This window comes from Ceratotherium simum, chromosome 2, assembly GCF_057802395.1.
Source record: "Ceratotherium simum simum isolate JZ-2026a chromosome 2, ASM5780239v1, whole genome shotgun sequence".
Taxonomy (NCBI): Eukaryota; Metazoa; Chordata; class Mammalia; order Perissodactyla; family Rhinocerotidae; genus Ceratotherium; species Ceratotherium simum.
This window is the reverse complement of record NC_141901.1, coordinates 48,674,763-48,818,941: the sequence shown is the minus strand read 5'-3', so window position 1 is coordinate 48,818,941 and position 144,179 is coordinate 48,674,763. Positions and strand designations below refer to the sequence as shown.

Sequence of the window (144,179 nt, the reverse complement as noted above, 5' to 3'; positions counted from 1 at the left end):
CTCCAAATAATGACTGTATTCTGAATTCTCTCACTGTAGATTAATTTTGCTTATTCTTGTGCTTCATAAAAATAGTATCATATTGTATGTTCTCTTTTCTTTTGATTTCTTTACTCAACATCTGGTTTTGAGTTTCAATGCCAAGCGGTTGTACATGCTAGACATTTGTTTGTTTAGTTGGTTGGGGTTTTTTTTGTTTGTTTGTTTGTTTTGCCAAGTAATATTCTATTGTATGATTAGAGCACAAATTGACGATCTGTTTTTCTGATGATGGACAGGTTTATTTTTTGCCTATTATGTATAAATTAACTATAAATATTCTCAAACAATTCTTTTCATGGAGATATGCACTCCTTTCTCCTGGGTATATGTAGCTAAGGGTGGAATCGCATGGTGAAAGGGTAGAAAGTGTCCAGAGTTTTGCCAAGTAGTTGTTGTCATTTTCCATTTCCATAGTCTATTTCCATTTATTCCACATTCCCATACACTTAGTATTTTCAATCGTTTTAATTTTAGCCATTCTGCTAGCTGTGTAGTGATATCACATTTTAATTTTAATATGCTTATTGGTCATTTGTATATCTTCTTTTCAGAAGGACCTTTTCAAATCTTTCTGCTGAGTGTTTTTCATTTTCTTTGTGATTTATCGGAGTTCTTTATATATTTTGGATGAGTGCATTGTCAGATATATGTATTGCAAATAATTATACCTGGTCTATAGATGGCCTTCTCAGTTTTTAAACAATACTTAGGTGAACAGAAGCTTTTGTTTTTTATGAAGCACAATTTAATTGATTTCTTATTATGCTGAGTGCTATTGTGTCCTGTCTTAGAAATATTTGCTTATGCCAAGTTCGTGAAAATATTTCTTATTTTTCTTTACTAGCTTTATAATTTTAACTTTCACATCTGCAATTAATCTCAATGTGTGGTGGGAAGTGGTTGTTAATATTACCTTTTTTGGAAAAATAAATATTTTTTTTCTCTAGCACCTTTTACTGAAAAATCTTTCATTTCCCCAGTGAAGAATATTGGTGTATTAATATTTTTTAAAGTCAAATAACTATACAAATGTGGGTATATTTTTGAATCTTTGTTCTTTCATTTTGATATATTTATGTTTACTTACACCAGTACTATAGTTTTTTTAATTACTGTAGCTTTAAAGTGAATTTTGAAATCAAGTAGAGTAAGTCCTCCATCTGAATGCTTCCTCAAGAGTATCTTGCCTTTTCTAAGTTGATTGATTTCCATATATATTTTAAAATTAACTTGTCAATTTCACCAAAAATGCAGATGCAATATTAATCAAAATAATGTTGATTTGACATCCTAACAAAACTGAGTCTGACAATCAATGAAATTGATATACACTATATTTCTCTATTTACTTAGTCTTAATTTCTCTCAACAATAGTTTTTAGGGGTCTTGTATCTGCCTCATTATACATATATATTCCCCTCATTTAATGACTTGAGTTGTTAATCTCTATTGTGTCTTATTGAATTTCTTTTTCCAACTACTATTTACTAGTACGGATGAACACAATGGATTAGGAAATCAACTTTATTGAGATATAATTTAGGTCCAACAGACTGCATTGCTTTAACGTGTACAGTTAAATGCATTTTGACAGATGTATACACTAATAAAACTACTGCTACAATCAAGATGCAGGGCATTTCCATTACCTCAAAATTTTCTGTGCATCTTTTAAGTCCATCACTCCCTCCACCCTCAACCCCAGGCAACCACTGTCACTATAGATCACTGCATTTTGAACAATTTTACATAAATGGAAACATACATGGACCTTTTGCGTCTGCCTTCTTTCATACAGCACAATGATTTCAAAATTCATCCACATACTACATGCATCAACAGTTCATGCCTTTTTATTGCTGAGTAGGATTCCAAGTATATGCCATATTTGTTTATACATTTCTCTCTTACCAGACTCTTGTGTCATTTTTGGCTATTATGAATAAATCTATCATGAACATTCACATATATGGATATGCAATGATGTCTCACAGTAGTATTGATTTACTTCCCTGATGGCTAATGAGTTAAGCTAATTAACCATTTGTATATCTTGTTTTGTGAAGTGTCTATTCAAGTCTTTTGACCCATTGTTTTATTGTGTTGATTATCTTATCAGACTACATGATATATATATTCTAGAGGAAAATCCTTTGTTAGAGATAAATACAATATTATCTCCTATACTGTGCTTTTTCTTGAGGTTCTCCTAATGGTATATGTGTTTGGAAATAAAGATACAGAAAGATAAAGATAGGTTTGTTTTCCTGTCCTAAGAAATCATTCGCTGCCTACTTTAAGCTTGCAAAAACATTTTCCTGGGAAGTTTTATAGTTCTAGCTTTTACATATATGGCTATGATCCATTTTTAGTTAAAATTTGTATGATGTGCAAAAAGGTTTGATATTTTCTAATATGGATATCTAGTTTTCTATCACCTTTTGCTGAGAAGAATGAATTTTGTCCACTGAATTGCCTTGGAAACTTGGTTGAAAATCAATTGACCATATGTGTAAGGGTCTATTTCTGGTCTTTCTCTTCTCTTCCATTGATTGATGTTTCTTCCTTTTTAACAACACCCCACGATGCTGATTTTTGTCACTGTATGGTAATTCTGGAAATAGGTAGTGTCACGCATTTCCCTTTATTCTTTTCTTGTAACACTGCTTTTCCTATTCTTGATCACTTACATTTCCAGATAAATTGAAGAAGCAGTTTGTGAACTTCCACCAAAACGTCTGCTGGAAATTTGATTGGGATTCCATTGGATCTGTTGACAAATTTGAGGAAAACTGACATCTTAACCATACTGATTCTTCCAATCCACGACGTTTATCTCACCACTACTTTAGTTCTTTTTTAATTTCTCAAAGCACTGTTTTTATTGTACTGGTCTTACACATATTGTGTTGTATTTATCCCTAAGCATATCAAGATTTTAGATGCTATTTTAAATGAAATTGTATTTTGTATTTCATTTTTGAAATAGTCGTTGCTAATGTATAGAAATACAACAGGTTATTTTTATTGATCTTATATTCAGCAACATTGGCAAACTCATTTATTAGTTTTAGTGGGTTTTTTGTAGATTCCTAAGGGTTGTTTACATACACAATCATGTCAGCTATAATAAAGATAGTTTCTATTCTTTCTTTCCAATCCGTATGCTTTATTTTTCTCACTTTATGCACTGGTTAAGATCTCTGGTATATTGTTGAATTGAAGAAGTGACAGCAGGCTTTCTTGCTTTTTCTCTGTCTTAACAGAAAAGCATTCAATCTTTTACCATTCAGAATAACGTTACCAGTGGTTTTTTCAAATCTGCCTTTAGTTAGGTTGAAAGTGCTGCCTTCTATTTTTAGCATGTTGGAGTTTTGTGTGTTTTTTAATCATGAAAAACGTTTTCAGTTCTGTCAAATGCTTTTTCTGCATATGTCAAGATAATCATATGGTTTTTCTCTTTTGTCCTGACAATATGGTTGACTTTTTTGAAAATATGAAAAGTATTTATTGAATTTAAGGCTATGAAAGTTATTTTCTAATATTTTGTTATATTGAGATATAATTTACATGCACTTTAGTGCATGTAATTAAGATGTACAATTTAATAAGTTTGTTCATGTATACACATCCATAATCAAGACAGTGAGTGTATCTATCACCCCCAGAAGTTTCCTTGTGCTCCTAATAATTCCTTCCTTGCAGTCCCACCCTAGGAAACCAACCCTTGGCTTTCTGTCACAAAAGATCAATTTGCATTTTCTAAGTTGTGATATAAATGGAATCATATACTATATGCATTATGTTGTTCTGACGTTTTTTACTCAGAATAATTATTTTGAGATTGACCCATGTTGTTCTGTGTATCAAGAAGTCATTCTGCTAAACTGAGTAGTATTCCATGAGATGGATACACCACAATTAGTTTTCTTCATTCACCTGTTGATGGATTTGGATGGTATTCTGGCATTAAAAATAAAGCTTCTACGGGCCGGCCCGGTGGCGCAAGCGGTTAAGTGCGCGCTCTGCTGTGGCGGCCCGTGGTTCGCTGCTTTGGATCCTGGCGCGCACCAACGCAGCGCTTGTGGAGCCATGCTGTGGCAGCGTCCCATATAAAGGGGAGGAAGATGGGCATGGTGTTAGCTCAGGGTCAGTCTTCCTCAGCAAAAGGAGGAGGATTGGCAGATGTTAGCTCAGGGCTGAACTTCCTCACTATAAATAAATAAATAAATAAATAAATAAATAAAGCTTCTATCAACAAATTTGTGTGGATATATCCTTTCTTTTCTCTTGGGTGGAATGCTGGTGTCCTTTGGTAGCTATAGTTTTCATATTTTTAAAACTTTCAAAATGTTTTCTAAATTAGTTGTACAATTTCACATTCCCATCAGCAGTACATGAGAGTTCTAGTTGCTACACATCCTTGCCAATACGTGGAATGGGGATTCTTTTTGTTGTAGCCATTGTAATTGGTATGCAGTAATTGAAATTTGCATTCTCCTAATGATTAATGATTTAGAGCATCTTCTCATGTACTTGTATGCCTTCCATATATATTCTTTGCTGAAGTATCTTTACAAATTGTTTATCTATTGTAAAAATGAGTTGTTGGTCTTCTGATTATTGAGTTTTGACAGTTCTTTATTGTTCTAGATAAAAGTCCTTTATCAGATATATAATTTACAAATATTTTCTCCCTCAGTGTGACTTGCTGTTTCATTCTCTTACCAATGTCTTATGAGGAGCAAAATTTTTAATTTTGATGAAGTCCAAATTATCAATTTGTTCTTTCATTAATTATGGTTTTGGTGTCACATCTAAGAGATTGTTGTCTAATTCAAGGTTATAATGATGTTTCTACTATGTTTTCTTCTAGAAGTTTTAAAGATTTAAGGTTTACATTAAGGCCTATAATCCATTTTAGGTTAATTTTTGTATATTGTGGACAGTATGGATCCAAGTTTATGTATTTATTTTCACAGCATATGGATATGTCATCTCCATATTCATTTGTTGAAAAGATTATCCTTCATCACTTATGGAAAGATGATAATTTTTACAACACTTTGCTTTTCACATTTGTCAAAAATCTGTTCTCTATATAGATTTTAGTTTATTTTTGGACTCTATATTCTGTTTCATTGATCTATTTACCTGCCAGATGCCAATAGCCATCTGTTTTGATTACCATCACTTTACAATAGATCTTCAATTCAGGTAGAGTTAGCCCTCAAACTTTGTTCTTCATTCTACAAGTGTGTTGGCTACGCTAGGTCATTTGCATTTTCATATTCATTTTAGAATCAACTGGTCACTTTCTACCAAAGATACTTGCTGGGATTTTGAGAGTGATTGCACTGAATCTTTAGATCAAATTGGGAGCAACTGACATCTGAACAATATTAAGTCTCCTGACTTTTGAACAAAACAGTTCGGTCCGTTTTCTAGGTCTTCATTAATTTCTCTGTGAAATGTTTTGTAATTTTCAGTCAGATTTACCCCTAAATATTTCATATGTTTGATGCTATTGTAATCATATTGCTTTTTACATTTTAATTAGGCATTGCAATCACACAAAACACAATTGATTTTTGTATATTGATCTTGTATCCTGCCACAAACAAATGCTTTTCAGATTCAAGCTAGATATGGTAGTGATCATATCTTCAGGGACTTATGTCTTTGCCTATTTGAGAAGAATCTTATTCCATTCACTGGGAGCTTTATCATCAGCCCATGGAAGAGGACTAACTCAGCCATATCAAGTCCTATGTCTGGCAGAGGTTGTACAAGGGCTCCTGTGGACCAATGCTTGTGAAATATTGTGTGTGTTCTTTAACAAGCTTTCCTTAAGAGTAACCATTCAGTTGGTGAGGCTGCCAATTGATCCTTGTATTGAGCTGCAATAGTTGTAAGATTTGCAACAGTTGTAAGATTTAGGAGCCAATGTTCTCCCTTATTTGTAAATTTAAAGTTCAACAGTCTATTCCAGCATTATGTACTGCCAGAAGCTTTCAAATGCTATGCAATGATATATCCATGGAATATTATGAGTTTGTGCCCAGTTCTGACTAATCTTATTTCTGATGTGATCTATTATAAAATGATACCAAGAGTATTAACATAATTAATAGTGGCAGGCTCAGGGGGTTTGGTTGTGTGACACTTGTAGCTTTGGAGACAATGGCTCCTACTCTATATCGGAAGTAGATATCCACTCTGATCAGTATGTAAGCATTGGGGCCCTGATTCTGCAACAGATTCTGCAGTCCCTTGTGTCAGCTTCATTCCCCCAAAGGAGGATGAATGGTCTTCGGTTTAAATTATGTCATGGTTGGTGTGTGTAGCACATTTAAGTCATCTCTTTAGTCACTGACTTTTACATCCAATCTTGTAAAGCTTGCTCACTTGGATGACTCATAAGGTCACATTCCCAGTGGGTCAGGTGATGTTCCTCAAAGAAACCAAAGGGTCCGTTTGTCATTATGTGTCTCTGCTAAAGTTCATCCTTGATGGGCTAAAACAAGGCTCACAAACAGCTTTAAATGTGTTTTATTTATGTCTGTCTAATGGTTTTTTAAAGTCCAATTACTCAAATGAGTTCACTTTATAGTCCTGCGATCTGTTTCCCGATGCTCTGCCTATTTGACAGGACACAAGAGTCAATATAAACGGATTTATTCCAATTAGTTTATAACCAAGCAATCAATCACTATCTACATTACATATAATCTATCATTGGGTTGATTATCTCCTTCCTTCTCTTACCTGTTTCCTGTTGGATGTTGAGATTATCTAACATTACTTGCCACTACCATTGACATCTTGAATTACAATTCTAATATCTGTTAAAAAAAAAAAAGCTGTTTTACCTTGTTATTCCTCAACGTCACCATAGGATGTGTTTAAATCTGCATATGTGTGAGCATCATTAATAGTTAACATTTATGGTACTCAACTATTTGCTTAGGTCAGAGACTAAAATTTGAAAATAAGAAGTTCATTCTTTATTATTTTTTCTCTTGTCTTGAATATATCATTTCCATTTCAGGGGTGTGTGTACTGTTGTGCTGATCCCTGATCTCTCTTCAAAAAGTCATTGTTGGCCAAAGCCAGCTGTAGATAATCTGTGACACAATGATTGCAGATCATGGGCTAAATATTTAGTGTCCATTGAGTCTGAAATTTTGCTAAGCATTTTTTTTCCAGAATGGTGTAATGTTACTGTGAGGCAGCTCATCTGCAACTTCAAAAGCCCCAAACCTTTTTCTCCACCACTTTGTGGACCTTGTCATAAACTCAGTTCATCCTCTTCTTGGGCCACCTACCATAGGATCTGTTTCATTGCATGGCCCTAGAGGCAGAGCCACTTTCCAGCTTGTTTAAGTGCATTAAGGGACTCCTGTTTCTGTAAGATCAATGGAAGTAAGCAGTTGTCTGTTATTTGGCATTTGGGCCACATTAGGGTCAGGTTGGGAATTTGTTTTCTCCAGAAATCATTAGGTGCTGTTAAATGCAACCACTTTTCTCTCGCTACACTACACTTGATCCCACCCATGCATTATATTCCCTAATACTTCATTTTCTGTGCTGGCCCTTGACCATTTTCCTATTCATGGCCCACCCAGAGAGCATTATTAAGTCTTTTCAAGTCCATCTCTGTGCTCCTTCTGTTGATTTTCCTATGATCAAAATATAATGTGTGAAATGAAACACAAGCAGGGGTCCCATGCCAAGGATTTCTGACTTCAATGATGACAGCTGGGACACTCCCTGAAGGACATGCTTCAGATGCTTCTTGACCTGACACTTAGGGAAAGAGAAAGCACAGTGCCATCATCCAGCTGCCATTCATCCTCTTCCTCCTTTCACCAGGATGAGCTCACTGGTGTCTGTTATTGATGTTCTCATCTACAGACAACCCAGGCTAAGCTGAGAAGAGTCACCTGTCAGCTCACTTCAGTAAGGATTTGTATATCCTCCCTCAGTATCCCCCAGTATAATTAGCACAATGCTTTACCCACAGGGGCTCAGTAAATATGCTCATTGGCTCAACTAACTTAGAATCCAGGTTGTCTAGATCAGCTGATTTGTTCTAGTTTAGAGAATTAGATAGGTTAACAGTGGGGCAAAAGAGGGGTGCTATTTACTCTGTTTCTAAGAGTACAAAGTCATTGTGTTCATCAACCACATGAGAATCAGAAAGCTGGGATGTTAGCCCCAGAGCCCCTACATTCTCACCATAAATTTGGAAGTTTCTTTTCTCCCTTTGTACCTCAGGTATTTGATCTGAAAATTGAGGATAAATAAGTTCTAAAATTCTAGAAATATGGTCAATATTGAAATTATTTTTGATGTGGAGAGACACTCCTGATGTCTGGAAAGCATTTAACTTATCAGAGAGAAGACAGATCATCTGATCATTATAGCATGGATGAACCTGCAAGACTTATTAAACTTGCCTCTGTGTTTATCCAGCTGGCCAGGAAATAGCAGCTACTGATATGAGCAGTTTCCTCTGGAGACCTTGGTAGTGTTGACTGCTTTGAGCCAACATGAAGCCCAGGTGTTGGCTGTAGCCAGAGAGGCTGAAAACTGGCTGAGGTCCAGGGTTGTTGGGCCAGGACAGGTCATCCAGCTGTTGGGAAAAACCAGAAGGGGTCGAGGACAACCACTGAGGTCATCCCTAGACAGCATTGGCCACTCCCTCCAATGACCCACCACCACTACATTTCTCATGTCTTCCTGGTTACTAGACTTAGAGTTCTGTGAAAGTTGGAATATTTTATTCATCTCTGTATTCGTGGCTCCTAGCACTGACCCAAGCACTGAAGAAGCTCTCAGCGACGTTCCTTCACTGACCAGATAAAAGCCATCGCAAATCTCTAATTATCTCACTACATTCCTGTCCCAAATGTCCTGTGAGGGATGCTCTCCCCTCTCTCATGATGTAGCATATCCCCTTCCTTAAAGAGGAGGCTGCCCTACCCACTCCATGCCCTATGACACTCACCTGTGGTCAGCTCTGATGAAGACAGGACTATCCTCAGGGATTCCTCTCAGTGGTTCACCCTGTCATTAGGAAGAGATGTCCTCGGCCTACCCTGCCATCTTCTGGGCTGCCACAACACCATAGTTTAGCAGAGCTACCAGACTGTGTTGAAACTATCTGTTTGTATTCTTCCTCTCACTGCTTTGATTTCCTCAGGGAAATTTTATTGATAATCTGAACACCAAGTACTTAACACAGCATAAGGAAAATTACGCACTCAGTAAATATTTAAGAGATCTTGTTTATAAAGGCTTTACCAACTGTAAATGCAGAAGAATATTATTAGTATCACTGCTTCAGATGCAAGTGTTCCCTTACCCTGGCCCCTCCTGACCTTCGGGCAGGACTGTTTAAGGTAAGAATGGTCATCTCCAACCCTTCTCCAAACATCATTTATCTCTCTAAGCCCACACTTACTGGAAGGGCATCCATTGTGAGGGCAGTTCCAAGGTCGAGGCTGGGGGAGTCTGGGAATAACCTCAAGGTCACATCCTCCTCCTCTTGGAATTGGTGCTTCCCAGCAGTAGAAACGAATCCTGATCCATTCTGTGGATTTCTCTAGCAGGTGCACAGGTTCACTGTCGAGTAAGTTACTATCCCAGTCCTCACTGCTCATCTCAGGCTGCTCCTTGAGGAGCCGCACGATGCTGTACACATTCCTCAGTTTCCCTTGACTTTTCTGAACTCAACTTGTGCTTATTCTCACCTCCTTTGGCAAATCCAGCTCCATATTACCTGGCCCTTCTTTGGGTTGTTCTCACCCTCTAAACCTGCCAATTTTCTTTCTTCCATCTGCTCCCTCAGTTCTGTGATTTCAGTGTGTGGGCTCAGCTCCCAATCCTGCAGGAGACACACAGAGAAGGGACCAAGGCCAGGTCTCAGCTGCAGTTCCCAGAGCACATTTAACATGCATCTCAGTCCATTATGCACTCAGAGAAAACTGAGCAGGAAGGGTCTTTGGAGAATCTGAATAAGAGCCTTATCTTCCTGATAAGGAAACTGAGGCCCAGAGAGATTAGATTTTCCCAAGCTCCCTCACCACTTGATGGCAGCAGAGCTCCCCACACAGCCTTGGCTGCAGCGTCCCTATCCAAAGCACCTACCACACCTTCCATGAACTTCAAGAAATAAATTTCAGAGAACTTTGGATCAGACATAGGTATTTCCACTGTTAAAACAAAAATATCAGAAGGGCCTTTCTTGGGACAAATCTTTTCCCACAGTTATGTACTTCTTATTTGTGTTCAGTTTTTAATCACTGGCTGATATATGGGGATCAGAGGACACAAAAGTATTGAATAATACTTATCATAATCAGAAATAAAATGGACTCATGTGATCATGTGTGAAACGTCTGGCTCATGTGCCAGAAGGTCTTCTTCCTGAGACCAGACACTCTGTCGGCCCTGTTTACCCTGTCTCCCCAAGACCTCCACATGAGCCCGCCAGATAAAACACTCAGTAAATATCTGTCAAGTGGATGAAAACAGGCACTTGGAATACTTAATGTTTACCAAAGTACTCTTTTCCCAACTGGCTTTTCAGCCAAATGCTAATTTGAGTCAGTGCTCATTGCCTTAGAAAGGTAGTCTGAGATTCGAATACAGCACCACCATGTACCACGTGTGCCTTACAGTGTGATTCCATTACCCTCTTCAAGCATACCCTTCTCAAGTATAAAAGAGAAGAAAATATGACATATAATCTATAATAGAGAAGAAAGTACAACGTAAAATAGAGAAGGCAGCATTGACCATGATTGTTGAGTGATTAAATGGGACATCATGCAGCAGACAGGGCTCCAATCCCTGGGCACCAGCTGCAGAGCTAAAGAACACCTACATCAGAGTCAACATGGTGCCTGTTAAAACCCCCTGGAGAGAAGACCCAAGAAACTGCATTTCAGACAAAAATTCCAAGGAGATTTTCATGGGAGGAAAAAGCCAGACCATTAAACAAACATCCTAGGGGCTGGCCTGGTAGCGTAGTGGTTAAGTGCCCACACTTCACTGCTGGTGGCCCGGGTTTGGATCCCGGGCGCGCACCTACGCACCGCTTGTCAGGCTATGCTGTGGCGGCGTCCCACATAAAGTGGAGGAAGATGGGCACAGATGGTAGCTCAGAGCCAGTCTTCCTCAGCAAAAAAAAAAAAAAAAAAAAAGAGGAGGATTGGCATGGATGTTAGCTCAGGGCAGATCTTCCTCACACACACAAAAAAAACAATGACTCAGCTGGAGCAAAGCAAGTCCCTTGTCCAAGGTGGCCTTTCCATGGGAAATGTCCCCTTTTCCAAGAAGGGTTCCTACCGGATGTGGGACACAAAGAGGACCCCGCTTCCGCAGTCTGGGCTTTTAGCACCTCCACTGTCCTTTCGTTTCTCCTCTGCTCTAATCACTGGATCTCAGCCCTCCCACAGGTCATTTCTTTATGAAGACCTCTGTTGTTTTATTCTCCTCCTGGAGAAAGGGATGGCAGAGATCAGTTCTGGGCTTTCTCCTAAGACACCTGCGTGAGCTGAAAGAAATCATGACTGATAGAAATCAGGTCAATAAAGAGGATCCCAGAGGAGCATGAGATCTCTCCCTAGTGGGAGAGAGTCAGAACCATGACATGGTCAATATCAGACCTATTCAGGTGGGCAGGACATACTGATCAATTAAGGGGGGGATGCTGCCATGGGCAGGAAGAGGTAGAGCCAGAGGAGTGTGAGAAGAAAGAAACAAATAATAATGAATTAAATGCAGATGCAATCAAATGGGGAGCACAGAGCCCACAGGCAAAGCCACATGTCACAGTGGATTATTCCCAGGCCAGGAAACCTCATTGTAGAATTCCTGCTGGAGTTTGCTCAGCTGGATTTCCAAATTATTTCGGATCAGTGACTTCTTTATACCTTCCATTTTCCACCTTTTAAACTGGAATCAGAATAACTGTTACCCCATGTCTGTTCAACCATTTCACATTGGACGCAGTAAGTTGTTTCTTTAGTTTCACAGGTGGACAGATGGAGGGGCATTCTGCCCAGGAGCTGTGCTTACTGGACACACTCAGGAGCGGCATCGACACCTGATGTAGATGATTTACATGAGATTTTGGACTTTTGGGCTGATGAGATTGACACGATATTTTATTACTTTGAACTGAATTTCGTCCATGGGACGAACCTTGGGAAACCTCAGCAGGGAGGTGAATGTATTTTGCAGTTGGAAGGGACATGGATCCCTGGGAACTAGAGGTTGGACTGTGGTAAGCAGAATTTCTAAAATGGTCTCCAAATATGTCTTACCCAAATCCCTGGACCTTGCTGATGTGGTGAGTCACGGTCCTCTGATTGTGTTGTTCTAGGGCACAGCTGACTTTAAGATGGGGAGATCATGTGGGTGGGCCAGATCTAATCACATGACTCCTTAAAGACCAGCGCTTTCTCTGGCCTGTAGGAGAAGACAAATCAGAGAGAGTCAAGCATGAGAAGGACTCAATGCACTGTCACTGGTTTGACGATGGAGAAGGCCACATGAGAAACAGTACAGGTGGCCTCTAGAGGCAGAGACTGGCTGCTGGCTGACAGCCAGCACAAGAACCAGGGACCTCAGTCCTACAACCACAAGCAAATGAATTCTGCCAATAACTGTGGTGAGCTTGGAAGAGGAGTCTGAGCATTCGATGAAAATGCAGCCAGCTCACACCCGGATTTCAGCCTCGTGAGACGCTGAATAGAGAACCCAGCCATGTTGTTGCAGACTGCTTATCTACAGAAATGTGAAGTAACAAATGCGTGTTGTTTTAAACCACTGTTTTTGTAATCTGTTAATATGCAGCAGTAGAAAACTAATTCAGATGCTTATCTCTATCTCCTGTTTTTTTGATTTTCAGAAACATGTATGCTAATCCCTGTAAAGCAAAAAAATCAAAGAACCAGATTAAAAATCTTGTGCTCACCTCCATGTGACTGTTCCCAAGCTCTTGTAACGTGAAGGACACTATGAATGGCATTTCAGGCATTGGAGGAATGTCTTTTTAATGATACAAACCAAACTTCTGGAAGAATAAATAGGGTATAATACTTAACTCCATGTGACATTATCTGCGAATCCATCATCCATCCCTATTTCCTATGGCAGATGTATTTCAGCTCCTTGTTCTCCTGAGCTCACCAGGCAAGCTTTTATAGCAAGCCCGTATTACGAGCATAAGCAAACCAATTCAAGGAGAGCAACAGAACAGCCACTATCCGAAGTTCCCACCAAGCCCCTAGAATGTAATCTCTCCTCCAGCTGTCATTAAAGTAAGGAAATGATCCATTATATAAAGTCCCAATCTAATAAAAATTGAAGCTTAATGGTGTCTGTTTTCCAAATTTTTCATCTCCTCAGATCCCGTTACGGTGACCAGGAATGAGGACTGACTGTAAAGAGCCTCAAAGGAATTTGGGGAGGTGAAGAAAATGTTCTAAAACTGGCCTCTGGTGATGGACAACTCTCTAAATCCAACATCACTGACTTTGTACATTCACAGTTAGTGAATTTTATTATGTCGTATTAGTCAGGGTTCTCCAGAGAAACAGAACCAATGGAGATTTATTATGAGGGAGTGACTCACGCAATCAAGAAAGCTAAGAAGCCCCATGATTGGCCATGTGCAAGCTGGAGACCCAGGAAAGCCAGGGGTGTAATTGCAGCCTGAGTCCCAAGGCCTGAGAACCAGGGGAGCCAATGGAATAAATCCCAGTCCAAGAACAGGAGACGACCAACATCCCAGCTCGAGCAGATAGGCAGGAAGAAGAAAGAGATGCACTTTTCCATCTTTGTTCTATTTGGGCCCTCCAAGAACTGGATGATGCACACTCACATGGTGGGAGGCAATCTACTCTACTGAGTTCACTGATTCAAATGCTAATTTCATCCAAAATACGCCCACAGACACACTCAGAAATAATGTTTAATCTGAGCACCCCTTGGTGCAGTCAAGTTGACACATAACATTAACATCACATCTATGTAATTGTTTTAGAAAAAGGAAACTTTAGGTTTCTACTCCAACATGTAAAGGCTTGGAAGTCATGACGTCATTCTCACAACAAAAAAAAGCTGAGCAAACTGAAATTGAACAGCTTTTCTTAGATAAACAAGAGAATGCAGGTCGTAGGGCAAATTGCCCCCTCTAAACTTAGGGAGACAGGCTAATGCACTGAATCACAGCTTATTGGAAACAGAAGCTGCTGGAGCCAGCAGCTGGTAGGAACAGTTAAATGGTAATTAACCCATTGCTGGAAGCTGATGTGGAATAGCTCGAGAATTTAAAACTGCTGGGGGCCCAGACTTGGGGGGAGTCCCCAAACGTTTGTGAGTTTTACCTCCAGGAGCCTGAGCAGGTTCTCATGATGAAGATCAGAAAAACCCCCAAGGGATCGGTACTACCAACTTCAAGACTTGTTATAAAGCTAAGTTACCAAAACAGTGTGGAATTGGTGAAAACTCAGACAATTAGATCAATGGAACAGAATCAGAAATAGATCTACATAAATAGACTCAACTGATCTTTGACAAAGGAGCAAAAGCAATGTAATGGAGAAAGTATAGTGCTAGTCTTTTCAACAAACGGTTCTGGAGCAACTGGATATCTACAAGTGAAAAGAAAAGAATCCAGACAGAGATCTTATACCTTTCACCAAACGGATCATAAACCTAAATGTAACATGTACAACTATAAAACTTCTAGAAGACAACATAGGAGGAAATCTAGGTGACTATGTTTGGGGATGACTTTTTAGATATAACACCAAAAGCACAATCCATGAAAGAAAAATTGATAAGTTGGACTTCATTAAAATTACAAACTTCCTCTCTGTGAAAGACACTGTTAAGCTAATTAAAGACAAGCCACCGGCTGGGAGAAAAGTCTTTGCAAAACACAGATGTTATAAAGGACTGGTATCCAAAATACACAAAGAACTCTTAAGACTCAACAATAAGAAAGCAAACAACCCAATTAAAAAATGAGCAAAAGATCTAAACAAACACCTCCCCCAAAAAGATATAGGGATGGTCAATAAGTCCATGAAAGATGCTCAAAATCATTTCTCATTAGGGAATTACAAGTTACAACAACACTGAGATACCACTACATACCTATTAGAATCGATAACACCAAATGTTGGCAAGGTTGTGGATCAATAGATGTCTCATTCATTAGTGATGGGAACACAAGATGCTACAGTTACTTTGATTTCTTACAAAACCAAATCTTCCATTTGATCCAGCAATCACAGTCCTAGGTATTTACCCAAATGAGATGCAAACTTATGTCACACAAAAATCTGCAGATGAGTGTTTACAGCAGCTTTATGACATTATGTTGAACATTTGTCAAAACCCATACAACTGTATGACACAAAGAATGAACTCTAATGTAAACTAGGGGCCCTGGTTAATAATAATGTACTAATATTGGTTTTTCAGTTGTAACAAATGTACCACACTAATGCAAGATACTGACAGTGGGGGAATTGTGTGAGGGAGAACAGTGCTGTATATGAAAACTCTGTACTATCTGCTCAATTTATCTGTAAACCTAAACTGTTGTAAAAAATAACGCCTATTGATCAAAAAGAAAAGGAAGGATGCAACACTCTCCAATCGAAGTGTTGGTGGCCTCCCGGAATCTTGTGGTGAAAACTGGGCGTTGAGGTGCACTAACCTGGAGTATGACCAGTCGGTGATTGCCATGCTTGTGCCTTCAGCCTCTGACCCTGGCAGTTCCCCTGGAATCCAGATGTCACAGCAGGTAGGCCAAGGTGGCCATGGCGCTCCAGGTGGTGCAGAGACCAGCGACATCTGGTAAGGATGGGGAGAAACCAGCGCGCAAGGCAGAACTCGGGGAACCCTCAGGACACTGAGATTGCGCAGCTGCCCCCCCTGCGCCCGCAGAGCAAAGGAGAGCGAGGGCAGCAACTATGCGCTACAGGGTGAGGGCGCTGCCTGAAAGGTGAAAGCAGCTCCAGAGGCTTGGGTCAATTCTGAGAACCGGAAGTCTGAAAAGGAGTTAAGTGAAGACTAGAAGGTCCCGCGGTGGGCTTGAATCGCCACCCTCTCAGTTAACAGCCAGCCGTACTCGCTGACTATACCACCGAGACCAAGGATTATAAAACCTTGTACTGTGGCCATGGGGTGAGAACGTGCTCCCCAACCCCTCCATCCTCTCCTGAAAACACATTCAACACCTGCGTCGCTGGAGATACGGAGTCTCGATATTGGGCACGTTTGGGCGTTGGCACGAGTGTGTGGGCACTCGACGCCCCAACGCCGGGCGCAGGGCCTTCCCCGCCTGCTCCAGCTCTTGGGCTGCAGGCATCCGTGTGCCCTTCTTCCCTGCGCCTCGCCCATCCGCTCACCGTGAGTCGCCCACCCCCCCGCCTCCCCCAGTCGAGGCGGACTCCAAGGGAAGGACAGGAAGCGGCGGTGCTCCCACCGCACCGCCCCCTCTCGGGGCCTCCAGAGGAGGCTCCCCGGGGCAGGACGTGGAGTCTGCTCGCCAAGCAGCCCCTCGCCTGGAGGAGGGCTTGGTGCCTAGCAGGCGCCCAATAAATTCTCAGTTAAGGAAGGCATTCGCCCCACGGTACTGGGGGGACCAAGAGCACTATTAGTTTTTAGTCCTAGAGGAAGCCGGGAATGGGAGGATGTGAAAGAACCGCAAAAGTGGGCCTTGGTTCAATCTTTTATACCGGCAGCTGAATCATATAAATGTCCCGATCATGGCGACATCTAGAGGGCACCACCTGGAACAATTATAATTTTATAATGATAATCCTTTCAGAAAGAATCCTCATTTGGTGAAACATACTGATATAATTACAGATAAAATATGATGTCTAGGATTTGCTTTAAATAATATAGGACAAGGTAAATAGGTGGGATTGTATTAAAACAAGTTCAGCCATAAGTTGAGAATTGTTGAAGCTATTACATGAAGATGGGATGTTCTGTTATATAATGCTGTCTACTTTGGTGTATTATTGAAATTCTACATTTGAAAAAGAATGGTAAAGAGTAAAGGCCCACCTAGGAAAATGGCAGCTGAATCTCTCAACACATATTTCAAAGGGCTAGGGATTCACACAGAGAGTCAAAAACACCACTCACAACCCTGCCTCCAAACCACCAAGAGAACACTGTGGACTCCAATGGGTTTGCATTGAGCCAGGTCTGGGAGCCACACAGCAGTAAAGGAATCAGTAAAGACCATGCACCTAGAGGAGAGGACAGCAGGGAGGGCCTGCTCAGGAGGGAACACAAGGAAATTCTCCACAGAAAGAGGGTGTGATAAACTCAGAGCAGGCCTGAGACCTGGGTGACCACAGCTCTGGCTACTGGGGAATTGAAAGGGGTTCCACAGTGCAGAGGACCAGAGGTGACAATCTTGCCGAGGCACAATTGCTCGTGCCAGGTTTGGGAGACCTGGATGAAGGTAGTGTCTTGAGAGTATTTTGGTGAAGAAAAGAATGAAGCAACTGGTAGAAATTAGAGGTCCTCCTGGAAGAAAATAGAACCCCCAAATCAGAACACACACCATGCCTATCCCCAAACCTTACATCTATTAGAGGAATTGCAGCAAAGAGAGAGATCTAGACCTAAGAAATCGACCGAGCCAGTCAAAGCACTCATCCGTTCCTACACAGAATTTTTGTTTTTTGTTGAGGTAAACCTAGGTATGTTAGCATGAAAATCACATGGCAGACATGTATTCCAAGGTGACAGAAGAAAAAAACAGCTCATGAAACAATATTCCTCAAAATCAATCACAAAACATAGGAAAACTGTAAAATGATATTCCTATCTGAATTAAATGTTCCTAACAAAGAATTTGTACATACGAGAGAAACAAAACTTCACATAAGCAAAACACAACTCAAAAAAGAAATTAGAATTGGCAGACCGTAGGAAAAAATTGAAGCAAATGAGAGTTCTCTGAAAAAGAGGCTAAATGACAAAGTTCATAAGGGCAACATATTTGTCTAAATATATAAGCGACATAGAATAAAGACATGAAAGCAACAAACAGAACAGAAATGATTACAAGGTGATGAGAAAGGATCAGAGACAATCATAGATACCTGACAGAAATAGAACAGGAATGGTCAACTCTAAGACCTATCATCTTAGCACTAATAGATTTTAAAGAAAAAGAAAAAAAATTCCTTGGAAGCTCCAGACCTGGCCCCATGCCCCAAAATGCCAATTCACCTATAATGGAGAGGAAATCAATTTATATTCTACACCTCAGCAGAACATAGAAAGCAAGACAATATTTTTTCAAAACTCAGTGAAAGTCATTGTGGGTAAGTACTTTATATTCAGCCAAGCTGTCCAAGTATCAAGGCAGTAGAACAAGAGTATTAAATATGCACCACTCAGAGTCCTGATTCCATCCTGAGGAGTCTTTTAAGGATGAACTCCACCCAACAAGAGTGTTCTGACTTTTGAACAGCAGGTCGTCATTGAATAGATTTAACTGGAGTTCTAAAACAAAAATCTAGGAGTGGACAAGATGGGAAAAATGAAATGCTATACATTTCACCAGGTTGAAATAATACTGTAAGAAGTGGCAGGAAAAGATGGACAAAAACAGAAAAATAGAATAGTGTCAAAAGTTTGAAATTGAGATATCATTTAAAACTTATAAACCAAACATTAGAAGTTTGATAAGTTAATAAGGGACTAAAGATATTTTTTAAAAAAAGTTTTAGTGCCATGTTAAACACTAGCTATATAATCTTTCCTAAATACCAAAGAAAACACACACATACAGGCACACACAGACAAAGAAAACAAATAACATGCAGAAGCAAATACAGCAAATAAAATCTACTACATAGGGTAAATAGACCCTAAAATATGTGGGAAATTTTAGCATATAAATATGAACAGAAGAAACAAAAATATTTATATTAATTTATACCTAGACCTACCAAAATCAGTCATGATTACAATAGATTATAGTATTGAATGTAAAAAATTCACAAGTCGACAGTGATAGTCAACACAGAAATTTTAACGATATGGAAAGGGGAGGGAATGTTCTTTTCCACAGCACAATGACAGCAACTACAGATATATAGGAGAAGTGAATTAGAAAATGTCCAATGTAGAAACACCAATATGATAATTGACATAGAACAGGGATCATGAATGGAATGTAAAAGTTTTAGAGAAAGATCTTTAGAGAAGAGGATATTCATATACTCTCAAAGTACCACTCACCAAGTTACTAATTATAGAAAAAAACACGTGTCTTTACAATGAACAGATCTTGTGACCAATGCTAGCAAAGTGACCAATGCTAGTCTCAGTAATGGTGGTGGATAAGCTGGGCATTCTTGGTTTCCAGGTGGGCTGCGCTAGGAAGCACACGGCATTAACTGCATAGTGTTCTCAGAAAAAGGATGAGCCTGAATTCAATCATGAGGAAATAGTCAGACAACTTCAGAATATAGACCATTGAGCCAGATGACTGACCTGTCCTCTCCAAACGAGGCAACGTCACCACCACCACAGACAACCACAAAAAGGTAGGAGATGTTTTTGGTTCAAAAGGACCAAAGAAATATAACGACATAATCTTTTTAGTTCTTTGGATCCCAAAATATCTCTTCTCCTTTTTATCATCTTATTTGTGGTGACATTGACTGTTTGAAGAAAAGACAGGCCAGTTGTCTTGTTCAATGGACTAAATTCTACAGTTGTTAGAAAACGACCTCATGATTAAAATCAGGCTAAACATTCTCAACAAGAACACTGCAGAGTTAGTGGTGTCTGGCCTGGCACAGTCCTACTGGTGGCAAAGAATGTCTGGTTTGACATGTTGTCCTTATCTGGTAGCTCCTGATTGTGGTGATATATAGGATGGGAATTGAGGGGAGCAAGGGTTAAGGTCTCTCAAGTTTGTGTGGATCTAGGCATTAGTCTCCTTAGTGATTTATCACAATTGGAGGCTGAAGGGCTGGGATTTCTCCCACCAAACCAGGCTTTTCGAGTCAAAATCGTGGAAAGTGGTTTGTAGTTGAGATGGTGATTCTCTGCAAAGGATCCTCCGGTGTTCTGTTTGGGCTTTACCTTGATTTCTTGTTTCAGATGTTTTCATCAAGTGGAAAAGCTACTTTTTATGAGGCGGTTTCTTTCAAATCAGCAATATCTCTTCTTAGTTCCAGAAGTACTTGGTATGTGAGAGAGAGAGAAAAAAAATCTAATGTGCGAGTTTCTCAGGTCCTGCTGATAGCCAAGACTGGAGGGATAGTTACCTGGTGACAGGCCAGGAGCCAGCTATTGAGAGGAGGAGCTGAAGCGGGGAGCCTCAGGCTGAGTGAAGGGGAAAGTGAGACCCACAAGATAGAAGAAAACCTCCCTAAACTTCAGTCCACTCTGTGGTACAGGATCTAGGGACCCCTGTCCTCACCCCACCAGGAGGCTGGTGACATCCCAGGTCAGAGCTGCTGCAGAGCCTTAGCCAGATCCCCACCACCCTTTCCTCAACAGCCACTTCACTCCTGAATCCCCTTCATCTGGAGCAAAGTGATGGCTTCTCACACCTCCCAGGGAGGAAAGTTCTTAGCATCCATCACACACATTCAGAAAGACACTGCTGTCAGAAAGAGAGAACCCTTGACAGAGAAATACACCCTCTTTAACTCTATGTCCCAGTCCTCTGAAGAGGAGGGGCAGGCTGTGGGAAGAGCCCTAGAATGTGAGAGCCTACAGGGACCTCAGAATAGATCCAAATCCAGTTCCACCTTTTACAGATGAGGAGTTGTGGTGCCCAGGGGCTAAGGACTAACTAAAGCCACATGACCTGTTATTGACAACCCTAGGACTAGAACCCAGGCCTCAGGCCCTTTCCAGACATTTGGAGGAAGGGAGAGGAAAGGCTCCAATCTGGAGGTGTCAACAGGCAGTAGAGGCTGTTGGGTCACCTTGGCTGGACAGGAATAATGCTTTACATAATAATGCTCCAAAGGGGCTGAAGAAAGACCCACAAAGGGAGGAACTCAAAATGGGTTTGCAAAAAGAGAGCAGGGATTTGTAGCATGGCCCCACTCATTTTCCTTTGTTCCCTGTTGTTGATTCCTCACCAGGATACACCTTAGGGCATCTCTAGGAGTAGTATTAAAATCTAGACCAAAAAAGAAGAAAACAACTCTGAAGGGGAAGCATAAAGCAACTGGTTTGACTAGATTCTCTCCCACCTGCCCTTGGAATCCCCCAAGCACTCCCTAGGGAAAGATTCTTTTTCAGTATTTTATGCCAGTGGAAAGGATAGCATAAAGAAGCATGAACCAACAATCTTTTCCCTAACTTTCAATTTTTATTTACTGTTATGTTCTTTTTAGGGGAATGAACATAAGTGTTTCTCTTAGAGATTTTACTTAATGACAAAGATTGATCAATACTAAAATTTTCCAACTGTAGTTGGAACCCATTGGGCTTGAAATCAATTTGATGGAATGTGAACCTCACATTTTATATTAATAATATTAAAGAAAATACTAAATTCTATTGTACATAATAAGGAGGTATTGTTTTCTGTACACTGGGTTTCAATGTAATGCTTATTTCTTATTTTACCTGGTATTCAAAAAAGTTTGAGAAACTCTCCTCCAAGTAGAGGTTATAAGTCTAATCCATTCATCTACCTCTTTTTCTTTTCACTTTTTTTCCATGTTACACAAATGTACTGTTGAGAGAGGAATACAAATTCCGTCAATGTCTGATGGGCAGTGGAGTTGGGGAAGCTGGGAAGGAAAGGCAGCGAAGCCAAGAAAGTGTGTGATTTCAGGCAAAGTGCCATGTGTTCAGCAGCTTAAATACTGTTCTTATGATGAGGAGGACCATGGGGCCGGGCTTCCCCGTGGCTTAGAGGAAAGGTGAGAGGGAATATTAGGACAGCAGCAGTGGGAACAAAGAATAGTTCACAGGGCAAACAGGAGATCGAGATGGAAGGGACCGGCAGGGTGGCAGCCCCCTGGAAAACAGTGGTGAGACCAGACAGGTAGTATTTAGCTGTTGGAGTAAACAAACAAGGAAAAGAAAAATGAGTGAGAGATCGAGCTATACTCTTAGATAGAGAGCAATGAGGAATAAGTGCATCTAAGAGCCACAGATGTGAGTACCTCTGGACCCTAAGTTTGAAGGCCAGGGAATCTGCATGTTAGTCTCTACTTGCTCAATCGCAGTTTTCTTTCGAGAATCCTCTGTTTCAGGGCACTTAAGGCATTAATGTGGTCAGTGACTTGACACCCATGCTTCCTGACAGCTGAGCCCTCAAGAGCATCATCCTCCAGTTTGGGAAACTTCTTCATTCTGAGGGAAGCATCCAAACCCAGCTCTGAAAATAAAACCACAAACAACAGGGTCCACCATTATTCATGATCTTACTTTGACTTACTCCTCCACCCAAGAGGGACATCCAATAAGGAAAGGGGCCAGAACAAGAAAGGTGCTCTGAAAGTCCATGAGTGAGGTGAAGCCAATGGAGACACTTTGATAGTTTCTTTTTGTTGATCTTTCTTATGCTAGCCGGTAATGATAAAATTGCCAGGAGGCAAAAGAAAATTCAAGAAAAATAGAATTGATAAAAACAAATATTGCCCCGGTAGAGAAGACAAAGGCAAGGAAGTCACTTTGTCCTATTGGGAGGGAAGAGACTGTAGAGATCACAGGAAACCAGAGTTGATGGAAAAACTTATGAGAGAAAAGAACTGGGGAAGAGGAAAGGGGGGGAATTTACAAAACTTGCATAAATATATATTTCATATATGTACACTATACATACTGTACATACCAAATATACACAATGTATATGACATGATATAAATACATATATCTATATGTATTTATTCATCTAATTGAACAAATGATTAAATAGGAATTTTGGAGACCTTGAATATAATATTCTAATCACTGTTCTGGTCAGTTGAATTTGGAAAAACACTAGAAATATGAGAAGGAGAAAAGCTGTGGTGAGAAACAGATGACCTGTGAAACACCAGGGAAGAATTACAGGAGGAGGAGAGTGAGAATACAACAAAGAGCATAAACAGTACCTGCCAGAGAATGATAGTTTGTGTTCCCCCAAATTCATATGTGGAAACCTAATCCCCAACGTGATGGTGTTTGGAGTTGGGGCCTTTGGGAGGAAGATCCCTCATGAACAGGATTAGAGCCCTTATAAAAGAGACCCCACAGAGCTCCCTTGCCTCTTCCACCATGAGATTGAGAAGACGGTCATCTGTGAACCAGGAAGGGGGCTCTCACCAGGGTGGCAGCGCCTTGATTTTGTACTTCTCAGCCTCCAGAACTGTGAGAAGTAAATTTCTGTTGTGTATAATTCACCCAGTGTATGGTATTTTTTTATAGCAGCTCAAACCATGGAGCCTGGTTTCATGTTCAGGCTTCTGTGGACAGTGAGCAGAAGAGAGAACAACCGAGCCAGTGAGGCTGAGTCTTGGCTGGGATTGTGGGAAGCCAAGAAGAAGTAAAAGAGAGAAAGAGGGAGGGGAAGACAACAAAATACCACAAGTGCCACAAGGCACTTGTGAGGGCTATGCCTCCCTGCCACTCGCTGACCACTTTCTGTGAGACCTCTCCATGTGGGACAGGGATGCTTCTTGTCATCTCACCTCCACTTAAGAACATGAGTCTCTCCTCAGCCTCAGATGATGTCATCAACTGACGAAGGAGTACGAGGCAGCCCCAGGCTCCAGGAGGAGATAGTGAGAGTGGTGGAGGGTGAGGAAGAACAGGACTCAGATGAAATGGATGTCAGGGTTTGAAAGTTCAGTTTTAAGAAAACGTGAGCAGATGTGGATCCTGATGAGAAGAAAACTGAGGACATGTCCATGGAGTTGAGTGGAGATGATGTATTAAGTGGAGTATCATAAAAGAGACTGACTCGTGCACTTCATGTATGAAGGTGGCCTTTTATTTTAAAAAGAGGGGAAAAAACTGAAGAATAAGCAGGAGACTGAGTTGTGTGGCCAGTCTTTCCATTCTGACTGAAGGTACCTAACACATTGTTACTGAGGGCACCTAATAGGGGAAAAGTGGCTTGATGATAGATCCTGAAAGGAGAGGGAAAATGATGGTAAATGTGCCATTCTGAGAAATCAAGGGAAGATGGGGTCCAGAGGAAGTGACGACCATAAAAACGGCTTTACATCAGATGAAATGATGCACGTGACATCATTTTGTAAGTGTGAAAACACCAGAAAGATACAAGGGTTAGATATTATATATTCATAGTTGTTATGAAGCTGTTTTTATTGAATCAGGTACTCTGGAAATTATGTTCTTAATATTCCCAACAAATGTGGAATGTAGATATAAAATTTTCAGGGGTTTCAGATGAAGGAATTGAGATGTAAATACCTAAGAAGATAAATAACTTGGCAAAGGTAAACAACAAGTAAGCTGCAAACCTGGGACCTTGGGCAGAACTGATCCTAAATCCCAGTCACCCACCTCACTCTATTAGCCATCCTGGATTTCAACCTGACCCGAAGAGAGCACGGGAGAGACCCTATTACTGCCTCCACCCACAACCCTGTGATGACCAACACATGGACTAGAGCTTTGTATTACCCTTTTCTTTCTTACCTTCCAAGACTGGCCGTTGGTTTCCAGGATCACTGTTTGCTGCAAACCTCCAGATGGTGGAGGAAAGGCCGAGCCTGGCTTGGCCATCACCACAATGGAACTGGTCCAGCTATAGTCACAGATAATTGGTCACCCGGGTGCTTGGCTTCAACTGTGCTTGTGAAACTCGCATCTCTGACCTTTGGAAACTCATGTTTCTACTCAAAGGTCCTTGCTGGCAGGTCTCCCAAACAGGAGCTGAAACAAGAAGAGGTTTCAGCAGGATCAATCCAAGTTTTTCTTTGCTAGGCCCTCCCAGACTGCCCATTTCAGATGTCCCTGCCTGTCAGGGAAACCACCCAGTGACCCAGGAAACAAAAGCAGACAGCATGTATATGAAGAAGATTTCAACTTTATGTGTGTGCCTGGGGACACTGAGATGGCAGGTGCCCAGACTACAGTGTCCCGGAAGTGAAATATCACCCACTTGAGTCCAGAGAGCTTTGGATGGGCACAAAAGGTCACACCTGCTATTCTGTTATTATTAACCTTAGTTCAGTAGCCTACAGAGAAGGTTCTAGAGAGGCCTCAGGAGACAAGGGAGAAAGAGTTATTGATGTGTACCCACAAGACCATAAGAAGAGCAGAAGAAGTATGGCCTCAAGGCTTCAGGTTCCAGTAGAAATGGGAGTAGGGAACTGTAGACCAAGGACCGAGTTATGGAATTTTTGCAAAGTTCTGGAGCCTTTTGACCTTCCTTGTCTGTAACATTTTACTGCCCCTCTACCACCCACACATATATATTCATATTGCCACATGGGGTAGGGGGACGAGCAGCTGTAAACAATGTAGTAGAGGACTGAGTTCCTTATTGGAAACTTAGGGGCCAGAAGTGCTACAGAATCAGACCTTGTGGCTCTTCAGGGAGGTAATACAGTGCACAATCCTTATATTACATACCCCTCAGTGGGGTCTGGGCAGTACTCCCTAATCAAACATGTTTATATTTCTACTGTGAAATGAAAACATTGTCAGAAAGTAGGCTAACCAAAGACTTCCAATAGCTTCACGCCAGTCCCCGTCAGGCTCAGGTGGGGTCGTGGTCCACAGGGCCTGCTCCACACTGCTGTGGGCTCCCCCCTCTCCTCCCGTCTACACATCCTCATTCTCATCAAGGTTTCTTTAACTCTTTCTTAAATATGTGTTTCGGGTACATGGTTCCATTTACACTCCTGACAGCATACTATATGAGACTCTCATCATTGATGCCAGGATTCATCAATCTCCTTCCACTTCTTTAATTCTGTCATCTCCACAAATGTCTCAACAGTCTTATCACCCAGTAGTCCTGTTCTCATCATGCTCCAACTCTACTTGAGCAAACTCCTCCACCTGCCTTTGTAGTCTTTCCTTCTTCTGACCCCATGTTCTGCTTTACTCATAAATTAGGCCAGAGCCCCATCAGGCATGCTTATTGTCGATGGTTTACATGAGATTAGAACACTGACACTAGACACATGATTGGAATTATAACCCACACACTGAAGAAGTCACTGGGGCTGCAAAAGGATGGAAACCATGGCCATTTGTGGAGGATGGGAAACCAGAGCCAGAACTTGGGCTTCATGGAAACCAATGGGCACAAGCAGAATTTAGTGTTCAGGATCTCATTTCTAAATGCTTCAGAGGGAGGCAGGCACGCCAGAGGAAGTAGAGAATCAGCTTTGAACCCAAAATCATGATAATGGACCTCCAAAATAGGTGAGCCAAACTGCTAGTGTGTGTGGATGGTCAGAGAAGACTGGAAGACACTGCTCAGGAAATGCAATTAGCAAGAACACTGCAGGAGAGATGAGATGCCCCATCTTATAGAAAGAGGTCTGACAAATACCTACTGTGCACTTGCTGTAATGGTGGCTGTGAGGTGGTCATGATCCCTTCTTTCTCACACCTAGGGAACAATGTCCTGTACATGCCAGTAGGGGCCAGAATGAGAGAGACTGGCTAGGCACTAGGATGGCAGCAAAGCTCCCAGGCCCTCCTGTCATCTGTACTCAAAACTCTGCCCTGGAGACTGCAGAAATGATCTCTTTCTACCTGGCCAGCAGTGGTGAGCACAAACAATATGAAGGCTAACTGGGAGACCACTTGGATTTCTCTGCTTTATAATGGGAGTACTCACTGGCTGCATCCAGAGCCAAGCAGACTTTAGGCTTATCAAACAGAAAGACAGTGCTTGTGAGGGGTTCCCCGGAGGCAGACGGATCATGAGGACTGGAAGGAGTCAAATACTGTTCACCCAATGGATCTTGCAGGACTTCATTTACTTTCTCCTCCTGTGGCTCCCTGTCTAGACTAGTGAGATAGGGAAGACAAAAGATTAGATCAAGAGGGATTAGACACCACAGTATCCCAGCTGGTCCTGATTAGAGGCCTAAGGGTAGGGTCCTATGTCATGAGGCCATCCCTTCAAAAAGGAGGAAGGAAACTATCCTCCTCTGACTGAGGCAAAGCTTGACTGCCCTGGAACAGGAGAGAAAGAGAAAGTGAGCAGAAGGTGTTCAGTATACTGGCCAGACAATGAGATGATGATGGAGACTCCATTCTCTCTGTAAGGTATAGTCATCACATACAGCACACACAGAGAACCAAAACAATGGCTTCACCCTTGTGAATAAATTGTGTTGAAATTACATATGGCAGCCCAGTGAATACAGGCTTCTGAGGCACTGTGGACTCCAAGAGAAAGTGTGCCTCCTAGCCCAGTTTCTATTGATATGGTGACACATTATGATATTTTTTTTTTGTCAGTTTCTTTTCTTGCTATGCTATACCTATCATGGACCTAAGGCCAACAGTTGGGAAAGCAGATATGCATCTCATCCTGGTTTTAGCCTTCCAAGAGAGAACAAGGGAATTCTTTAAGGGCAAGAAATCCCTGAGACTGGTTAGGTCCCCTTGTCAGACTGACTCTACAAGCACCACAAAGACAATAGACAACCTCGTTCAAAGGGCTGTGCCATCGCTGCTTCAGTGAATGAAGTCAGCAACATCAGCAGTGTTGGTTCACACAGGCATGTGAAATCCGGGGCTATTTGGACCTTGTGGTCTCTTCTTTCAGGTTTTCTCCCCATATTTTACCCTTGCTTATTAGCCCCTGATCATTCATTGTTACCTGGGGGTCAGTGATTCTTGTTTTTTCCCACCTTAATCATCTTCATGGTTTTCTGCAAACAATTTCAGAAATGTCCAGACAGAAATGAAATAGTGCCACTTCACCCATGACCAACAGAAAGGCCTGCCTGGGCATGGAGACATCAATTATCTATGTACAAGGTCAGGATACACTGAGAGAATTGTACTGAAATTACCATGTTTTGACTTGAAAGAAATGGATGGTATGCTGATCCATCAGGCAAAATGTCCTTGATCTGGTGGATCGCCATCATGGCATGTTCTAAGTTTAACTGGGAAAATCAAATATCTTTTGTTCTCCACATCAATGGGTACTTGTCCAGTTTCCCCCTGGAATTCTCTGTATTCTCACTTGTTCCACAAAGCTGGTTCCCAAACTCAGTGGCTCTGTGTCCTCTCACAGTTCTCACATAGACCCTGCTCTGTTCCCTAAAAGGAGGATAAAAACCCTATGCCACACCCCTCTATACATCCCGGGACCTCCAAGTTGGCTTTTACAGTGTAATAGGGGAAAATTCTCTTTATGGAAAGTGTTCTCGTATAAATCAACACATCTACCACCAGATTCTACTATTTTAACTAAATCAACCCCAGAAGTTAGGATTTTTATCCTTTATGAAGTACATTCATGAGCATTCCCTCCTTTCATAGTTACAACTACCATGCAACACTTTTTTTGACCCATTTTACAGAGGAGGAAGCAGAAATCCAGGAAGGATAAATCAATCACTCACCTATAGTTATAAAAGCCAGTGCTCAGGCAAGAGCCTGAGGAACTCATGCTCAGTCCAGGACTCTTTTCACTCTGATGAGCTGCCCCCGTCACGTCCTCCTTTCTGTCCTCTAACACCGAGTGGATGCTGCCTCCCGCCCCAAAGGCCACGGTCCATCAGGGAGGAAGCAGAAATTTGGAACACAGTGACCTCCCCCTGTGCATTTCTCCTCTCTGCTCCCGCCCAGCCAGTCGTGGTCCTGTCGTGGCCCCAAGGGCAACGTGGAAACTAGGACCAGGAAATCTGGTAAAAACATTAAAGGTGGAGGTGTGGAGTCTCTTGTGAGCCGGGAAACTTGGAGGGCTCAGTGCAATCAGGGCCTGTGGCCACCTTACCTGGGCTTAGCTTTCGGGCAAGGTGCTCTGCCAGCCTGCGTCCCTCAGCCAGTTGCTCTTGGAAGCGCTGCCCCTGGTAGTTGCCAAGGTCACTGTGGGTGAGGAGGTCCTTGAGGTGCTGCTTGAGTAGGACAGAGATGTCTGTCTCTTCCCATAACATCTGTCGTATCTGGGTCAGCTTCCGTGCGTGATCGTGAATTAGGAAATGGTATTTCCTAAGGTGGGAGAGAAGAGAAATCTTCAGAGTGGAAATAGGCTAATGATAGATGATAAAGAGTCTGAGAGAGATTTCTGTGGGAATATCCCCCAAAAGCCTTCCAAGTGTAATTTTGCCTCAGTTTTTTGAACCACATGTTTTTTTCCATTTTAAATGGAGTGACCCAGTGAAAACATGCTCGTGAGGCAATGTAGACTCCAAGAGATCTTGCAACTTCTAGGTTTCCTTCTATAGAAATGTGGAGACAGAATATGAATTTTATCTTGTCTGGTTACTTTCCTTGTTACGAAATACCTGCCAACAACAAGCTAAGGCCAACATGCAGAAAGCAGATATGTATCTTACTCTGGGTTTTGACCATACAGCAGAGAAGAAGTCATCTCTGAAAGGGCAGGAAATCTCTAGGCCTGGTTACTTCACTGTGAGTGAGACAGACTACACATACTATAAAGAATATGGACAATCTAGACAGGTGGAGTCAATGAGACCAGTACAGTCAGCAATTTTTGTTCCCCCTTGCATCAAGGAAATAGCTGCAAGGCAGGCCTGGTGGCGCAAGCGGTTAAGTGCATGCACTCCACTGCGGCGGCCCAGGGTTCACCGGTTCAGATCCTGGGCACTCACCAACGTACCGCTTGTCAAGCCATGCTGTGGCGGCGTCCCATATAAAGTGGAGGAAGATGGGCATGGATGTTAGCCCAGGGCCAGTCTCCCTCAGCAAAAAGAGGAGGATTGGCAGATGTTAGCTTAGGGCCAATCTTCCTCACAAAAAAAAAAAAAAAGAAAAAGAAAATAGCTGCCTTTGACCTCTGAGTATGTTCTCTCCAGAACCCTCTTCATATTTTATTTGTACATTTCCCTCCTCTGATCATTCATTGTTACCTGGGAGTCAGTGATTCTAGTTGTTCTTCATCCTCATCTTCATGGTTTTCTGCAAAAAAATTCAGAAAGTCCATTTAGACATGAAGTAGTTCCACTTCACCCATTACAAACATAGTGGCCTATTTGGGCATGGAGACATAAATTATCTACACAGGAGTTCAGAAAGGTCTCATGTTTTGTCTTGAAAGAAATGGCCTACCATGGTATTCTGTTTGATCAGGCAAAGTGGCCTTGATCTGATGGATCACCAGAATGGCATGCTCTGTGTTGAATTGGGAAAAGAGTTGAAAATTTGTTTGTTACCCAGATCAAGAGATACTTCTCCAGCTATGCCCAGGGCTTCTCCCACTGTGTCCCCCCTCTTGCCACAAAGCTGGCTCCCAAGTTCAGTGGCTCTATGTCTCACCATGGCTTTCACATGGAACCTCTTCCTTTCTCTAAGGAGACGAAAAACAATTCTGTCCCATGAGTCGTGTAACTTGGTACTTCATGGGGACTGCCACGTCTGCTTCTACTGTTTAGAAGGGAAAATTTTCTCCCTGTTAAGTACTAAGTATTCTAGTATATCCCAACATCCCACTACCAGATTCTACTATCTCAAGTACTTCAATTGACCCCAGTGAGTGACTTTGTCCTTTTGAAAGTACACTCATAAATATTCCCTATTTCAATGCTATAGCTATCATGCAACAATGTTTTTAATCATTTTGGAGATGAAGAAACTGAAATCCAGGAAAGATAAAGCCATCGCTTGCCCACTTTTAACAAAGACAGCACTCAGGCTGGAGTGTGGGCACTTCAACGCTTAGTTCAGGGCTCTTTTCACTCTAACAAGCTGGCTCCTGTCACATCCTCCTTTCTGTGCTCTAACACTGGGTGGATGCCGCCTCCTTCTCCAAAGGCCACAGTCCATGAGGGAGGAAGCAGACACTTGGAACAGTAGTGTTGTGCCCTCTACATTTCTCTTCTCTGCTCCCACCCAGCCAGGCCTGGTCCTGTCATGGCCCCAAGGGCAATGTGGAAACCAGGACATCTTGTAAAAACCTTGCAAGTAGAGGTTGAAGTCTCTTGTGAGCTGGGTACCTTGGGGGACTCAGTGCAATCAAGGCCTATCTGGGCTGAGCTTGTGTGCAAGGTACTTTGCCAGCCCGTGCCCCTCAGCCAGTTGCTCTTGGAAGCACTGCCCCTGGGAGTTGTCAAGGTCATTGTGGGTGAGGAGGTCCTTGAGGTGTTGATTGAGTAGGACAGAGATATCTCTCCCTTCCCATAACTTCTGGCGTAAGTGAGACAACCCTTGTGCCTGAACTTGAATTAGCAAATCGAATTCCCTAAGGTGGGATAGAAGGGAAAATTTATAATTGGAAATAAGTGATAGGATATTAGGACCTCTACAGAGCTTCCTATGAGAATATCCCCCAATAGCCTTCCAAACAGAATTTTGATACATGTTTGACAACTGCATAAATGTTTTTGAATGTTACATCAGCAGCCCATGAACACTAGTTCCTGAGGCATTATAGACTCCCAGAGTTCTTGTACATTCTAGGCCTTCTTCTCTCAATATTTTGACATAATATGGTTTTTGTTTTTTGGTCTAGTTACCTCCCTTGCTGTGAAATACCTGCTAACGACCTACGATGAACTCTGCAGAAAGATATGAATCTCACCCTACCTTTTAACCAACCATCCATGGGAGGAAATGGCCTGGCTTGGTTTTATGATGCATCAGACAAAATGTCTTTGATCTGGGGGATCACTATCACAGCATGCTCTCCCTAAAATTGGGCAAAAGTTAAAAATGTCTTTCGTTTCTAGATCACCATATACTTGTTCAGTTTCCCTCTGGACTTCTCCATGTGTATCCTCCTCCTTGCCACAAAGGTAATTTGTAGGCTCAGTAACTCTGTGTCGCATCACAGCTCTCATATAGAATCTCCTTCTTTTTCTAAGAAGAGTACAAACAACATTGTCCCAAGTCCCTCCATGAATCTAAAGACTTCATGTGGACCTCCGTGATGGCTTCTGCTGTGTTATCAGGGGGAAATTCTCTGTATGGAAAGTGTTTTAGTATAAACCAACTTTTCCACCACTGATTTATACTATATCAGGTACCTTATCCAACCCCACACAGTGAAGGACTTTCTTTTTTCTGAAGTGCACTTCTAAATATTCCCACATTTGATCACTACAGCTACCATCAACAGATTATTGGATCGATTTTACAGATGAAGAGAGAAATATGGAGAAAGCAAAAATCACCCACTGTTAGTAAAGACAGCACTCAGGCTAGAGCCTGGGAACTTCCACACTGAGTCCAGGGCTTTTTTCACTCTAACAAGCTGCCTCCCATCATGTCCTCCTTTCTGTGCTCTAACACTGGGTGGATGCTGCCTCCTGCCTCAAAGGCCACGGTGCGTCAAGGAGGAAGCAGACATTTGGAACACTATGACCTCCCCTCTGTGTATTTCTCCTGTGTCCTTTAACTCAGGCCGTCCTGGTCCTATAAAGGCCCCAAATGTGACATGGAAACCAGGACAGCTGGTAAAAACAGTACAAGTGGTTGTGTGGACTCTCTTGAGAGCTGGGGACGTTGGAAGGGCTCAGTGCAATCAGGGCCTGTGTCCGCCTTACCTTGGCTGAGGTTGTGGGTAAGGACCTCTGCCAGCCTGCATCCTTCAGCCAGTTGTCCTTGGAAGCTCTGTGCCTGGTAGTTGTTAAGGTCATTGTGGGCGAGGAGGTCCTGATGTCTATACTTAAAACTGAGTCCTAGATTCTTTTTTTTTAAACAGTGGCTTGTTATGTTTTTGAGGATGATTGTTCCTGAGCTAACATCTGTTGTCAATCTTCCTCTTTTTCTTTTTTCTCCTCCAAAGCCCCAGTACATAGTTGTATATCCTAGCTGTAGGTCCTTCTAGTTCTTCTATGTGGGATGCCACCACAGCATGGCTTGATGAGCAGTGAGTAGGTCTGCACCCAGAATCTGAACTGGCGAACCTCAGGCTGCCAAAGCAGAACGCGTGAACTTAACTGCTACACCACCAGGCCAGCCCCTGAGTACTAGATTCTGATTCAAACCAAGATGGGTCTCTAGGACATCTCTCTACCTGAACAGAGGAGTGAGCACAAAGAATGTGGAGGCTACCTGGGAGAGCATTTGAAGCTTTATTCTTTTTACAATGGAGTACTCACTGGCTATACCTAGAGCAGAGCAGACTTCATGCTCATCAGATGGGATGGTAGTACTGTTGGGAGGGTGGTGGGGGTCAGACAAATCATGGTGACTGGAAGGAGTCAAACACTGTTCATCCAATGAGTGCTTACATACATCATTCATTTCCTCCTTCTCTTGCAGCCCCCTGCTGAGCCCAGATGCACAAGGAGAACAGAATATGAAAAAAGGAAGGATTGGACACCACAACTTCTCAGCTAGTCCTGATTGGAAGTCTAAGTGAGAAGTCACAGAAGGCAGAGGGGCTCTCCCTTGAAAGAAGAGGAAGAAACCAATCCTCCTCTGACTAGGCCAGAGTGTGGCTGCCATGAGGGCCATGGGCAGGGAGAGCAGCAGGTGCTCAGTGCACTGGCCAGATAACATGCTGATGAGGAAGGAGACTCAACTCTCCCTGTATGGAGGAGTCATGACATGCAACACACAATAACAACCATAACAATGGCTCAGTCTTGAGCATAATTTTGTTCAATTTCACATGCAGCGTCCCAATGAGTACAGGTTCCTGAGACATTGTAGACTCTCAAATATTTTGCTCCTTGTAGACATTTTTCTTTCACTATTGTGCCAAGATATAAATCTCTTTTTTGTCTAGTTACATTTCTTGCTATGAAATCCCTGATAATAAGCTAAGGCCGACCTAGCAGAAAGCAGATATGCATCCCCTCCTGATTTTCCTCATACATGAGAGAACAGGTAGTCTCCCTGAGTGCAGGAATCTGTGAGATCAGTTCACTTTCGGCCAGACTGACCTTAGGTTAGTAAACTTGAGAGACTAGTGGGAAGTGGAAACCAATGTAAGAAATGCCAAAAAACAGACAACATTCTTAAAAGGGATACCCATTTTTTGCTGAGTGAATGAAAGAGGAAAATTCAGCACTTTCTGTTTTTCCTGGATCTGTCATCTTCAGATGTCATCGCTGCATTGACAGCCCATGATATGAGTTACCTGAAGGCTACTGGCTCATGTCCTTCCTCCTTGTCATGATTGTTTTGATTTCTTGCAAAGAAATTTAGACAGGGCCAGTCATATTATACAGTTCCCACTTCACACATTACACTTAAGCCTCTACAAACACAGGGCTATAAGTATTCTCTGGAAAACCAGGATGTTCAGAGAGGAACACTACAGGGGGCCTCAAGTGGGGCCTTATGAGAAGTGGCTGGGCTTGCCTCCCTGAGCCATCAAGCAAACTGACCCAGACCTGGTAGATCATTATCACCATGTCCTGTGCCCTGAGTCGAGCAAACAGTACACATGTCTTTTCCCCCAGAGATCACAGGGAACATGTCAACAGCCTGCAATAGGTATTGCTGACAGATTCAGATTTGCCCCAACAGCTGCCGTAGTTCTTGTTGAGATAGTTGAGATTATACACTGAGACTAGACTGATGGATGGGATCTATACACCCCCAAGTAGGAAAGAATATTTGGTGCTTTGGAGATGCCAGGATCCTCAATGATTCCTAGAGATAGGGATACTAGGGCCCATGCCTTGCTTTCAGAGAAAACTCCAAACATGGAAAGAGAGAGGTGTCTTTGTTTTGGTACTCAAAGACTGCTTAGCAAGAACAAGATATCTTGAAGGTGAGAGAATCTGGAGTTCAGAGCTGAGGAACCACGGTAACCACATCTCCAAAGACATAGGCAAGACTGCCACCCTACTTGGACAGTCGTTAATTCTCAGTTCAGGAACACAGTAAGAAATCTGCAGGAGAGATCAAAGGTCCCGTCTTAAGAGAAGGAGCTTATGCTGACCCCTGCTGTGTGTATGCATGGGTGGTGGCTGAGAGTGTTATGATCTCTTCAATCTCCCCACGCTGGTTTCCTTGCAGTTCACCACCCTGTATTGTGCACTGGGGCACAGGGTCACAGTGATTTGGCCTGAGACTAGGAAGAGTGTAAAGCTACGTGACTCACCTGATGTCTCTGCTTACAACTGAGTCCTAGATTCTTATTCAAACAAAGATGGGTCTCCAGGGCATGCTGGCAAAGAGACATCCCTTTACCTGGACAGAGGAGTGAACACAAAGAATATGGAAGCTACCTGGGAGATCATTTGGAGCTTTATCCTCTTCGCAATGGAGTAGTCTCTGGTCGCTTTTGGAGCAGAGCAGACTTCATGCTCATCAGATGGGATGGTAGTACTGTTGAGAGGGTGGCAGGAGTTAGACAAGTCTCAGTGAGTGGAAAGAGTCAAACACTGTTCATCCCATGAGTGCTGACACACATCATTCATTACCTCCTTCTCCTGCAGCTCCCTGCTGAGCCCAGAGGCGCAAGGAGGACAGAATATTAAACAAGGAAGGATTGGACACTACAGCTTCCCAACTGGTTCTGATTGGAAGACTAAGGGAGAGGTCACAAAAGATAAAGAAGTCATCCCTTGAAATAGGAAGAAGATAAGAATCCTTCTATGACTCGTATTAGGTGAGGCTGCCGCAGTGGTGGGAAAGAGAGTAGCAGATGCTCACTGCACTGTCCAGACAACAAGTTGATGAGGAAGGAGACTCAACTCTCCCTCTATGGTACAGTCATGACACACAGCACACAATGAGAACCATAGCAGTTCCTACAACACCAAACCATAAGCTGTGTTCCACTTTTCTTACAGAGGCCCAGTGAGTAAAGGCTCCTGGGGCATTGTTGACTCCCAGCAATCTTGTGCCTTCTAGGTCTCTTTCACTCAAAATTGTAACACCATATTCATGTTTTTTTGTCTAGTTATATTTCATGCTATGAAATCTTTGCCAACAAACAGGTCAAATGTGAAGAAAGACGATATACATCTTACACTGGTTTTCCCAGAACAGTAGAGAACAGCTGGTCTCCGTGATTGCAGGAAATCCTTGAGATTGGTTAGCTCACCTTGTGTCAAACTGATTCAAGGTTACTAAGCTTGAGAAATTAATAGAAAGTGGTAACCCATATAAGAACTCCTAAGAAAACACAGCATTCTTAAAAGGGAGAATTTTTGTTTGGCCGATTCAGTGAAAAAGTTATATTTAGCATTTTCTATTATCCCTGGGTTTGAGATCTTCAGATGTCACCCTTGCATTCAAAGCCATGATTATCAGAGTTACCTGGGGGCCTTTGGCAGTCCTCTTTCCTCCTCTTTCTGATCATTTTGAGTTTCTTCAAATCAATTCAGACAGAGCCATCACAATAAAAAGTTGTCTCTTAACACATTACAAACCCAGGGGTCTATTTAAACAGAGGGACATAAGTATTCTCAGTGTGAGAACAGGATTTTCTGAGAATATTCAGGAGGCCTCATGTTGTGTCTTCTGAAAAGTGACCAGGCCTCCTTTCTTGAGTCATTGGGCAGACTGTCCCTGACCTGGTAGATCAGTATCACGATGTCCTCTGCCCTGGGATCTGGGCAAACATTCAACATATCTTTTCTCCCTGGGGTCATGAGGACCTTGTCTAGGTGCTTTCTGGAAATGTTGCTGCAAGATTTAGCTCTTACTCCATTGGATATCCTGGTTGTTGTTGGTTTCGATGAAATTGTACACTGAGGCTAGACTGATGGATGCAATTTATTCACCCACAAATAGGAAAGAATCTTTGTGCTACCTAGAGAACAGGATTCTTGCCATTTGAAGAGGTCGAGGGTGCCAGGGTCCATGCCATACCTTCAGGGAAAATGCCAGACACATTCAAGAGGTGTTTATCTTTTGGTACTTAGATGTCTCCTTATTGAAGACAAGCCAACTTAGAGTAGAGGGAGACTGTTGCTTGGAGTTGAGGAACCATGGTAACAGGGTGACAGAGATTTGGCCTGGGACTAGGAAGAGTGCAAAGCTACCTGACCCACCTGATGTCTCTGCTTAAAATTGGGTCCTAATTCTGATTGAAAATAAGATGAGTCTCCAGGATCTGCTGGCAGAGATGATAGCTCTCTACTTAGACAGAGGTGTGGGGCACAAAGACTGTGGAGGCTACATGGGATACCAGTTGGACCTTTATTCTCTTTATAATGGGCGTACTCACTGGGTACATCCAGAGCAGAGCAGTCTTCATTCTTATCAGACAAGAAGACAGTGGTGCTGGGAGGCTGGTGGGAATCAGACAGGTCATGGTGACTGGAAGAAGTCATAAGGCATTCATCCAATGAGTCCTTCAGGACTTCATTCAATTTCTCCTTCTTCTGTACCTCTCTGCTCAGGCTAGCGGGATAAAGAATATGATGAAACCAAGAACTGGATGCCAGATGCCCAGGTGGTCCTGATTGGGGGCATATAGATTGGTCACAGAAGGCAAGGGACAGTCTCCTCAAAGAGAAAGAAAACAATCCTATGATAAGGGCAGCATGTAGCTGCCTTGGAGGGCAGGAGAGAGGAATAGGTGCTCAGTGAACTGGCTAGATAACATTCGATGTGGAAGGAGACTCAACTCTACTGGTATGGTACAGTCATGACGTGTGGTAGACAGAGAACCATAACAGCCGCCAACTTGTGCAGAAATTGTGTTGAATTTTACACGCAGCAGCCCAGGGAATACAGGTTCCTGAGACTTTGTAGATTCCCAGACATCGTGTGCCTTCTAGACTTCTTTCTACCAATATTGTGACATGACTTGATTTTTTTTTTTCAGTTACATTTCTTGCCATGAAATTCCTGCCCAAAACCTCAGGACAATTGTGCAGAAAGCGAGTACGCATCTCATCCTGAGTTTAGTCATAGAGGAGAGGACAGATGGATTCTGTGAGTACAAAACATTCCCTGAAACTGGATGATTTTCCTTAGGTAAAACTGACAAATACCACAAAGACAATGGACAACCTTTTTAGGAGGCTAATTCTTTAATGGTTGAGTGAATGTAATCATACAGCCAGCAGTTTTGTTTACTTTTGCATTTGAAATCTGTGGCTACTTTTTACCTCTTGGTCTGTTCATTTGGGGACCCTCCTCATATTTTACCCATCCTCTTCCAGGCCCTGATCCTTCATTGTTACCTGGGGTCTAGTGATGCTTTTCCTTCTTCATCCTCCTCATCTTCATGATTTTCTGCAAACAAATTCAGAAATGTCCAGTCAGGCATTAAGTAGTACCACATCACTCATTACAAACACAGTGGCCTATCTGGGCATGAAGATATAAATACCTATGTATGATTTCAGCATATGCTGAGAGAATTGTACTGAAAGGTCTCTTATTTTGTATTTAAATAAATGGCCTAGCTCGTGTTTATGATACACCAGATATAGTTTCCCTGATTTGGTATATCACCACCATGGTATGCTCTACCTGAAATTGGAAAAAATGTTGAAATGTCTTTTGTTCTCAAGATCACCATATACTTGTCCAGCTTCCCTCTGGTCTTTGACGAGTATATCATCCATCTCGACATAAAGCTTTTTTCCAGGCACCATGGGAACTTTCTCTAAGGAGGCAATAAAGAATCCTGTTGCTCTCCCCTTAAGACGTCTGGGGAGACTTCCACTTTCTGGTCCAGCATGTAAGGATCTTGAAAGTCATCACTCCTGTCCTCACAACAAGAAAAAAGCTGAACAAACTGAACATCAACCACTCTTCTTAGATCCATCAGAGAATGAAGGTCAGAGGGCAAACCACTGCCCCTAAAACTGGAGATACAGACAGGCAAGGTGACTACAGAGAATTACAACTTATTGGAGCAGAAACCTAGGGGTAAGAACCTGTACCAGGGAAGGAAAACTTAAGGTATAATTGACTAATTGCTGGAGGCTCAGTGCGGAGACATTTGAGTTAAAAACCGAAGGGAGGCACAGTCTTAGGAGGAGAGTCTCACAGTCTCTGGAAAGTTTTACTTCCAGGAGAACTATCATTTTCTCACAGTAAAGACTAAAAAAAAAATTTCCTCATGCTTCATTCAGAGGGAGAGATGGATTTTGAAATCCATCCAGAGCATTCTGTTTTTCTTGACAAGGCCTTCCCTCAAAGGAACTATTTTACCAGAGCCTACCAACTGGGATTTAACCAAATCCTAACTGACCTGGGGGAAGGGAAATACCTAATTCCAGCCCCCTCTAGACTTCCTTTTCCACCTTTCCACCTAAGGGGGCTGGAGGGAGAACCCTGAGAAGCACTTGTGAACGTCTGAGCCCAGGGACACAGGCTGCCTAAAAGACTGAGACCTAATCACAGGACCATAAAATGTTTCCACACACACTCACACACCTTACCACCACATCAATAGGGCTCTTATATGATAACAGAGGAATACAATTGAAAGAACTGCAAGTCTCTAACATCATTTAAGCAGAAATCTCTAGGAAAACTCAGGACAACAAAAGAGACAAAGACAAGAACGCCAGAGGAGATTTAAGCCTATGACTACTACAGCTAGAGTAAACAGTTAACCCTGCCTAAGCCCTAGCCAGATAAAGACAAAACCTCACACTAAAGACTATTTACTTCAATGCCTTTTACTCAGTACATCATGTTTGGCTTTCAACCAAAAATTAAAAGACATACTATGAGACAATAAACACAGTTTGAAGAAACAGAGCAAACATCGGAACCAGACTCTGATAGGCAGACATGTTGGAATTATCAGAGCAGGAATTAAAACAACCATGATTTGTATGCTAAGGGCTTTAATGGTAAAAGTGGAGAGCATGCAAATATATGGGTAATGTAAGTAGAGAGATGGAAACTCAGAAAGAATTTAATAGAAATGCTATAAATAAAAAACACTGTAATAGAAATGAAGAATGCTTTTGATGGACTCAACAATAGACTGGACATGGCTGAGGAAAGAGTCAGTGAGCTTGAAGAAATATCAATAGAAACTTCTAAAACTGAAATGCAAAGGGGAAAAAGAATGAAAAAGAACAGAATATCCAAGAACTGTGGGACAACTAAAAAAGGTGTAACATATGTGTAATGGGAATATCATAAGAACAAGAGATGAAAAACAGAAGAACTATTTGAAGCAATAATGACTGAGAATTTCCCCAAATTAATTAAAGACACCAAACCACAGATACAGAGAATGCCAAGCAGGGAAATACCAAGAAATATACACCTAGGAAGGAATGTCATATTTAAAATGCAGAAAATAAAAGACAAAAAATTTAAAAATAAACCAGAGGATGAAACACTTTACCTATAAAAGAGTAAGGATAAGAATTATATCAGACTTCTCTTCAGAAACCATGCAGGCAAGAAAATAGTGGAGTGTAAAGAAAAGATCCACCAACCCAGAATGCTGTATCCAGCAATTTATCCTTCAAAAGTGAAGGAAAAAATACAGACTTTCCTAGACAAACAAAAATTGAGGGAATTTGTCACCAGTAGACCTGCCTTGCAAGAAATGTCCAAAAAATTCCTCAGAGCAAAGGAAAATGATAAAGATCAGAAACTTGGATCTTCACAGAGAAACAAAGAGTGTTAGAGAAGAAATAAATTAAAATAAAATTGTTTACATCTCTTATTGTTGATTGATCTAACTTATAACAGTACAAAATAATAGTAGCAATAATGTACTCAGTGATTACAGCTTATGGATAAGTTAAATGAATGACAGCAATGCTATGGTGGATGGGAGGAATGAATTGGGCAAACTCGGTTGTAAGACACTCGCATTACCCATGAAGTGATATAGTGTTATTTGAAAGAGAGCTTGAACTCGATGTAAATGTATATTGCAAAGTCCAGGGCAACCATTACAAAAGATGAAAAAAAAAAGTAAAAAAAATAGAAGTATAATTGATATGACAAGAGAGGAGAAAAATTGGAATCACACAAAATTCTTATTTAAAACCAGAAAAGGCAGAAAAAGAGTGGAAAACAAAAAAAGAAACCAAGATAAAGAGCAATTAATATAAAGCAGTAAGAAATATGGTAGCTATTAATCCAAGTATACTAACAAACACTTCAATGTCAGTGGTCTAAATACACCAATTAAAAGACAGACTGTCAGAGTGGATGAAAAAATAAGAATTAAATGTTGTATAGAAGAAATCCACTTTAAAGAAAAGGGCACAAATACAATGAAAGTAAACGGATGGAGAAAGATATACCATGCTAACACTAATCAAAAGAAAGCTGGAGTAGCTCTATTAATTTCAGACGAAGCAGACTTCAGAGCAATGAAAATGATCAGGGAAAAGTGGAGTATTACATAACAAAAAAGGAGTCAGTTCTCCAAGGAGATAGAACAATTCTTAATGTGTATGTACCTAGCAAAGGGCACCAAAATACATGAGGCAGAAACTGAGAACTGCAAGAAGACATAGATGAATCCACTATGATGGTTGTAGATTTCAACACCCCTCTGTCAGAAACAGACAGATCCAGCAGGCAGAAAATCAGGAAGGACATAGTTGAACTAAACAGCACCATCAATCAACTGGATAGAATTGACACGTATAGAATGCTTCATCAAACAACAGCAGAACACACATTCTTCTCAAGCATACATGGAACATTCACTAAGATAAGCTCCATTCTGGGCCATTAAAACACACATTAACAAATTTAAAATAGGAAATATACAAACTATGCTCTCAAACCACAATAGAATTAAACTAGAAATCAATAATGAAAAGATAGCTGCAACATTCCAAAATACTGTAGGGTAAACAATATACTTCTAAGTAACACATTGGTCAAAGACGAAGACTCAAGAGAAATTTTAAAATATTTTGAACTAAATGAAAATGAAAATACAATCAAACTTTGTGGGATGCAGCAAAAGCAGTGCTTAGAGGGAAATTTATAGCATTGTATTGCATACATTACCAAAGAAGAAATATCTGAAATCAATAATCTAAGCTTCCATTAAAGGATAGTAGAAAAAAAGAAGAAATTATATGCAATGTAAGTAGAAGAAAAAGGTAATAAAAATTAGAGCAGAAATCAATGAAATTGATAAAAGTAAATCAATAGAGAAAATAAACAAAACCAGAAGCAGATTCTTAGAAATGCTGAATAGAATTGATAAGCCTCTAGCCAGGTTAACGAAGAAAAAAAGAGAGAAGATACAAATTACTGATATGAGAAATGAAAGAGGGGAGGGACCGTCACTACAGATCCGATGGACATCAAATGGATAATAAAGGAATATTTCTCTGCCCTAAAATTTGAAATTGATCCGTTATTTGAAAGACACAATCTACCAAAACTCACACAGGAGAAACAGATCATCTGAATAGGCTTATATCTACTACAGAAATTGCAACAATAATTAAGAATCTTCCAAAAGAGAAAGCACCAGGCCCAGATAAATTCACTGGTTTATTCTATCAAATATTTAAGGAAGAAATTATGCCAATCCTCTACAATTTCTTGCAGAAAATAGAAGCAGATGGAATACATCCTAACACATTCTATGAGGTCAGCATTATCCTACTACCAAAACCTGACAAAGACATTATGAAAAGGAAAACTACAGGCCAATGTCTCTCATGAACATAGGTACAAAAATAATTGACCAAATTTCACAAATTGAATCCAACAAACTAGAAAAAGAATTATACACCACAACCAAATGAGATTCATTCCAGGTATGCAAGGGTGGTTGAACATACAAAAATCAATTAATATAATTCATCATCCATCAGGGAGGAAGCAGACAGTTGTTAACACTACAACCTCTACCCAGTGCATTTTTCCTCTCTGTTCCCACCCCACCAGTCCTGGCCCTGTTATGGCCCCAAATGTGACATGGAAACCAAAATATCTGGTTTAAAAAAAAAAAGTCCCGGGAGCTAGCCCCGTGGCCTATGGTTAAGTTTGGTGTTCTCCACATCTGCGGCCCAGGTTCGGTTCCCAGGCACAGACCCGCACCACTCATCGGCGGCCATGCTGTGACGGAACCCATAGACAAAACAGAGGAAGACTGGCACAGATGTTAGCTGAGAGCGCATCTTCCTCAAACAAAAAGAGGAGGATTGGAAATGGATATTAGCTCAGGGTGAATCTTCCTCTGCAAAAAAAACCCTTGTGAGTGGAGTCTCTTGGAGCAGCTGAGTGCAATCAGGGCCTGTGGCCACCTTACCTTTTGGGTAAGGCTCTCCACCAGGCTATGTCCTTTAGCCAGTTGCTCTTGGAAGCCCTGCTCCTGGTGGTTGGCAGGGTCATTGTCAGTGAGGAGGTCCTTGAGGTGCTGATTGAGTAGGACAGTGATATCTCTCCCTCCCTGTGACTTTTGCTGTAACTGGGTCAGTCAGCTCTTGAGCCAGATCTTGAATTGGGATATCACATTTCCTAAGGTGGGACACAAGAGAACATTGAAAAATGCTAAGAGTTGAACCATAGATTAGAAGGGCTTTAATGGAGATTTCTTTGAGAATTTCCCCAAGGAGCCCTCAAAGCAGAATTCGGGCAAATGTGTGGTGACCTGCCTGTGGCAAAGAGAAAGAAGAAGGTAAAACAAAGGCTTCCTCTGTATTAGAGAGTGCTACTGTGAGACCCTTTGACATCCCCTTCATCTTTTTCTTCTGTAAACAAAAGCAAATGTCTCCCTAAACCTGCTTCATAAAGATGTCCCTTCAGTTCCTCACTGAATGGTAATGTCCATTTCCCTGTAAAAATACACACAGTGCCTCATGTGAATGGACACAGAACCAGACACAGATGCGTGGACAGGCACAGCTGCTGTTAACTGGAAAGAACAAGAGAACTATAGAGTCAAGAAGACAGCATTGTAAAAACAAATTTTTTAAGTATAATTGACATCAAATATCCTATTAGTTTCAGGTGTACATCATAGTGATTTGATATTCATATACATTATGAAATGATCACCATGATAAGTCTAGTTACCATCTGTCACCATACAGAGTTATTACAATAGTATGGACTATATTCTCTATGCTCTACATTCCATCCCCATGACAATTATTTTATAACTGGAAGTTTGTATCTCTTAATCCCCTTCACCCACTTCGTCCACCCCCAACACCTCCCACCTCTGGTAAACACCAGTTTGCTTCCTATGTCTTTGAGTCTGTTTTGTTTCGTTTGTTTGTTTGTTTGTTTTGTTTCTCATATTCCCCATATCAGTGGAGTAAAGGGAACCCTCATACACTGTTGGTGGGAATGTAAACTGCTGCAGCCACTATGGAAAACAGTATGGAGGTTTCTCCAAAAATTTAAAAAGACATCATTTTTTGAAGGAAAGGATGACAAGCCGTAGTGAGTCAGGAGGTGATTGTGATTAAAAGTAAATGAGGTGATGATGGCACAACATTCTGAATGTATTAAATGCCACTGAAGGGTTCGCTTGAATTTGTTCAACTTTATGTTATGTGAATTTCAGCTCAACAACTTTTTTAAAAAGTAGCAATTGAGGCTCTGAATAACAATATGAATAACATAATTTACCATGCATGTTCTCGAACTGTTTGATAAAATTTGTGCACATGTGCCTGCCCTGAAAATCTCTGCCCTTCTCCTGGCCGAGAGTTGCTCCTTGCCCCACTTCAGAGATTCCACCTTCTTCCCGTCAGCCTCCCCTTCCCGAGCCCTCCTTACCTGAGCTTCTCAGCTAAGGCTGCTTTCTCTGTCAGCTTCCCCTCCTCAAACTGCAGCTTCTCCCCTGGCACAGATTCAATGATGCCTTTGCACTCTCCACACTCTGAGAAAACACAGAGAGGCCTGCCTCAGTGGAGAGCTGGCCATGCTGCTGTGGTCACTGCCTTCAAGGGAGGAGGCAGCGTCTATCCAAGGGACAAACATAACCCCAGCACCAGGCTCTACAGTGGGATTTCCACATCTTATTCCTCAGCCTCCCAACTACATGGCATTTGGCTACTCCCTATTTTGGAGCTGAGGAAAGAGAAGTTCCAAGGCACAGGGAGTAACTAGACAGATTAACTGGTCAGATGCACATCCCCTGAGAGTGACCCTGAGCCATGGGCCACTTTACCAAGCCTTGCAGGTTCTTAAGTAAAACACTAAGCAGGGGCATGAACTAGTGATCTCCTGTATGCTGGGAAGGCCCCTAGGACTATACTGAGTGGTAGTTCCCTTGCGCTGGGAATTTCAAACACAAGTACCTCAAAGATAAAAAATTTATCTGGATACAATTGTGTAAAATATAAAGCCATAAATCCCTGAAGGAAATATGCACAGACATGAATAAAGTTTCTGTTAAATTAAAAGTAACAGAAGGAAGAACTAATAAATAGTGTTTACTCTGTGCCAAGAACTGTTTTAGAAGCTTTACAGAAATAACTCATGTAATTCATTGCAAAAATCAAAGAAGTAGGTACTATTACAGTATTATTTTAAGAGAGGAGGAAACTGAGGCACAGAAAGATCTGCAGCTTGGATTTGAGCCCACAAAGACTGGCCCAGAGTCCATGCTCTTCACTACTGCTCCCTGTTACCTCAACACCCAGGTCTTGGGTGACATCTTTCTTCATTCTCTTCAAAATTTGTTTCCTTCAGTTATTTTATGGTATAGGAAAGATGTAAACAAAATTTAGTTTGTCCTTTCCCAAAAGCTCATTCTTCACTTCCTTCAACAGCAGGCTTCAATTTTTACTTTTCTCTGTGTTAGTCATTTTTAATTAACCCCAATGGTTTATTGGAAAACGACATAAATTCAGGCTCCCCAGGCAGGATTGGCCACTTCCTCCAATGAACCCACCACCAGTACACTTCTCATGACTTTCTGGTTACTAGACTGAGAGCTCTGTGAAAGTTGGAATATTTTATTCATCTCTGTATTCATGGCTCCTAGCACCAAGTCAAGCCCTGAGGAGGCTCTCAGTGATGTTTGTTCACTGATCAGATAAAAGTGGTTGCAAACCTCCAATCATCTCACTACATTCCTGTCCCAAATGTCCTGTGAGGGATGCTCTGCTCTCTCTCAGGATGTAGCAGATCCCCTTCCTTAGAGAGGAGCCTGCCCTACACTCTCCATGTCCTATGACACTCACCTGTGGGTGAGCTCTCTTGAACACAGGACTGTCCTCTGGGATTCCTCTCAATGGTTCACCCTGTCATTAGGAAGAGATATCCTCGGTCTACCCTCCCAGCATCTGGGCTGCCAGAGCACCCCAGTATAGGAGAGCTACCAGATTGTGTTAAAACTATCTGTTTGTATTCTTCCTCTCACGGCTTTGATTTCCTCAGAGAAATCTTCTTGATACCTTAACTCCAAGTTCTTAATACAGTATAAGGAAAATTAAGCCCTCAACAAATATTTAAGAGATATTGTGTGTAAGCCTTTCTCAACCATAAAAGAAAAAGAACATTATTAGTATCACTGCTTCAGGTGCAAGGGTCCCATTACCCTGGCCCCTCCTGACCTTCGGGCAGTACAGTTTAAGGTAAGAATGGACATCTCCAACCCTTCTCCAAAAGTCATTTATCCCTCTAAGTCCACACTTACTAGGAGGGCATCCAATGTGAGGGCAACTCCCAGGTTGAGAATGGGGGGTCTGGCTCAAAGCCTCATGGTCACATCTTCCATCTCTTGGAACTGGTGCTTCCCAGAAGTAGAAAACAACCCTGATCCATCCTTGCATCTCCTTGGTAGGTGCACAGGTTCCTTGCGAAGTAAGTTACTCTCCCAGTCCTCACTGCTCATCTCAGCCTGCTCCTTGAGGAACTAGATGATGCTCTAAACATTCCTCAGTTTCCCTTCACTTTTCTGAACTCTACTTTTGTCCTTATTCTCATCTCCTTTGGCAACCACCTGCTCCACCAGTACCTGGCCCTTCTTTGGGTTATTTGCATCCTCCTAACCTGCTGATTTTCTTTCTTCCATCTGCTCCCTCAGTTCTGTGTTTTCAGTGTGTGAGCTCTGCTCAGGCTCCTTCAGGAGATACAGAGAGAAAGGACTAAGGTCAGGTCTCAGCTGCAGTTCCCAGGGCACATTTAACATGCTTTTCAATCCCTCATGAACTCAGAGAAAACTGAGCAGGAAAGGTCTTTGGAGAATCTGAATAATAAGCTTATCTTACTGGTGAGGAAACTGTAGCACAAAGGGATTAGGAGATTTTCCCAAGCTCCCTCACCACTTGATGGCAGCAGAACCACCATACAAGCCTTGGCTGCAGCTTCCCTGTCCAAAGCACCTACCACACCTTCCAGGAACCCACATCTGAATTTCAGGGGACCCTGGATCAAATATCAGTATTTCCACTGTAAAACAAACATATTTGAAAGACCTGTCTGTGGAAAATTCTTTTATCACAGTTCCATAGTCCTATGATTTATATTCAAGTCAGTTTTCAAATCTGGCTGACACAATGAGACCAAGGAACACATATATTTTAAATAAAAATTATCACTGCCATAACTGAAATGTATTTATGTGATCATCTGTGAAAGGTCTGGCTCCTGTGTCAGAAGATCATCTTCCTGAGAGCAGGCACTATGTCTGCCTTGTTCACCCCACCTGCTCAGAGCCCCCTCAAGAGCCTGCCAGATAAAACATTCAGTAAATACTTGCCAAACAGATAAATAACAGTTACCACGAATAACTAACTTTTACTGATGTCTTCTCGTCTCAACCATATCTCCAACCAAATCCTATGCTAGATCCGTGCTGAAACAGTAAAAAGCCAGCCTGAGGAAAAACAGTCAAAGGTTCAAAAACCAGCTCCACCATAGACCAAGTTGCTTTCATGGGGGATTTCATTACCTTCTTTGAGCATATTTATCTCATCTATAATAGAGAAGAATGTATAGTGTAAAATAGAGAAGGCAGCATTGACGACTAAAGTGTTGGATGATTAAATATGATATCCTGCAGCAGATGGGTCTCCAATCCCTGGGCACTAGCAGCACAGCTAAAGAACACCTACATCAGAGTCAACAGTGTGCTCATTAAAAGCCTCTGGGGATAAGGTCCAAGAAGCTGCATTTCAGACAAGAATTCCAAGGAGATTCTCATGCAAGGGGAAGGTCCTATCATTAAAAAAAAAAAAAAAAAAAAGCCTAGGATGGAGACCCTGAAAGCCCCAGTGGTAACAAGAATGACTCACTTTTCAGCAGAGTGAGTCCCTTGTCCAAGGTGGCCCTTCAGTGGGAAATGACCCCTTTTCCAGGAAGGACCCTGCTTCCACACTCTGGGCTTTTAGTCCTTCCATTGTCCTTTAGGTTTTCTCCTCTGCTTTAATCACTGGGGGATCTCAGCCCTCCCATGGGTCATTTCTTTATGAAGACCTCTGTTATTTCATTCTCCTCTGGGAGAAAGAGATGGCAGAGATCAGTTCTGGGGCTCCACATTCTAGGCTTTCTCCTGAGGCTTTCACCTAGGTGAGCTGAAAGAAATCACGACTGAGAGAAATCAGGTCATAAAGAGGATGCCAGAAGAGCATGAGATCCCGAGGGCAGCTCATCATGGGAGAGTCAGAGCCATGACCTGGTCAATACCAGACCTATTCGTTTGGGGAGGACACACCGACCACTACTGTGAGCAGAGAACCAGCCATGTCATTCTAGAATTCTGATGTACAGAACTGCGAGATAACAAATGTCTGTGGTTTTAAATCATTGTTTTTGTAATCTCTTAATACGTGGCAATAGGGAACTAATTCAGATACTTATCTCTACTCTCCTCACTTTTTTGGGGGGGCGGGGAAGATCAGCCCTGTGCTAACATCTGCCAATGCTCCTCTTTTTTTGCTGAAGAAGACTGGCCCTGGGCTAACATCCGTACCCATCTTCCTCCACTTTATATGGGACGCCACCACAGCATGGCTTGCCAAGCAGTGCATCAGTGCGCACCAGGATCCAAACCGGCGAACCCCGGGCCGCCCCTGCGGAGCGCGCACTTAACCGCTTGCGCCTCCGGGCCGGCCCCTTTCCTCACTTTTTAATTTTCAGAAATATGTATGCTAATTCCTCTAAAGCAAAAAAAAAATCAAAGAACCACAGTAAAAGTTTTGTGCTCACTTTCATGTGACTGTTCCCAAACCCTTGTAATGTGATGGACACTATGAACGGCACTTCAGGTGCTGAAGGAATGGCCCTTTAATGTTACCAACCAAACATCTAAAAGAGTAAAAAGGGCACAATACTTAACTCCATGTGACATTTTCTACGAATCCATCATCTATCTTACCTCCTATGGCATTTTTTTTTTTGAGGGGGATTCCAATTATTTTATTGAGGTAATAATCGTTTATAACATTGTATAATTTCAGGTGTACATTATTATTTATCAGTTTCTATATAGACTGCATCATGTGCACCACCAAAAGTCTAATTTTTATCCATCACCATGCATATGTGCCCCTTTATCCCTTTTGTCCACCCCCCTCCCCTCCCCTCTGGGAACCACTAATCTCTTCTCTTTATCCATGTGTTTTTTTATCTTCCACACAGGAGTGAAATCATATGGTATTTGTCTTTCTCTGTCTGGTTATTTCACTTAACATCATACCCTCTAGGTCCATCCATGTTGTTGCAAATAGAACGATTTTGTCTTTTGTTATGGCTGAGTAGTATTGCATTGTGTGTATATATATATATATATATATATATATATATATATATACATACTTACATACATATATACCAAATCTTCTTTATGCATTCATCAGTTGATGGGCACTTGGGTTGCTTCCAGATCTTGGCTATTGTGAATAATGCTGCAGTGAACATAGGGGTGCATAAATCTCTTTGAATTGTTTATTTCAAGTTCTTTGGATAAATACCCCATAGTGGGATAGCTGGATCATATGGTATTTCTATTTTTAACTTTTTGAGAAATCTCTATACTGTTTTCCATAGTGGCTGCACCAGTTTGCCTTCCCACCAGCAGTGTATGAGGGTTCCCTTTCCTCCACATTCTCTCCAACATTTGTTATTTTTGTCTTGGTGATTATAACCATTCTGACAGGTGTAAGGTGATATTTCATTGCAGTTTTGATTTGCATTCCCTAATAATTAGTGATGTTGGACATCTTTTCACGTGCTTGTTGGCCATCTGTATATCTTCTTGGAAAAATATCTGTTCATATCCTGTGCCCATTTATTGATCAGGTTGTTTATTTTTGTTGTTGTTGAGTTGTTTGAGTTCTTTTCTATGGCATATCTTTTTAGCTCCTTGTTCTCCTGAGCTCAGCAGAGAAAGTTTTATAGTAAGTACCAGCTACCAGCATAGGCAAACCAATTCAAGGAGAGCAAAAGAACAGCCATTGTTATTAAGTTCCCCAAACACAGTCCATTGAATGCAATCCCTCCTGTTATTTGACTAGAAATTTTTAAAAAGTTGTATTTTTTAAAGCCCTATTAAATGAAAATTTAAACTTAAATATCTCTCTTTTCCAATCTGTATTCTGCTCAACCTAATCATGGAGACCTCACTCTTCAGGGTGAGTGAGTTTCCAATTCACTACAGCCTGGCTCTCTGTCAATGCAAGTCAGGGGAACCCAACCTCAAATCTCTTCTGAGAACCAGCCCCTCACCCTCAAAATCCAGGACAATCTGCGAACCCAACAGGCAGTAGCATCCAACAAGCAAGAGTGAGACATTTGCACTGCTCTTGGCCAAGATTATGGGAGAGAACAGAGCAGTCATCAAATACAAGAGAACAGAGAAAAATCTTATTGATTTCAGCTTTCCCAGGATGTCAGTTAAGTTAAGCCAAGGAGTGTAAACTCATCTGAGAAAATCTCTCCATAAGGGGTTAATGGTTGGCAAAAATAAATGGTAGGTATAGATGCTACCAAACGTTGGCAAGAGAGTGAAGAAAAGAGTTATCTCATAAATGATTGAGAATACAAATTGGTAAATATTCTTTGCAAGGCAATTGAGCAAGAATTAGCAAAATTAGATATGTACAAAAATATTTCTAAACCGAGCAATTCCCTTTACAGGAACAGATACTAGAGAAATACTTTCACAAGCAAAGATGGAAATATATAGATATAGATATATAGATGTCCCCTGTAGTACTGTTTGTAAAAATAAACATTGGAACCAGTTTCATGTCCATCAATTGGAGAATATTTATTTATAGTGCTCCATCCATCCTAAAAGGGTCTGCAGTTGTTTAAAAGAACAAGGCAGACAATAAAAATGCAGATAGGGATGGACTGATAAGAGCTAATATGTACTGAGTATTTACTCTGTGCCAGGCACTGGGCTCAATGCTTTACCTGCACATCTCATTTAAAACCTAGGGCAACCCATGTAGGAAGAGCTCCTATTTGACCCATTTTTAAATGAGGAATTTAGCCACAAAAAAATCAAAATGCTTAGTCCAAGTCACACTATTAACCAGTCAAGGTGCACCTACAGCTTGTGAGACCAGGGTGCTCTCTTTTCTGGTTCCCTATTTTAGGGATTTCCAGTGAGAAGGAAAAAAATACCAGCCTCTGATGCCATGAACTGATCTGACACTCACAGCCTGACTGTTTTGTTCTCATGTTGGAAATAAACCATCTCAGATACAGAATATCAACCTCAGACAAGATTACTCTGAGACCCTGATAAAATGAGAGCTCATAATTTTGTCCAGGCAAAGACAAAAACAAGGTCACTGTGAAACCTACAAAATCCCAAATATCCTCCTCTTTTCATAAGGAAATGACTGTTAGTTCTTTAGTCCAGTCATAGAATTGCCCCTGCTCACTAACCTACAGTCAATATAGAACAAATCCTGCTTCCTTCCATCCTCCCCCAAATCACCCAGCCAAAGCCCAAACCCCATCACAGGTTCTTTCTAACACCATCTTACTTAAATCATGAGATGTGTTCTTTCTGGCTGCAAGCAATAAAAAACCCAACTTATTTAGTACAAGGTGTGTTCCCAGTGATTTGGTTTAAAGGAATTGACACCGGCTTTCCAGGAATAAGCAGCTTTAAAAACCCAGCCTCAGGAAGAAAGGTTTTACTGTCTGTGAGATACCTAGGCTCTGGAACTCCAGAACTTGTTTTTATCCTTAGAGAAAAAGAAAAATGATTCTTTCTACCAAACCTCTTTAGTACCGAACATTAAGCTCAGGAGTTCAGGCAGGAGTTTTCCATGATTTAAAGTAGAGAGATTGAGGATAAGGTTAAGAGATGATGTGCAACACAAACATAGCTTAGAAGGACCAGGGATCAGTCAAAACCCAGTATCCCTCACTGGGCCTGAGCCACCAACCCTTCAGGTAACAGATGAATGGGCTCGCCTATTACCCAAGGAAAGGTACCACTGGTCCTCTATGCGCGGGCTCTCTACCACCAAGCTGCTGCACGCTAGGCTCTTCTGCCTTGCCTAACTCCGCCAGCTCCAGAAGACATGGAGACCAAGAATCCTATGGAGATATCTACAGCTACCATGATGTGATATGGTTAAGGATGGGAAATTTCTGTTGGCGACAAAGTTAAAGGACTCGCACGTGCCCACATTCAAAAGGAAATGCTGTATTTCTTTAAGAGAGGAGTCGAAATAAAGACGTCATTATCGTAACCAACTTCAACGAATGATTTGGGTCTTGGCGGCCTCGGTCAAACGGCTGGAGGACTTCGCTGACTCCGCGGGGTCTCCTCCCTCAAGAGAGCAGGGCCCTTCCCTCCCTTCCTTTTCCCGCTCAACTGCGGGGGACGCTGCTCCCGGAGAACTCCTTCTTCCTGGTGAGCATCAGACTCGTAACAGCTCTTTTTCCCCTGCAAATCCTGTTCCTCATGTCTGGACTTACCTGACACGCCTTTCGGGTTTATCTTTCTTCTCCTTTTATTCCCTTAAAATATTTTCTCTGATTTCTAAAATATGTCTTTACGACAATCTTGAAAATGCTTCTTTTGTTGTTGTTCTTATTCCTACCTTACGTTTTCATTTTCAAGAGCTCTTTTTCTAAGTTGGTCTCTGGATGAAGGCCCATCGACCCGGACAAAGCCGATGAGTCCACAGGCGCCTCAACCTGGAGGGTGATGACGTCACTTCCCCCTCCAACTGCTGTTGGGCCATTTGCCTTTGCCTGGAGGGCGGGGTGGGAGGGGAAAGGTGCGAGCAGAGGGCGGAGCGAGGGTCTCAAAGAAGGTCAGGCAAGGGGCGTGCCTTAGGTGGATGAGGCAGCTGCAGGGGCTGCTGTTCAGGCATCTGTTGCTCATACCCTGTATCACCTCCGGAGCCGCAGGGGCCGAGTCCAGGACTGTTGCCCGAATTCGAGCGCAAGTTCTGTGTAGAGGGGGTGGGGTCTGTGGTAAGGGGTCGGGGAGTGGAAGGTCCTAGAGACGGTGTGTGAACAGTGTAAGGAATCTAAGGCCAAGCGAGGGCTGCAGGGAACAATTTTTCATGCGTGGTGCTGCAGATACCCCCAAAATGGACGTACTTCTTCAGGGTAAGTTTGCTCAGTATACTTCTTCTTTTCTTATCCCTGCTATTTTCCTAACTATGCAGAATTTACTGTGTAATATGTGACAGTGAGTCTTGGTGGATGGGCTTTATCCTGTTCGAGATTTCATGAGAGCTGGCCTAATCCTGGCTACTAGCTCTGTTTTCCAGCTTTCGGTCCTCCTAATCTTTCCTTCTTTCCAAATTTACCACTCTAGCTCCTCTGCTGACCTAGTGCTGTGGGCAGTGAGGTTCTCTCCTGCTTATTTCATAAGGCCTGCCACAGACTCCAGAAGTCTTTACTTCCACAGGTCCAGAGTCTTTACTGTCTGTTGCTTTGCTACTGTTGCGGTCAACTATTGGTTTTTCTCTTGTTGTTGCTCCGTGAATGAGTGTGTGTGTATCTTTTCCCACATGTTTACACTGAGGGTGAGTATTTGGGGACACATGAGAAAGTGGATGCTAGGAACCTCAGGCCATCTTCTGTAGTAGGTCCTGCCTCTTCTCTGGCTGCCTCTTCTCTCCCAGGTTGTTGACCTCTGTTGGAGGTCACTGTCCCGTCACCTCTGCGTTTTGTCATTTCCTGTCTAAAGGCCTGTGAGATACTTGGAATGTTCTGGCAACCCAGCCTTTAAGGAGCTCTGCCCCATGGGCCTACAAAATACCTGGGGGTAACTGGGAAGTCCACTTCTCTGTCATAGTTATCACACATAGTTCCTACTTTGGAAGGCCCCATGAGTTAGAACGATTCTTGCTCTCCCTGCAGAAGAAAAGCTTGGCACCTCAGTCCACGGCTCTAGAATGCACTGGGTCCCAAGCTCCTCAGAGAAACTGCTGTTGGCCCAGGGACAATAGGTCTGAGCTGTGTTTGCCAGCACCCTCTCTGTCACAAAGGGCCTCCTCCAGTCCCGGTGCCACCGCTCGTCTGGTTTGGACCAGGGGCCACCTTCTATGCTTTCCCTGTGGGTCATATGGATGTAGTAGTGCCCAACACCTCATAGTGCTGTGCATAGTCAGATAACTCAGCTGCTCATTTAGCACAGTTTGGCTTCCTGATATGATAGACATTGATAGAATGATATTTTCTCTTTAATTGTGAAACACAATATGGAGAATGGTGTGTAAAACATAAATGTACAGCTTAATGAATTTCTGTAAATTAACATAACCTCCAACTAGATCAACACCTAGAACATATGTAGCTTCCAGAAGCTCCCAACATGCCCCTTCCTGATCACATCTCCCTCCCTGCCCTTAGCAGTAACCACAGTCTTATTTTCATGGTGTGCCATTCCTTGTTTACATCTATACTTTTGTTTATTATGCACTCCTCACGGGTCTGGGTTTTACCCTGTAATCATACAGTATATATTCTCTTATGTCTCACTTCTTTCACTAAAAATTATAGGTTTAATAGTCATCAGTGATTCCTCCATTTCCATTGCTAATGAAACATACCACAATTTAGTTATCCATTCTATTGATAATGGACATTTGGCTTGTTTCCAGTTTGTGGTTCTTTCACACAGTGAGGCTATGGGCCTTCTTGTGCAGGTGTCCTGGGCACAGTGGATTACACAACAAGGAGTAGAATTTGGGGTCCTCTATTATGCCTATCCAAGCTTTTCTGATATAAAAAAAAAGTTCTATAAAGCACAGCATGCAGATTATACAATTCATATGAACAGAATAAAACCAACTGAATACATGTGATGTATTGGATCCATAGATTCAAGGTTACATGTTAAAGTACTAATCAGTCTGTTTTCTGTGTACATCCTCCCCACTCCATTCAAGTTTGACATCTTCACAAATCCAACTAGAATGACCTGGGACAGCTGGATTCAATTCAGCAGAGGGACCCTATGACTGCGTGAGGAGACCTGGCCTGCACTTCCTTTTCTCTTGGGAGCTTTTAAGCTTTGGACTCTTCAGAACTACAAGACAAGATTTGGCAAATGAAGGCCTGGGGACATGTGGGTTGGGAGGGGACATTCCTGCTCCAGGTACAGGACTTGGGCCTAAGCTTGAGGAGACCCAGTAGAAAAGGAAAGGATGCCCAGAATCAGGGCATGGGAGGAGGAATGAGAGGCTATTCTTGTGGGAAGAAAGGCTGGAGGATGAGAGACCAGGGCAGAGTGTGTGTGTGCAGGATCCGGTAAAGGGGAGTTCCAGAGAGTGGGGCTGCCATTCTGGGGCCAGGGAATAGAACTGCCTTGGTGTTCAGCTCTCCATGCTCCTCCTCCTCCTCCTCCTCCTGCTGCCATACCCTGCCTCTCCATCCTGCTCCCCTTCCTCCTCCATCTAATGAGGGGACACAGTGGGGCATAGGGATCTGCACAGTAGGCAAATGAAAAGGTTTTAATTTATTTTAAAATCACAAGAAAAATACTTTTCTTTTAGGTCAAGTAAAATGTTTTAACATCTAATAATAATACATTTTCTTTCTACTAACAAGGAGGTGAGATATACTTTCAAATATTTTATGAATGAAGGGGCCCGTGAAGGCAAAAGTGCCTAGGGCCCACGAAAGTCATAATGTGAACTGTGTACTTCACGTGCATTTGTTGTGTATTTTACCTGAGAGTAAAGACCTATACAGCCAACCAAACATGGGAGAAGGACTCAGCAAGTTGTAGTGCAAGTCCTTTGTCCTTGGTAGCCTTTGGCAAGAACTTTCCCTCCTCCAGGGAAGGGGTCTTACCTGGAGGGCCCAGAGTAGATTCCTCCATCTGAGCCTTTAGCTCTTTCAGTCCAGCTTTGATTTATCTCCTTTCCTCTTAGTGCTGGAAGTTCTCAGGGCTCAGAGGAAGAAGGTTTTCTTGAAGACCACGGTTACTGCCTCTTCTGTGGGAAGAGATGAGGAGGACATGCACTAGGCCTCTTATCAATGACCCCATTTTCTCCAAATCCATGTGGATGAGCTGAAGTGAGATAATGGTTTAAAGAGGTCAGGTCACTAAAGAGGTCCCATTGGACCATGGCAGCACAAGGCAGCTGGTAAGTGAAGAGTCGGCCCTACTGTATGGCATCCGGATAACTGCTTCCTCAGTCACCTCCAGGCTCTGGAGACGACTGTGGGTGGGAGACAAGGAGAGATACAGCCATGAGGAGGAAGTGGAGGGTCCTCAAGAGTGAGAAGAGAAGCAAACAAACAAAGAATCAATCTATTGAAAACAAAGGTTTTTAAAAATTATGCTGGAGGTGAGGAGGCTGGGATTCTTATCTTATGGTTGAAATAAAGTCCCCTGAGATACACCTTGTAAACCAGGAAGCTTCATCAGACCCCACATCACCTTAGAGTTGGTCACCACAAAGAAGAAGGCTTCTATGCCAGAGCTCCAAGGCTGTCAGCTCCTGTCTGAAGGTCTTCAATGAAGGAGACCATCCTTCTCAGCAGCCCCTTTGTCCCTTTCAGCTGTTGGCTTCCCTGTGCTGACCCTTCCAAACACTCTTTCTCAAATCTGAGAATTTCTCCTTGTTCAGTCTCGCATGAGCAAAGAAAAACATCAAGGCAGCAACATCTGTCAGCAGCTTTCTTTTGTTGAGGACTCTATTGTGGTCATTCTTCAATCTGTTTCAGTTTGACTTGTCAGAGAAAAATGTCAAATTTTACACAGCCTTATTTGAGTCTCTACCCATCTTTCATACCTTTTGAGAGTGTGGAGTCAATCTGAGAATAATATTCTACTTAGCTTATGACCGGTTAATTTAGCAACGGCTATTTATCCCAACTTCCTATTAGTATTATTCTTCACATGTCCCATTATAATGTTGACTCAGTTTCCCTCCATGGCAACATATTGTGTTTCATATAACTTGAAATCACTGTTGACATGCCTATCTCCCTACTTCATCATCTGTTGATATGTGTAGTTTGTTTTGACTTTTATTTTCTATAAAAATTAAACTCTGTCTATGTAACTTATGAATTTCATTACAATTTCATAGGATCTCTTTCCTACTTGCCAAAGGCATTTAAAAATTTCACATATATCTCCTTGAATACATGTAGTAAATCTGATGATATTAATTTCCTCTGCCTTCAGACTACCAGTATATTCAAGAGTAGTGGATGCAAGGGCAATTTGTATGGAACACTGTGGCTGGATCTGCCTGGGTTGGCACCTACCAGTGACCTGTGGTTGTGTTTCTCTGATGTATATGGGAAAATATAGGCCATGACCAGGACAGAAAAGATATATTGGCTAGGCTGGTGGTTTCACAAGGGCGACAATGGCCACAACCTCCAAGTGTTCCACTGAGCATTCATGACAAAGTAAAGGAAGGAATGGGCAGATTACTTTTCAAAGTTGGGGTCCCACCTCCATCACATCCCCCATACAAACTGAGGGATGATATTGCTGTGTGAGATAGCTCAAAAGTACACTCCGTGGAAGAAAAAAACAACAAAAACAAGTCTCAATAAATTTAAGAAGCTTGAAATCATATCAAGCATCTTTTCTGACCACAGTGATATGAAACTAGAAATCCAGTACAAGAAAACAGCTGGAAAAGTCACAAATGTGTGGAGACTAAACAACGTGCTACTGAATAACTATTGGATCATTGAAGAAATAAAAGGAAATATCCAAAAATACCTGGAGACAAGTGAAAATGAAATGCAAAAAAAAAGTTGTCCAAATGCTTCTTAACCTGAGGGAATTGAAACCTAATAAAAGTTAAATGACTTGCGTAAAGTCATATTGCAATGATTTATTTGAAGTGCTTTAAAAAATAACCTTAAAGATAACCATACACTGTAGATTGAGCAGTTATGTACAAAGCTTATTACAAACCTCTGAAATCCTAGCCAGAAGGTACTCAGTGGGGAAAACCAATTTTTCTGCGTGATGATTTGTTTTTGAGTTACTTGTTCAATGGGAAGCATTTTCTTAATAGGACTAAATTCAGGTAGTCTATATTCTGTATAAAAATGTTACCATGAGTAGAAAGATTACCTGTTCTCTAGAAAAAATCTGAGCTGACTTACTGAGAATAAATGGTGCTGCTCAACTCCATTGGTCCACAGAGAAACAGGAGTCTCTTCATGCACTTAAACAAGCTGTGCATATGTCTCTGCCTCTAAGATCATGTAACGATACAGAGACCTTCAATTTATAGGCTAAAGGTGACTGCAGTTGATGACAACGACCAGAAGGAAGCAGGGAGATATGGCTTTGGGTTTAGGAGTTGCAGATGGGCATATGCCAAAGAACAATATATGATTTTGGAATACACTTTAGCAACACATTTGGCTGTAAAAGCCACTGAATGTTTAATCTGTGATCTGCCAGTGACATTGCACAGTGAGTTTCCTGGCCTGACTTTGGCCTACAGTGACTATTTTAAGAAAGGTCAGGGAATTGCATCAGAGCACATTTTGTTAATGTGGTGTATCACATTGATTGATTTGTGGATGTTGAACCATCCTTGCGTCCCTGGGATAAATCCCACTTGATTGTGATATATGATCCTTTTAATGTATTGTTGTATTCAATCTGCTAATATTTTGATATATGTATTGCTACCCTAGCTTTCTTTTCATTTCCATTTGCCTGGAACATCTTTTTCCATCATCTCACTCTCAGTTTGTGAGTGTCTTTAGGTCTGAAGTGTGTCTCTTGTATGCAGCATTTCTGTGGGTCTTGTTTTTATCCATTCAGCCACCTTATGTCTTTTGATTGGAGCATTTAGTCCATTGACATTGAAAGTAGCTATTGATAAGTATTCATTCTTTGCCATTTGTTACTTTTTTTCTGGATGTTTTTGTAGTTCTTCTCTGTTCCTTTCTCCTTCACTTGCTCTCTTCCCTTGTGATTTGATGACTTTGTTTAGTGGTATGTTTGGGTTCCTTTCTCTTCCCTTTTTGTGTATTTATTATAGATTTTTGTTTTGTGGTTACCATGAGGTTCGTATAAATATCCTGTGCATATAGCAATCTATATTAGTTGGATGGTCTCTTCAGTTCGACCTCTTACTAAAACCCTACACTTTTACTCCTCCCACCATGTTTTATGTTTTTGGCATCATATTTTACCCCTTTTGATTTCGTGTATCTGATTTTGTGTATCCCTTCCCCTCTTATTATAGATATAGATATTTTAGTACTTTTGTCTTGTGACCTTCATGCTAGCTTTATAGGTGGTTGATTCACTACCTTTACTATATATTTGCCTTTACCAGTGATATTTTTTTTTGATAATTTTCTTATTTCTATTTGTGGCCTTTTCTCTTCCAGTTAAAGAAGTCCCTTTAACATTTCTTGTAAGACCAGTTTAGTGGTGATGAACTCCTTTAGATTTTGCTTGTCTGGAAAACTCTTTCTCTCTCCTTCCATTCCGAATGATAAACTTGTTGGGTCAAGTATTCTTGGTTGTAGGTTTTTTCCTTTCAGTACTTTGAATATATTGTTCCACTTCCTTCTAGCCTATAAGGTTTCTGCTGAAAAGTCAGCTGATAGCCTTATGGGGCTTCTCATGTGCATAACGTGTTGCTTTTCTCTTGCAGCTTTTAGGATTCTCTCTTTAATTCGGGACATTTTAATTATAATGTGTCTTGGTGTGGGCCACTTTGGGTTCATCTTGTTTGGTACTCTCTGCACTTCCTGTAACTGGATATCTGTTTCCTTCCTCAGATTAGGGAAGTTTTCAACTATTATTTCTTCAAAGAAGTTCTCTGCCCCTTTGTCTCTCTCTTCTCCTTCTGGGACATCTACAATGTGAATGTTAGTACACTTGATATTGTCCCAAATGTCCCTTAAACTGTGCTCTTTCTTTAAATTCCTTTTTCTTTTTTTCTGTTCACCTTGGATGATTTCCTCTGCTCTGTCATCCAGATTGCTGATCCATTCTTCTTTGTCATCTTCTCTGCTGTTGATCCCCTCAAGTGAATTTTTCATTTCAATTATTGTATTCTTCAGCTCTGATTGGTTCTTCTTTCTATTTTTCAATTCTTTATTGAAGTTCTCAACTGTGTTCATCTATTCTTCTCCTGAGTTCAGTGAGCATCCTTATGATCATTGGTTTGTACTCTTTATCAGGTAGGTTGTTTATCTCTGTTTTGTTTAGTTCTATTTCTGTGGATTTGTCCTGTTCTTTTATTTGGAACATCTTCCTGCATCTCATTTTGTCTACTTCTCTGTGCTTGTATCTAGGTATTAAGTAGATCAGCTACATCTCCATTCTTTGAAATGTGGTGTTATGTGGGAGATGTCTTAGGGGGCCCATCAGCATGCTCCTGTCTCATCGCCCATGAGAAATGCTCCATGGGTATCCTCTCTGTGGGCTATGTGTGCCCTTCTGTTGTGGCAGGGCCTCCATAGCTGCAGGTGTGTCGTTAGGCTGGGCTGGCCCCTGGTACACTGGGTTTTTGGCCTTGTTGTGTGGCTGTTGCTAGCTGGCTTTTAGGTGGGCAGATGTCTCATGCTGGCTGGCTATGTGGCCGGGCAGTGCACAGTTTCCTCAGTGGGCTAGTGGGCAGGGCAGGCCCCTGCACTAGCAAGCTAGATGTAGTATTCTAAATGGCGCCTGCCAGTGTCTCTGTCAGCATGGCTGAACTAGGTCACAAAAATGGCTGCCACCAGTGTTTTAGTCTCTGGGGGGCGGGGGAGCCCAAGCCAATTACTGCCTCTCCAGGATATGCTCCGAGATTGGTAAGTGAGTCTCTTTTACCACTGGACTATGCACTTTTCTAGCTCGTATTTTTGTGCTGGTTTCCGGATTGAGTGAGTCTGTGCATGTGCCTTTAAGAGCAAGTTTTCCATTCCCTGAAGTTCTGTATTTTCCTGGGCATGTTTCCTGTTGGTTTGCAGAGCCAGGTTTTGAGACTTCATCTCTCCTATGCTGGGTCTCAGGGCTGGGGTTCCTAATGTGGAGCTCAATTCCCCTGCTCCTCCAGGAAAAGCTATGTACCTTTGAGATCGCTCCCGACCATGGAGCACCGTGGCTAGAGTGTGCTTTTTTCCTCAGTAGCACTGTGTCTCTGCCTCTTCCACACCCCTCTTGTTGACCATTGTTGTGGAGGTTCTTTTCATCCAGTTTCCAGATCTCTCAGAGGGAATTGTTGCACAGATAGTTGTAGGTTTGTTGTGTTTGTGGGAGGAGGCGACCTCAGGATCCTCCTATGCTGCCATCTTCCAAAAAGACCTGAATTATTTCGTCTCATCATCTATGTCTACTTCCTATGTCAAATTTATACCATCTCTTTGTACACTAGAGCTCACCTGACAAGATTTTAAAGCAAGTAGCACTTATGGGCGCATACAAAATTCTTCCATAACAACAGAAACCGCCACTGTTATTAAATACCCCTGAATAAATGAAAGTCTCCTCTTGTTGTCATGAAAAATAAGGAAAGATCCTTTGTTGAGAGTCCCTAACCTAACAAAACTTTAAACTTTAAGGCCCTGTTTTCCGATTTTTATTTTTCTCATGCCCAGTCATGGGGGCCTTACTCCACAGGGTGGGTGGTTCTCAATTCACCAGGCTCTCTCTGCGAGGAAGTGAGGTTAAGTCTCAAGTCTCTCCTGTGAATAAGCCCCTCACTCACAAAATCCAGAGCATATGAAGCCAACAAGCAGTAGCATCTCCAGCAAGAGTGATGAACTTGCAGTGCTGTTGGCTGCCATCTTATCTGACAGAACAGAGAAGACAGAAATAGAAGAGAATGGAGGGAAGAGAGATCCTGTTTCAGCTTTTCCAGCATGCCAGTTAGTTGTGCAAATTGTCCAGATTCCAATTAAATGGTAACACTTTGGGCAAATCTCCTAATCAGGGGTTAATCGTTAGCAAAAATAAATGGCAAGTTCTGGTACTCTGCATCTTGGCAAGAGGTTCGAGAAAAGAATATTCTCATAAATTGTGAGACTGTGACTTGGCACCACTTTGCAGGGAACTGAGGAATGAGTTAGCAAAATGAGAAATGCACGAGTATTTTGAGCAGGCAAATCCATTACCAGGAATCTATGCTACAGAAATGTAGGAGGGATATATATGTAAGGGTGTCCCCTCCAGCATTGCTTGTAACCATAAACATTGAAACCAATTTCATGTCCATCAACAGGGAAATGTTTCAATACATGGTAGTCTGTCCACACCATAAAGGGATATGTAGTCACTGAAAAGAACAAGGGAGATAACAAAAATGGTGAGTTATGGACTGACAAGAGCTCATGTGTTTTGAGTATTTACTGTGTGCACTGGGCACTGGCTCTTGGCTCTGGGCACTGGGCTCTGATAATGTCAAATTTTACCTGAGACTTGTGATTCCTGGAAAATTGGGCAGGTTAAGAAATCCCACCCCTCTTTTCTCCTGGAAAATGCCTGACTGTAAAGAACTACCTACCCTTTCCCATATGACTTCGACAAGACTCATGGACACCTTCCCTGTTTATTTATGAGAAGGCCAGACAGTGACCCTCCCATTCCCATTCTTTGCCTCACACATCATTAACTGAACCACTTGAATCCACTGAGCAATTAGAACAAAATGGTTATTAATCCAACTCTTGTGGTTAAGTTTCTCTCCTTCCTCCTGGCCCTGGAATGTTGACCTGTCCTCAGCCTGACCTGAGAGTAGGCTGGCCTCAGGATAACACATTCCCTAATCTACTGTCCAATCAACCACCCTTTCGTTTTACTTCTCCACACTTGGCTCTTCTTCCCTTGCTTACTCCTCCCTGTAAAAGTTGTTTTGGCCTAACCACTGAGACACTTGCAGATCTTACTGTCAAGGCTAGACTTTTTTGAATATATCTTGTTTGGTTAGATTTAAGTTGCATAACATATTCATTTTTACATAATTATAAAACTGAATGAAATTTTTAAACATTTCACCTGTAGACACTGAAAACGCAATGTAACAAAGAAACCTGTGTATCCCTTTTGTTGAATAACCCTATGTAAGAACTATTCCAGAGACTTTAAAACACAGTAATTTATCTATATACCAAGACAGTAACAAATTAAAAAACCATTTTTCTCAAGCGTGTTGTTAGTGGTATTGTTGCTATTATCGTTCATCTTTTGTTCATATAATGTGGGGAAATGCAAATCAGACATTTTGGGATATTGTAATTCTATTACTCCTCATGTTTTTAAAGACAAAAATGCTTGGTGTTAGAGAAAGGAGATTCAGATGAAAGATCACATTCAACACAAACCCTATACTTCCGAATTTGCATTGGCAGTGTTTGTGAATATATGTGAATACATGAATATGTATGAGTGTGGAAAAGCATTTCCTAGCTCTGTCCACTGGAAATAAAGCAATAGCAGTGAGTACCCCTAGGCCACACATTTTGATCTGGGAATATAGTTTTGCACAAAAATAAACCAGAGATTCTTAGAGAAATGGCTGAGTCCAGGTCAGGAGCAGTAAATATTCAAGATGAGACAGAAACACTTTGTCATACTGATGTCAGGAAAGGTCTCAGAGATTATTAGCATCTTATCAAAAGAATCAAGAAGCAAACTTAACTCACCTTCACTGCTGAAAGGGAGGATAATTGGAGCATCAGTAAGGACCACATTGCAATGGATTGAAATGTTACAATGTATTTGAGTCCTTGAGTTTATATTAACGCAGGAAACAAAAAGAAAAAGAAAAAGAGACTAATTGGTGACCAGAGAGGATGCTAGGGAACCAGGTCATTGAGCTGCAGTTTTCTTTACAGACTGTACCACTCAGTAACTCAATAGTATTTAGGGGAAGTTTGTCTTCATACAAATGTCCCAGGTAATAATACATGATGATGGAATATCACCATTTTTTCCCACATATTCAATTAATGGATCTAAACCTTGAACATAAAGCTGTTGCTAACATCATTAGAAGAGAAACAGGACATGATGTGCCTCCTGAGGGAAGAGCACACACCACTTTTGAGGAAGTCTTGCCAACACATCAAACGTGAATGTGATCAGTCTCTACATCTACCAGGTCCAATACAGTAGCCGCTAGAAACATGTGGCTATAGAATATTTGGAATGTGGCTAGTGGTACGGAGGAAGTGGATTTTAATTTTATTTAATTTATAACTCATTTAAATGTAAACTTAAAAACTGAAGAAGTGTAAAATATTTTTCTATTAAACACAACCTTATAACTTTGGTAGAATTAAATTTCCTTTAACAGTAGCAATGTATAAGATTAGTATCTTGCATTGTTGTGTGCTTGTACATTTATTTTCCAATGTGGTTACTACATTTTTTAAATTGCATACGTGGCTTGCATTTTCTTTCCATTAGACGGCACTGCTCTAGATTCTACCACCTGCTGAGAGCAAGTATGGAGGACAGAGGAAGGTGTTACAGTATACCTGGGTACAAAATCAGCTAAATCAGGCTGTGGGAATGCCACAGAACAAACAACTCAGTTTCATTACAGATAATTGACAAAAAAGGAGAGAACAAGAGTGACAGAAAGAGAGCTAGAGAGAGAGAGAGAGAGAAACTGAGAAAGAACCTATATATCAAGAAACTTAAAGATATATCTGACTGATCATAGTTTGTGGTTTTTATTTGGATCCCAATTAGAAGAAACCAACTAAAAAACAACAATGGGTAACTGTCTATTTCGTAATATTAAAGCTTTTAACTTAATGAATAATTGTACTGTTATTATGATAATACTTTCAAGAAGTGTTATCATTTCTGGAAACATACTGTTATAATTACAGATGAAACATGATGTCTGGGATTTGCTTTAATAATATAGGAAAAGTTAAATACATGGGATTGTGTTAAAACAAGTTCAGCCATAAGTTGATAATTGCTGAAGCTGGTCTATGAAGATGAGGATGTCCTGTTATATAATTCTGTTTTTGTGTACTATTGAAATTCTGCATTTGAAAAAGAATGATAGAGAGTACAGGCCCACCTAGGAAAATGGCAGTTGAATTTCTCAACATATATTTCAAAGGGCTAGGAATTAACCTAGAGAGTTGTAAAAGCAAAAACCCAGTTCTTTCCTGCTAGATTTTTCTTTCCTGTGTGTCTCCTTGATTCCTCATACAAAACACTTCACTTCTGACACTTCTGGTCACCAAATATGTGGATGTTTTCCCCACACGAGGCAATTTTCCACGACACTAGCTATGTGTCTCACAATTTAACTCAATTCTGAAACTATCTACCACGAGATAGTGTCAGATCCCACAGGTTAAGGGCTCAGTCGCACAAGAGTGTTCCCATCCCGCTTCAGATGCCATCGGCAGTTAGTAGGTCCCCAGGCTCCCCACACCTTCTGTCTGACTTGGCTACAAATCGGAATTCCCTACAACTCCCTCCATAGGTTCAATTAATCGATGAATGGCTAGATGCAGACATACATTGGGTGAGGTCTGTAAGGGTCCCGAGTGCAGGAGCTTCTGTCTTTGTGGAGTTGGGGTGCGTCACCATGCCAGTGTGGATGTGTACATCAACCTGGAAGCTCTTCAAAGCCCCTGCTACTGGGATTTTATAGAAGCTTCTATTATTAAGTCATGATCAATTATTAAGTCCATTTTCAGCCCTTCTCCCCTCTCTGGAGGGTGGGGTGTGGGGCTGAAAATCCAAGCTTCTAATTATGGCCTGGTCTTTGTGGTGACCAGCCCCCATCCAGGGGAACCATTCAGGGGCCTACCCAGAGTCACCTCAACAGAGCAAAAGCTGCTCTTAGTGCTTTTATCACTTAGGAATTCACAAGAATCTTATGAGCCCTGAGTTAAAGAACAACTATTAGAACAAGAGATGGACACTCCTACTGTTCTTATCACTTAGGAAATTTCAAGGGTTTCAGGAGCTCTGCGCCAGGAATCGGGGGCAGATCATATTAGAACAGGACTCATAACCCTGCCCCCAAACCACCAGGGGCCAGAGAACACTGTGGACTCCCATTGGTTTCTATTGAGTCAGGTCTAGGAGCCACACAGCAGTAGAGGGATCAGGAAAGACCATGCACATAGAGGAGAGGACAGCAGGGAGGGCCTGCTCAGGAGGGAACACAGGGAAATTCGCCACAATAGAAAATGTGATAAACTCAGAGCAGGCTTGAGACCTGGGCGACCACAGCTCTGGCTGCTTGGGAACCGAAAGGAAGGGATTCTGCAGTGCAGAGGAGGAGAAGTAACAATCTTGGTGAGGCAAAATTGCAGGGGACAGGGGGAGACCTGGATGAAGGTAGTGTCTTTGGAGGCTTGTGGTGAAGAAAAGAATGAAGCAACTGGTAGAAGTTAAAGATCCTGCTGAAAGAAAATAGAACCCCCGAATCAGAAGACACACCATGGCTATCCCCAAACCTTACATCTACTAGAAGAATTTCACCCATGAGAGAGATCCAGACCTAAGAAATTGACTAAGCCTCTCAAAGCACTCATCTGTTCCTACATAGATCTTGTGTTTCTCCTTCAGGTAAATCTGGGCATGGTAATGTTAAAATCACATAGCAGATGTGATTTCCAAGATGACAGACAAAAACAAAAAAAAACAAAAAAAAAAAACAGAAACAGAGTCAAAGATTTCAGCTCATGAAACAATACCCCCTCAAAATCAATCATGAATCATAGGAAAACTGTAAAATGACATTCCTATCTGAATTAAATGTTCCTAACAAAGAATTTGTGGATGCACAAAAACCCAAAACTCCATATTAGAAATGTGCAACTCAAAAGAGAAGTGGACAAGAAACAGGAAATGAGAAGTTAGAATTGGCAGAACTTAGGAAAAAATTGAAGAAAAAGAAAATTGTCTGAAAAAGAGGGTAAATGACAAGGTTCATAAGGGCAACATATTTGTCCAAAATTATAGGAGACATTGATCCAGAAGTGAAGGCATCAAACAGAAAAAATGAATAAAAGATAATTGGAAAGGATCAGGGAGGAATAGAACTGGAATGGTCAACTCTAAGACCTATCCTCTTAGAACTAATAGATTTTAAAGAAAAAGAAAATGAATTCCTTGGAAGCTCCAGACCTGCCCCCACCCCACAAAATGCCAATTCACCTACAATGGAGAGAAAATCAATTTACATTCTATGTCTCAACAGAACATACAAAGCAAGACAATATTTTTTCAAAACTCAATGACTCAGAGAGTCATTGTGGACAAATACTTTATATTCAGCCAAGCCATCCAGGTATCCAGGCAGCAGAACAAGAGTATTAAATATGCACCACTCAGGGAGTCCTGATTCCATTGTGAGGAGTCATTTAAGGATGAACTCCACCCAGCAAGAGATGACTGAGGAAATTTTATTTACATGGGAATTTTTAGCACATAAATATGAACAGGAGAAATAAGAATATATGTATTAATTTGTATCCATATCCCCCAAAACCAATCATGAGTATACTGGATTATAGCATTGAGTGTAAAAAATTCACAAGTCCACAGTGATAGTCAACACAGAAATTTTAATGACATGGTAGGGGGAGGGAATGTTCCTTTCCACAGCACAATCCCAGCAACTACAAGTATATAGGAATGATAAAATTAGAAAATTCCCAATGTACAGACACGAATATGATCATTAACGCATGGATCATGAATGGATGGTAAAAGAAAATCATTAAAAGATATTCATACACTCTCAAAGTCCACTCACCAAATTAGTAATTATACAAAGAAAAAAATATGTTTTTACATGAACAGATCTTGTAGGCCCCTCCACAACAAAGTGACCAGTGTTGTTCTCATAGTAACGATGTTGGGTAAACTGGACATTCTAGGTCTCCAGGTGGGCTGCACTAGGAAGTACACAGCATTAACTGTATAGTGTTCTTGGTAAAAGGATGAGCCTGAATTTAATCATGAGGAAGTGATCAGACAACTTCAGAATGTAGACCATTGAGCCAGACGACTGACCTGTCCTCTCCAAACAAGGCAACGTCACCACCACCACAGACAACCACAGAAAGGTCAGGAGATGGTTTTGGTTCACAAGGACTAAAGAAATACAGTAACATAATTTTTTTAGTCCTTTGGAACCCAAACTATCTCTTCTGCTTTTTGTTGTCTTATTTGTGGTCACATTGACTGTTTGAAGAAAGATAGGCCAGTTGTCTTGTTCAATGGTCTAAATTCTGCAGTTGCCTGATAAAGACCTCATGATGAAATTCAGGCTAAATATTCTCAACCAGAAAACAGCAGAGTTAGTGCTGTCTACTCCTGGCACAGTCCTACACCTGGCAAAGAATGTCTGGTTTGACATGTTGTCTTTATCTGGTTCCTCCTGATTGTGGTGATGTAAAGGATGGGAACTGAGAGGAGCAAGGGTTAAGGTCTCTAGAGATTGTGTGGATCTAGGCACTGGTCTCCTTAGAGATTTATCACAATTGGAGGCTGAAGGGCTGGGATTTCTCCCATAAAACCAGGCTTTTGGAGTTGCTGTCTACTCCTGGCACAGTCCTACACCTGGCAAAGAATGTCTGGTTTGACATGTTATCTTTATCTGGTGGCTCCTGATTGTGGTGATGTATAGGATGGGAACTGAGAGGAGCAAGGGTTAAGGTTTCTAGAGATTGTGTGGATCTAGGCATTGGTCTCCTTAGAGATTTATCACAATTGGAGGCTGAAGGGCTGGGATTTCTCCCATCAAACCAGGCTTTTGGAGTAAAAATCCTGGAGAGTGGTTTGTACTTGAGATGGTGATTCTTTGCAAAGGATCCTCCAGTGTTATATTTGGGCTTTAACTTGATTTGCTGTTTTAGATGTTTTCATCAAGTGGAAAAGTTACTTTTTATGAGGTGGTTTCTTTCAAATCAACAATATCTTTTCTTACTTCAAGAAGTACTTGGTATGTGAGAGAGAGAGAAAAAAAATGCAATGTGAGACTTTGTCAGGTGCTGCCTATAGCTGAGCCTGGAGGGATGGCTATGTGGTGACAGAGGCCAGGAGCAAGCTGAGCTCCTATTGAGAGGAGGAGCTGAAGGAGGGAGCCTCAGGCTGGCTGAAGGGGAAAGTGAGACCTACAGGTTAGAAGAAAACCTCCCTCAACTTATATCCAGTCTGTGGTGCAGGATCTGGGGACCCCTGTCCTCAACCCATCAGGAACCCGGTGATAGCCCAGCTCAAAGTTGCTGCAGAGACATAGCCGGATCCCCACCACCATTTCCTCAGCAGTCATTTCACTCCTGAATCCCCTTCATCTGGAGCAGGTGATGGCTTTCTCACACCTCCTGGGGAAGGATGTCCTTAGCATCCACTGACACATTCCAAAACACACTGCTGTCCGAAGGAGAGGACTCTTAGCAGAGAAACACACCCTCCTTAACACTATGTCTCAGTCCTCTGAGGATGAGGGGCAGGCTATGGTATAAGAGTCCTAGAATGTGAGAGCTACAGGGACCTCAGAATAGATCCAAATTCAGTTGCACCTTTTACAGGTGAGGAGCTGCGGTCCCAAGGGGCTGAGGACTAACTCGAGACCTGTTATTGACAACCCTGGAACTAGAACCCTGGCCATTTGTGTACATTTGGGGAAAAGAAGAGGAGAGGCTCCCATCTGGAGGTGTCAACAGGCAGTAGAGGCTGTTGGGTCACCTTGGCTGGACAGGAATAATGCTTTACACAGAAATCCTGCTCCAAAGGGGCTGAAGAAAGACCCACAAAGGAAGAAACTCAAAATGGAATTAGCAAAAAGAGAGCAGGGAGTGTAACCATGGCCCCACTTATTTTCATCCCATGGACACTAACATTCTCTGAAGGTGATTTCAGGCCAGGATACACCTCAGGGCATTTCCAGAAATAGTCTCAATAGGTGACCCCCAAACTCGCAAGTGAAAGTGGGAAACCATTAGTTTTAGTCATACTAGATTCTCCTCACTTTTTTCCCAAACATCTCCCTAAGGAAAGGGTCTCTCTTCATATTGTACGCTAGGGTAAAGAAGGGCATGAAAAAGGACAAACATAGGAGAATGAGACCTAAGATTCTTTATTGGGAATTTGCATAAGGACAAAATTTGATAAAAAATAATTTTTCAATCTGCATTCTGAACCAACTAGTGGGCTGTGAAATCTATTTAGTAAAGAGTGAACTGCAGGTTTCATTTTAAAGTAGAAGAGAAAGAGCACACTGCCATTACTTGTAATAACAGGAGGTATTATTTTTTGTACACTGGGTTTCTATAAAATATTTGTATCTTAACGGTATGTTGTCCTATAAAAATTGTGAGAAACTTGGATCCAAATAGAGAGAGCATATGTCTAACCCATCCATCTATCTTTTTTTCTCTTCTGTTTTCTCCAGGCCGTACAAAGAGTTTTGTTGAGAGAGGAATGCTAATTCCATCCATGGCTGATATTCAGCTTTTCTATGAAGTAATCACACACATGGGACACTTTATACTGGTGACTGAGATTCTACTAGATTCATAGTCTTTTAATTTCTAGCTGCATCTTAGTGGGAGCTTTTTAAAAATACTGATACCCAAACCCCACCCCAGAACATTTACTTCAGAATTTCCAGGTATTGGGTCAAGGCATTCCTGTCAGTTCAGAACTCACTTGTGTTTATTTAATGAGAGCATGATTTAGAACTACTCACTAGACCTCCTCTATTTCACACCATTCTTTTTGTTTCTCCTCGTTTCTTCCACCATGAACTTCTTTCCCACTGGCCCTAAAGATTTTGATCTTCCTTCTGACAATCTGAGATAAATCACTGTCCTTCTCAATTGGACTTGTCTTGTATTCTTGTGTATCTCCCTGGGTCTTCACAAAGCTGGCCTCAAGTTATTTTGCTATAATGCTCTGCTAGATGCTCTGACCTCACATTCAACTCAGTTCATTTCTCTAGATTCTTCACTGAACATGTAGAAGTGGTAATGGAGTGAAAAGGGGAGAGGTCTGAATACCAAAGCACCTCATGCTCTTTGCATTTTGGAAACCTGGCATCTACATCTATTTTTGGCCAATGTCACTTTAGGGTGTCCTCTACTGTCCTCCACGTAAAGCCAGCTCCAATGAGTCCCTGAGGTGGGGACACTGAGTCCCTGGAAGCCCCATGCAGATGACCAGAGGCCTGCACATCTGAGGCTGAGGAGAATCCTGACTCCAGGCCAGTCCAGCACTCCCACCTGTGACCTAGGTTCTCATTTAGTTTTTGTAATCTGGGCTCTTTCCCCTTAGTGTTAAAAGTTCTTATCTTCTCACATGGACAAATCCAGGGTTAAGGGTTGTTCTAGGTCAGATTCCCTAAAAGACCCAGGAGGAGGATCCATGTGCAACTGATTCATTAGGAAAATGCACCTGGTAGAAAGAGGCAGTGGAGTTGGGGAAGCTGGGAAGGGAAGGCAAAGCCAAGAAAGTGTGTGATTTCAGGCAAAGTGCCATGTGTTCAGTGGCTTAAATGATGCTCTGGTGAAGAGGAGGACCGTGGGACCAGGCTTTCCCGTGGCTAAGAGGAAAGGCGAGAGGGAATATCAGGACAGCAGCAGCGAGAACACAGCGGAGTTCAGAGTGCAAACAGGAGATGAACATGGAACAGCCCAGCAGGGTGGCAGCCCCTCGTGGAAAACAGAGGTAAGACCAGACAGAGGTAGCATCAGCTGTTGAAGTGAACAACTGAGGAAGAGAAAAATGAGTGGGAGACTGAGCTCTAATCTTAGATAGAGAGTAAGCAGGAATAAGTGCATCTAAGACCCACAGATGTGATTACCTCTGGACCCTAAGCTTGAAGGCCAGGGAATCTGGACGCTAGTCTCCACTTGCTGAGCTGTACTTTTCTTCTGAGAATCCTCCATTTCAGGGCACTCAAGTTATTAATGGGGTTGGTGACTTGACACTCCCACTTGCTGGCAGCTGAGCCCTCCAGAACATCACCTTCCAACTTGGGAGGGTTCTTCCTTCCTATGGATGCTTCCAAACCCTGAAAATAAAACCACAGCCAACAGGATGCACTGTTATTCATGATTTTACTGTGACTTACTTCCTGTTGTGTGTAACATCTGACTGCCCCTCCACTCACCCACATATATATATTCTATTGCAACTTGGGGCGGGAGGGGGAGTGACTAGCAACTGTCGATAATAATAATAATAATAATTAGTAGAGGTCCAAGTCTATTATTGGAAACTTAGGGGCAGGACTGCTACAGAACCATGCTTTGTGGTTCTTTAGGGAGGAAATGCAGTACACAATCCTTACATTACACAGTAGTCCAGGGTCTGGGCAGTACTCCCTAATCAAACATGTTTATATTTCTACTGTGAGATGAAAACATCTCATGCGCAAGTGGGCTAACCAAAGACTTCCGATAGCCCCATGCCAGTCCAGGTCGAGCTCAGGCAGAGTCGTGGCCCTCAGGGCCTGCTCCACACTGCTGTGGGCTCCCCTCTACACATCCTCATTCTCACCAAGGTTTGTTTAACTGTTTCTTAAAAATATCTTTCATGTTTCTGTCACCATTTAGTCTTCCAGATAGCATACTGTATCTGACTCTTGTCATTGACTTATCCAACCCCCTTCTAACTGCTGTCTCTGGTTCTGTCCTCTCTGCACTATCAAATGTCCCACCCTCCATATTACCCCAAATCCTGTTTCAAAACATGCCTACTCTGCCGTGAGAACTTTCTCTCCCCTCTCACTTCACACACTCCCCACTCCTCACCTGCCTTTCCAGGCCTTCTGTCCTCCGGCCCCTCTTTCGTCTCCACCATCACTCCCCACAGCCCCGTTATACAGATCCTCCAGAGTCAGGCTGCCCCTCCCTGACCCCAGCCCCGCACCAGGTGCCCTTCTAGCTTCCAGGTCTTTTCCACGTGCTCTTCTCTCGTGCTGGTGTGTTCCATATTTCCTCGATGCACAGTTTATTATTCATTGATCATCATGGTTTAGGACATTTAATAAGATTTTATGATAATTCATGTTGGGCTAAAGTGTAAACCTCTTAAATTAACAAATCTGGTTGGCAAAAGAATTGTCAAAACCCAGTCTCCCCATTCTCAAATGTTATTTTGAATCAAGGTCTTTGGATCAGGTTTTAATTATCACTGCTTAATTTCATCGTGTTGTTATATCCCTTTTTTCCCAAGTACTGGCCTTTATGAAAACTATGCTTTGAATATTCTTTGCATTTGCAGGAGAAAGGGGAAAACATTTTATCAAACTTCTGAAGTGCCACCCCATGTTATTAGCCTGGCAGGTGGGGAAAAGCCCTCAATAAAAGATCAAGTTATGATTTGGTTGTGTTTACACCATTTCTACAGGGGTTTTCCCTGTACAGAGAGGATGGGGGGAGCAGACAGTCTCTGGACCTGCTCACTGGTCTTGTACACACTGTTCACATCTTGTCGTATGCAAACCCACACACAGGACAGTTCCATTATAATTTAGACGTTCCGCACCTTCATACCAGCCCCTCTGTGTGGGGAAATTTGGCCTCCTCTGGCCAATTTTGAATGATGGCCTAGGAATGCCAGGCCATATCACTCACATCTCATTTCTGAGACTTGTGTCTGAGCATTTGCCATCCTCCTCATGGGAATCAAGATCTGTCTGTACAGCTTTACAAGGACAACCCTGAGTGAGAGAAGGAAACCCCTGGGGGCAGGGGGTGGTGGAAACGCAGACCTCCAGCCCCTGACTGATTTTTCATTGAGAGAGAGCCTCATGGAGCTGTGGCTACACCTGGAGGGGCGGGGGGAGCCAAGGCTCTGCTCACACAACAAAGTGCCCTGAGAGATTAGAGTTGGCAGATCTGTGCGAGGGGCCACAGGAGTTCTCCAGACCAATCTTATGACTTTTCTGTTTATGTTTAAAATTATTTCAAATAATTTGGTACAAAGCAAAGAGGAAAGAAAGGGTGAGCACCACCCCCGCTGAGTCCATGACACTCCAAGTATGGAGAGCAGTGGACAGAGCTTGAGCCGAGGAGGCAGGCCGACGAGGGCCCATGTCTCACTGTGCACTGGCCAGGTGTCCTGGGCAAGTGAAGTGACCTTGCTGAGCCTCAGCACCCTCGGCTCTAACTGAGAAGCACACCTACTTGCGAGGTCCCTGTGAGGACTGAACGGGGTATAGCGTACACAGAGCTCACTCGGTACAGGAATGGCAGACAACAGACTCAAAAGAGCTGCGCTTCATTTCTGTTTTGTGAATTGCTGGGATCCTGAGGAAGCCTCTGTTTCTTTGTACCCTGGCGATGAATGAGAAACAGGAAAGAGGATGGTCCCACCATGAAAAGGCATTTACTGACCAAAAAAGGTTGAGGAACAAAATTGTTCATGGCCAATTTCACTATAAAATAGTCAGATATAGGAAGGTACATCATAGAGTTTCTTGATCTTCCTACAAGATGATTAGATGAGTAAAGCCTCCTAACAATCCAACTGCTTCTCCCACAAGAGAAGTCCAAAGACTAACCTGAGTGAGAAGAAGTGAAAATTGGGTTTTAATCTGCACCTCCTATGAAACTGCTGCCTCAAGGGGCTCTCACTCACCAGAAAGGACTTTTCTGGATTTATGGAGAGAGCAACCGCTGTGCCTTGGTCATCAATTAGGACAGCACCCCCACCAGGTGCACAGGCTGTTGATAGTTTACATGAGATGACACCAATGAGACTAGACACATGGTTGAAACTATAACCCACACATGGGAGAAATCACTGGTGCTGCACAGAGGCGAAAACCGGGGCCATTTGTGGAGGATGGGAAACCAGAGCCAGAGCTTTGGCTTCACTGAAACCACGGACACAGGCGGGATTCGGAGCTCAGGATCTGGTCTCTAAATGCTTCAGAGCGGGGTGGGCACTCAGGGGAAAAACCTTGAGCTCGGGACCAGCATAACAGATGTTGCAAATATGGAGCAGACTGCAAACTGGTGAGGAAAACCAGAGAGTTTATAAGAAACTACTCAAGAAATACAAGTAACAACATTATTCATGAGCATAAGTCTTGTCTTGATGAAAAGAGGCCTGTTACATAGGCCTCTTCTCCAGGTGAGATAGTGATGGCTGAGATGTTGCCAGTATCCCTCCATTTCCCCTCTCTAGCCTGACTTGATAACAGCAGCCTACACTTGTAACAGGGACGCGGTGACAGGAGAGTAGCCTGGGACAATAAGAAAGCTGTCTGACCCACATGATGCCTTTTTAAAATTAAATCCTAGAGCACAGTTCACACCAAGATGAGTCTTCAGGGCCTGTTTGCATCTTTCAGCCTATATAGGTTGTTGGAGACAAGGAACATAGAGGCCACCTGGGACCCACTAGTAGCTCTATGCCCTTTACAAGGAGAGCACTCACTGTGTATATCCAGAGCTGAGAAGACTTCCTGTTCATCAATTAATAATAAGGCACTTCTGTACAGCCTACAGGAGGCTGACAGGTCCTGGCCAATTGAACGAGCCAAATAACATTCATCCAGTGAGTATGTGGGACTTCATTCTCTTCTACCACTGTAAGCTTCTTGCTAAGCCTGATGGAGTTGGGAGGACTGATGATTAAACAAGAGGGATTAGTAAACACAGAGTCCTAAAGCTGGTTTTGTTGGGAGGGATAAGGGTCTGGTCACAGAAAACAAGTGGGAAGTCCCCATCAAGGGAGATAAAAGAATCCTCCTCTATCTGGGGCCAGAGATGGTTACAATGGGATGAGGGGGGAGAGAGAGAGAGAGCAGGAGGTGCTCAGAGCTTTGACCAGAAAATGAGCTCCCGAGGAAGAAGACTGAACTCCCCCATACAGAACAGTCAGGACACACATTGCACTCAGAAAACCACAAAGGTGGCATCAACACTTTTGCATAAATTTTATTGAAATCTACATGTAGCAGCCAAGTGGACACAGGCTCTGGCAGTATTGTAGACCTCTAGAAACTCGGTACTTTCAAGCCCTAATTCTCCAAAAACTGAGACATAATAGAAATTTTTTTTCTAGTCACTTTCCTTGCCATGAAATACCTGCCCACATGGTAATGCGAAACAGGCAGAGGCAGGTATGTGTCATTTGCGGTTGTAATAGAAAGGAGAGAACAGGAGAGAAATCTTGTGAGTGATTCCTTCACCCGCAACAATGGCAGGTTACTGCATGGGAGAGGGATCAATAAAGGGGCCTGTACACGTACCACAGTGAAAACAAACACCATTGTTGAAGGGACACTTTGTGGTTGTCTGAGTGCGTTAAATAGGTATATTCAGTCTTTTCTGATTTCCCTAGATCTGAGATCACCAGATGTCACCTTTGAATGAAGAACCACGATTCTTCAGAGTTCCCTGGAACATATGCAGACTTGGTCTTCCTCCTCCTCAAGACCAGTATGTTTTTCTATAAATAAATCCCGACAGAGCCAGTCACATTGAGCAGATCCCGCTTTGTACAATAATAATTCAGGGTCCAACCCAAGCACAAGGACACAAATATCCTCAGTGTTAGAATAGGTTTAGTGAGAAGAATATTTCAGGAGGCCTCAGATATTGTATTGTGATTACTGGCTTGGTTTTCTGTCCTGAGCTATTGGGCAAAATTTACCTTATCTAGGAGATCATCATCACAATATCCTCTGTCTTGAGTCTGCTCAAACACTTAAATATAAATATATCATTCTCTTACAGATTCTGGGGAACCAGCCTACCTGCATTCTAAAAGAATTAAAACAATATCCAGCCTTCACTCATCAGATACCCTGGTTGTTGATGATTTAGAGGAATGTATACACTGAGGCTGAACAGATGGAATGCACCTACAAACCCTCAAATGAAAATGAATCTTTGCTGCTACACAGAAACCTTGGCCATTCATGAGGTGTGAGAAGGCCAAGGCACAGCTTGGCTTCAGGGAAACATGCAAGGAAGGTAATGATAGATGTGTTTATGGTTGGTTTTCAGGTGACTGCTTAGGAAGACAAGCCAACCTAAAGGAGGTAGAGAATGGGGGTAAGAATAGTGAAGCCTGGGTTACATCTTTGATGAATATGCAGACAAGGATGCCAATTGCCTGGCAGGCATAGAATCTTAAGGGACATGATTCAGGCATGAAACTTAGAGCATCAAAGGTGAGAAGAGACATTTCATCCAAATTAGGAGGTCTGACAGACACTTTCTATGCTCGTGCTGCAGACGTAAGTTGAAGTTGTCACGCCTCCCTTGGGTCCAATAACCTGAGAGTGGGGCCAAGGTGACATGGGCATGTCCTGGGACTAGGAAGTCAGCAAAGCTTCCTGACCCACCTATTGTCTGTGTTGAAAACCCAATCCCAGAGCCTGAGTCACCTCACTATGTCTCTATAGGGCTTGCACACAGGGCTGACAGCTCTCAGCACAGCCAGAGGTATGGATTACAAATATATGGGGTCTACCTCGGAGTCCAGTTGGCGTTATCACATTGACAATAGAGTCATCACTAGTTCTATCTAGAGCAGAGTAGACTGCCAATTCCTCAAATGAGAATGTCGCAGCACTCCTATAAGGAGAGTAAGAGTTGGACAGGCCGGGAAGATCTGAAGAATTCAAATAATATTCATCCAGTGGGTCCTGTGGTAGGTCATCCTCTACCTCCTGTGGCAGCTCTCTGCAGAGCCTGGTGGCATAGGGAGGACCCATGATTAACCCAAGAGGGATCGGATATCATAGAGTCTTATTTGGTTTTGATGGAAGGCATAGGGAGTGCTCAAGAAAGCAAAGAGGCTGACCCATTAAAGAGGGAAAAACTCTCCTCTCCTTTGTTGTGGGACACAGTATGTTTGTCACAAGGGCAGGACACAGAAAGGACAGTAGGTGTTCAGTACACCGGCCAAATAACAAGCTGATGAGGAAGGAGACTGCATTTTCTCTGTACGGTTCAGTCATGACACAACATACAGAGTCACATAACTGTGGCTTTCACTCTTTCATTTAAATTGCATTGAATTTTAGATGTAGTGGCCAAGTACATACAGCTTTGGGGACACTCTAGTATCCCATAAATCTCATGCCAGCAAGGCATTTCTCTCCATATTGTGGCATGATATAATAATATTTTTGTCCACTTACATTCCTTGCTATGATGTACATGCAATATGGTATCCCATCTCACTCTGTAAACCACACAGGAGAGAACACGTGAGTGCAGAAAATCCCTGTGACTTCTTAGTTCACCTGGGTCAACTGACTGTGTGATACTAAACTTGAGAAGTTAGTCAGAAATGGGAACAACACAAGTACCACAATGAACCAGAAAACATTATGAAAAAGGGTAATTGATGGTCGGCAGAATACATAGTATAGTAATGTTCATCACTTTCTGCTTTTCCCTGGAACTGAGGTCTGCAGATATCACCATTGGATGAACATCTCACAATTATTCAGAATTACCTGGGGGCAACTGGCTCTTGTCCTTTCACCTCCTCGTGATCATTTTGGTTTTCTGCCAATAAATTAGGAGGACGGTTACATTAAGCAGACCCTCCTTCACAAATGCCCAATCCTGTGTCCAGTCCCAGCACAGGGACATAAATATATGGAGTGTAATAACAGGCTATTGTGAGAGAAATATTCCAGGAAGTATTAGGTAGGGCCTTGTAAGAAGTCACTGGTTGGCTTTCTTGAGCCATTGGACAAATCTCCCTGATATGATAGGTCATCATCATAGTACTATATGTCCTGGGTCTGTGCAAACACTTCAACATATCCTTTTATTCAGAGATCCTAGGGAACTACCTAGCTGCTTCCTAGAGGGTTGCTGCAATAGTCATGCTTTGTCTATCTGAAAAGCTGTTCATGGTTTAGAGGAATTATACACCGAGATGAGACTGATGAGTGGAATCTACACACCATCAAATCAAAAGAAGCTTCAATGCTGTAGAGAAAGAGTGGCCATTCATGGCGTAGGGAAGTTCTAGGGCCCTGTCTTGTTCAGGGAAAGCTAAGAAGTGTCGGTGGTGCTTATGTTCTGCTACTCAGATGACTCCTGAGATGAGATAAGATAAATCAAAGGAGATAGACTCCAGGTTGAGAGAAGTGAACCAGGGTAGTGAAATCTCTGAAGGTAGAGCTAAGGCTGCCAGTAGCCTTAGTCAGGCATCAAAACTCACGGGACACTGCTCAGGAAAAAAATTAGAGCATTACATGCGAGATAAGAGATTTATTCAAAATTAGGAGGTCTGAAAGTCACCTTCTATGCTGTAGAGTTACATGTGTCTGACAGGACCACCTTGGGTCCAGTGATTGGCCAGTGGGACAAACATGATAGAGGTGTGGTCTAGACTAGAATTTGAGCGAATTTCACTGATTCTTGGACTGTCTTATTTCAAACTCAATCCGAGAGCCTTTCAAACCAGTATGTAAATATAGGATCTGCTTATGGGGATTAAATCTCACAGTCTAGACAGCTTGTGGGGAGCAAAGACTATGGAGGCTACCTGGGAGACGAGTTGGAATTTCATCACCATTAGAATGGAAGTGTTCACTGCCTACATCCAGAGCAGAGCCACCTTCCTGTTCATCCAATGTCAATTTGCCCTCACTGTAAGGCTGGTCACAGTCAGGCTCTTCTTGGCAAATGGAAGAGGGCAAAGCACATTCATCCTGTGAGTCCTGCAGCATTTCTTTCTTTTCAAATTTCTGCAGCTCCATGCTGTGCCAGGAGGAAGAGGATGACAGAAGATTAAACTAAGAGAATCAGACACCATGGCATCCTACCTGATTTTGATGGCAGGTGAAGAAAGTGGTCACAGAAGCAAAGTGGCAGACGCCTTGAGAGGAAAAGTCTATCCTCCTATATGAGGAGCAAAGTGTGGCTGCCATAGTTTAACAGAGAGAGAGAGAGAGGTAGGGGGTGGGGGAGACAGAGAGCAGCAGATGCTCAGTTACTGGCCACATAACCAACTAATGATGGAGGCTGCACTCTCCCTGTGTGCTACAGTCATGACTCCCAGCACACACAGAGGACTCAAACAGTGGCTTCAACCCTTTTGCATACATTGCATTGGATTTTATATGAGGTGTGGAAGTGAACACAGCCCTTGAGGTGTCAGAGACTCTCAGATACTCTACTTTCAAGAACCATTTTCTCAATATTTTGATATAATATGAATTTTTTTTCAGTTTATTCTCATACATTCAAATGTTGGCAACATGGTGACGCCAAACAGGCACAAAGTGGATATGCATCTCCCCCTGGTTTTAACCACACAGGAGAGAACAGCTGATTACAGGAATTCCTGAGTTTGGTTAGTTCACCTCCGTCAACTGACTCTAGGTTACTAACCTTGCCAGGGATTAAGAAATGGAAACCTACACGACTATCTCAATGAAAACAGACAACGTTGTTAGAAGAGATATTTTACTGTTGGCTGAATGGCTGAAATAGTTATCTTCAGCACTTTCTGTTTTTCCCTGGATGTGAGGTCTCCAGAAGTCAACCTATAAATTCACAGACCACAAATCTTCATAGTTACCCAGGGGTCATTGGCTCTTGTTGATCCTCTTCCTCGTGATCATTTTGATTTTCTGTAAATAAATTCAGAGGAGGAGGTCACACTAAGAAAATCACACTTCACACGTGACCAACTCAGTGACCACTCAGACCACAAGGAGTGCAAGACATAATACTCTGTCAGGAATATTCCAGGACACTTAAGGTTAAGTCTTGTGAGAAGTAGACAGAACTGCTTCCACACCCACTGGGGAAATTCTGTCCCTGATCTGACACAACTTTCTCCCAACATCTGTGTTCTGAGTCTGTGCAGTTAATAATATATTTTCACCAGAGACACTGGGTAATTAGCCTAGCTATTTTCTAGAAACATTTCTGCAATATTCCTTTACCCATGAGATTTTGTGGTTGTTGATGGTTTACAGAAATTTATACTTGACAGGAGCTGATGGATGCGTTGTGCCAACTGTCATATCACAAAGAATCTTTGTGTTACACAGAAACAGTGGCTATTCACAGATCAAGGGTCTTTCAGATGCCCAGCCTTGCTTCATGGAAACCTACAAGCAAGGTAATGGTAGAGTTACTTATGTCCTGGTTTCAGATGAATGCTTAGCTAACATAAGCCAACATAGAGAAGACGGAGACAGGGGCTGAGAGCAGTGAAACCAGGAAAACCACCTCTCCTGAAATAGAGGCAAGCCTGCCAATGTCTTTGGACAGTCACAGAAACTCCAGGGACACTCTACAAAAACAAAAATTAGATCATTGAAGATGACAAGAGACATCTGACCCATAATAGGAGGTCTGACAGATACCTCCTGTAGATGTCCTGCCATGGTGGGTGTGAGTTTGTCACACCTGACTTGGGGTCAATGGCCTGACACTGAGCCAGGGTGGCAGAGGGTGTCACCTGGATCTAGGAAGGGATGAAGCCTCCTTGACCCACCAGATGTCTGTGTTTCATAATCCACCCTTGTCCCTTATTTACACCAATATGTGTCTATAGGGCCTGTCTTCAGAGATGACCTTCCTCAGCCTAGAGAGAAGCTGGGGTACATGTGTGTTGAGGCTACCTGGAAGAATACTTGAAATTTCATCCCCTTCAGCATGGGAACATTCACAGGCTACATCCAGAGTTGAGCTGACTTCCTGTCCGTCAAATGTGACTTTGCCATGACTATAAGGCTGGTCACAGTCAGAATCTTCTTGGCAAATTGAAGGACTCAAAACACATTGATCCTGTGGCTCCTGTTGGACTTCCTTCTTTTCAACCTGCTGCAGCTCCACACTGTGCCAGTTGGGATAAAGGTGACAGATGATTAAACCAGGAAGATCAGACACCATGGTGTCCCAGCTAGTTTTCATGGGAGGCATAGGGAAGGATCACAGAAGCAAATGGGCATTCCCCTTAAAAAGAGAAATAACTACCCTTGTGTATGAGGAGCAGAGTGTGGCTGCCAGGCGTTGGGAGAGAGAGAGCAGCAGATGCTTAGTGCACTGGCGACACAGCCATCTGATGGAGGAGGAGACTGAACTCTCCCTGTGTGCTTCAGTCACAGCTTCCAGCACACACAGACAACTAAAACAGTGGCTTCAACCCTTTTGCATACATTGCATTGGAATTTATATGCAGTGTCCAAGTGAATACAGTCCTTGAGGCATTATAGACACTCAGATAGTCTGCCTTCAAGAACGATTTTCTCAATATTTTGATATAATATGAATTTTTTTCAGTTTATTTTCATGTATCCAAATATTACCAACATGCTGATGGCAAACAGGCATGAAGCAGATATGCATCTCCCTTGGCTATAACCACACAGGAGAGAACAGCTGCTTGCAGGAAACCCTGAGTTTGGTTAGTTCATCTCCATCAACTGACTCTAGGTTACTAAACTTGTGCGGGATTAAGAAATGGAAACTCACACAACTACCACAATGAAAATAGACAACATTGTTAGAAGGCGTATGTTGTTGTTGGCTGAATGGCTGAAATAGTTATCTTCGGCACTGTCTGCTTTTCCCTGGATCTGAGGTCTCCAGATGTCACCACTGAAATTCACAGCCCCCAAATCTTCAGTTACCTGGGGGACACTGGCTGTTGTCCATTCTCTTCCTCATGATTATTTTGATTTTCTGCAAATCAATTCAAAGACAGTAGGTCACAGTAAGCAAATCACACTTCACACATGACCAACTCAGTGACCACTCAGACCACAAGGACATTAATATTCTCAGGGCAAGAATAGAATATTGTGGCAGGCATATTTCAGGATGCCTAAGGTTAAGTAATGTGAGAAGTGGACAGGACTGCTTCCACACCTGAAAGGAAATTCTGTCCCTGATCTAACAGAACTTTCTCTCAATATCCTGTGTTCTGTGTTTGTGGAAACAGTTGATGATACATTTTCTCCAGAGAACCTGGGGAATTAGCCTACCCATTTTCTAGAAGGGTTGCTGCAATATTGGGCTGTCCCATCAGATATTGTGGTTGCAGATTGTGTAGAGAAATTTATACTTGAAACTAGACTGATGGATGAATTATATGAACCCTCAAGTCAAAAAGAATCTTTGATGCTACAGAGAAAGAAAGGCTATTCATGGTTTGAGGTTTGCCAGAGCCCAGCCTTGCTTCATGGAAACATACAAGCGAGGCAATGACAGAGTTGTTGATGTCCTGGTTTTCAGATGACTGCTTAGCTAAGATAAGCCAATATAGAGAAGACAGAGATTGGGGCTGAGAGCACTGATACCAGGGAAACCACCTCTCCTAATAATATAGGCAAGTCTGCCAATGTCTTTGGACAGGCACAAAATTCCAGAAACATTTTACAAAAAGAAAAATTAGATGATTGCAGTTGACAAGAGACATTTGATCCACTCTCGGAGGTCTGACGGACACCTTCTATAGATGTCCTGCTGAGGTACGTGTGAGTTTGTCACACCTGACCTGGGGCCAATGGCCTGGCACTGAGACCAAGGTGACTGAGGTGTGGCCCGGGACTAGGAAGGGGTGAAGCCTTCCTGACCCACCAGATGTCTGTGTTTCATAATCCACCCTTGTCCCTTATTTATACCAATATGTGTCTATGGGGCCTGTCTTCAGAGATGACCTTCCTTAGTCTAGACAGGTTGTGGGGAACAAAGAATCTGGAGGCTACCTGGGAGGTCAGTTGGAGTTTCATCCCTTTTAGAATGGGAACATTCACAGGCTACATCCAGAGCAGAGCAGACTTCCTGTTCAGCCAATGCGAATTTGCCGTCACTGTAAGGCTGGTCACAGTCAGAAACTTCTTGGCAAATTGAAGAAGGCAAAACACGTTGATCCTGTGAGTCTTGCTGGACTTCCTTCTTTTCAACCTCCTGCAGCTCCATGCTGTGCAAGGTGGGACAAAAATGAAAGAATATTAAACCAGCAGGATCAGACACCATGGTGCCCTAGCTGGTTTTGATGGGAACCACTTGGAAGGGTTACAGAAGCAAGGGGGAAGTCCCCTTAAAGAGAAGTAACTATCCTCATATCTGAGGAGAAGAGTGTGGCTGCCGTGGGGTGGGAGAGAGACAGAGCAGCAGGTGCTCAGTGCACTGGCCACATAACCACTGATGACGAATGAGATTCAACTATCCCAATATGGTACAGTCACGGCACAAAACACAAATGGAGAACCATACCAAGGGCTAGCACCATGTACCTGAGTCATGTTGAATTTAACATACAGCTCTTGAGGCATTGTAGACTCCCAGAGATGCTGTGCCTTCTAGACCTCTTTCTCATACTTGTCACATGACAAGGAATTTTTCCTTTTTTTGTCTAGGTTCTTTTCTTGGTGTTTGCTTTGCTGGTTACTTCTTTACTAATTCCTTTGCTAGTTACCTTCCTAACAAGGAACTAAGACAACTGTGTAGGAAGTAGATATGCATCTCATCCTGGTGTTCAGTTACAGGAGAGAATAGGTATTTTCTGTGTGTGCAGGAAATCCTAAGGCCAAAGGCTTAAATGACCTAAGGGGTCATACTTACAACCCCACGGAGACAACAGACACCCAAGTTAACAGGGCCATTTCATTGTTGGTGAGAGAATTCAATCCACACGATCAGCAGTTGTGCTTGTCCTTGCATCTGGCATCTCTGATGCTCTTGACCTCACTTACTGTTCTTTCTGAGACCCTCTCCATATTTTACCCAGCCTTTACTGCTCCTGATGATTCACAGTTACCTGGGAGTGAGTGTTTCTTGTGCTTGTTCATCCCCCTCATCTTCAGGATTTTCTGCAAACCAATTCAGAAATGTCTAGTCAGCTATTTCCCACTTCACTGTGGGAAGCCAACACAGTGGCTTCAATGGCCATAGACACATAAAGTTCTGTGTATGAGTTAGTATTGTGCTGAACTTCTAAATCATTGTCTTTAAAGAACTGCCCTAGCATGGATTTCTGATGCATCAGGCAGTGTGTCTCTGATCTGATGGATCAACATCATGGCATGCTGTGCCTGAAATTGTGCAAAAATTTAAATTGTCTTTTGTTCTCCATATCACTGGATACTTGTCCAGCGTCCATCTCGATTTCTACAACTGTATCCTCCACTCTGCCACAAATCCTGCCATAGGCACAGGCTCTATGTCCCTTCACTCTCACATCGAACCTCCTCCTTGCTGTAAGGAGAGGAGAACAACCCTGTCCCACGTGCCTCCAACTGGGGAGTTCATAGGCCCTCCAAGTTGACTTCTGTATGTTATTGAGTGAAATTCTCTCTATGGAAAGTTTCCGGTCTAAACAGGTTTTCCACCACCGAGTTCTACTAAATCAAGTACCCTATCCAACCCCACACAGTGAGGGGCTCTCTTTTTTCTCAAGTGCATTGGTAAATATTACAAATTACAGATACCATCAACAGGTTATTGGATCCATTTACAGATGAGGAGAAAAATATCAAGGAATAAAAATCAACTGCTCGCCCACTGTTAGTAAAGACAGCTCTTAGGCTGGAGCCTGGAAACTTCCACATTTAGTCCAGGGTTCTTTGCAGTCTAACAAGCTGCCTCCTGTCATGTCCTCCTTTCTGTGCTCTAACACTGGGTGAATGCTACCTCCTGCCCCAAAGACCATGGTCCATCAGGGAGGAAGCAGACATGTGGAACACTATGACCTCCACCCTGTGCATTTCTCCTCTCTGTTCCCACCCAGCCAGTCCTCGTCCTGTCATGGCCCCAAGTGTGATGTGGAAACCAGGACAGCTGGTAAAAACATTACGAGTGCAGGTGAGGAGACTCTTATGTGCTGGGGACCCTGGAGGGGCTCAGGGCAATCAGGGCCTGTGGCCACCTTACCTGGGCTGAGTTTGCGGAAAATGCCCTCTGCCAGCCTGTGTCCTTCAGCCAGTCTCTCTCGGAAGCCCTGCCCCTGGCAGTTGTCAACGTCATTGTGTATGAGGAGGTCCTTGAGGTGCTGACTGAGTAGGATGGAGATGTCTCTCCCTTCCTGTAATCTCTGCCATAACCAGGTCAGCTGTTGTTCCTGATCTCGAATTAGGACACTATATTCCCTAAGGTGGGATAGTAGAGAAAATTTAAAAGTGAGAAGGGATGACTGATAAGATTCTAAAGATTTTCAAAAATATTTCTCAGAGAATTTCCCCAAAGAGCCCTCGAAGCAGAATTCTGGCACCAGTGTGGTGTCCTGCATGTGGCAAGGACAAAGAAGAAGGTAAAACAAAGGCTTCCTCTCTATGAGAGAGTGATCCTTTAGGACCCCTTGACATCCCATTCATTGTTTTCTTATGTAAACAAAACCATGTCTTGCTACACCTGCCTCATAAAGATATCCCTTCAGTTCCTCACTTCAGCCATGTCCATTTCCATGCAAAAACACATAGTGCCTCATGTAGTGAATGGACACAAAATCAGACACAGAAATGTGGACAGGTACAACTGGTGTTAATTGGACAGAACATGAGAATGACAGGGTCAAGAAGCGAGCATTCTTTTGAATGAAAGGATAAGAAGACATAATCACTCAGGAGGTGATTGTGATTAAAGGGAAATGAGGTAGTGCTTGCACAACATCGTGAATGTAACTGCAACTGAATTGTTCACTTGAATTTGGTGAATTTGATGTTATATGAATTTTAGCTCCATAAGTTTTATTTTCTAAAAAAGTGAATGAGGGTCTGAATAATTAGAGTGCATAAGTTACCAATTATTGTTCTTTAATTGTTTTATAAGTATTTGTGCATATGTGCCTGCCATGAAAATTTCTGCCCTTCTCCTGGCCCAGATTTCCTCCTTGCCCCACTTCTGAGATTCCTACCCCTTCCCACCAGCCGCTCTACACAGAGCTCTCCTTACCTAAGCTTCTGAGCTAAGGTTGACTCCTCTGCCAGATTCTCCTCATTAGAATGCAGCTCCTTCTTCAACACGGATTCAATGATGTCTTTGCACTCTCCACACTCTGAGAAAAGACAGAGAGGCCTGCCTCAGTGGAAAGCTGGCTGTGCTGCTGTGGTCACCGCCTTCAAGGGAGGAGGCAGGGTCCATCTCTCTCTCTGTCTCTCTCTCTCTCTCGGAGAGAGATGTAACCCCAGCACCAGGCTCTCCGCTGGGATTTCCACATCTTATTCCTCAGCCTCTCAACTACATGGCATTTGGTTACGCCCTGTTTTAGAGCTGAGCAAAAAGAAGCCCCAAGTCATAGGGAGTAACTCCACAGATGAACTGGCCAGAATTCGCATCCCCTGAGACTGACCCTGAAGCACAGGCCACTTGACCAACACTTGCAGCCTCTTGAGTAAAACACTAAGCAGGGGCTGGAAGTAGCGATTCCGGTGTGCTTGAGAAAGCCCCTGGACTACTAACTGTTGGTTCCCCTGAGCTCAGAATTTTAAGCACAAGTATCTCAAAGATAAAAAAATTGATGTGAATAGGATTCTAAAATGTTAAGCATGTGACCAAAAAGCCTTGATGCAAACACACACAGACACTCATAACGTTTGAGTTCAATTAAAAATAGTAGAAAGAAAAACAATGTTTACTCTGTGCGGAGAACTGTATTAGGAGCTTTACAGAAATAACTCGTGTAATTCATTGCAACAACTCAAAGAAGTAGGAACTATTACAGTATTATTTTAAGAGAGGAGTAAACTGAGGCACAGAAAGATCTGCAGCTTGGAATTGAGCCCAGGAAGACTAGCCCAGAGTCCATGCTCTGGACCACTGTACCTTGTTACCTCGACACCAGGGTCTTGGGTGACATCTTTCTTCTTTATTCTCTTCAAAATTTGTTTCCTACAGTTATGTTACGATTATAAGGAAAGATGTAAATAAAACTTAGTTTGTCCTTTCCCAAAAGCTCATGTCTTCACTTGCTTCAATGTTTACTTTTCTCTGTGTCAGTTATTTTTAATTAACCCCCTCAATGGTTTATTGGAAAATGACACCAATTCAGGCTCAGAGTTGTCAAGATTCCTTCTAATCACTCTGTCGTGCACGGGCCCCCGTTCTCACAATTCCTTTCATCACTACAGCCCCCTCTTACTGAACAGGAGATCGAGCTCCCAATTGTGAGTCTGACTGCGGGATGGAACGATCTGCCCCACACACTGGCTTGAGTTTTTCCTGGGGCTGGTGGCCTCCCCCAGTTACCCTCATTCTCACTTTGGCCACAAGTCTCATAGCCCAGACCCTCAAGGTCACCTGGACCTGCTGGCCGTCCTGCATCACTGAAGGTTCCCCAGCTCAGAGAGAGACAGAGGGGGTGGTACAGATTCACTGATATCCCCAGAAACACCCTCCACCTCACCACAGGGTGTCAAATGGCTTCCTCAGGCTCAGGAAGAAGAGCCTTGCTCAGGAAGCTCAGCTTCCCTCTCAGCAGGGTAGTCTCTGTCTTGATGGCATCCCTCATGGATATCACAGTTTCAGTGAGGAGCAGACTCATCTTCAAGCTCCTTTAAGGCAGGTACCATCACCTGCTTCCTCCAGTGTGTACCATCACCCCATTTCCCCAGTGTAACTAGCACAACGCTTTACCAATGGGACCTCGGGGAAGCTTGAACTGACCAAGTTCCTTAGTCCCAGACATTTAGGCCAACAGTGAGGCAGGATCTAATTCAGTACAGAGAGGATCCTGAGAGAAGCAGTTGATCCTGTTTCTGAGAGAAACAGGCAGTTCTGACCCTGCACCAGGAATCAATAACTGAGATTTTAACTCTAATTCCACTCTGTACCTACCTCACTGCAAACCTGAGAAAGTCCCTAAACTCTTTGGGCCTCAGTTTTCCCATGCTCAGCACACTGAGGCTAAGATACCCACTTGTACCTTTCCTGGATCCTGGTCAGAATGAAAGTTATTTTAACAAAGGGAATAGAAGATAAACTCTGGAGAGTTTTTAGCTTCTTAGAGGGAAGACTGTGATCATTCATCATTTTGGTGACCATGACCCTGTCAGACTTACTGTATTTCTGCAGCTGGTTGGCCAGGATGTAGGCAGTCACTTGGGATATAAGGAACTTCTCTCTAAGGTCTCTGAAGTCCTGCTTGCTTTTTGCCAGCTGGGATTGAAGATCCTCTTTGATGTCATCTTAGGTGCCCCTGCCTTCCACTTGCCTAGGACATGCTGATACACAAGGCTGTCTGGTCTCTTCTGAAGGTCATCACCAATGGTGACCGCCCCTCTGCAGCCACTCTCAAGAGTTGTCTACCCTTGTGCTGATACCACTGACCTATCTCTTCCAAGAAAATATCTAAGCATATTTCTCATTGTTCATTCCTGTGTGTTTACAAAAACATCAAGGCAGAAAGAGTTCTCAACAAATTTTATTTTCTTAAGGGCTGTCATGAAGTCACCCCATCTTCTCCTTCAATTAAAACAGATCTTAAGGCTTTTCCACATGTGAAAAATGTCAACCTTTTAGTCTCTCACGATGTTTGTCTCTGAATCTTACCCATATTTTCTATATCCATTAAGAAATGTAGGGCAAAAACAGAGTATCATACAAAGTGAACGAATAATTAATTTAAAAAAATGTTTTCTGTCTCGACTCTCTCAGTGTTGCTGCATCCCTGTGTTCTGTCAGCTTCCTTTCCCTTTGAGTGAACATTTGTTTTCAGGTCTCTCAGTTATATACTCGTGAGTGGAATGGTTGAGTCATATGTAACTCTGTGTTTCACTTTTTCCGGACCTGCCAAGCTATTTTCTAAAGCAAAGCAACTATACCATTTCACATACCCACTAGCAATGTATAAGAATTCTCATTTATCCACAACCTCCCCAACACATGTTATTGTCTTTTATTTGTTTATGTCATACTTGCTGGTGTGAAGGGAGATCTCACTGTTGCATTTTCCTAATGACTAACGATATTGAGCATCTTTTCAGGGGTTCATTGTTTGATTTGTATAGATTCTTTAGAGAAATGTCTATTTAAACTCTTTTGTCCATTTTGAAATTGGGTTTTCTTTTTCTTGCTCAGTTGCAAGAATTCTTTATGTATCCTGGATACTAGACCTTCATCAGATATACAATTGGCAAATATTTCTCCCATTCTGTGGATTGTCTTTTCACGTCCTTGATAGGGTTAATTGAAACACAACAATTTTTAATTTCGATGAATCCAGTTGGTCTATTTATTCTTGGGTTGCTTGTGCATATTTAAGAAACCACTATCTAATCCAAAGTCAGGAAGATTTACACCTATGTACTTCTCAAAACATTGCTTTTTGAATGAGAATTTTTCTGGGTTTCAGTTAGGGAGGAAGGTGGGCATTATTTAATTCTGTCTCCTGTCCATTGATTCATATTTCTCTCAATTGATGTTCATTGCCTGTTACCCCCTCCTATGGAGCATCTACTGGCCTATTACAGAAATTTGGGAAAGGGTGTCTATAAATATTCTGGCTTTGATTCTGGTGAGAGTCCTGGTCATGTAATTGAGCTGGTCTTAACCCCACCCAGTTGCACAAATTGCTCAGGGCCTTTCAAGTTGAGCAACTGACTGTCTCTCTGAGGAACACTTGTCCAGCAGTCCAGGTTGTTCTAAGGCTGGAGTGAACTTCCTCAGTCCACCTCGGACAGAGAAGACTGCAGGAGTTGGACCCAGTCAAGACTTTCATCTCTGGTCTTAGATGGAAACCAGACCTGCTTCATGGTTTCAATATGAATTGGTTCTTCTCCAGTTCCTTTCACTATATGCATGATTTCTTGCTGGAAATGGTGGAAGGATATTTATTTTAGAACATCTTGTCTGTTCTTTGCTAACTGTTGTCTGTCTGTGATTTTAAAATGGGTAAAGGAGAACTCAAAGTCAAATATATTCTCAATGACTATTATGGTTCATGCGTACTGTCAGGTGATCACACTTAATCCTGTGAACTATCTTATTGCTCAGATAGTATCCTTGTCCTGATGAGAAAAAAAAAAAACTCAGATTATAAAATTTCACAAGGTCACAAATGTAGTGAAGAGGGGAATGGGGATTACAATTCGGTTCTGTTTGGCCTTCAAATCCAACCTTGTATCATTCTATCAAACTGAACAACAGTACTTTTGCTGGACTAAGTCTCAGAATTTGTTGTTCTAAGATGATTTTCCCAAGACTGCAGTGTGTCATTTTAATATTTTTTGAGCTTTTAAATTTAACTTTTTTCCTTAAATTATACTTTACAGTGTTCTGTTCTGTTGCTTTGTGTTTCTTCTCAAGGGATTCCTATTAACGATGTTCGACATATGTTACCTATCTTCTGTCATTTGTCTCTTCTTTTAGTTTTGTCATCTCTCTCTCTCTTTTTTTGCATGCCAGCAGTTCTTTATTAAGGTATAATTTCCATAGAGCAAAACTTTATGGAATAGCTCAGTGAGTTTCACATATGTATGCAATATATAATCACCATCCAGATCAAGATATAGAACATTTTCCATCATCCCCAAAAGTTCTGCTGTGCTCCTTGCCAGTCAACACTCAGCCCCCAAATAATGACTATATGCTGAATTCTCTCACCATAGATTAATTTTGCTTATTTCTTTGCTTCATAAAAATAGAATCATACTGTATGTTCTCTTTTCTTTTGATTTCTTTTACTCAACATCTGATTTTGAGATTCAATGCAAGTGGTTGTATGTGCTAGACATTTGTTTCTTTAATTGGTTGGGTGTTTTGTTTTTTTTTGCCAAGTAATATTCTATTGTATGATTAGAGCACATATTTATGATCTGTTTTTCTGATGATGGACAGGTGTATTTTTTGCCTATTATGTATAAAGTAACTATAAGTATTCTTGAATAATTCTTTTTGTGGAGATAATGGACTCCTTTCTCCTGGGTATATATTGATAAGCATGGAATTGCATGGTGAAATGGAGCAAGTGTGCCGAGTTTTGCTAAGCAGTTGTTGTCATTTTCCATTTCCATAGTCCATTTCCATTTGTTCTACATTCCCATACACTTAGTATTTTCAACTTTTTTAATTTTAGCCATTCTATTAGCTGTGTAGTGATATCCCATTTTTATTTGAATATGCTTATTGGTCATTTGGATATCTTCTTTTCAGAAGGGCCTTTTCAAATCTTTCTCTTGGTTTTTTTTTTTTTTTCATTTTCTTTGTGATTTATAGGAGTTCTTTATATATTTTGAATGAGTGCATTGTCAGATATATGTATTGCAAATAATTATTCCTGGTCTATAGATGGCCGTCTCAGTTTTTACACAATCCTTATGGTGAGCAGCTTTTGTTTTTTATGAAGCACAATTTAATTGATTTCTTATTATGCTGAGTGCTATTGTGTCCTGTCTTAGAAATATTCGCCTATGCCAAGTTCGTGAAAATATTTCCTAATTTTCTTTACAAGCTTTATAATTTTAACTTTCACATCTGCAATTAATCTCAATGTGTGGTGGGAAGTGGTTGTTAGTATTACCTTTTGGAAAAAAAAATTTTTTTCTCTACCACCTTTTATTGAAAACTCTTTCATTTCCCCAGTGAAGAATATTGGTGTATTAATATTTTTTTAATTCAAATAACTGTACAAATGAGGGTATATTTTTTATTCTTTTTTCTTTCATTTTGATATATTTATGTTTACTTACAAAGTGCTATAGTTTTTTTAATTACTGTAGCTTTAAAGAGTTTTGAAACCGAGTAGATTAAGTCCTCCATCTGAATGCTTCCTCAAGAGTATCTTGCCTTTTCTAAGTTGATTTATTTTCATATATATTTTAAAATTAGCTTGTCAATTTCACCAAAAATGCAAATGCATTATTAATCAGAATGACGTTGATTTGACATCCCAACAAAACTGAGTCTGACCATCAATGAACTTGATATACACTATATTTCTCTATTTACTTAGTCTTCAATTTCTCTCAACCATAGTTTTTAGGGGTCTTGCATCTGCTTCATTATATATATATTCCTTGCATTTAATGACCCGAGATGTTAATCTCTATTGTGTCTTATTGAATTTCACTTTCTAACTACTAATTTCTAGTATAGATGAATACAATGAATTAGGAAATCAACTTTATTGAGGTATAATTTAGGTCCAGTAGACTGCATTGCTTTAACGTGTACAATTAAATGCATTTTGACAGATATGTACACTAATGAAACTACTGCTACAATCAGATGCAGGCCATTTCCATTACCCCAAAATTTTCTTGTGAGTCTTTTCAGTCCATCACTCCCTCCACCCTCAACCCCAGGCAACCACTGTCACTATAGATCACTGCTTTGTGAACAATTTTATATAAATGGAAACATACATGGACTCTTTTGTGTCTGCCTTCTTTCATACAGCACAATGATTTCAAAATTCATCCACATACTACATGCATCAATAGTTGTCTTTTTATTGCTGAGTAGGATTCCAAGTATATGCCATATTTGTTTATACATTTCTCTCTTACTGGACTCGTGTGTCGTTTTTGGCTGTTATGAATAAAGCTATTATGAACATTCACATTTGTGGATATGTAATGGTGTCTTACCGTAATGTTGATTTATTTCCCGGCTGGCTAACAAGTTAAGCTAATTAACCATTCGTATATCTTGTTTTGTGAAGTGTCTATTCAGGTCTTTTGATCCCTTGTTTTATTGTGTTGATTATCTTATCAGACTACATGATATATATATTCTAGAGGAAAATCCTTTGTTAGAGATAAATATAATATTATCTCCTATACTGTGCTTTCTCTTGAGGTTCTCCTAATGGTATACGTGTTTGGAGATAAAGATACAGAAAGGTAAAGATAGTTTTGTTTTCATGTTCTAGGAAATCATTTGCTGCCTACTTTAAGCTTGCGAAAATATTTTCCTGGGAAGTTTTATAGTTCTAGCTTTTACATATATGGCTATGATCCGTTTTTAGTTAAATTTTGTGTGATGTGCAAAAAGGTTTGATATTTTCTAATATGGATATCTAGTTTTCTATCACCTTTTGCTGAGAAGAATGAATTTTGTCCACTGAATTGCCTTGGAAACTTTGTTGAAAATCAATTGACCATATGTGTAAGGGTCTATTTCTGGTCTCTCTCTTCTCTTCCATTGATTGATGTTTCTTCCTTTTTAACAACACCCCACGATGTTGATTTTTGTCACTGTATGGTAATTCTGGAAATAGGTAGTGTCACGCATTTCCCTTTATTCTTTTCTTGTAACACTGCTTTTCCTATTCTTGATCACTTACATTTCCAGATAAATTGAAGACTCAGTTTGTGAACTTCCACCAAAACATCTGCCTGAAATCTGATTGGGATTCCATTGGATCTATCGACAAATTTGAGGAGAACTGACATCTTTTTTTTTACTATTTATTTATTTATTTATTTATTTATTTATTTTTTGTGAGGAAGATCAGCCCTGAGCTAACATCCGTGCTAATCCTCCTCTTTTTGCTAAGGAAGACCGGCTCTGAGCTAACATCTATTGCCAATCCTCCTCCTTTTTTTTTTTTCCCAAAGCCCCAGTAGATAGTTGTACGTCATAGTTGCACATCCTTCTAGTTGCTATATGTGGGACACGGCTTCAGCATGGCCAGAGAAGCCGTGCGTCAGTGTGCGGCCAGGATCCGAACCCGGGCCGCCAGTAGCGGAGCGCAGGCACTTAATCGCTAAGCCACAGGGCTGGCCAGAGAACTGACATCTTAACCATACTGATTCTTCCAATCCACGACAATGTTTAGCTCACCACTAATTTAGTTCTTTTTTAATTTCTCAAAGCACTATTTTTAGTGTACTCGTCTTACACATATTATGTTAAATTTATCCCTAAGCATATCAAGATTTTAGATGCTATTTTAAATGAAATTGTATTTTGTATTTCATTTTTGAAATAGTCATTGCTAATGTATAGAAATATAACAGGTTATTTTTATTGATCTTATATTCAGCAACATTGGCAAACTCATTTATTAGTTTTAGTGGGTTTTTTGTAGATTCCTAAGGGTTGTTTACATACACAATCATGTCAGCTGTAATAAAGATAGTTTCTATTCTTTCTTTCCAATCTGTATGCTTTATTTTTCTCACTTTATTGCACTGGTTAAGATCTCTAGTATATTGTTGAATTGAAGAAGTGACAGCAGGCTTTCTTGCTTTTTCTCTGTCTTAACAGAAAAGCATTCAGTCTTTTACCATTCAGAATAACGTTACCAGTGGTTTTTTCAAATCTGCTTTTAGTTAGGTTGAACGTGCTGCCTTCTATTTTTAGTATGTTGGAGTTTTATGTGTTTTTTAATCATGAAAAAGGTTTTCAGTTCTGTCAAATGCTTTTTCTGCATATATCAAGATAATTATATGGTTTTTCTATTTTGTCCTGATAATATGGTTGACTTTTTTGAAAATATGAAATGTGTTTATTGAATTTAGGGCTATGAAAGTTATTTTCTAATACTTTAAACCGTTCTAACAGCTATATTGAGATATAATTTACATGTACTAACGTCCATGTAATTAAAATGTACAATTTCATAAGTTTGTTCATATATATACATCCATAGTCAAGACAGTGAGTGTATCTATCACCCCCAGAAGTTTCCTTGTGCTCCTAATAATTCCTTCCTCACAGTCCCACCCCAGGAAACCAACCCTTGGCTTTCTGTCACAAAAGATTAATTTGCATTTTCTAAGTTTTGATATAAATGGAATCATATACTATGTGCATTATTTTGTTTTGACGTTTTTTACTCAGAATAATTATTTTGAGATTGACCCATGTTGTTCTGTGTATCAAGAGGTCATTCTGCTAGACTGAGTAGCATTCCATGAGATGGATACACCACAATTGGTTTTCTTCATTCACCTGTTGATGGATTTGGATGGTATTCTGGCATTAAAAATAAAGCTTCTATCAACAGATTTGTGTGGATATGTCCTTTCTTTTCTCTTGGGTGGAATGCTGGTGTCATTCGGTAGCTACAGTTTTCATATTGTTAAAACTTTCAAAATGTTTTCTAAAGTAGTTGTACAATTTCACATTCCCATCAGCAGTATAGCAGAGTTCTAGTTCCTACACATCCTTGCCAATACTTGGAATGGGGATTCTTTTCATTGTAGCCATTGTAATTGGTCTGCAGTACTTTAAATTTGCATTTTCCTAATGATTAATGATTTAGAGCATCTTCTCACGTACTTATGTGCCTTCCATATATATTCTTTGCTGAAGTATCTTTACAAATTGTTTATCCATTTTTCAAATGAGTTGGTCTTCGATTATTGAGTTTTGACAGTTCTTTATTGTTCTAACTAGAAGTCCTTTATCAGATATATAATTTACAAATATTTTATCCCTCAGTGTGACTTGCCATTTCATTCTCTTACCAATGTCTTATGAAGAGCAAAAGTTTTTAATTTTGATGAAGTCCAAATTACCAATTTGTTCTTTCATTAATTATGGTTTTGGTGTCATATCTACGAGATTGTTGTCTAATTCAAAGTTATAACAACGTATCTACTATGTTTTCTTCTAGAAGTTTTAAAGACTTAAGGTTTACATTAAGGCCTATAATCCACTTTAGGTTAATTTTTGTACATTGTGGACAGTATGGATCCAAGTTCATGTATTTATTTATTTTCATAGCATACGGATATGTCATCTCCATATTCATTTGTTGAAAAGATAATCTTTCACCACTTATGGAGAGATTATAATTCTTACAAAACTTTGCTTTTCACATTTGTCAAAAATCTGTTCTCCATATAGGGTTTAGTTTATTTTTGGACTCTATGTTCTGTTTCATTGATCTATTTGTCTGTCAGATGCCAATACCAATCTGTTTTGATTACCGTCACTTTACAATAGATCTTCAATTCAGGTAGAGCTAGCCCTCAAACTCTGTTCTTCATTTTATAGGTGTGTTGGCTATGCTAGGTCATTTGCACTTTTATATTAATTTTAGAATCAAATGGTCACTTTCTACCAAAGATACTTGCTGGGATTTTGAGAGCAATTGCACTGAATCTTTAGATCAAATTGGGAGAAATGGACATCTGAACAATATTGAGTCTCCTGACCCTTGAACAAAAAAGTTCTCTCCATTTTCTAGGTCTTCATTAATTTCTCTGTGAAATGTTTTATAACTTTCAGTCAGATTTACCCCTAAATATTTCATATGTTTGATGCTCTTGTAATCGTATTGCTTTTTACATTTTAATTAGGCATTGCAATCACACAAAACACAATTGATTTTTGTATATTGATCTTGTATCCTGCTACAAACAAATGCTTTTTAGATTCAAGCCAGATATGGTAGTGATAATATTTTTGGGGACTTATGTCTTTGTCTGTTTGAGAAGAATCTTATTCCATTCACTGGGAGCTTTATCACCAGCCCATGGAAGAGGAATAACTCAGCCCATATCAAGTCCTATGTCTGGCAGAGATTGTACAAGGGCTCTTCTGGACCAATGCTTGTGAAATGTTGCGTGTGTTCTTTAATAAGCTTTCCTTAAGACTAACCATTCAGTTGGTGAGGCTGCTAATCCATCCTTGTATTTAGCTGTAATAGTTGTAAGATTTGCAACAGTTGTAAGATTTAGGGGCCAATGTTCTCCCTTATATTTAAATTTAATCTTCAACAGTCTATTCCAGCATTATGTACTGCCAGAAGCTTTCAAATGCTATGCAATGATATATCCATCAAATATCATGAGTTTGTGCCCAGTTCTGACTAATCTTACTTGTGATGTGATCTATTATAAAATGATACCAAGAGCATTAACATAATTAATAGTGGCAGGCTCAGGGGGTTTGGTTGTGTGACACTCAGTAGCTTTGGAGACAGTGGCTCCTACTCTATATCGGAAGTAGATGTTCACTCCGATCAGTATGTAAGCATTGGCGCCCCGATTCTGCAACAGATTCTGTAGTCCCTTGTGTCAGCTTCATTTCCCCAAGGCAGGATGAACAGCCTTCAGTTTAAATTATGTCAGTTGGTGTGTGTAGCACATTTAAGTCACATCTTTAGTCACTGACTTTTACATCCAATCATGTAAAGCTTGCTCACCTGGATGACACATAAGGTCACATTCCCAGTAGGTCAGATGATGTGCCTCAAAGAAACCAAAGTATCTATTTGTCATTATGTGTCTCTGCTAAAGTTCATCCTTGGTGGGCTAAAACAAGGCTCACAAACAGCTTTAAATGTGTTTTATTTATGTCTGTCTAATGGTTTTTTAAAGTCCAATTACTCAAATGAGTTGACTTTATAGTCCTGAGATCTGTTTCCCGATGCTCTGCCTATTTGACAGGACACAAGAGTCAATATAAACGGATTTATTCCAATTAGTTTATGACCAAGCAATCAATCACTATCTACATTACACATAATCTATACATTGGGTTGATTATCTCCTTCCTTCTTTTACCTGTGTCCTGTTGGATGTTGAGATGATCTAACATTACTTGCCACGTCCATTGACATCTTGAATTACAATTCTGTTACCAAAAAAAAGCTGTTTTACTTTGTTATTCCTCAATGTCACCATAGGATGTGTTTAAATCTGCATATTTGTGAGCATCATTAGTAGTTAACATCTATGGTACTCAACTATTTGCTTAGGTCAGAGACTAAAATTTGAAAATAAGAAGTTCATTCTTTATTGTTTTTTCTCTTGTCTTGAATATATCATTTCCATTTCAGGGGTGTGTGTGCTGTTGTGCTGATCCCTGATCTCTCTTCAAAAAGTCATTGTTGGCCAAAGCCAATTGTGGATAATCTGTGACACAATGATTGCAGATCATGGGCTAAATATTTAGTGTCCATTGAGTCTGAAATTTTGCTAAGGATTTGGTTCCAGAATTGTGAAATGCTACTGTGAGGCAGCTCATCTGGAACTTCAAAAGCCCCAAACCTTTTTCTCACCACTTTGTGGACCTTGTCATAAACTCAGTTCATCCTCTTCTTGGGCCACCTACCACAGGATCTGTTTCATTGCATGGCCCTAGATGCAGAGCCACTTTCCAGCTTGTTTAAGTGCATTAAGGGACTCCTGTTTCTGTAAGATCAATGGAAATAAGCGGTGTCTGTTGTTTGGCATTTGGGCCATCATTAGGGTCAGGTGGGGCATTTGTTTTCTCCAGAAGTCATTAGGTGCTGTTAAATGCAACCACTTTTCTCTCGCTACACTACACTTGATCCCACTCATGCATTATATTCCCTAATACTTCATTTTCTGTGTGGGCCCTTGAGCGTTTTCCTATTCATGGCCCACCCAGAGAGCATTATTAAGTCTTTTCAAGTCCATCTCTGTGCTCCTTCTGTTGATTTTGCTATGATCAAAATATAATATGTGACATGAAACACAAGCAGGAGTCCCATGCCAAGGATTTCTGACTTCAATGATGACAGCTGGGACACTCCCTGAAGGACATGCTTCAGATGCTTCTTGACCTGACACTTAGGGAAGGAGAAAGCACAGTGCCATTATCCAGCTACCATTCATCCTCTTCCTCCTTTCACCAGGATGAGCTCACTGGTGTCTGTTATTGATGTTCTCATCTACAGACAACCCAGGCTAAGCTGAGAAGAGTCACCTGTCAGCTCACTTCAGTAAGGATTTGTATACCCTCCCTCAGTATCCCCCGGTATAATTAGCACAATGCTTTACCCACAGGGGCTCAGTAAATACGCTCATTGAGCTCAACTAACTTAGAATCCAGGTTGTCTAGATAAGCAGATTTGTTCTAGTTTAGAGAATTAGATAGGTTAACAGTGGGGCAAAAGAGGGGTGCTATTTACTCTGTTTCTAAGAGTACAAAGTCATTGTGTTCATCAACCACATGAGAATCAGAAAGCTGGGATGTTAGCCCCAGAGCCCCTACATTCTCACCATAAACTTGGAAGTTTCTTTTCTCCCTTTGTACCTCAGGTATTTGATCTGAAAATTGAGGATAAATAAGTTCTAAAATTCTAGAAATACGGTCAATATTGAAATTATTTTTGATGTGGAGAGACACTCCTGAAGTCTGGAAAGCATTTAACTTATCAGAGACAAGACAGATCATCTGATCATTATAGCATGGATGAACCTGCAAGACTTATTAAACTTGCCTCTGTGTTTATCCAGCTGGCCAGGAAATAGCAGCTACTGATATGAGCAGTTTCCTCTGGAGACCTTGGTAGTGTTGACTGCTTTGAGCCAACGTGCAGCCCAGGCGTTGGCTGTATCTGGAGAGGCTGAAAACTGGCTGAGGTCCAGGGTTTTTGGGCCAGGCAGGTCATCCAGCTGTTGGGAAAAACCAAAAGGGGTCGAGGACATCCACTGAGGTCATCCCTAGACAGCACTGGCCACTCCCTCTAATGACCCACCACCACTACACTTCTCATGTCTTCCTGGTTATTACACTCAGATCCCTGTGAAAGTTGGAATATTTTATTCATCTCTGTATTCGTTGCTCCTAGCACTGACCCAGCACTGAAGAAGCTCTCAGCAATATTCCTTCACTGACCAGATAAAAGCCATCGCAAATCTCCAATTATCTTACTATATTCCTGTCCCAAATGTCCTGTGAGGGATGCTCTCCCCTCTCTCATGATGTAGCATATCCCCTTCCTTAAAGAGGTGCCTGCCCTACCCACTCCATGCCCTATGACACTCACCTGTGGTCAGCTCTGATGAAGACAGGACTATCCTCAGGGATTCCTCTCAGTGGTTCACCCTGTCATTAGGAAGAGATGTCCTCGACCTACCTTCCCATCTTCTGGGCTGCCACAACACCATAGTTTAGCAGAGCTACCAGACTGTGTTGAAACTATCTGTTTGTATTCTTCCTCTCACTGCTTTGATTTTCTTAGGGAAATCTTATTGATACTCTGAACTCCAAGTTCTTAACATAGCATAAGGAAAATTAAGCACTCAATAAATATTTAAGAGATCTTGTTTATAAAGACTTTATCAACTGTAAATGCAGAAGAATATTATTAGTATCACTGCTTCAGATGCAAGGGCCTCCTACTCTGGCCCCTCCCGACCTTCAGGCAGTACTGTTTAAGGTAAGAATGGAGATCACCAACCCTTCTCCAAACATCATTTATCCCTCTAAGCCCACACATACCGGGAGGACATCCACTGTGAGGCCAGTTCCTAGGTCGAGGCTGGGGGTGGTCTGGGCAGAGCCTCATGGTCACATCCTCCTCCTCTTGGAATTGGTGCTTCCCAGCAGTAGAAACCAATCCTGATCCATTCTGTGGATTTCTCTCACAGGTGCACAGGTTCACTGTCGAGTAAGTTACTATCCCAGTCCTCACTGCTCATCTCAGGCTGCTCCTTGAGGAGCCGCACGATGCTGTGCACATTCCTCAGTTTCCCTTGACTTTTCTGAATTCAACTTGTGCTTATTCTCACCTCCTTTGGAAAATCCAGCTCCATATTACCTGGCCCTTCTTTGGGTTGTTCTCGCCCTCTAAACCTGCCAATTTTCTTTCTTCCATCTGCTCCCTCTGTTCTGTGTTTTCAGTGTGTGGGCTCAGCTCCCGATCCTGCAGGAGACACACAGAGAAGGGACCAAAGCCAGATCTCAGCTGCAGTTCCCAGAGCACGTTTAACATGCATCTCAGTCCATTACGCACTCAGAGAAAACTGAGCAGGGCCTTTGGAGAATCTGAATAAGAACCTTATCTTCTTGATAAGGAAACTGAGGCCCAGAGACATTAGATTTTCCCAGCTCCCTCACCACTTGATGGCAGCAGAGCCCCCACACAGCCTTGGCTGCAGCTTCCCTGTCCAAAGCACCTACCACAACTTCACGAACTGAAAGAAAGAAATTTCAGAGAACTTGGGATCAAACATAGGTATTTCCACTGTTAAAACAAAAATATCAGAAGGGCCTTTCTTGGGACAGATCTTTTCCCACAGTTATGTACTTCTTATTTATGTTCAGTTTTTAATCACTGGCTGATAGATTGGGATCAGAGGACACAAAAGTATTGAATAATACTTATCATAATCAGAAATAAAATGGACTCATGTGGTCATCTGTGAAACATCTGGCTCATGTGCCAGAAGGTCTTCTTCCTGAGACCAAACACTCTGTCTGCCCTGTTCACTCTGTCTCCCCAGGACCTCCACAAGAGCGTGCCAGATAAAACACTCAGTAAATGCCTGTCAAGTGGATGAAAACAGGCACTTGGAATACTTAATGTTTACCAACGTTCTCTGTTCCCAACTGGCTTTTCAGCCAAATGCTATTTTGGGTCAGTGTTCCTTGCCTTAGAAAGGTAGTCTGAGATTCGAATACAGCACCACCATGTACCAAGTGTGTTTTAGAGCATGATTCCATTACCCTCTTCAAGCATACCCTTCTCAAGTATAAAAGAAAAGAATATATAACGTATAATCTATAATAGAGAAGAAAGTATAACGTAAAATAGAGAAGGCAGCATTGACCATGATTGATGGGTGATTAAACGCGACATCATGCAGCTGACAGGGCTCCAATCCCTGGGCACTAGCTGCATATCTAAAGAACGCCTACATCAGAGTCAACATGGTGCCTGTTAAAACCCTCTGGAGAGAAGGCCCAAGAAACTGCATTTCAGACAAAAATTCCAAGGAGATTTTCATGGGAGGAAAAAGCCCCACCATTAAACAAACATCTTAGGGGCCGGCCCAGTGGCGTAGCAGTTAAGTGCCTATGCTTCACTGCTGGTGGCCCGGGTTCGGATCCCGGGCTCGCACCGACGCACCGCTTGTCAGGCCATGCTGTGGCGGTGTCCCACATAAAGTGGAGGAAGATGGGCACGGATGGTAGCTCAGGGCCAGTCCTCCTTAGCAAAAAAAAAAAAAAGAGGAGGATTGGCATGGATGTTAGCTCAGGGCAGATCTTCCTAAAAAAAAAACCAAACAAACATCCTAGCGTGGAGATCTCAGAAGCCCTAGTGCCAACAAGAATGACTCAGCTGGAGCAAAGCAAGTCCCTTGTTCAAGGTGGCCTTTCCATGGGAAATGTCCCCTTTTCCAAGAAGGGTTCCTATTTGATGTGGGAAAACAAGAGGACCCTGCTTCTGCAGTCTGGGCTTTTAGCACCTCCACTGTCCTTTCATTTCTCCTCTGCTCTAATCACTGGATCTCAGCCCTCATACGGGTCATTTCTTTATGAAGACCTCTGTTGTTTTATTCTCCTCCTGGAGAAAGGGATGGCAGAGATTAGTTCTGGGCTTTCTCCTAAGCCACCTAGGTCAGCTGAAAGAAATCATGACTGATAGAAATCAGGTCAACAAAGAGCATCCCAGAGGAGCATGAGATCTCTCCCTAGTGGGAGAGAGTCAGAACCATGACATGGTCAATATCAGACCTATTCAGGTGGGCAGAACATACTGATCAATTAAGGGGAGGATGCTGCCATGAGGAGGAAGAGGTAGTCAGAGGAATATGAGAAGAAAGAAACAAATATTAATGAATTAAATGAAGATTTAATCAAATGAGGAGCACAGAGCCCAGAGGCAAAGCCATATGTCACAGTGGATTATTCCCAGGCCAGGAAACCTAATTGAAGAATTCCTGCTGGAGTTTGCTCAGCTGGATTCCCAAATTATTTTGGATCAGTGACTTCTTTATACCTTCCATTTTCCACCTTTTTGAACTGGAATTGGAATAGTTGTTACCCTATGTCTGTCCAACCATTTCACCTTGGATGCAGATAAGTTGTTTCTTTAGTTTCATAGGTGGACAGATGGAGGGGCATTCTGCCCAGGAGCTGTGCTTACTGGACACGCTCAGGAGCTGCATCCACACCTGATGTAGATGATTTAGATGAGATTTTAGACTTCTGGGCTGATGAGATTGACATGATATTTTTTACTTTGAACTGAATTTCGTCCATGAGACGAACCTTGGGAAACCTCAGCAGGGAGGTGAATGTATTTTGCAGTTGGAAGGGACATGGATCCCTGGGAACTAGAGGTTGGACTGTGGTAAGCAGAATTTCTAAAATGGTCTCCAAATATGTCTTACCCAAATCCCTGGACCTTGCTGATGTGGTGAGTCATGGTCCTCTGATGGTGTTGTTCTAGGGCACAGCTGACTTTAAGATGGGGAGATCATGTGGGTGGGCCAGATCTAATCACACGACTCCTTAAAGACCAGAGCTTTCTCTGGCCTGTAGGAGAAGACAAATCAGAGAGAGTCAAGCATGAGAAGGACTCAATGCACTGTCACTGGTTTGACGATGGAGAAGGCCACATGAGAAACAGTACAGGTGGCCTCTAGAGGCAGAGACTGGCTGCTGGCTGACAGCCAGCACAAGAACCAGGGACCTCAGTCCTACAACCACAAGCAAATGAATTCTGCCAATAACTGTGGTGAGCTTGGAAGAGGAGTCTGAGCATTCGATGAAAATGCAGCCAGCTCACACCCGGATTTCAGCCTCGTGAGACGCTGAGTAGAGAACCCAGCCATGTTGTTGCAGACTTCTTATCTACAGAAATGTGAAGTAACAAATGCGTGTTGTTTTAAACCACTGTTTTTGTAATTTGTTAATATGCAGCAGTAGAAAACTAATTCAGATGCTTATCTCTATCTCCTGGTTTTTTAATTTTCAGAAACATGTATGCTAATCCTTGTAAAGCAAAAAAATCAAAGAACCAGATTAAAAATCTTGTGCTCACCTCCATGTGACTGTTCCCAAGCTCTTGTAACGTGAAGGACACTATGAAGGGCATTTCAGGCATTGGAGGAATGTCTTCTTAATGTTACAAACCAAACCTCTGGAAGAATAAATAGGGTATAATACTAACTCCATGTGACATTATCTGCGAATCCATCATCCATCCCTATTTCCTATGGCAGATGTATTTCAGCTCCTTGTTCTCCTGAGCTCACCAGGCAAGCTTTTATAGCAAGCCCGTATTACGAGCATAAGCAAACCAATTCAAGGAGAGCAACAGAACAGCCACTATCCGAAGTTCCCACCAAGCCCCTAGAATGCAATCTCTCCTCCAGCTGTCATTAAAGTAAGAAAATGATCCATTATATAAAGTCCCAATCTAATAAAAATTGAAGCTTAATGGTATCTATTTTCCAAATTTTTCATCTCCTCAGGTCCAGAAGATCAGGAACTGAGGACTGACTGCAAAGAGGCTCGAACGAATTTGGGGAGGTGAAGAAAATGTTCTAAAACTGGACTCTGGTGATGGACAACTCTATAAATCCAAAATCATTGCTTTATACATTCACAATTAGTGAATTTTATTATGTCGTATTAGTCAGGGTTCTCCAGAGAAACAGAACCAATGGAGATTTATTATGAGGAGTTGACTCATGCAATCATGAAAGCTAAGAAGCCCCATGATTGGCCATGTGCAAGCTGGAGACCCAGGAAAGCCAGGAGTGTAATTGCAGCCTGAGTCCCAAGGCCTGAGAACCAGGGGAGCCAATGGAATAAATTCCAGTCCAAGGACAGGAGAAGACCAATGTCCCAGCTGGAGCAGATACGCAGGAAGTAGAAAGGGATCCACTTTTCCATCTTTGTTCTGTTCGGGCCCTCCAAGAATCGGATGATGCACACTCACAGTGGGAGGTAATCTACTCTACTGAGTTCACTGATTCAAATGCTAATTTCATCCAAAATACCCCCACAGACACACTCAGAAATAACATCATAACATTAACATCACATCTATGTAATATTTTTGTGTGTGTGTGTGAGGAAGATCAACCCTGTGCTAACCTCTGCCAATGCTCCTCTTTTTTTGCTGAGGAAGACTGGCCTGGGGCTAACATCCATGCCTATCTTCCTCCACTTTATATGGGACGCCGCCACAGCATGGCTTGCCAAGCAGTGCGTTGGTGTGTGCCCGGGATCCAAAGCAGCGAACCCCGGGCCACCGCAGCGGAGCCCGCACTTAACCGCTTGCACCACGGGGCGGCTCCTATGTAATATTTTTAAAAAGAGGAAACTTTAGGTTTCTACTCCAACATGTAAAGGCTTGGAAGTCATGACCTCATTCTCACAACAAGAAAAAAACCTGAGCAAACTGAAATTCAATAACTCTTCTTAGATAAACCAGAGAATTCAGGTCATAGGGCAAATTGCCCCCTCTAAACTTAGGGAGACAGGCTAATGCACTGAATCACAGCTTAATGGAAACAGAAGCTGCTGGAGCCAGCAACTGGTAGGAACAGTTAAATGGTAATTAACCCATTGCTGGAAGCTGATGTGGAATAGCTTGAGAATTTAAAACTGCTGGGGGCCCAGACTTGGGGGGAGTCCCCAAACGTTTGTGAGTTTTACCTCCAGGAGCCTGAGCAGGTTCTCATGATGAAGATCAGAAAAACCCCCAAGGGATCGGCACTACCAACTTCAAGACTTGTTATAAAGCTACAGTTACCAAAACAGTGTGGAATTGGTGAAAACTCAGACAATTAGATCAATGGAACAGAATCAGAAATAGATCTACATAAATAGAGTCAACTGATCTTTGACAAAGGAGCAAAAGCAATGTAATGGAGAAAGTATAGTGCTAGTCTTTTCAACAAACGGTACTGGAGCAACTGGATATCTACAAGTGAAAAGAAAAGAATCCAGACAGAGATCTTATACCTTTCACCAAACGGATCATAAACCTAAATGTAACGTGTAAAACTATAAAACTTCTGGAAGACAACATAGGAGGAAATCTAGGTGACTATGTTTGGGGATGACTTTTTAGATACAACACCAAAAGCACAATCCATGAAAGAAAAAATTAAGTGGACTTCATTAAAATTACAAACTTCCACTCTGTGAAAGACACTGTTAAGCTAATTAAAGACAAGCCACCGGCTGGGAGAAAAGTCTTTGCAAAACACATATGTTATGAAGGACTGGTATCCAAAATATACAAAGAACTCTTAAGACTCAACAATAAGAAAGCAAACAACCCGATTAAAAAAATGAGCAAAAGATCTAAACAGACACCTTCCCCAAAAAGATATAGGGATGGTAAATAAGTCTATGAGATGCTCAAAATCATTTCTCATTAGGGAATTACAAGTTACAACAACACTGAGATACCACTACATACCTATTAGAATTGATAACACCAAATGTTGGCAAGGTTGTGGATCAAGAGACTCTCATTCATTAGTGATGGGAACACAAGATGCTACAGCCACTTTGATAGATACTTGGGCAGTTTCTTACGAAACCAAACCTTCCATTTGATCCACCAATCACAGTCCTAGGTATTTACCCAAATGAGATGCAAACTTACGTCACACAAAAACCTGCAGATGAGTGTTTACAGCAGCTTTATGACATTATGTTGAACATTTGTCAAAACCCATACAACTGTATGACACAAAGAATGAACTCTAATGTAAACTAGGGGCCCTGGTTAATAATAATGTACTAATATTGGCTTTTCAAATGTAACAAATGTACCACACTAATACAAGATACTGATAATGGGGGAAAGTGTGTGAGGGAGAACAGTGCTGTATGTGAAAACTCTGTACTATCTGCTCAATTTATCTGTAAACCTAAACTGTTGTAAAAAATAATGCCTATCGATTAAAAAGACAAGGAAGGATGCAACACTCTCCAATCGAAGTGTTGGTGGCCTCCCGGAATCTTGTGGTGAAGACTGGGCATTGAGATACACCAACCTGTAGTCTGACCAATCGGTGATTGCCATGCTTGTGCCTTCAGCCTCTGACCCTGGCAGTTCCCCTGGAATCCAGATGTCGCAGCAGGTAGGCCAAGGTGGCCATGGCGCTCCAGGTGGTGCAGAGACCAGCGACATCTGGTAAGGATGGGGAGAAACCAGCGCGCAAGGCAGAACTCGGGGAACCCTCAGGACACTGAGATTGCGCAGCTGCCCCCCCTGCGCCCGCAGAGCAAAGGAGAGCGAGGGCAGCAACTATGCGCTACAGGGTGAGGGCGCTGCCTGAAAGGTGAAAGCAGCTCCAGAGGCATGGGTCAATTCTGAGAACCGGAAGTCTGAAAAGGAGTTAAGCAAAGACTAGAAGGTCCCGCGGTGGGCTTGAATCGCCACCCTCTCAGTTAACAGCCAGCCGTACTCGCTGACTATACCACCGAGACCAAGGATTATAAAACCTTGTACTGTGGCCATGGGGTGAGAACGTGCTCCCCAACCCCTCCATCCTCTCCTGAAAACACATTCAAAACCTGCGGCGCTGGAGATACAGAGTCTCGATATTGGGCACGTTTGGGCGTTGGCACGAGTGTGTGGGCACTCGACGCCCCAACGCCGGGCGCAGGGCCTTCCCCGCCTGCTCCAGCTCTTGGGCTCTGCGCAGGCATCAGTGTGCCCTTCTTCCCTGCGCCTCGCCCATCCGCTCACCGTGAGTCGCCCACCCCCCGCCTCCCCCAGTCGAGGCGGACTCCAAGGGAAGGACAGGAAGCGGCGGTGCTCCCACCGCACCGCCCCCTCTCGGGGCCTCCAGAGGAGGCTCCCCGGGGCAGGACGTGGAGTCTGCTCGCCAAGCAGCCCCTCGCCTGGAGGAGGGCTTGGTGCCTAGCAGGCGCCCAATAAATTCTCAGTTAAGGAAGGCATTCGCCCCAGGGTGCTGGGGGGACCAAGAGCACTATTAGTTTTTAGTCCTAGAGGAAGCCCGGAATGGGAGAATGTGAAAGAACCGCAAAAGTGGGCCTTGGTTCAATCTTTTATACCGGCAGCTGAATCATATAAATGTCCCGATCATGGCGACATCTAGAGGGCACCACCTGGAACCGCACCGAGCTCCCACCCTGGACCGTAGGGTGGCCTCAGTCTGGGGGACCCCAGTGGGCACGGAGTGGGGTGAACCCAGAAAGTTGAAGAGGAGAAAAAAGGTGAGGGTGGAGCAACCTGGTGAGAAGAGAGAGAAAACTAGAAACACAGACACAGAGAGGGAGAGAGAGGGAGACATGCAGATGTAGTCACTAAAGAAAGAGCCAGAAGAAAACGCTGTCACCTGCTTACATCGGACCGCGCCACCGCAGGTCGTGGGTGGCCGGCGGTGCTCACGGTGTGATGTGTAGGCGCCGTGGCAGCTTGGTTCGAATCCGATTGTCCCGGAGAGAAGCCGGCACCTCCTAGGGATTTTACCCCTCGGACTGGGAGCTCTCCCTTGGGCGAGGCGGCGCTCGGCGCACCGCACGAGGAGGATTCTGCGGTCAGAGGGGCTGAGACTCCGCCCGAGGCCCTGGAACCCGGGAGTCGCCAGAGCCCCCAGGGTGGAGGCCAAGAGGGCGCGGCGCTGAGGCCCCCGACACCGCCAGAAGGACGGGCGGGGACAACCTCTAGATGAGCACCTCTGTCCAAGTAGCCCTCCTCCTGCATCTCAGTGGGGCGCAGGACGGATTTTCTTTGGAGCAGCCCTCGCAGCATCCTAGGTGAGGGGATTCCAGAACGCCGTCCCTGCGGGGGCCGCCAGGAGGCGCCGTGCTCCTTCCACTTGAAGGGCTTGCGAAGGACAAGGTCTCCCGCTGGTTTCCATGTCCCTAGATTCTGCGGGTCAGATGGAGCCTTGCGGAACTCGAGGTTGCCTATTTGGGGTCACCCCGGGCACAGAGTCGCCTTGGATCGGCGCGTCCTGCCCAGGCCTGGAGGACGGGCTGTGGACGCTCAGCCACTCAGCTGGGGCCGCCTCCCTCCGCCTCCCCAGCAAGGACCCCCACAGGGTCCCGACCGGAGAGACGCGTATCCCTCCCGCCCTCTCCAGGAAGCCCATTCCTGTGTCGGCCCGGACAGTGTGTGCGCGGTGGGGGAGCGGGGAGGACAGGGAAGAGGAGCGGCGCCGAGGAGGAAGGAGAGGAGGAGATGCGGGGGCTGGGGAAAAGGAGGGTTAGGAAGACGGAGAAGAAGGGAGGGGGGAGAGAGGGGTCGGGAGAGAATGCGAGGAGGGCGAGGAGGAGGGGGAGGAGGAGATGCGGCGGCTGGGTAAGAGTGGGGTGAGGAAGACAGAAGGCGGGGAGAGAGAGGGGTCGGGAGAGAATGCGAGGAGGGCGAGGAGGACGGAGAGGAGGAGATGCGGGGGCTGGGGAAGGGGGGTGAGGAAGACGAGGAAGAGGGGAGGGGAGAGGGGGATCGGGAGAGAATGCGAGGGGGGGAGGAGGGGGAGGGGAGGGGAAGGAGGGGCAACCCCAGGAAGTCACGCGTCCTGTTCCGAGGGTCATCAGAGCTCCAGGGACAGTGGGAAGAGGATGACTGCAAAGGAAAGGAAAGGAACACTTTTTTCCAGGCAGGAATTTTACCTCAGGGCGGGAAACCCTAGTAATCCGGGCAGAGCAGGTGGATGTGGGGGAGGCCTAAAAGCCCCTCGCGGTCGCGGATCCCCAGATGGACCTGATCTCGTCCCCAGAGACGGGCCTAGAGACCGGCAGAGGGACAGCAGGAGAGACAGGGCGACCCCTCGTCGCGGAGGAACCCCTTCGGGTCGGAGTGACGAGCGGCGGCGGCGGGAGCCCGTCCCGGGGCGGCGGGGCCGAGGGAGGCCCGGCCCACCTCCGGGCGTCCGAGCCGCCCCGCCGGCGGCTCCGCGAGCGATGGGAGCGCCGCGGACTCGGCCTCCGGCCCCCGAGCTCCCGTCTCGGGACTCCTCTTCCGGCCGAGCCACGGCCATCTTCTCTCCCGACAGCCCAAAGGGAGGTTCTCGTCTGGAAAGCAGAGTCGCGCCTCACAGACGGAGTGGACGGGACGTGGTGTCCGCTCCGCGTCCCCTCCGGTCCTGCTGTCGGGAGAGGAAGGTTCCGTCCAGGGAAGGAAGCTCCGCGGGCCCCGCGCTGCTCCGGGTCCCTGCGTCCCTCCGGCTCCTGCCTGGCAGCGGCGTCCCCTGCACTCTGTCGCTTTCTCAGGAGTCACGGGCAAAGCAAGGTGACCGAGCCTGGGGTGTCCCCGAGCAGCTCCACCCGTTGCTGGGCATCGGAGGCCTGGGCCCTGCCACCAAGGGGGCAGTGCCACCCCCTCGTCAGAGTCACCCTCAGGCCTTGGGGGTAAAGGGCAGAGGCTGTGTCCAATCAAAAAATCTAGGAGTGGACAAGATGGGAAAAATAGTATGAAATGCGAGATGTTTGACGAGGTTGAAATAATACTATAAGAAGTAGCAAGTAAAAATGGAAAAAAACAGAAAAATAGAATAATGTCAAAAGTTTGGAGTTGAGAGATATAATTTAAAACTTGTAAACAAAATATTAGAAGTTGACAAGTTAATAAGTTACTAAATATGTAAAAAAAAAAAAATTTTTCAGCGTAATGTTAAACACTAGCTATACAATCCTTCCTAAATACCAAACACACACACACACACACACACACACACACACACACACACATACCGAAAAAGAAAAGAAAGAACACAGAGAAAGAAAGAAAGCAAATAAAATCTACTACATAGGATAAATGGACCCTAAAAGATATGGGAACCTTTAGCATATAAATATGAATAGGAGAAACAAAAATATTTATATTAATTTACATCCATACCCACCACAATCAATCATGAGTATAATAGATTATAGTACTGAATGTAAAAAATTCATAAGTCCACAGTGATAGTCAAAACAAAAATTTTAGTGATATGGAAGTGGGAGGGAATGTTCTTTTCCACAGCACAATGCCAGCAACAACAGGTATATAGGAATGAGTAAATTAGAAAATCTCCAATGTACAAACACCATGATAACTGACACACAGCAGGGATCGTGAATGGAATGTAAAATTTTTAGAGAAATCTTTATAGAAGAGGATATTCATACACTCTCAAAGCACCACTCACCAAATTACTAATTATAGAAAGAAAAAATATATATCTTTACAATGATCAAATCTCGTAGGCCCCTCCATAAGAAAGTGACCAGTGCTAGTCTCACAGTAACCGTGGTGGATAAACTGGACATTCTTGGTCTCCAGATGGGCTGCGCTAGGAAGCACACAGCACCAACTATATAGTGTTCTCGGCAAAAGGGTGGGCCTGAATTTAATCATGAGGAAATGATCAGACAACTTCAGAATGTAGACCACTGAGCCAGACTACTGACCTGTCCTGTCCAAGCAAGGCAACGTCACCACCACCACAGACAACCACAAAAAGGTAGGAGATGTTTTTGGCTCAAAAGGACTAAGGAAATATAGTAACATAGTCTTTTCAGTCCTTTGGATCCCAAAATACCTATTCTTTTTGTCATCTTATTTGTGGTGACACTGACTGAAGAAAGACAGGCCAGTTGCCTTGTTCAATGGTCTAAATTCTACAGTTGTCGGAAAATAACCTCACCATTAAATTCAGGGTAAATATTCTCAACAAGAACCCTGCATAGTTAATGCTGTCTGCTCCTGGCACAGCCCAGTTGGTGGCAAAGAATGTCCGGTTTGTCATGTTGTCTTTTTCCAGTTGCTCCCGATTTTGGTGATGTATAGGATGGGAATTGAGAGGAGCAAGAGTTAGGTCTCTCAGAACTGTGAGTGGATCTAGGCATTTGTCTGTTAGCAGTTCATCACAATTGGAGGCTGAAGAGCTGGGATTTCTCCCATTAAACCAGGCTTTTGGAGTAAAGATCGTGGAGAGTGGTTTGTGGGTGTGATGTTGATTCACAGCAAAGGATCCTCCAGGGTTCTGATTGGGCTTTCACTTAATTTGTTGTTTTAGATGTTTTCATCAAGTAGAAAAGCTGCTTTTTATGAGGTGGTTTCTTTCAAATTAGCAATATCTTTTCTTAGTTCCAGAAGTACTTGGTATTTGAGAAAGAGAGGAAAAAAAAAACAAATGAGAGAGTTTGTAAGGTCCTACTGATAGCTGAGCCTGGAGGGATGGCTACCTGGTGACAGAGACCAGGAGCAAGCTGAGCTCCTATTGAGAGGAGGCGCTGAAGGGGGCAGCCTCAGGCTGGCTGAAGGGGAAAGTGAGATCTACAAGTTAGATGAAAAACCTCCCTAAACTTCCATCCAGTCTGTGGTGCAGGATCTAGGGACCCCTGTCCTGACCCCACCATGAGCCTGGTGATAGCCCAGCTCAGAGCTGCTGCAGAGCCTTAGCCAGATCCCCACCACCCTTTCCTCAGCAGCCACTTCAATCCTGAATCCCCTTCGTCTGGAGCAAAGTGAAGGCTTTATCACACCTCTCAGGGAGGGATGTCCTTAGCATCCATTGACACATTCTGAAACAGACTGGTGTCTGGAGGAGAGGACCATTGGCAAAAAAACACACCCTCTTTAACACTGTGTCCCAGTCCTCTGAGGAGGAGGGACAGGCTATGGGAAGAGCCCTAGAAGGTGAGAGCCAACAGGGACCTCAGAATAGATCCAAATCCAGTTCCACCTTTTACAGATGAGGAGTTGTGGTGCCAAGGGGCTAAGGACTAACTAAAGCCACATGACCTGTTATTGACAACTCTGGAAGGAGAACCCAGGCCTCAGGCCCTTTCCACACTTTTGCAGGAAGGGAGAGGAAAGTCTCCAATCTGGTTGTGTCAACAGACAATAGAGGCTGTTGGGTCACCTTGGCTGGATAGGAATATGGCTCTATTCCTCATTAGAAGATACAGGATATGAGAAATCCTGCTCCAAAGGGACTGAGCAAAGATCCAAAAAGGGAGGAACTCAAAATGGGATTAACAAAAAGAGAACAGGGAGTGTAAGCATGGCCTCATTCATTTTCCTTTGTTCCCTGGTGTTACTTCCACACCAGGATACATCCTAGGGCATTTCTAGGAATAGTATCAACATCTAGACAAAACAATAATAACAACAACAACAACAAGGAAAACACAACTTTGAAGTGGAAGCATAAAGAAACTGGTTTGACTAGATTCTCTCCCACACACCCTTTGATTTCCCCAAAACACTCCCTGTGGAAAGAATCTGTTTTAGTATTTTATGCTAGTGGAAAGAATGGCATAAAGAAGCATAAACCTACAATCTTTTCCCTAACTTTCAATTTTTATTTACTTTTATATTCTCTTTACGGGAATGAACATAAATGCTTCTCTTTGGGGATTTAACATAGTGACAAAAATTGATCAATACTAAAATTTTCCAACTGTACTGCTGAACCCATTGGGTTGAAATCAGTTTGAGGGAATGTGAACTTCACATTTTATAGTAAGAATATTAAGAAATATACTAAATTCTATTATGTGTAATAAAGGAAGTATTGTTTTCTGTACACTGGGTTTCAATGTAATGCTTCTTTCTTATTTTATCTTGTATTCATAAAAGCTTGAAAAACTCTCCTTCAAGTAGAGGTTATAAGTCTAATCCATTCATCCACTTCCTTTTCTTCTTGCTTTCTTTCATGTTATACAAATAGGACTGTTGAGAGAGGAATACAAATTCCATCAATGGCTTATGGATATTCAGCCTTTTCAATGAATTTGGGATGCATCTATGCTGAACCTGAGATCATAGTAGATGAATGGTCCTTCTCATCTCTGGCTGCATATTAGAATCTCCTGGAAGCTTTTTAAACAATCTGAAGCCCAAACCCCACCTCAGACCATTTAAATGAGAATCTCGAGGTCTGAGGTCAAGATATTCATCCTAAATAAAATTTCACCAGGTGCTTATTACATGGCAGTAATAATGCCAGCTCCAAAGAGGCCCAGAGGTGGGCACACTGAGTCCCTGGACTCCCCATGCAGATGAGCAGAGGCCTGCAGCTCTGGGGCTGATGAGAAACCTGATTCCCAGCCAGTTCAGCACTCCCACCTGTGACCCAGGTTTTCATTTAGTTTTTGTAATCTGGGCTCTTTCTCCTCACTGTTAACACTTCTTATTCTCACAGAGATATCCAGAGTTAAGGCTTGTCCTAGGTAGGGTTCCCTAAAAGATCCAGGAGGAGGATCCATGTGTAACTGATTCATTAGGACAAATGTGCCCAGTAGAAAGAGGCAGTGGAGTTGGGGAAGCTGGGAAGGGAAGGCAAAGAAGCCAAGAAAGTGTGTGATTTGAGGCAAAGTGCCATGTGTTCAGCGGCTTAGATGATGTTCTTGTAATGAAGAGGACCATAGGGCAGGGCTTCCCCATGCCTAAGAGGAAAGGTAAGAGGGAATATCAGGACAGGAGCAGTGGAAACACAGCGAGTTCAGAGTGCAAATAGGAGATGGAGATGGAAGGGCCTAGCAGGGTAGCAGCCCCCCTGGAAAAGAGAGGTGAGATCAGACAGGTAGCATCAGCTGTTAGAGTGAACAAGCTAGGGGAAAAAAATGAGTGGGAAACGGAGCTATAACATTAGAGAGCAATAAGGAATAAGTGTGTTTAAGAGCCACAGATGTGAGTACCTCTGGACCCTAAGTTTGAAGGCCAGCGGATCTTCATGCTAGTCTCCACTTGCTGAGCCATAGTTTTCTTTAGATAATCCTCTGTTTCAGGGCACTTAAGGCATTAATGTGGTCACTGAGTTGACACCATGCTTCCTGACAGCTGAGTCCTCAAGAGCACCATCCTCCATCTTGGGAAGACTCTTCATTCCGAGGAAAGCATCCAAACCCAGCTTTGAAAATAATACCACAGCCAGCCGGATCCACCGTTATTCATGATTTTACTGTGACTTACTCCTGTACCGAAGAGGGACATCCAATAAGGAAAGTAGCCAGAACAAGAAAGGCCGTCTGAAAGTCCACGAGTGAGGTGAAGCCAATGGAGACACTTTGATAGTTTCTTTTTTGTTGATCTTTCTTATGCTACCCAGTAATGATAAGGTTGCCAGGAGGCAAACATGCTCCCAACTGACAAAAAAAAAAATTCAAGAACAATAGAAGTGATAAAAACAAATCAGTAGAGAATACAAAGGCAAGAAAGTCACCTGGACAGAGGTTGTCCTATTGGGAGGGAAGAGATTGTAGAGATCACAGGAAACAGAGCTGATGGAAAAACTTATGAAAGAAAAGAACTTGGGGGAAGATGAGCACTGTGGAATGGACAAAACTTGCATAAATATATGTTTCATATATGTACACTATACATAACATACACACCAAATATACATTACATATATGACATGTGACATAAATACATATATCTATATGGATTTATTTATCTAATTGAATAAATGATTAAATAGGGATTTAGAGACATTGAATATAACATTCTAGTCACTATTCTGGTCAGTTGAATTTTGAAAAACATTAGAAATACAAGAAGAAGGAGAAAAGCTGTGGTGAGAAACAGATGACCTATGAAACACCAGGGAAGAATTACAAGAGGAGGAAAGTGAGGATACAAAAAAGAGCGTTAACAGTACCTGCCAGAGAATGATGGTTTTGTGTTCCCCCAATTCATACATGGAAACCTAATCCCCAATATGAAGGTGTTTGGAGGTGCGGCCTTTGGGATGCAGATCTCTCATGAATGGGATTAGTGTTCTTATAAAAGAGACCCCACAGAGCTCCCTTGCCCCTTCCACCATGTGAGGTCAGTGCAAGAAGTAGGCCATCTGTGAACCAAGAAGGGGGCCCTCACCAGGCATCGAATGTGGTAGCACCTTAATTTTGGACTTCTCAGCCTCCAGAACTGTGAGAAATAAATTTCTGTTGTGTATAAGTCACCTGGTCTATGGTATTTTTGTTATAGCAGCTCAAATGGACTAAAAAACTATCCTTGGCCAAAAAATCTGGCATGGAGCCTAGTTTCATGCTCAGGCCTCTGTGGAACGTGAGTAGGACAGAGAGCAACTGAACCAGTGAGTCTGAGTTTTGGCTGGGATTATGGGAAGCCAAGGAGAAGTAAAAGAGATGCTAGAAGGAGGAGAATACAACTAAATACCCCAAGATCTAATGGCACTTGTCAGGGCTATACCTCCCCTGCCACTCACTGAGCACTTTCTTTGAGACCTCTCCATGTGGGACAGGGATGTTCCTTGTCATCTCACCTCCACTTGAGAACATGGATCTCTCCTGAAACTTCAGATGACGTCATCACCTGACGAAGGAGTACGAGGCGGCCCCAGGCTCCAGGAGGAGATATTGAGAGTGGTGGAGGGTGAGGAAGAACAGGACTCAGATGAAATGGATGTCAGAGTTTGAAAGCTCAGTTTTAAGAAAACGTGAGCAGATGTGGATCCTGATGAGAAGAAAACTGAGGACATGTCCATGGAGATGAGTGAAGATGATGAATTAAGTGGAGTATCATAAAAGAGACTGATTCGTGCACTTTATGCATGAAGGTGGCCTTTTATTTTAAAAAGAGGGGAAAAACCTGAAGAATAAACAGGAGACTGAGTTGTGTGGCCAGTCTTTCCACTGTGACTGAATGTACCTAACACATTGTTATTGAGGGCACCTAACAGGGAAAAACTGGCTTGATGATGGATCGTGAAAGGAGAGGGGAAATGTTGGTAAATGTGCCGTTCTGAGAAATCAAGGGAAGATGGGGTCCAGAGGAAGTGAAGACCATAAAAATGGCTCTACATCAGATGAACCGATGCATGTGACATCATTTTGTAAGTGTTAAAGCACCAGAGGGATACAGGGTTAGATATTATATATTCATAGTTGTTATCAAGTAATTTTTATTGACTCAAGCTCTCTGAAAATTAAGTTTTTAATATCCCAACAAACATGGAATGTAAATATAATTTTCAGAGGTTTCAGATGAGGGAATTGAGATGTAAATAGCTAAGAAGATAAATAACTTGGCCAAGGTAAATAGCCAATAAGCTGCAAACCCGGGACCTCGGGCAGAACTAATCCTAAATTCCAGGCTGTCACCCACCTCACTCTACTAGAGCATCCTGGATTTCAACCTGACCTGAAGTGAGCATGGGAGAGGCCCCATTGCTGCCTCCACCCACAACCCTGTGACGACCAACACATGGACTAGAGCTTTGTATTACCCTTTTCTTTCTTACCTTGGAACAACGGCCTTTGGTTTCCAGAATCATTGTTGGCTGCAAAGCTCCAGATGGTGGAGGAAAGGCTGAGCCTGGCTTTGCCATCACCACAGTTGAAGAGGTCCAGCTGCAGCCATATATAATTGGTCACCCAGGTGCTTGTCTCCAACTGTGCTGGTGAAGCCCGCATCTCTGACTTTGGAAACTCATGTTTCCTCTCAAAGGCCCTTGGTGACAGGCTGCCAGAGTAGGAGATGAGACAAGACGCAGTTTTAGTAGGACCAATCTGAGTTTTTCTTTGATAAGCCCTCCCAGACCATCCATTTCAGATGACCCTGCCTTTCAGTGAAACCACCCTGTGACTCAGGACACAAGGCAGACAGCATGCATATGAAGAAGGTGTCACTCATATGTGTGTGCCTGGGGACACTGAAATGGCAGGTGTCCAGGCTGCAGTGTCCCTGAAGTGAAACATCACTGACTTGATTCCACAGAGCTTTGGATGGGTGGACAAGGTCACACCTATTATTCTGTTGTTATTAACCTCAGTCCAGTAACCTACAGAGAAGGTTCTAGAGAGTCCTCAGGAGATGAGGGAGAAAGAGTTGTTGATGTGTACCCACAAGAATATAAGAAAAGGAGAAGAAGTATGGCCTCAAGGCTTCAGGTTCCAGTAGAAAAAGGAGGTGGGAAACTGTAGACCAAGGACCCAGTTATAGAATTTTTGCAAAGTTCTGGAGCCTCTTGACCTTCCTTGTCTGTAACATTTTACTGCCCCTCTACCACCCACACATACATATTCTATTGCCACATGGGGTGGGGGGACGAGCAGCTGTAAGTAATGTAGTAAAGGACTGAGTCCCTTATTGGAAACTTAGGGGCCAGAAGTGCTACAGAATCAGACTTTGTGGCTCTTCAGGGAGGTAATACAGTGCACAATCCTTATATTACACACCCCTCAGTGGGTTCTAGGCAGTACTCCCTAATCAAACATGTTTATATTGCTACTGTGAAATGAAAACATATTCTCAGAAAGTGGGCTAACCAAAGACTTCCAATAGCCTCACACCAGTCCCCGTCAGGCTCAGGTGGGGTCATGGCCCCCAGCGCCTGCTCCACACTGCTGTGTGCTCCCCTCTCTCCCCCCCTCTACACATCCTCATTCTCACCAAGGTTTGTTTAGGTATTTCTTAAAAATATGTTTTGGGGACATGTTGCCATTTACACTCCTGGACCACATTTTTTCTTTTTTTTTTTTTTGCATTTTACATACAGTGATCCAGTAAAAACATGCTTCCTGAGACATTGTAAACCCCAAGAGATCTTGTAACTTCTAGGCTTCCTTCTCTAAATGTTGAGACAGAATATGAATTTTATTTTGTCTGGTTACTTTCCTTGTTATGAAATACCTGCCAACAAGGTAAGGCCAACGTGCAGAAAGCAGATCTGTATCTTACTCTGGGTTTTAACCATACAGCAGAGAAGAAGTCATCTCTGAAAGGGCAGGAACTCTCTAGGCCTGGTTAGTTCACTTTCAGTGAGACAGACTACAAATGCTACAAAAAATATGGACAATCCAGACAGGTGGAGTGAATGAGACCAGTACAATCAGCAACTTCTGTTCTCCCTTGCATCAGGAAAGGAGCTACCTTTTCCTCTGGGTCTGTTCATTCCAGAACCTTCTCTATATTTTACTTGTACATTACCTTCCTCTGATCACTCATTGTTACCTGGGGGTCAGTGATTCTAGTTGTTCTTCATCCTTTTCTTCATGGTTTTCTGCAAACAAATTCAGAAAAGTCCATCTAGACATTAGTTACTTCCACTTCGCCCATTATAAACGCAGGAGCCTATCTGGGCATGGAGGCATAAATTATCTACACATAAATTCAGGAAGGTGTCATGTTTTGTCTTTAAAGAAATGGCCTGCCATGGTATTCTGGTCAATCAGGCAAAGTGGCCCTGAGCTGATGGATCCCAGAATGGCATGCTCTGTGTTGACTTGGGCAAAGAGTTAAAACTTTATTTTGTTACCCAGATCAAGAGATACTTCTCCAGCTACCCTCTGGGCTTCTCCTGCTGTATCCTCTCTCCTGCCACAAAGCTGGTCCCCAAGTTCAGAAACTCTGTGTCTCATCACGGTTTTCATATAGAACCTCCTCCTTTCTCTAAGGAGAGGAAAAACACTTCTGTCCCATGAGTCTCATATAACTCAGTACTTCCTGGGGACTGCCACGTCTGCTTCTACTGTTTACCAGGGAAAATTCTCTCCATGTTAAGTGCTAAGCATTCTAGTGTAAACCAACATCCCTACTACCAGATTCTACTATATCAAGTACTTAAATCAATGCCAGTGGTGACTTTACCCTTTTGAAAGTACACTCCTAAACATTCCCTATTGGAATGCTATAGCTATCATGCAACACATTATGTAACCACGCTAGAGATGAAGAAAGTGAAATCCAGGAAGGGTAAATCCATCACTCACCCACTGTTAGTAAAGACAGCACTCAGGCTGGAGCCTGGGAACCTCCACGCTGAGCTCAGGGCTCTTTGCCCTGTAACAAGCTGCCTCCTGTCACCTCCTCCTTTCTGTGCTCTAACACTGGGTGGATGCTGCCTCCTGCCCCAAGGGCCCCGGTCCATCAGGGAGGAAGCAGACACTTAGAACGCTATGACCTCCACCTTGTGCATTTCTCTTCTCTGCTCCCGCCCAGCTAGTCATGGTCCTGTCATGGCCCCAAGTGCGATGTGGAAACCAGGACAGTTGGTAAGAACATTATGAGGGGAGGTGTGGGGTCTCTTGTGAGCCAGGGACCTTGGAGAGGCTCAGTGCAATCAAGACCTGTGGCCACCTTATGTGGGCTGAGTTTGCTGACAAGGCCCTCTGACAGCCTGCGTCCCTCAGCCAACTGCTCTTGGAAGCCTTGCCCCTGGGAGTTGTCAAGGTCACTATGGGTGAGGAGGTCCTTGAGGTGCTGATTTAGTAGGATAGAGAAGTCTCTCCCTTCCCCTATCTTTTGGCGTAACTGGCTCAGCTCTCGTGCTTGAACTCGAATTAGAAAACCGAATTCCCTATGGTGGGTTAGAAGGGAAAATTTATCATTGGAATTGAGTGATAGGTTATTAGGACCTCCACAAAGGTGTCTATGAGAATATCCCCCAATTGCCTTCAAAACAGAATTTTGGTACCTGTTTGGCAAATGCATAAATGGTTTCGAATGTTATGTCAGCGGCCAGGGAATACTAACACCTGAGGCATTGTAGACTCCAGAGCTCTTGTACCTTCTAGGCCGCCTTCTCTCAATATTTAAAAGTATATGATTTTATCTTGGTCTAGTTACCTTCCTTGCTGTGAAATACCTGCCAACGACCTAAGATGAATTCTGCAGAAAGCAGGTATGACTCTCACCCTGCCTTTTAACCAAACATCCATGAGAGGACAGGTGGTGTCCATGAGTACAGGAAATCCAGGAGAGTAGACAGTTCACCTTGGTTCAGACTAACTCTATAAGTACCAGAAAGAGAATACACAGCCTTGTTTAAAGGGCTATGTCATTGTTGGTTGAGGGAATGAAATGAGTGCAATCAGCAGGTTCTGTTGATCTTCGTATCATGAATGTAGCCACCTTTGCCCTCTTTGTTCTTTCTAGGACCCTTTCCATATTTTGCCTGTCCTTTATCCTCCCCTGATCATTCATTTGGGACAGTGGTTCTTTCCCTTCTTCATCCTCCTCGTCTTCATGATTTTCTGCAGTCTCAGGTCAGGAACACAATTAGTAAGAAAATTACAGGAGAGATCAGAGGTCCTGTCTTAAAAGAAGGAGCTCATGGAGACCCCGGTTGTGCACATGTGTCAGTGGTGGCTGGAAGTGTATTATGATCTCTTCAATCTCCCCCTCTGGTTTGCCTGGTGGTCACCACTCTGCACTTGGCACTGGGGACCAAGGTGACAGAAGTTTGGCCTGGGACGTGGAAGGGTGTACAGCTACTTGACCCACCTGATGTCTGTGCTTACAACTGAATCTTAGATTCTAATTCAAACCAAGATGGGTCTCCAGGGCCTGCTAGCAAAGAGAAATCTCTTTATCTGGACAGAGGTGTGAACACAAAGAATATGGAGGCTAACTGGGAGACCATTTGGAGCTTTATTCTCTTTACAGTGGGAGTACTCACTAGCTACATCCAGAGTAGAGCAGTCTTCCTGCTCATCAGACAAGAAGACAGTGGTGCCGGAAGGCTGGTGGGAATCAGACAGGTCACAAGAACTGGAAGAAGTCATATGGCATTCATCCTGTGAGTCCTGAACGACTTCATTCACATTCTCTTTCTCCTGTAGCTCTCTGTTCAGGCTAGTGGAATAAAGAATATGACGAAACCAAGAAGGATGCCAGAGTCCCAAGTGGTCCTGATTGGAGGTATAGGGTGTGGTCACAGAAGGTAAAGGACAGTCCCCTCAAAGAGAAAGAAAACAGTCCTCCTATGATGAGGGCAGGGTGTGGCTGCCCTGGAGGGCAGGAGAGAGGGGAGTAAATGCTCAGTGAACTGGCCAGATAACATTCAACGAGGAAGGAGAATCAACTCTACCTGTATGGTACAGTCATGACATGCAGCAGACACAGAGAACTATAACTGTGGCTCAACCGTGTGCAGAAATTGTGTTGGATTTTACATACAGCAGCCCAGGGAATACAGATTCCTGACACATCGTAGATGCCCAGAGATCTTGTGCCTTCTAGACTTCTTTCTATCTATATTGTGACATGACATGATTTTTTTTTTGTCTAGTTACGTTTCTTGCTATGAAATCCCTGCCAACAACCTAAGGCCAACCATGCAGAAAGCAGATATGCATCTCATCCTGAGGTTAGCCACAGAAGAGAGAACAGATGGATTCTGTGAGGACAAAAAATTCCCCAAGACTGGTTAATTTCCCTTAGATAAGATTGACAAGTATCACAAAAACAATGGACAACCTTTTTAGAAGGCTATTTACTTACTGGTTGAGTGAATGTAATCATTCAGTCAGCAGTTTTTGTTACATTTGCATTTGAAATCTGTGGCTACTTTTGACCTCTTGGTCTGTTCATTTGGGGGCCATCCTCATATTTTACCCATCCCCTTCCAGGCCCTGATCATTCCTTGTTACCTGGGGCCCAGGGATGGTTTTTTTCTTCATCCTCCTTATCTTCATGGTTTTCTGCAAAAAAATTCAGAAATGTCCAGTCAGGCATTAAGTAGTTCCATGCCACCCATTATAAACACAGTGGCCTGTCTGGGCATGAAGATATAAATACCTGTGTATGATTTCAGCATACGCTGAGAGAATTGTGCTGAAAGGTCTCTTATTTGTATTAAATAAATGCCTTGGCTTGTTTTTATGATCCATCAGACACAGTTTCCCTGATCTGGTGTATCACCATCATGGCACGCTCTATCTGAAATAGGAAAAAATGTTAGAAATGTCTTTTGTTCCCAAGATCACCACGTACTTGTCCTGCTTCCCTCTGGACTTCTACAACTATATCATCCATCTTGACATAAAGCTGGTTCCCAGGCACCATGTGAACTTTCTCTAAGGAGACAATAAACAATCCTTTCGCTCTCCCCTTAAGACGTCTGGGGAGACTTCCGTATTCTGAACCAGCATATAAGGATCTTCAAAGTCATCTCTCGTGTCCTCACAAGAAAAAGGCTGAACAAACTGAAAATCCACCACTCTTCTTAGATCCACTAGAGAATGAAGGTCAGAGGGCAAACCACTGCCCCCAAAGCTGGAAATATAGGCAGGCTAGAGGAATACAGAGAATTACAACTTATTGGAGCAGAAACCTAGGCAGGAGCCAGTACCAGAGTAGGACTAAATGTGCAATTGACTAAATGCTGGAGGCTCAGTGTGGAGAAGTTTGAGTTAAAAACATCAGCAGGGGGCCAGTCTTAGGAGAGCCCCCACACTTCCGGAGAGTTTTATGTCTAAGAGCCCTACCAGTTTCTCACAGGGAAGACTAGAGAAAAATCTCCTCATGCTTCTGGCAGGGTGAGAGGAAAGTAGCCATCTTGAACTACATCCAGAGCATTCTGTTCTTCTTGACAAGGCCTGCTCTCAAAGAAACTATTTTACCAAAGCCTAACCAACCAGGACTTTACCAGATCCTAACTGACCTGGGGGAAGGGAAATACCCAATTGCAGCCCCCTCTAGCCTTCCTTTTTCACCTAGGGGGCAGGAGGGAGAACCCTGAGAAGCACTTGTGAAGGTCACAGCCCAGGGACACAGGCTGACTAAAAGACTGAGACCTAATCATAAGACTATAGAATGTTTACACACACACACACACACCCCTTACCACCACATCAGTAGGGATCCCATATGATAACAGGGGAATACAACTGAAAGAACTGCAAATCTCAGACCTCATTGAAGCAGAAATCTCTAGGGAAACTCAAGACAACAGAGGAGACAAAAACAAGAATGCCAAAGGAGATTTAAGCCTCTGACACCCACAGCTACAGTAAACAGTAAACCCAGCCTAACCCCTAGCCAGATAAAGACAATACCTCACACTCAAATCCTTTGACCCAGTACATCATGTTTGGCTTTCAACACAACATTAAAAGACACACTATAAGATAAAAAACACAGTTTGAAGCAACAGAACAAGCATCAGAGCCAGACTTAGATATGGCAGACATGGCAGAATTATCAGACCAGGAATTTAAAACAACTGTGGTTAATATGCTAAAGGCTCTAATGGGAGAAGTGGACAGCATGCAAGAACATATGGGTAATGTAAGTAGGAAGATGGAAACTCTAAGAAAGAATTCAAAGGAAATGCTAGAAATGAAAAATACTGGGACAAAAATTAAGAATGCCTTTGAGAGGTTCAACAATAGACTGGACGTGGCAGAGGAAGGAACCTGCGAACTTGAAGAAACAGCAATAGAAATGACTAAAACAGAAATGCAAAGGGGAAAAAGAATGAAAAAGAACAGAACATCCACGAACTGTGGGACAATTACAAAATGTGTAACATACGTGTAATGGGAATATCAGAAGGAGAACAGAGGGAAAACAGAAGTATTTTAAGTAGTAATGACTGAGAATTTTCCAAAACTAATTATAGACACCAAACCACAGATCCAGGAAGCTCAGAGAATACCAAGCAGAGAAATGCCAAAAAATGTACACCTAGGAAAGATGCAGAAATCAAATGCAAAATGCAGAAAATCAAAGACAAAAGGAAAATTTTTTAAAAAGCCAGAGGAAAGAGCGCCTCACCTATAGAAGAGTAATGATAAGAATTATATCAGACTTCTCTTCAAAAAGCATTCAAGAAAGAAGAGAATGGAGTGTAAGAAAAAAAACCACCAACCTAGAATTCTGTAGTCAGTAAATTATCCTTCAAAAGCATGGGAAAAATACAGAATTCCCTAGACAAACAAAATTGAGGGAATTTGTCACCAGTAGACCTGCTTTGCAAGAAATGTTAAAAGAAATTGCTCAGAACAAAGGAAAATGATATAAGTCAGAAACTGGTATCTACACAAAGAAAGGAAGAGCATTAGAGAAGGAATAAATTAAAACAAAATAGTTTGTCTTATTCTTGATTGATCTAACTGATAACAGTTGAAAATAATAGTAGCCATAATGTACTCAGCGATTACAGCTTATGCATAAGTGAAATGAATGACAGCAATGCTATAAGGATGGGTGAAATGCATTGGGAATACTCTACAGAACATTACTTTGAGAAATTAAAGAACTAAATGGAGAGATAAAACTTGTTGTGGATTGGAAAACTCAATATGGTTTAGATGTCAATTCTCCCCAAAGTGATCAACAGATCTATTACAATCCCAATCAAAATTCCAGCAGGGATTTGGGACATTTACAAGCTGATTCTAAAATTTATATGGAAAAGCAAATGATCCTGAATTATCAAAGCAATTTTACAAAAGTAGAAGAAATGTGGATAACTTATATTGCCTATTTCCAGAATTACTATACGAATCTTTTACCCAATTTAAAATGGATTTCCTTGTCATTTTATTATTTGGTTTTAAGAGTTTCTGCATAATCTGGGTATAAGTCCACTATTAGATATGTAATTTACAAATACTTTCGACTAACTGTGGCTTGACTTTTCATTCTCTTATCAGTGTTTTTTGAAAAGCAAATGTTTTCCATGTCCGATTTATCAATGTTTTCCTTTATTGATTATGTTTTTGGTATCAATCTAAGGAAATCTTTGTCTAACCTAAAGTCACAAAAATTTTCCTCTATGTTTTCTTCTGGAAGCTTTACAGTTTTGAAGTTGACATTTAGATCTATTATGTATTTTGAGTTAATTTTTGTATATGGTGTTAGATATGGATTCTATTTATTTATTTAATTATTTTCATATGGATATAGATATCTACTAGTTGAAAAGATTGAAAAAGATCATTCTTTACCATTTGTTGAAAAGACTATCTTTTCCCCACTGCTTTGCCTTTCTGCAGTTGTCAAAAATCTTTGTATGTATTAGTTTATTTTTGGACTCTTTATTCTGTTCAATTGATCTATCGACTTATCATTACACCAATAGCATACTGCTTTGAATACGATACATTTATAATAGTCCTTGAAATGAGGTAGAGCTAGCTGTCCAACTTTGATTTTATTTTATAGGTGTTTTGACTATGCTACGTCTTTTGCATTTTCATATTCATTTAGAATCAGCTCATTACATTCTACCTAAGATGCTGACTGAGATTTTGCATTGGGTTGCATTGAATCTATAGATTGATTTTTGGGGAAAATTGATATCTCAAAGATAATGAGTCTTCAGACCCATGAACAGGGAATTTGTCTTCATTTTTTAGGTCTTCATTATTTCTTTCAGCAACATCTTGTACTTTCATTTGTTTGATGCTACTATTTTTCACATTTCAATTGTGCATTGAAATTATATAGACATCAAATAGATTTTTGTATATTGACCTTGTCTCCTGCTAGAAACAAATGCTTCAGAGTCAAGCTAGATATAGAAGTGACCATAGCTTTGGGGACTTGTTATTTGCCAGGTGAGAAGAATCTTCAATTCAATTGGGGCTTCATCCTCAGTCCAAGGAAGATGATCAAAACCCATGTTGAGTGCCATAGCTGGGCAGTGTTTGTAGGAGGGCTTTTGTAGAATAACAGATGTGAAAAGGTTTTGTATGTTCATCAGTAAGATTTCCTTAAAAGTAACCATTCAGTCAGTGAGGCTGCCAATTTATCCTTGTGTTTAGCTGCAATACCAGTTACAAGATTTAGGGGCCAATCTCCTCCATTATTATTTAATTTAGCTTTCCATAATCTATTCCAACATTATGTACTGCCAGAATCTTTCAGATGGTATGCAAAGATATATCCATCAAATATCTTGAGTTTGTGCCCAGTTCTGACTAGTCTTATGGCTGATGTGTTCTATGATAAAAATGACACCAAGAGCTTTAAAATAATTAATAGCAGGAGCCTGAGGGGGTTTGGTTGTGTGACATTTGGAAGCCTTAGGAGACATTGCCTCCTAGCCAATATCTGAAATAGGTGTCCACTCCCATCAGTCTATAACCATCAGAGCCCTGAGGCTGCAACAGAATCTGTTGGCCCTTTGTGTCAGCTCCATTCCCCCAAAAGAGGGTGAACGACCTTCAGTTCAAATTATGCACTGACTGGTGTATGTAGCATATTTGTTATCTCTTTAGTCTCTGATGTGTCCATCCAGTCATGTAAAGCTTGCTCACCTGGATTACTCACAAGGTCTCATTCCCAGTGGGTCAGATAACTTGTCTCAGAAAAACCAAAGCATCCACTTGTCATTATGCTTCTCTCCTAAAGCTTATTCTTGATGGGCTAAAACATGACTCACAAACAGCTTTGAATGTGTTTTATTTGTATCTGTTTAATGGTTTTCTAAAGGCAGTGACCTAGCTGACTTTCTTTTTACAGTCCAATTTGTTGTTTCCCAATGCTCCGCCCATTTGACAGGACCCAAGGGTCAGTATAAACATAGATTTATCCCTGTTGGTGTGTTACCAACCAACTGATGGTGTGTACATTATGTATAATTCTATACATTGGGCTGACTGTCCCCTCCTTCTTTTACCTGTTTCCTGTTGGGTGTTCAGGTGTTGTAATCTCACTCACTACTTCCATTGAAATCCCTGGATGACAGTGCTGCTATCTGTAAAAACAGTTGTTTTACGTTGCTATTTATCAAAGTTATCATACTGTCTTTAAATCTGCATATTTATGAGCATCATTAATAGTTAATATATATGGTAGTCAATTCTTCAGTTAGGTCAAAAACTAAAATTTGAAAATAAGAAATAACTTCTTGGGGCCAGCCCGGTGGTGTAGTGGTTAATCTTCAGCGGCCCAGGTTCTTGGGTTTGGATCCCAGGCACAGACCTATACCACTCATCCAGCCATGCTGTAGTAGTGACCCACAAACAAAGTAGAGGAAGACTGGCACAGATGTTAGCTCAGGGCCAATCTTCCTCACCAAAAAACAAGAAAGAAAGAACTTCTTTATTATTTTAGCTTTTTTGAAAAAATATGCCATTTCCATTTCAGGCTGATGTGCAGATTCCTGACTTCCTTTAGAAAAGTCACTCTTGCTCCAAGACAACACAGAATAAATTATGTACAGAATGATTGTAGATCATGGGCTAAATATTTAGTTTCCATGGGGTCCAACATTTGCTAAACATGTTTTTCTAAGATGTAATGTTCTTCTGAGCCAACTCATTTGCAGCTCCAAAAGCCTCAAGGCATTTTCTCCGCCCTCTTGTTGCCATTGTCATGAAATCTCCTCTGCCTCTTCTTAGGGCACTTACCATGGGATCTCTTTTGTTCCATGGCCCCAGAGGCAGGACCATGTTTTCCAGCTTATTTAAGAGCATGAAGAACCTCCTGTTTCTGTAAGATCAATGGAAGTGAGTGGCTCTCTCTGTTATTTGGTATGTAGGGCCATCATTTGGGTCACTTGGGGAATGTGTTGTCTTCACAAGTCATCAGGTGCTGCTAAATATAATAAATCTTCTCTCACTACATGACACCACATCCCACCCATCCATTGTATCCTTGAAAATGTCATTTTCTGAGTGGAGTCTTGAAGGTTTTTGAGATTCATTGCCCAACCACACATTATTCAGTCTTTTCGAGTCCTTCTGTCTGTTTTTTTCTCTTGATATGGCTACTATCTAAATAGGATCTGTGAAATGAAACACAGGAAGGAGGCCCATGCCAAGACTTTGGGACACTCAACTATGACAGCTGGCAGCCAGGACACTCTCTGGAGTAGATGCTACAGATGCTTTTTGACTTGACTCCTCAGGAGGTAGAAAGCCAGGTGCTCTCATCACTCCTCCTCATCATCTTCCCTTTCCCCAGGATGAAACTATTGTGTCTGCTACTGATGTTGTCACCTACAGAGAACCAAGGCTGAACTGGGGACAGACATCTTTCAGCTCTCTTCAGTAAGGAATGTATCCTCCAGTGTAATCAGCACAATGCTTCACCCACAGGGGTTCAGTAAATGCATTCATGGAGCTCAACTAATTTAGAATCCATGTTATCTAGATGAGTAGAGATGTTATATTTTATAGAACTTGATAGGATAAGTAGAGGAGGGAAACAGGGAGTTTTAGTTTATTCTGTTCCTAAGGGAACAAAAGTCATTGGATTTATCAACCACTTGAACATCAGAGGGCCAGGTTTTAGTCTCCTTCTCACTGCAAACTTGGAAGTTGCTGTACTACATTTTTACCTTAGTTATTTGATCTAAAATTTGAGGATGAACTACCAAGTTCCAAAATTCTAGGAATATGGCTGATATTTAAATTATTTTTGATGTGGGGAGAGAATCATGAAGACTAGAAAGCATTTAACTTATGATAGAGAAGATATCATCACTTATAATTAAGGTTAGGATGAACCAGTAAGACTGGTTACCAGAGGGGAAGAAAGGGAGGGCAAAATGGGTAAAGGTGACAAATGGAAATTAGACTTTTGGTGGTGAACACAATGTAGTGTATACAGAAGTCGAATAATAATGAAGTATATCTGAAATCTATAGAATGTTATAAACCAACATTACCTCAATAAAAGAAAAAATAAATTAAAAAATAACAAAAGAAGACTTTAAACTTGCCTCTTTATTTCTCCAGCTGGTGAGGACATAGTAGCTACTGATATCAGCAGTTTTCTCTGGAGACCTTGGTAGTGTTGACTGCTTTGAGCCAACATGGAGCCCAGGTCGGTTGTATCCTGAGAGACTGAAATCTGGCTGAGGTCCAGGGTCATTGGGCCAGGACAGGTCATCCAGCTGTTGGAAAAAACTGAAGGGGGGCCAGGACAACCACTGAGGTCATCCCCAGGCAGCACTGATTACTTCCTCCAATGGGACCCACCACCACTACACTTCTCGTGACTTCCTGGTTACTAGACTGAGAGCTCTGTGAAAGTTGGAATATTTTATTCATCTCCATATTCATGGCTCCTAGCACCAAGTCAAGCCCCGAGGAGGCTCTCACGACGTTGATTCACTGATCCAATCAGAATGGTTGCAAATCTCCATCACCTCACTACTTTCCTGTCCCAAATGTCCTGTCAGACATGCTTGGCTCTCTCTCAGGATGTAGCAGATGCCCATCCTCAGAGAGGAGACTTCCCTGCACTCTCTATACCCAATGACACTCTCCTGAAATCAGCTGTCAGGATGACAGGACTGTCCTCAGGGATTCCTCTCAATGGTTTACCCTGTCATTAGGAAGAGATGTCCTTGGCCTCCCCTCCCATCCTCTGGGTTGCCACAACACCCATGATTAGGAGAGCTACCAGATTGTATTGAAATTATCTGTCTGTATTCTTCCTCTCACTGCTCTGATTTCCTCAGAGAAATCTTATTGATATCTGCTCCAAGTTCTTAACACAGCATAAGGAAAATTAAGCCCTCAACAAATATTTAAGACATATTGTATGTAAAGCCTTTCTCAACTGAAAATGCAGAAGAATATTGCATTTCTGCATGACTGCTTCAGGTGCAAGCGTCCCCCTATGCTGGTCCCTCCTGACCTTAGGGCAGAACTGTTTAAGGTAAGAATGGACATCTCCAAACCTTCTCCAATCATCACTCATCCCTCTAAGCCCACAATTACCAGGAGGGCATCCACTGCAAGGGCAGCCACAGGGTCAAGGCTGGGGGGCTGGGGCAGAGCCTCATGGTCACATCCTCCTCCTCTTGGAATTGGTGCTTCCCAGCATTAGAAACCAACCATCCTTGGATCTTCTTGGAAGGTGCACAGGTTCACTGTGGAGTAAGTTACTCTCCCAGTCCTCACTGCTCAGCTCAGCCTGCTCCTTGAGGAGCTGGGTGATGCTGTAAACATTCTTCAGTTTCCTTTGACTTTTCTGAACTCTACTTTTGTCCTTATTCTCACCTCCTCTGGTAACCACCTGCTCCACTAGCACCTGGACCTTCTTTCAATTATTATCATCCAAACCAGCTGATTTTCTTTCTTCCACCTGCTCCCTCAGTTCTCTGTTTTCAGTCTCCTGCAGGAGACACACTGAGAAAGGACCAAGATTAGGTCTCGGCTGAAGTTCCCAGGGCACATTTAACATGCCTCTCAGTCCCTCATGCACTCAGAGAAAACTGAGCAGGAAGGGAATTTGGAGAATCTGAATAACACCCTTATCTTACTGATGAGGAAACTGAGGCCCAGGCAGAATAGGAGATTTTCCCAGGCTCCCTCACCATGTGATGGCAGCAGAGCCACCGCACAAGCCTTGGCCACAAGCTTCCCTGTCTAAAGCACCTACCACACCCTCCAGAAAACCACATCTAAATTTCAGGGGACACTGGATGAAATATCAGTATTTCCACCGTTAAAACAAAAATATCCGAGGGACTTTTCCTGGGACAATTCTTTTATCACAGTTCTATAGTCTTATTATATACATTCAGTCAGTTTTCAATCCTGGCTGACACAATGGAACCAAGGCACACATAAGTATTAAATAAACTTTATCATAGCCACAATTAAAACATATTTATGTGCTCATCTGTAAAACGTCTGACTCCTGTGTCAGATCATCTTCCTGAGAGCAGGCACTTTGTCTGCCTTGTTCACCCCATCTACCCAGGGCCCCCACAAGAGCCTGCCAGATAAAACATTCACTAAATACTTGCCAAGTGGATAAATAAGAGTTACCAGGAATAACTAACATTTACTCATGTCTTCTAGTCCCAACCACATCTCCAATCAAATCTTATCCTAGGTCTATGCTGAAGCAATAAAAGCACAGCCTTAGGAAAAGCAGTCAAAAGTTCAAAAACCAACTCCATCATGGACCAAGTATGCTTTCCTGGATGATTTCATTATTTTCTCTGAGCATATTTCTCTCATGTATAATAGAGAAGAATGTATAATGTAAAGGAGAGAAGGCAGCATTGACCACTAGGGTGTCGGATGATTAAATGTGATATCCTGCAGTAGACAGGGCTCCAGTGCCTGGGCACCAGCTGCAGAGCTAAAGAACGCCCACATCAGAGTCAACACGGTGCTTGTTAAAAACCTCTGGGGATAAGGCCCCCAAAACTGCATTTCAGACAAAAATGCCAAGGAGATTCTCACGCAAGGAAAAGGCCTCACCATTAAACAAACCACCTAGCATGGAGACCCCTAAAGCCCTAGTGGCAGCATGGATGACTAAGCTGGAGCAAAGCAAGTCCCTTGTCCAAGGTGGCCTTTCAACAGGAAATGTCCCCTTTTCCAGGAAGGGTTCCTACCTGATGTGGGACACAAAGAGGCCCCTGCTTCCGCAGTCTGGGCTTTCAGCACCTCCACTGTCGTTCAGGTTTTCTCTTCTGCTCTAATCACTGGATTTCAGCCCTCATATGGGTCATTTCTTTATGAAGACCTCTGTTATTTCATTCTCCTCTCCGGGAAAGGGATGGCAGAGATCAGTTCTAGGCTTTCTCGTAAGCCTCCTAGAGGAGCTGAAAGAAATCATGACTCATAGAAATTAGGTCAGTAAAGAAGATCCCAGAGGAGCATGAGATCGCAAGGGCAGGCCCTCATGGGAGATGGTCAGAACCCCGACAGAGTCAGTATTAGACCTTTTCAGGTAGGGAGAACGTACAGACCAATTCTGTGAGCAGAGAACCCAGCCACGTCATTCCAGACTTCCGATCTACAAAACTGTGAGATAACAAATGTGTGTTGTTTTAAACCACTGTTTTGGTAATCTTTTATCATGCAGTAACAGGGAACTAATTCAGATGCTTATCTCTACACTCCTGATTTTTTAATTTTCAGAAACATGTATGCTAATCCCTATAAAGCAAAAAAATCAAAGAACCACAGTAAAAATCCTGTACTTACCTTCATGTGACTGTTCCCTAGCCCTTGTATCATGAAGGAGACCATGAAGGGCATTTCAGGCCCTGGAGGAATGTCTCTTTAACGTGACCAACGACACCTCTGAATAAAGAGGGCACAATTAACTCCACATGACAGTATCTATGAATCCATCATCTATCTCTATTTTCTATGGCAGATTTTTTTTAGCTCCTTGTTCTACTGAACTCACTAGACAAAGTTTTATAGCAAGTACCAGTACCCAGCATGGGCGAACCAATTCAAAGAGGGCAATAGAACTGCCACAATATTAAGTTCCCCAAATTCCTCTAATTTCGAGTAGAAATAGGGCTTATTTTAAAGTCCTATTCTAATGGAAATTAAACTTAAATGTCTTTGTTTTCCAATTTGTATTCTGTTCAAGCCCAATCATGGACACCTCACTCCTCAGGGTCAGTGAGTTCCCTTCCCTGCAGCCTGGATTCCCTGTCCATGAATGTCAGGAGAACCCAACCTCATATCTCTCCTATGAACCAGCCCCTCAGCCTCAAAATCTAGGACAATGTGCAAACCCAACAGGCAGTAGCATCCACCAAGCAGGAGTGGTATGTTTGCATGGCTCTTGGCCCAGATTATCTGAGAGAACAGAGCAGTCATAAAACAGAAGAGAACAGAGAAACATCATATTGATTTCAGCTTTTCCAGGATGTCAGTTAAGTTAGACCAAAGAGTGTAAACTCATTTGAGGAAATCTCTCAATAAGGGATTAATTGTTGACAAAATAAATGGTAGGAACAGTTGCTATCCAGTGTTGACAAGAGGGTGGAGAAAAGAATATTCCCTTAAATGATTGGGAATGTGAATTGGTAAAGCTACTTTGCAAGGCAATAGGGCAGGATTTAGCAAAATTACATATCTATAAATATATTTCTAAACTAAGCAATTCCCTTTACAGGGATAGATAGGAGAGAAAAACTTACATAAGTGATGAAGAGAGATAGAGATATAGATATAGATACAGATACAGATGTAGATATAGATATAGATACAACTATAGGTATATAGGTGTCCCCTGTAGCATTGTTTGTAAAAATAAACACTAGAACCAATTTCATGTCCATCAATTGGAGAACATTTATTTATAGCTGTCCATCCATACCCAGAAAGGGTCTGCAGTCATATAAAAAAACAAAGCAGATAATAAAAATGCAGATGGGGATGGACCAGTAAGAGCCAATATGTACTGAGTATTTACTCTGTGCCAGGCACTGGGCTCAATGCTTTACCTGCACATCTCATTTAAAACCTAGGACAACCCACGAAGGAAGAACTGCTATTTGACCCATTTTTAAATGAGAAATTCAGCCACAGAAAGTTCAAGAAACTTAAGCAAAGTCCCAATGCAACCCAGTCAGGTTTGCACGTAGAGCTTGTGAGACCATGGTGCTCTCTTTTCTGATTCTCTATTTTAGGGATTTCCATGAGAAAGAAAAATACCGGCCTCTGATGCCCTGAACTGATATGACACTCACAGCCTGACTGTTTGGTTCTCATGCTGGAAATAAATCTCAGATACAGAATATCAACCTCAGACAAGATTACTCTGAGACCTTGACAAAAGGAGACAAAACAAGGCTACCTCATAATTTTGTCCAGCACAGACAAAAACAAGGTCACTGTGCAACCTCCCAAATCCCAAACATCCTCCTCTTTTCATAAGGAAATGACTGTTATTTCTTTAGTCCGATCATAGGATTGCCCATGCTGACTAACAGTATTCAATATAGAACAAACCCTGCTTCCTTCCATCCTCCCTCAAATCACCCAGTCAAAGCCCAAATCCTATAACAGGTTCCTTCTAAACACCCTCTTACTTAGACCATGGGGTGTGTTCTTTCTGGCTGCAAGGAATAAAAAACCCAACTTGTCTATCAAAAAGTGTGTTCCTGATGATTTGGCTTAAGGGAATTGATACCAGCTTTCCGGAAATGAGTGGCTGTAAAAACCCAGCCTCAGGAAGAAAGGTTATGTTCTCTGTGATATACCTAGGCTCTGGAACTCCAGAACTTATTTTTACCCTTAAAAAAAGATTCGTTCTTGCAAACCCTTTTACTAACTAACGTAAACCTTAGCAGTTCGGGCAAGAGTTTTCCACATCTGATTTAAAGTAAGGAGATTGAGGATAAAGTTAAGAGAGAAGCTAGTTAAGAGAGAATGTGCAGCACAAACAGCTTAAAAGGACCTGGGATCAGTTAAAACCCAATATCCCTCGCTGGGCCTGAACCACCAACCCTTCAGTTAGCAGATCAATGAGCTGACCTATTACCCAAGGAAAGGCAACACTGGTCCTCTATGCGAGGTCTCTCTAGCCCCAAGCTGCCCCACCCTGGGCTCTTCTGCCTTGTCTAACTCCGCCAGCTCCAAAAGGCATTGAGCCCAAGAATCGTGTGGAGATACCTACAGCTACCATAGTGTGATATCATAAGATTTAGAAATTTTTGCTGGTGACAAAGTGACAGGACTCTCATATGCCTACATTCAGAAGGAAAAGCTACATTTCTTTCAGAGATTAGTCAAATTAAAGATGTCCTTAACCAGCCCACCCTAAATGTATGATGTTTTGGAATGCATTTCTCTGGATCGTGTGGCATCTCTCTGGTTTTGTTGCCTGGCGGCCTCCACCAAAGGCAAGGAGGACTTGGCAGGCTCTGTGGGGTCTCCTCTCACAGAGGTGCAGGGCCCTTCCCTCCCTTCCTCTTCCCAGGAAACTGTGGGACGATGCTCCCAACTCCTTCCCCCTGGTGAGAGATATGGCTGTAACAGCTCTTTTTTCCCTGGAAATACTGTTCCTCATATCTAGACTTACCAGACACACCTTTTGGGTTTATCTTTCTTCTTTTATTCCCTTAATTTTTTTGCTCTGATCTCTAGGATACATCCTTAGCATGATTCTGTAAATGTCTTTTTTGTTGTTCTTAATCCCACTATTATGGTTTTCATTTTCAAGAACTCTTGTTCTAAATTGGTCTCTGGATGAAGGAACATCCTCAGAGACGTGGCCTTGGACTCCACAGGCCATCTAAACCTGGGGGGTGAGGATGTCACATCTCTCTGGGTTTGCTGTCCTACCATTGGCCAGGGTGGTGGAGTGGGAAGGGAAAGGTGCTGATAGGGGACGGGGAGTGGGTCAGAAGGAAGGTAACATCTTATGACGCCTGGCAGGAGCATATCTTATGTAGATGAGGCAGATCCAGGGGCTGCTGTTCAGGCACCTGTTGCTCACAGGCTGTATGACCTCCAGAGCCACAGGGACCGGGTCCAGGAAGGTTGCCTGAATTTGAGTGAAACACCCCATTGCCCCATGTGGCTCCCCCATCAGTCACTTCAATTAAACAACCAAATCCAGAGAGACAGTACTGACTCCCCACACTCCTCTGAGGTAACTTACTTTGACTGGCTATGTGGGTATCTCAAAGCCTCAGTAAAATAAAATGGATACATTTTTCAGTTGTGTAGACAACGAAGCCTTCCACTTGCTTGCACTGTTTCACTTCTGTCAGAGGGCTATCTACACACTGCTCTCTTTCTGGTAAGTCTTGTACAGCAATTCAATTATTCTTTGGGTAAGTTCCTCATCTTCTCATCCTCCTTTGACTTATGTATTTCTGTCTTTCTTCCTGAGAGTGGACTCCTTGAGGGTAGAGGCCGTTTCTTGTTCATTCTTATGTCTTTGTAGCCTATCTAGGGTCTGGGATCTATCAATGCTTACAAAATTGAATGAGTTGAACACATACCCTCCTTTCTCCATTTCACCAGCTAGGTAACTTCTCAGAATGCCAAAGAAGAACCCTTGATTCTGAGTCAAATGAGGCCTGGAGCTCTGGGTGGCCCCTTGCTTTAGAGACACCAGTCCAAGCATGGGCCAGATTTCTTACATCAGCATCAGACAAGTTCCTCAGCTTCCTGAAGTATCCACAGCAATTGGACACGTGGTAAAACCATCCGGTAGTACAGCTGGGTCTCAGGATGATATCAGCACATAAACAAAAGGCAATAACAAGTTATGATGGCAAGAACAATCAATTCCCACACTTGAGCCAGTCTACAGACCTAGAACCCTTCGAACGCAGGAGAGGCTGGATGCCCTTGAGGAAGGATCTCACTATGCGGTCAAAGCTTTATACTGTTAATCTTTCTTCCAGCCTTCTCCAAAGGGAACTATGGCCTTTTACCAGGGTAACTGTGCACTGAGGAAAAGGAAAAGATCAGATCTTTTGAGGATTACTAGACACTGGCTCTGAAGTGACACGAATGCCAGGAGACCCAAAACATCACCGTGGTCTGCCAGTCAGAGTAGGGGCTTATGGAGGTCAGGTGATCAATGGAGTTTTAGCTCAGGACTATTTCACAGTGGGCCCAGTGGATCCCCAAGCCCATCCTGTGGTTATTTCTCCAGTTACAGAATGCATAATTGCAATAGACATACTCTGCAACTGGCAGAATCCCCACATTGGTAGTGAGATCAAACAGCTATAATTCAAGGCATCACAAGAATGGATGAGGAGCATAAATTGGTACTTTTAGGCAAAGGAGGAAGCGGTTGTTTTGGCCAGGGGACACAGGGCAGGTTAGATGGCAACTTGGCTGGGACTTGAGAATAGGTGGGCTGTAAGTCAACAGCAAGGAAAGGGGGACATTTTAGGCAAAAAGAGTGGGCAAGCAGAGGAATGGAGGCAGGAACATGCAAGATGTGCACAGAACGAGCAAGTACTTAAGTTTACCTTAAGTATAGGGGATCTGTCAGGCAAGCATGGTAGGAAAGAAAAGGAGAGAGTCAGGGCCTAGAAGCCAAGGAAGCCAGGATTCAGAGAGACACAAACTCTTCCTGCTAGTCAATTGGTAAGCAGGTCATGTCACTGAATCTGAAGGTTTATGAAGAAAAGGAGATGGCCGGAAATGCCGAAGGCCCAGATGATGAAGGGGATGTCAAGCTAGCCAGTTTGGACATTGTGACAATGTGGTTGCACTTCAATGCCATAGATGGGTGCAGGGGTCTTTCTGCCCCCGGTAGATGTCCGCAGACTGTTGTTGTCACATAGCACTTCCTCTCTCTCCACTCAGATGACACTATTGTCACTTGTTTGTCCCACTCTTCTGTTTTATTTCATCCCTTGCCTATAAATCTCTAGGGGCTTCCTGTTGCTCTCAGATAAGCTCCCATTCAGCCTAGCGTTCAAGAGCTTTTATGACCTGGTCCTATGGCCCTATCCAGCCACATCTTCCTATGCAGCAGTCCCAGCTCCATCTTGGAACACAACATTCATTATTGACATAGATCCTTTGCATATGCTATGCTTTGTACCTCTGAGTGATGGATAGTGACTAACCCAGCTAGAGCACTGCACAAAAGGTTTCAACGGTGCCTCAAATATATTATGAACAAGCAGAAAAGATACTCATGTACTTAAATGCTGCACCTTCTACTACTTTTAGAAATATAAACACCATTTTATGTGAAATAAAAAGAAAGCATTTATGCCACTGCTGCTACTTCTGCTACCACTATCACCAGCTTCCATATATACAGTGCTTTCTTGCTGCCAGGCACTATGCTAAACAATTTATCCATACTATATATTTATCATATATATGACATATATATGACACATATACGTGATAAATATGTATTTATCGTAGCATAGGGAGGTGAGGAATCAGCCTAAGGTGGTCACCTGCCCAAGGTCACACAGTAAGGTAGAAAAGCTGCCTTTCAGATTCAGTTCTATGACTTACAAATCCATGTTCCTGCCACCAGTTCTCTCAACTGTGGATTTTATAAATATGGAAAAATAAGAAATTTAGCAACAGAAATCAGAGGGCTGGGTGTCTTGGTTATTTTATCAGAAAGAAAGAAAGCAAAGGAGATCCTTTACTCCTAACGTCAAAAGTGATCTTAAGGAGGAGGCCAACCATTGATTACCATTCCAAATGAAATGGCTTAAATTTCAGTAAGGGACAGCCTAGAGAGACGTTAGGAAGCATTCCTTTCAACTTAACACTGGTGAGAAGATCCTGAAAGAGGTGGTAGAGAAGAGCCCAAGTCTCTGACCTTGGCCTGAGGATACAGCCCCCTTGCATCACACCAGATGCTCCTAGTTCAGTTCACTTTGATTTTTCTGTGTGTGTGTGTGTGTGTGAACTCTGAAGTGTCTCTGTTTGGCATTCTGTGGGCAAACCTGTTAGGATAGATCCTCCACCATCATGATGTTTATTTTTCCTGAATCCAGGTAGTGACAGCAGAGTTCCCAGGGACACACGTGGAGGACTTGGAGGGGGCCAGGGCAAAGGAGACTCAAGATCAGTACTCTCGCTCTTCTTTCTCTGTCTCTGTGTCTCTCTCTTTTTGAGTGTCTCTCTCTGTCTCTGCCCATCTCTCTCTGTTTAACTCTCTCTCTCTCTGTGCATCTCTGTATCTCTCTGACTCTTTTTATTTATTTCTCTATTTCTTTCTCGCGCTGTCTTTCTGCTCTCCCTGGGTATGTCTCTGTCTCTTCTTAACTGTCTCTTTCTGTTGGTCTCTGTGCCTTTTTGAGTCTCTCTGTGTCTGTGATGGTCTCTCTCTCTGCCTCTCATTCTTTCCTTCTCCCCTGGCTTCTCTATTTCTCTTTTCCCTCCCCTCTCTGCCCCTCACCCCACAATATTACAGCTATGGCCATGTGCTCCCTGGTGGAGACACATTAGTTCCTAGAAATACAACTATGCTGCTCTGCTGGGGTTGCTGCTCTGCCTTCTGTCCCACCACATTTTTATTGAGCGTTTACTATGTACATGGCACTGTACCAGAAAGTTCACATATATTCTAGTCACCCCCATAATAACCCTGTGAAGTAGGTATTGTGATTATCCCCAGGTTCCAGATAAGAAAACAAGAGCAGAGCATTGTCATGTCCTGGGGTCCCATAGCAAATAAGTGATAGAGACAGGATTTGACCTGAGACAGTCTAACTCCAAGTAGAAGCTCTTAGTAATTGGGCTCAATTTATTTGCTTTAAAACCCATACGGGCCAACAAAGTACATTCATTCAGATTGCCTTGTTTAATTACCAGAACCTTCCTGAGAGACAGGGATATATATCCCATTGTACAGATAAGAAAACCTCCTCAGGGAGGTGAAGTAACCCACTGAAGTCACTCAGATGGGGAGTGAGATGGGACCTGGGAGAGGAGCCAGTGTTCCCCCAGCAGCCCTAGACCCTCCTCTTGTGGTACCAGAGCTCCGCATCACTGTGCATGCAGTGCCATGAGGCTTTGGCTCCTAGCATCTTGCCTGGACTACTAACGTCTTTTTACTCCACCACTTATTAGATGTGTAACCTCGGGAAGATTATTTAACCTCCTTTAGCTTTAGTTTTCTTGTTTGTACAATGGACTAACACTAGATACCTTCTTCATAGGATTGTTGGGAGGAATAAATGGGATAATGCATGTACAGTGATTAGCACAGAGCCAGTACATAGTAATTGTTCAATAAATAGTAGCTACTTAATGAAGTGTAGCTATTAAAATAATCATATTATCATTATAACCATTGTAATATTTTTGAAAATAGTAATTGGATCAATTTTTTTATTGTCCATAAATCATATTGCTCTTTGTCTTCCCACGCATTGAATCAATGTCATGCATTGCTTCAGGTGAAGGGCAGCTATAAGCCAGGACAAAGAAATGACTGTTGAGGCCAAGGGTAATAATCTTGACCACCAGGTCTTGTTGAGAGAGAAAATTAATTTCTAAGTTCCCCATACTTCCCTTAAGTGCAAGATTAGATTTTCCCATACTCCATTGTGCAAAGAATATATAGGATGTGTCATAAGAGAGGTTCCCTCAAGATAGTAAGAATAAGTAGAAAGCCTTTTCACAGATGGGAGGAGGATCCGTGAAAGAGCAATGGAAGGACCAGTGGTGAGTGTTCGGGCTCTACCTCCTCCAGGGGAGAGAAACTGAGGAGGTTTGATGAAATCCCAGCGTGGCGCAGCTTATTTCTCACTCCCCAGGATAGAGCCTGGGCAAATTTCAAGCCCCCTCAGAGAAGCCAGAACCAGAGCAAGAGGGAACTAACTATCTAGTTAGTTGGTTAGAAATGTCAATGGAAGGTGGCTCCTCAGGAGGGACTTGAGGGCAACGCCTCATCATCCTTCATACTCTAGCATTGTTCAGAGAAAGTAGCTGAATCCCCCGGGGCCTGAACAGCCATAGGTGATTGAGAGAACTAGTGGCTGGAAATAGGCATGGAGTTGAGGGCAGAGAGCCTTAGAGCACAAGGACATGTCAAGGGTGGGGCTATGGCAAGAACCACAGACTTCAGCCACAGGCACCAACATGATGCCTGAAGAACCCTGCTTCTCTTCATATTTCCTTCCAATTGGTCCTTCTCTTGGTCAAGGTATTCCCTGGTGGGAGAAGTGCTAGGTTATAGACCACTCTAGACCCCCTCAAGAGGCCCTCTTCTCAACACAAGTGCTGCTCAGGCATGGTTTCTTCACTCACTCTACCACATACAACACTCGGCAGGGCCACATGGGACTGTGAAACACCCAGAACTAGGAGCCAGAGCATCACATTATATCTTGCTATGTGAGCTTGGGCAAGTCTCTACCCTTCTCTGGTCCTCATTTTTCTCATAAACAGAACAAAGGAGTTATACCAGTTGAGCCTACATTTCATTTCCTTCCATTTCAGATATTCTGTGATACTTATTCTTAGCTCACACATACAGTTTTCTTCCCTGGCTTTCTCCACTGGAAGATCCTAGGGTATTGCTTTCCACTTTGTTGACATGTTACTCTGTATTTGACACTGGGTCTATACGTGGATAGGACCCACCTTTCCAAGTAGGCTGTAAGTCTCTTGCAAACCAGAATTCCCAATATATTCAAATAAGAAAACAAATCACAAACATTGGTAGCTCTAATTATAGCTATCACTTACTGACTGCTAGCTGTCAGGTGCTTTAAATACATTATCTCTACCCTTTACAATAAACTTGCAAAATAATTATTATAATCTACATTTAGTTATGATTTAACTATGGCTCACAACCATACAACATTAGAGTTTGTTTGATTCTAAAGTCCTTGCACTTTTTACATCACATTGTCTTTCATTTCTCTCTTTGACATATATTTCCTGCAGTGCCTAACTATTTTTGCAGGCGAATGGACGGCTTTGTCAGTGTGCTGCCTGAACTTTGGCTGTGGGCTCAATTCCAGCTGAGTGACTGATACTCACCACCCAGGACTTTGGTGCTGGCCACACAGCTCAGCAGTAGCAGCAGCCACATGCTTTTGGAAGCCATATTCCTCTTCCCCTGGGGACAGAAGTGCTTCAGAAACCTCTACTGCAAGGATCTCCGAGTCCTTGTTAGTTTTCAAGGAAAACCTTGAAGCTCCTTGATTCACCTAGAACTGCGATCTGAATGCGTTTGCACTGGTGAGATGGACTTAGGAATTTAAATGCCAAATCACATATGGAGGGAAAAAATTCTGGCTAAACCCAAATTATACATTAAAGGGAATCTCAAGCTAAATGTAGAGATTAGAAAAATTTAACTTAATGAAGTTTTATTCTCACCTGCAAGGCCCCTGGGCCAGAGCCAGCGACCTAACTATGTTGGGCTGAATGGTTTACAAGTCTGAAGGGAGGTATTTGGTATATTGTGGAGAGCCTGACCCTGCTAGTCTCAGGAAAAGCAGCAGAGGGGTCCAAGACAAGCTTTCTCATAGATGAGACAGTAAAGGGCTTTCTATAGTCAACTTGATCAAATCAAGGCAGTTCCAACAGTGAATTTTTTGTTAGAATTACAGGTAATGTATGGTCCCATATCTACATTTTACAGATAAGAAAACTCGAGGGCAATGGATATGAAGTCATTTGCTCATTGTCGCCCAGCTACAACCAGATTTCCTGATTTCAGTTCAACTCTCTTTCCTTGACACTTAGGTGATACCATATTTTTTAAAACAGAAAATAACTTTGTTATCTTTTCCCATCACTAAACAGTACATGAATTATTAAAAGATCAATGAAAAACTAGAAAATAGGAAGTAAATCTAATCTCCCAGAGTTAAACAATTTACTAAATAGCTTATAGACATCTTTCTATGCACATCTGTGTGTGTGTGTGTAATTTTATATAAATAGATTCATGTGGTTCTTTAACCTGGTTTTGTTTCTCAGAAACAGATTGTAACGAACCTTCTTCCACTCACATAAATTTTTTGCAGTTTGATTCTGTCTTTGATTTAAATTCACATACCCAGGATAGTGGCTTCACACAACATGCACATTGTCACATGGTACCTTTGGCTAAAATGCCCTCCAAATGGGCCGTACTGTGTGTTCCACTAATAGCACCCAAGAATGCTGGATTCCCCAGACCTCGACGAACACCTAATTTGTCAAATTTTCTTTCTTGCTAATTTTGGTATATTAAAGAAGAATCTCATTTTTTTTGTTAGCATTTTAAAAATAGTAATGAAGTTGAACATCTTTTTATATAATGATTAGCTTTTCAAATTTCTTTTGTGAATTTTTGGTTTACAGCTTTATACATTTTTCTGTTTGATTATCTTTCTTCTGAGGAATTTGCGAGGCCTTTCTTTGT

At 42.4% G+C, this 144,179-nt stretch overlaps 2 protein-coding genes and 1 long non-coding RNA gene across 3 annotated transcripts; all 3 read right to left on the bottom strand.

Annotated features, from left to right (window-relative positions):
- Positions 1-79,557: 79,557 nt before the first annotated feature.
- LOC147918006 (NBPF family member NBPF6-like) lies at positions 79,558-123,692 on the bottom strand. Its single transcript, XM_087417839.1, has 13 exons — positions 123,621-123,692; positions 123,243-123,328; positions 122,312-122,480; positions 121,801-121,886; positions 120,974-121,203; positions 119,859-119,907; positions 86,225-86,439; positions 85,113-85,164; positions 84,058-84,272; positions 82,981-83,032; positions 81,970-82,184; positions 80,916-80,967; positions 79,558-80,092 (listed from the first exon to the last, which is right to left on the bottom strand). The coding sequence occupies exons 1-13, from the start codon at positions 123,690-123,692 to the stop codon at positions 79,840-79,842; spliced, it is 1,746 nt and encodes a 581-aa protein (XP_087273965.1). The 3' UTR covers positions 79,558-79,839.
- Positions 87,282-100,418, bottom strand: LOC147918007 (uncharacterized). Its single transcript, XR_015555451.1, has 3 exons — positions 89,347-100,418; positions 88,112-88,177; positions 87,282-87,344 (listed from the first exon to the last, which is right to left on the bottom strand). It is a non-coding gene; the product is annotated as an uncharacterized LOC147918007 (long non-coding RNA).
- A 13,479-nt stretch (positions 123,693-137,171) lies between the features above and the next one.
- Positions 137,172-142,871, bottom strand: REG4 (regenerating family member 4). Its single transcript, XM_014779867.1, is given in 3 exon segments — positions 137,172-137,328; positions 137,330-137,551; positions 142,807-142,871. Coding segments are annotated over 3 exon segments (444 nt in total).
- Positions 142,872-144,179: the final 1,308 nt, after the last annotated feature.

Coding starts and splice junctions, on each gene's coding strand:
- LOC147918006 (XM_087417839.1), bottom strand. CDS start 123,692: ATGGTGCCTGGGAACCAGCTTTATGTCAAGATGGATGATATAGTTGTA. Junction 123,329..123,620: donor TCCAGAGGGAAGCAGGACAA/GTACGTGGTGAT, acceptor ATTTTTTTGCAG/AAAACCATGAAGATAAGGAG. Junction 86,440..119,858: donor CTAGAATCACTGACCCCCAG/GTAACAATGAGT, acceptor ATCCCACCTTAG/GGAATATAGTGTCCTAATTC.